This window comes from Salmo trutta, chromosome 29 (genome assembly GCF_901001165.1).
Source record: "Salmo trutta chromosome 29, fSalTru1.1, whole genome shotgun sequence".
Classification (NCBI taxonomy): Eukaryota; Metazoa; Chordata; class Actinopteri; order Salmoniformes; family Salmonidae; genus Salmo; species Salmo trutta.
In genome coordinates, this window is record NC_042985.1 from 27,682,340 (window position 1) to 27,826,518 (window position 144,179).

At 43.3% G+C, this 144,179-nt stretch overlaps 4 protein-coding genes across 25 annotated transcripts in view; all 4 read left to right on the top strand.

Annotated features, from left to right (window-relative positions):
- The window catches only part of mical2a (microtubule associated monooxygenase, calponin and LIM domain containing 2a), a 45,141-nt gene extending 33,255 nt beyond the window's left edge, over positions 1-11,886 (top strand). Inside the window, exons 15-30 of one of the 12 annotated variants that reach the window (XM_029721565.1) lie at positions 1,267-1,338; positions 1,457-1,594; positions 2,012-2,131; positions 2,495-2,848; positions 3,816-3,923; positions 5,141-5,302; positions 5,581-5,754; positions 6,173-6,325; positions 6,513-6,590; positions 6,831-6,923; positions 7,581-7,709; positions 8,037-8,214; positions 8,548-8,624; positions 8,720-8,807; positions 10,651-10,711; positions 11,669-11,886. In XM_029721565.1, coding sequence (XP_029577425.1) covers positions 1,267-1,338; positions 1,457-1,594; positions 2,012-2,131; positions 2,495-2,848; positions 3,816-3,923; positions 5,141-5,302; positions 5,581-5,754; positions 6,173-6,325; positions 6,513-6,590; positions 6,831-6,923; positions 7,581-7,709; positions 8,037-8,214; positions 8,548-8,624; positions 8,720-8,807; positions 10,651-10,709 — 1,983 coding nt within the window. In that variant the 3' untranslated portion in view covers positions 10,710-10,711; positions 11,669-11,886. Of the gene's footprint in view, positions 1-1,266; positions 1,339-1,456; positions 1,595-2,011; positions 2,132-2,494; positions 2,849-3,815; positions 3,924-4,710; positions 5,409-5,580; positions 5,755-6,172; positions 6,326-6,512; positions 6,591-6,830; positions 6,924-7,580; positions 7,710-8,036; positions 8,215-8,547; positions 8,625-8,719 lie in introns of those variants that run through there. The other 11 variants (XR_003870465.1, XM_029721561.1, XM_029721562.1 and 8 more) reach the window with 11 other exon arrangements.
- A 5,801-nt stretch (positions 11,887-17,687) lies between these two features.
- Positions 17,688-26,533, top strand: parvab (parvin, alpha b). The gene is made up of 13 exons (XM_029721573.1): positions 17,688-17,999; positions 20,496-20,585; positions 21,618-21,688; positions 21,810-21,912; positions 22,069-22,209; positions 23,202-23,317; positions 23,418-23,476; positions 24,495-24,514; positions 24,675-24,736; positions 24,823-24,891; positions 24,973-25,074; positions 25,181-25,253; positions 26,115-26,533. Exons 1-13 carry the CDS (start codon positions 17,864-17,866, stop codon positions 26,189-26,191), a joined length of 1,119 nt encoding a protein of 372 aa, XP_029577433.1. The 5' UTR covers positions 17,688-17,863; the 3' UTR covers positions 26,192-26,533.
- Positions 26,534-38,161: 11,628 nt separating this feature from the next.
- tead1b (TEA domain family member 1b) lies at positions 38,162-101,742 on the top strand. Of its 11 annotated transcripts, none has more exons than XM_029721574.1 (16): positions 38,162-38,355; positions 38,621-38,650; positions 38,777-38,903; positions 63,085-63,337; positions 87,653-87,717; positions 89,488-89,550; positions 89,642-89,704; positions 92,159-92,170; positions 93,270-93,404; positions 93,685-93,731; positions 94,053-94,114; positions 94,263-94,387; positions 95,642-95,815; positions 97,010-97,150; positions 97,795-97,947; positions 98,592-98,730. In XM_029721574.1, the coding sequence occupies exons 4-16, from the start codon at positions 63,136-63,138 to the stop codon at positions 98,703-98,705; spliced, it is 1,356 nt and encodes a 451-aa protein (XP_029577434.1). In that variant the 5' UTR covers positions 38,162-38,355; positions 38,621-38,650; positions 38,777-38,903; positions 63,085-63,135; the 3' UTR covers positions 98,706-98,730. The 11 variants fall into 11 exon arrangements, with proteins under 11 accessions (XP_029577434.1, XP_029577435.1, XP_029577437.1 ...); XM_029721575.1 differs by having other exon boundaries at positions 38,624-38,650; XM_029721577.1 differs by lacking the exon at positions 38,621-38,650 and having other exon boundaries at positions 98,592-101,742.
- A 2,395-nt stretch (positions 101,743-104,137) lies between these two features.
- Positions 104,138-106,330, top strand: rassf10b (Ras association domain family member 10b). Its single transcript, XM_029721586.1, has one exon. It carries the CDS (start codon positions 104,430-104,432, stop codon positions 105,822-105,824), a length of 1,395 nt encoding a protein of 464 aa, XP_029577446.1. The 5' UTR covers positions 104,138-104,429; the 3' UTR covers positions 105,825-106,330.
- The last annotated feature ends 37,849 nt before the right edge of the window (positions 106,331-144,179 follow it).

Consider the following 144,179-nt stretch of genomic DNA (forward strand, 5'->3'; position numbering starts at 1 on the left):
AGGAGACGTGGAGGAGGCCGTAGGAGGGCAACAACCCAGCAGCAGGACCGCTACCTCCGCCTTTGTGCAAGGAGGAGCAGGAGAAGCACTGCCAGAGCCCTGCAAAATGACCTCCAGCAGGCCACAAATGTGCATGTGTCTGCTCAAACGGTCAGAAACAGACTCCAGGAGGGTGGTATGAGGGCCCGACGTCTACAGGTGGGGGTTGTGCTTACAGCCCAACACCGTGCAGGATGTTTGGCATTTGCCAGAGAACACCAAGATTGGCAAATTTGCCACTGGCGCCCTGTGCTCTTCACAGATGAAAGCAGGTTCCCACTGAGCACGTGACAGACGTGACAGAGTCTGGAGACGCCGTGGAGAACGTTCTGCTGCCTGCAACATCCTCCAGCATGACCGGTTTGGCGGTGGGTCAGTCATGGTGTGGGGTGGCATTTCTTTGGGGGGCCGCACAGCCCTCCATGTGCTCGCCAGAGGTAGCCTGACTGCCATTAGGTACCGAGATGAGATCCTCAGATCCCTTGTGAGACCATATGCTAGTGCGGTTGGCCCTGGGTTCATCCTAATGCAAGACAATGCTAGACCTCATGTGGCTGGAGTGTGTCAGCAGTTCCTGCAAGAGGAAGGCATTGATGCTATGGACTGGCCCGCCCGTTCCCCAGACCTGAATCCAATTGAGCACATCTGGGACATCATGTCGCTCCATCCACCAACGCCACGTTGCACCACAGACTGTCCAGGAGTTGGCGGATGCTTTAGTCCAGGTCTGGGAGGAGATCCCTCAGGAGACCATCCGCCACCTCATCAGGAGTATGCCCAGGCGTTGTAGGGAGGTCATACAGGCACGTGGAGGCCACACACACTACTGAGCCTCATTTTGACTTGTTTTAAGGACATTACATCAAAGTTGGATCAGCCTGTAGTGTGGTTTTCCGCTTCAATTTTGAGTGTGACTCCAAATCCAGACCTCCATGGGTTGATAAATTGGATTTCCATTGATTATTATTGTGTGATTTTGTTGTCAGCACATTCAACTATGTAAAGAAAAAAGTATTTAATAAGATTATTTCTTTCATTCAGATCTAGGATGTGTTGTTTAAGTGTTCCCTTTATTTTTTTGAGCAGTGTATAAAGACAGATCATTCTTCTAGAGTTTTTTTGAGATGGGCTCTTTTTAATTAGTTCACTTTCATGTTGAATCTTTTTACCATTGAGTGCAGTCGGACATATTTTGTCATATACTATGGCCTGTTTGTTTTCTTTCAGGATGAGAAGAAGCTAGAAGATACTGACCCAACGTACAAAAGGAGACGAAAAGTCTGCAGTTATTTGGAAGAGGTAGTTATTATCATCAAGCTACAATTTCATAATGACATTCTAAGCGCACCAATGTTAAATACAACAAAATACCATTTATTTTGGCCCTGATAACTCAAGTCACTATTTCTCATGACAGGCAACCAACTTCTCCAGTCAGAGTGCGTCTTGTGTGGGTGAGGGGAGGGAGGTGAAGGAGAACAAGGTCCGCTCCATGGCCAGCCAGCTCCTGTCCAAGTTTGAGGAGAGCAACCCCAGCTTCACCCTCCGGAGACAGGTCAGAACCACCAAGATATGTCCCCCATCCCCCCTCCTCAGGACTTTGTCAGTGTTGGACAGTGTCCTCCATAGCTTATACAGTACTGTAGTATGGTATAGTACCTGGCATGTTTGTTGTCAGATGCTTTATACCACAGTGTGCTACAGAACAGAGGCGTCCCTACAGACACCCTAGTTGGATTCCAGGCTGTATCACAACCGGCTGTGATTGGGAGTCCCGTAGGGATGCGCACAATTGGCCCAGTGTCGTCCGGGTTTGGCCGGTGTAGGCCGTCATTGTAAATAAGAATTTGTTCTTAACTGTTTGGTGAGATACTTAACTTATCTTGCAAGTCACTTTCTCTCTTTTCTTCCTTTTCTGTCTTTCTACTACCCTTTTTCCTTGGCTTTGATTCTGGCTGACAAACCCCATCAGTCTCAGTGTGATTGGGGTTCTGGGAGGGCCCCTCGGCCGCGCTCCATAGACATGACTGAGACCCCACGCTTCACCAACCTCAGGCAGCAGACCCCACTCAACCCTCCCCCCAAGACACAGGTAGAGGACTGGAGCAGGCCTGGTCAACATACTGTAATACACACACATACCCACGCTAATACACTCTGCAGAACACACACTGTCACTCAGTTTTGGTATACACTCACTCACAAACCAGTCATCACCTACCTGGAGTGAGATTGTTTAATGCTCCCTGTGGGTTGGAAATGAAAAATAAGCCCCCCAGTGAAGTAGATTCACACGATAAAGAAAAGCATGGGGCATAAATCTCCCTCCTATTCTCTCCAGCTGTTAAACTACTGGAGCCTGTTAGCTGCAATTGCTTCTTGTTTTTTCATCAAGCTCACCCTGATTTGATGGAAAGCCATAGAACTGCAGCTCACATGTGCTGTGTGTTTCCAGTTTCAGTCTGCAACCTGTGCCAAATATGCAGCTGAGTGCATCGCTCGGCCCCCACCACAGCCTCCTCCCAAACCCAAGCTCTCTCCCCAGCTCCAAGCCCAGCTTCAGTCTCAGCACCAGCCCCAACCCCAGTTCCAGCCCCAACCTAAGCTCCAACCCCCGTCCATCCCAAATCCCACACTCAGGAAGGTCAGACAGGCTGATCAGACATGTGCTCAGACGCAACCCCAGATGCAGCCTCAAAAGCCGGAGAGCACAGAGTACCCTGGCTACTCTCCCTCCTGCCACTCAGCAGTCCTAGCCATGTCTAGAATGCTCCAACGCCTTCAGGAAGTGGAGGAAAAGATCACCCAGGTGACCTATTCCCCTCTCCTTTCCTCTCCTTTCCTTTCCTCTCCTCTCCTCTCCTCTCCTTTCCTTTCCTTTCCTCTCCTCTCCTCTCCTCTCCTCTCCTTTCCTTTCCTTTCCTCTCCTTTCCTTTCCTCTCCTTTCCTTTCCTTTCCATCTGTCTGTTACTCTTTGTCTGCTCTGTCTTTTTTTATTGTTATTGCCACCTACTGTGTGATCATATAAGACATCCTTTTTAGGAAAAGGCTGAATATGAATGTTGAGATAATCATCGTGATTCTACATTTAGCATTGTATAGCACATAGTCAGCTGGTGAAGTCAACCCCTAATCATCCACACTGACCACAATGGCAAGAACAGACCCACATCCCTGCCAGAGACAAAGAGGCACAGAGGCTGCTGACTGGCAAGTTTAGCCAGTGGGCTGCCCTTGTGGCCTTGTTCTGTGCCAGGCCTCTGTGTCTGTCTGTCTCAGTCTGGGTCTCAGTCTGGGTCTCAGTCTGGGGCTCAGTCTGGGTCTCTGTCTGGGTCTCTGTCTGGGTCTCTGTCTGGGTCTCTGTCTGGGTCTCAGTCTGCTGTTCCAGGAGCACAGGTATAAGAGTGGAGTCATCTCTGCTGGTGTGTCAAATTAGTGTTATAAACACTGCCACTCTACTCCACACAGCAACACTATTGTTCCCCACCACCCAATAAACAATGGGAAAGCAGGACCAAAGTCCACTTATCATGCTTGATCAATACCTTTGACATTTTAGTCATTTGGCAGACGCTCTTATCCAGAGCGATTTACAATAATGAGTGCATACATTTCCTACTTTTTTTTCTCCGTACATTATAACTGATTTGGGAGTTTATAACTACTATTCAGACTCATTCATCAGACAGGGAGTATGTGGTACTGTGTTGCGGGTGCAGCTTTCTCTTTCTGATGCCTGTTCTTTGTCTCTGTGTCTCATGGTATGTGTCCTGCAGAAGAAAGCTCAGACCCAGAATGCTAGAGAGTTTCACAATAAAAGTATCAAGGAGAAAGCGGTCCACCTGAGAGCACTGTTCTCTGGGGATGTGACCTCTACGTCCCAGGTGACTATCTGACCCCTGTACTCTGACCCCTCACCTCTCCCGTCCCTCAGTGTGTTTGTCATGTTGCACGCTCGGTCTTGTTTGGCATTACTGTTGCTGCACAGAGTTCATATAATCCTCCCTGTGTTGAAATTCAACATCCATCATCTCCAGAAGCATTACCTTTTTGGCGATGTCTTCATCAGCTGCTCAGAGTCTATAGCAACAGAACACAGCCAGCGCAGGTGATTTCAGGTTATTGTAGGACACAGTGTTCTGTTATACAGATGTCGGATCTTTATTTGAGACAGTTTGCTAAAACAGGAGAATAATCCTGCAGCAACAGGAAATTTGAATTATTATGTGGATTATAATTAATGGCCATTGTTTTTTTTGTTGTGTTGATACATTTTTCGTTAGGTCGAAGAAAGTCTGACATTTTAAAGTGGAAATTACAAACTTTAGAAACCTTTTTAAACCTTGAATACATTACAAGTTTGCATTTCCTGCTGTGCAAGAAAATTCTCAGCAACAAAGTGATCAAATTAAGATCCTACATCTGTAATTTATATCGCCTTCACTGTCTGTCAATATATGACTGTTTACGTTGTGGGTTTCAACAAGGCTTTTTTAAAACAATATAACGCCCTATGAAAACACATCAGGCAATTCGTTGTTTAAGCAGAAATCATCGTGATTGTATACTCCCACTGAGACAGACCTGCAGAAGAGAGCTCAGGCTGAAAACTAGGTAGCCTCCTCTCTCAGCTCTGTCTGTGATGGTAATTCACCTACTCTGTGTGCTCAGAGACTCAGAGGGTTTCAGCATGGACACTGTTGAAAGGTTGCACTGGGTTCTCTGTGCTTCACTGGAAGAGGCTGCAGTCATCAAGCAAGGTGTTTAGTGCTGGAGTAGTCATCATACTGCAATTTCCATTACAGAAAAAGGTATTTCCATGGTATTTTATCATCAAAAAAGATACTGCTCACCTTCTTTAAATGAGTTTCCATCTCAGTGGAAACCAGGGTAAGCTGTTGTGTTGAGGCTCAGCAGGTTGGGGTTTAGTTAATACTATGATAGGATAGTGCCACGGAATACCTTTGCTTAAAGCCTATCCCCCTGTGCACGCCAGTTCTCATTGTAACTTATATCTAATTACTAACACTCAAAGCTCTCCTTTAACAATCTCTCCCTCTCTTTTCATTTGCAAATCTCCTCTGTCCCATTCCTCACCTAGCCTGATTCTGATAAACAGGCCATTCCCTCAGTGTCTGATCCCATCCTCCCTAACCCCAGTCCAGAAGTCACCTCATTATACCTTTACCCAGAAATCACCCTTTCTACCTTCTCACCTCCTCATCCCTATTCCTCGTTCTCATCCTGTCTGCCCCAACCTCAGGTAAAGAATAACCACATCCATGTCTGTCTCACTGTCTTGTATGTGTCCCTATCACTGTGTGTCATGCTACAACCTTTGTGATCATTCAACATTTATCATGAAGAAATACACATTTTATCTATATCACTCTGAGTTTCCATTTCAATGGAATGCAGTGTCATGGAATACCAGGCGCTTTAGGCTTGAGGCCCAAACCACTAAGCATGCAAACTCTAATTTAACTCCCATCTGATGCTCATAATATCTTCCTCTCTTTGACTTTTCCATTCCCACACTAGTCTGGATCTGCTGGACAAGGTCAGACCATTCCCTCACCTCACATCCTCCCTGCTCCCCGTCCTAAAATCTCTTCATCACTACTTTGTCCAGAAATCACCCTTTCTACATTTTTACCCCCTCATACATATTCTCCATCCACCTCTTCCTCCTCTTCCTGTCTACTTCGACATCAGGTATAAATAACCACATCCATGTCTGTGTTTCAGCATGCCAAATCAAATCAAATGATATTTTTCACATGCGCAGAATACAACAGGTGTAGACCTTACAGTGAAATGCTTGCTGTGTCCCTGTCGTTGTGTGTCATGCTAAAACCTCTGTGATCATTCAATATTCATCATGCAGAGATATTGCATGTCTTTAATCTATAGCACTATAACTGAGTTGACGTCAAAATGGAATGTAGTGTTCTTGAGTTGAGACGAAGCAGGTTGGGGCTTGGTTAATAGGACAGTAGAGTGCCATGGAATACCAGGTACTGTAGGCCATCAAACAGAGCATGCCAACTATCATTTAACCTATCTGATTCTCAAAGTCTCTCTTTTAAAAGTCCTCTCCCTCTTTGATTTTCCATTCCCATTCCCACCCTAGCCTGGATCTGCTGAACAGACCATTCCCTCTCCTCCCATCCTCCCTGCTCCCACTCCTAAAGTCACTTCCCTCCTTTGTCCAGAAATCACCCTTTCTACCTTCTCACTCCCTCAAACCGTTTTTTCATCCTCATCCATTCTACTCCAACTCAAGGTGAAAACAAGCACATCCATTTCTCACCATCTGTCTGTCATGATGAAACCCGTATCCCCTAATGTCAGAGCAAACATTATGCTACTGTTTTGATGCACTAACCTATCCCTTATCTGTCACTGAACTGTTCAACTACGTTTTCTTCTCTGTTTCCTCTAATTCCTTCATTCTTCATGGAAAACCAAAGACCAGTCAATCTGGGCCACTAGATATGCAGCTTTGTAAGAAAGAAACGCTAAGAGATCCCTTGAATGAGTCACATGTGGTGAGTGCCTCTTGTGTGCCTCCAAACCATAGCACTATTTATGGCCACATCATTTCTATATGCAGAGCCTGCTACCTCTCAGAGAAACACAAAATGAAATGCTGTCTGTTTGATTTTAAACATGATGTAATCTGGTTAATTATATATATTTTAGAAGTATATATTTGTTTAACTTCTAATCTGATTTGAATGTAACTTACAGTTGTAGTTATTAACATCACAGTCATGTTGCTGTTTCAGTGTCACAGCAGTGGCTCCACATATGTATCCCAACAACAACGCACTGCAATACTCCAACCAAAGCCAGAACCTGGTTTTAATAACGTCAAACAGGTATTTTGCCCCCAGCGCCACATGCCTGCTAAAGTAACTTGTACTATCCTCTAAATCCCAAAGGACACGTGTAGACACAAAGGTCTTGCATTTGAGATGTTTTTTAGCAATCCTGGGGCCTCTCATGCTAAGGTTGAATATATTTTTGTGGTGCTGCACTTTGTGGGTTAGACTGCCCCTCCCTGTCCACAGATTTCTGATCATTTTGAGCCAGTGCCGTGCAGTCAGTGCAATCTGAAGCATCCAGACAGGCTCACTAGCTAACCATAATGAGAAAACATTCCCTCCTCTTCTGTGGCCGTACTTTTGAGCTGAGACTCTTATTTTGATGAAAGAACTTTACTAATTTCCCCAACAGCGGCCTTAGTCAGAGAACAAAGTAGTCAAAACTATCTATCTATCTATCTATCTATCTATCTATCTATCTATCTATCTATCTATCTATCTATCTATCTATCTATCTATCTATCTATCTATCTATCTATCTATCTATCTATCTATCTATCTATCTATCTATCTATCTGTCTGTCTGTCTGTCTGTCTATCTATACGATGTGGACTATCACTTTTGCTTTCATCATTCTGACCTTTATTCTTACTCTCTTTCTCTCTTCCTCCCTGTCTTCCTCCTGTCTTTTCCTCCTTGCTGCATGTCAGCGGACAGTGGGGAAGGTGTCTCTGGCTATAGCAGCCAGGGCTGAGACGCTGGTCACCCTCTATGAGACTGACCACAGGCCTAAAGCCTCCTCCCCCTGTTCACCCCCAGCCTCTCCGCCTCTGTCTCCGGTAAGCATGTCTGGCTGAGCATGCAGCCACTCAGACTGTACCAGCCTTGAACAACAGCCCTTATCTAGGTGAAGAACATAGACTATGTCCCAGGCCCTGGCTCTGAGTCAGATGAAGAGAGATTGTGTAAAATAAGGATTGGGATGATTATTCTTTGCAGGACTCTATGACTCATTATGCTTTGTGAACTAAAGGCCAAACTTGGCCATAAGGCCTTTTAGGGTCAAAGTTGTGGAATCTGACACAAGTGCATCACTCCCTCATTATCGTCATTTTCTGGGCTGACAACGTTTGTAGTACTGTCTGTCTCTCTGTTCTGTTTCCCAGGGTTCCTTGCGGAGGGAGTTCCCCGGGTCTGGTGACAAGTGTCACTCCTGTCAGAAGCGCGTGTACGTGGTGGAGAGGATCAGTGCTGAGGGACTTTATTTCCACAGGGAGTGCTTTTGCTGTGACACCTGTGGCTCCGTCCTGCGCCAGGGAGGCCATGCCTTCGACTCTGAGCAGGGTATGTGTTTCCCAACACTAAGGTTTAGATGTTCGCTTACTGTCAATCAATCAATCAGCCAATCAATCAATCTATCAAATCAGCAGTTGTAACAAAGTGCTATACAGATACCAAGCCTAAAACCCCAAAGAGCAAGCAATGCAGATGTAGTGGCACGGTGGCTAGGAAAAAACTCCCTAGAAAGGCAGGAGCCTAGGAAGAAACCTAGAGAGGAACCAGGCAAGGAACCAGGCTCTGAGGGGTGGCCAGTCCTCTTCTGTCTGTGCCGGGTAGAGATAATGAACTGTTTATTTGCCAATTTTTCTAAATCCTCCTTTGATCATGTTCAATTAGGCAAGTTATACTGCAAGCTGCACTTCACACACCGTAAAAATGGAATGAACCATCGGAGGACATTCAATTCACATCTGGTAATTGTTCTGGATCATTCAATCATCCACTTGCCATTGTCATTTTGATGTTAATTTGTGAGACATCTTTGTGACTAAATGGGTCTCTCCCTCAGGGTCAGAATGGAGTCGAGGTTCAGGAGGGACCAGGGAGACAGACTCCCGACTGTGACACAACAGAAGGCCTGCAGAGCCAGTCACCAGGTACCTTCAGCTCCCGCCTGAGGAAAAGCCTGAGCTGGCCCCTGAGTGTGACTCGGGCTGTGTGTGACTCCCCCCGCCTCCTGTCTCGCTGGGTACATGGTACGGCCCAGGCTGTGGGCCTCCACTTTAGAGCCAATGCGCAGGACTATGTCTTCCTGTATGAGCTGCTGAGCCTGGGAGTGCCCCTGCTGTTCATGCTCCAGGAGGTGCTGCTGCAGATGTACTCTGAAACCGGGCCTGTCTCCCAGTCCATCCAGCCCCTACTGCTGTGGCTGGAGGAACACCTAGGCCACAGGCTCATGTAGAGGCCCACCAGGGAGGGAAGCCTAATCCTAACCCTATCCCTAACCCTCGTGCAATAGGGTCTGAAGCCTGGCCGAACATTAACTGGCGTAGCTTGCATTTGTGACATGTCATATGATGGCAAGCTACCATTTGACCATGTGTACAAGCACCTTCTTAATATTTTCTCACAGAATATGTAGCTGTGAGTGCATTAGATCTAGTCCTACACCAACCAAAGAACAAATGACATTTCCCAAGCAGTAGCTTGGTTTGTGATACGTGTGATGTTTTCATGAACATTACATTTTTCTTTATGATGAGGGGTAATGTGCTGTACATGGTTTCATGGTGGTCTAAATCATTTACGGTATGTGGTTGATATGACTGCTGAAATCATCCAATCTATATTGCTCTAGAGTTGAGTCTTTCAACAACTGGCTGTCAAATTTGAGCCAGTTAATACATGGCTTAACTCAGGTTATGACAGAGTTTTTGTGTGGAAAAAGTAATCTAATTGAAAAGACTGACTTGAAGCACTTTAACTTGGGGAGCTGCCTTGACCTGTGGCTCATGCCTGATGAATGGTGTGGGAGTTAATGGCTGCCTAATGGCTGTCCAGGCCTTGGATAATGACTAGTGCTGACGCTGCACGTTTACTAAACCCTGCTGAACTCACAGGTCGGGGTCGGGGGCCAATGTGGATCTGTGCTCGACAAGGTTTTCTTATCTTTTTTTCAATTTCAATATTGTTTGACACAAATGAAAATGTTTATGTTTTTATTGTAAGATCTCGTATGACACCATGACCGTAGTGTACTTTCGCTACACATTATAATAACTTTTATTGCTTTATTTTATGGCCCAGTGCCTCCAGTATTTTTGTGCGTTGTCCGTTGTACTTAAAAAGGGGAAGAGGTTTCATGGCCATGGGCTTCGGTTTACTACTCCAGTTCATGGACTGTTTAATGCTTACTCATTGCTGCCACCTGTTGGTGAAACAGATGCAAGGCCAAATTCAATTTACTGTATGATGAGGTGGAATAAGAGACAATCTTCTAAAGAGTTGTTGTATGTTTGTAATAGAGGAGGTTTTTCTTCATTTTTGTTATTTTGTACAGGTCTATTTCACTTCAATATGTTTTTCATAATTTTAAGAATATTGCTGAAAGGAATTGTTCAGAAGGACTGAATCTGACATGATAACACAGGCTATGTTTGAATGCTGTGGTGTGTATGTGCTTGCCACTAATCTCACTGTTAATAACCATGTTAAGTATGATAGCAGGATCTCAGCTTTACTACCAATACAAATTCCAAAGATACAGTTGGTGCACTTTAAAAATGAGAAGTGTTTTCAGCCCTAACCAGAAGTTACATCATTCATGCAGTACACTGTACAGTGCTAAATTGCATGTTGTTGAACAGCACAATCTCATGTTATCTAACAATTACAATGTTTCTATGCATTTTAACTGGATTTCATCCTTCCTCTGATTTTTGTCTGTATTCTAACCTACTATATTTCCTTCCTTTCATTTCTATTCTTGTTCACTTGAAGTCTATTTTCAACTTTCTGATGATGAGCCTCCTGATTGGTTAGGAGACATGCCGTTCTGAAGGTGATCACCTGCATGGTCACATGGTTTTGTGAATAATGTTTTGGAGTGGATGCTTTGTTAGATTAGTCCCAGTTACTGTCCGCATTTCCACACACAAGTAAAAAATGCTTCTAACCCCTGTGTTTGAGCTACAGACAGCAGTTTTTAGCATTGGATTTTTCTATTTTGTCTGCATCAGGCGATATTAGATCCCAAAAACGGTTCTTCTCACAAAAATGTCTAATCTACAAACTATTATGACCGTACTATGAAAGGCTGAGACTCTCACAAACACGTACATGTAATCTGGTCTGCTCTATAACGCTCATATGCCAATCAAGAGTTGTTAGGAGGTAAGGTGTTCTTCTTCGTAGATCATAGGAAATCTCAGGACATAGTGTCTATAAACTCACATAGTTGCCGTCACAAACTCCATACTCCACACAGTTGTCACTGACTAGTTGGATATTCATTTCCCACTAAGCAAATTTACAATTGTAATTATTATAAATTCATTTTTAAATCAGCTTTTTTGGGGGCTGGACCTTGTTTTTTTTATTGACCTTTGTCAATAAAACTCATGAATGCAACTGTTTATGTCAAATGTTATGTTCTACTTGTAGCCCTGGTTGTCCTGAAAATAAAATGGTAAAACACTTCAATGTGAGGCTAAATATGTGGGAATCCCTGGAACCTATGAAGTTATTAAACTACTCATGTCTGTGTCCTGCACCCCCAGCAGAACCATAACTACAGCACACACTTGTTATAGGTTGAAACACATCATAATACCATGATGTTCAAAGTCACACCTTCTAAGAGACTGTCAGTGTCTGCATGCATAACAAGGAAACTGTGGTGTTTGGACTGCTTTGGTCTTCCCAAGTGCATGTTGAAAGATTGACAGACAGCTTTCTGTCATGTAAAGGCATGCCACTTTTTCTCCCATCTTTTGCCATCTTTCTTTCTCTCTTCCAGAAGCTGTCACCCAGGATAACTTTTTCTTGACCCACACAAACAAAGGGAATGAATCTCCCAACAGGTTCATAACTCATGTTGTCTTAAATGAATACATTGAATAATGTTTTATGGGACTTCAAATGCAGCCTGCTTTTCTCGTGGAGATTCTGTGTTGCTTTATGTATGACCTAAAGCAACAAATGTAAATACATTACCTGATTGATTTGTCATCTTGATCCAGTTTACTGTCATTCTTTCATAATATCAGAATGTTGTTCTCCCCATGGTTTGATATGGCACATAGAATAGTACAAATAGGTCAATGAGTCAAGCCGTTCAGCATCACATAGTATACAGGCTCAGTATTCAAAGTAAACCCTAAACATGAACTCCTCTTTAAGAGCATCTCTCCTATATTTAGTCTACTTACCATGTCTACTTACCAGACTTACCATGTCTGGTTAAAATGTTTTATTGTCACATACAGTACACAGGATAGGTGCAGTGAAATGTGTTGTGTTACAGGGTCAGTCAGTCATAGTAGTACAGCACCCCTGGAGCAAATTAGGGTTAAGTGCCTTGCTCAAGGGCACTTCGACAGACTTTTCACCTTGTCGGCTCGGGTATACGAACCAGAGACTTTCGCTTACTGGCCCAACGCTCTAACCTCTACGCTACATGCCACCCCACACCACTAGAATACCTTTTTTTTTAAGCATCTACTTTAGAATTTGAAGTGTTTTTTTTATTGTGTGTACTGTTTATAAAGAATACAATTATTTCAAAGGAAACATACAATCAATGTATTATACCTGCTGCCAAAGCATGTGTCCCTGGCTATATTATCATCAGTATCCAATACCTTCCATTAGCTTTGCTTTTAAGGGGAAAGCTTGATTTAATGTAATCCCAACAGAGGTACATACTATTGAAGCACTCTTTTTTCTAGTATCATCCACTTGTCCCTTCAACCTATCACCATGGAAACCAAAAAAAACTTCAGCCAACAATTTTGCAAGCCCTGATGATGCTGCTTGTAAAAATGTCTGTTTCCCTGAGTCCTCAGAGCCTCTCACACAAACATTAGAGGGAGATGTTCTAAACCAAACTTCAACTTTAAGCATACTGTTGACCTGCTACATCTGCTAGACCGAGGCTGGATGGGCCTGGACATTTTGTTCAGAAACGTTGCATCACACAGTGTGACGGACCAATGGTGTGTGTGCTGTGATGTAATCAAAGCTACTGGGGTCAGCAGGTTATGCCTCACTCCCTCCTCCAGTACAGCAGAGATCAGGGAGAAGCTGAGGAAATGTGACCCCTAAAAACATAGAAAGGTCTACAGAAGGCCACGTGTTTCTTGACTAAATAATAATGGAGGTTTGTAAAAGCAATGTATTCAGTGAGATAAAACATGACACATACAGGTATGTGTCTCTTTGGTGTTGTATAAAAGTAGATATTTTATTTTATTAATCTGCTGCCTTCAGAACATTCAACCCTTAGCATAGATTTGAGATTGTCAATTGAGAAATGCCAACCGTTTTACCTCAGCCATTGGAGCTATCAAGTCAAGGGTGAATGTGCATAGCTGACATTATTTAGTAATTGAGTGATCAACAGGACAGAATATAATAAATGATTTGTAAAAAATGAAAAAATCTCTTTATGCAAGCGGGATCCAGGGGCAAGCTTCAAATTTTTAAGTGGCATTTGAGCTATTTAATGTCTCCAGAAATTACAGAACAATTACTTGCAAAGGGAAATTACACTCAACTGAAGTGGCACACTCTCTTGACAGTCAATTAGAGTTGACCGCCTTGACATGGCATTTTCTATTCAGCAGCCGTGCTTTGGAAATCACTGCCTTATAGTAATATGCAACTGGTTAAGGGACTGAGAACTGTTTTTCCTATCTGACCTGGATGAGACTAACTTTGAGCCTCTGATGCCACCCACTGGCGGAATCACTGTTTCCAATAACAGTGGGATATGGCTCCACTTTCTACTCTGACTCACACCTTCCCCTCAGCCTGATCCCTGATCTATGTCACTGTCCCAGGAGAGGGAGGCTGATGAGACATTAATATATAGTGCCTGTATGTGCGTGTATGTATGTTTGCCTGTGTCTCTCACTCTCCCCTACTTTGTCTCTCCTCTGCCACTATACCGCATGTCTGCCTCTGTCTGTGAAGGTCTCCCTCTCTTGTCTCCACCTTTTCCTTTTCCTGTTGTACCTCTTGCCCCTTCCTTCCTGCTCTGTCATCACCTGTTGCTGTGCAGCTCTGCTACGTAATAGCAATACCCTCTGGACTCCAGTTCTCACAGTAACTATTGTGATCTCAATTCTGGGAAAATAAACTAAATGAGGTTATCTAAGTTATTAACTGATCCCTTATGAGTAATTTACGGGTTGGCGACTACCATCTACTACAGCTCATAACAGTGTAATTGAATGATTCTATCCTACTGATTCTATTTCATGTCCTCTAACATGTCATTGGAACAGGTAACCACTAGAAAGCACTGTTGTTTAGAAAGAGGCTTATATCAAGAGATCATGGAAATGACCCAAAAATGCCTCTATGTAATCGTCTAATATGTGGGTTCAGGCATTGGCCAGCATAAACATGTTTAAAAGAACCAAGGCCTACAGCATACCAATAGAATCTGAACACTTTCTTTCTCTTTCTCTCTCCAACTTTCTCACTTGTTCAGCTCACTGAACCAGTTAAACCATCAGCTTCAGGCAGGTTTATGTTGGTATCGCAATATGCATGGTGGCTGATTTGATATCTCTCCTATCAGACCACACTGGCTGCTCCATGCTTAATGTCATTTACAACAGGATGAAATCTTGCCTGAATAATCGTATTGCTCAAGGGAGGGTCTGTTTGATCCCCAGTGTTCGGCTCCCATTATATGGCTCACCTCTCTATTGTAAGATAAGGCAGCTTGGTGACAAACAGGCCAAGTTTTACAGGACAGACTGCATTATCTTCCCAATGGAAAGGTTAAGGTGCTCTGAATACCACGACCATCAGTCACATCTCAATCTGACAAACAATGTGACCGTGTGCCAACCTGTCAGATCCAACATGTGACCAATACTGACACAGATTCTAATGAAATCAGTTCAATGAAATTAAAAAGTTCAGTTTCTATTTTGGGAACTTGCTGAATAGCTAGCTATCAGTTGTGATAACCACTTCTATTAATTTGTTTCATACATTTTGTATAACCACACCTCTTGACGTCAGTTATTTAACATGGAACAGATGCCTGGGCAAGTGGAGGTACCAGATGCTATATAATACAGTACCTAAGGGTTATCTGCCTATTAACTGGCTAGTGATATTAAATTAAATTACCAGCTGAGAACAAATCATGCAAAGTCATTTAGACTCGGCACACACTCCTTGCTTACGTAATTGAAGAGAACAGAGACGCAGTTTAAAAGCATTTAGCCCAACCAAACTGCACAGATGATCTCTTTGGCATTGGATTACTTGTCTGTCACGGACACAGCATTTAATGCCTGGAGATAAAATTGGTGAGAGCTGGGGTTAATTGAGACCAGTTATGAAGGGCAAGTCAAGTATCACAGTGATAACTCAAGTCTGTTTTGATGTGTGCACATGTGTTTGTGTGTGTCACCGCTGCATCTGAGGAGCCCTCTGCCTGTGAACCTGACAGTCCTTAACCTGGTCACCGTTCTGAAATAACAGCAGTGCATCAGTCAAAATGCATGTTGTTAATTCAGTAAGTTATGATCAGCGTGTTCTGGGAGTCCACCTGCGAGCCGCACTCATGACCTAAGGTCTCAGATGAGACAGTAATTCATGGTGTAGGGTGACTGGGTGCATGGCCCTGGATGGTGGATAGAGAGGTGGGACTCCAGTGAGAGGAAAGGGAGCGTTTTATAATTGTGTTCTTTGTTATTCTTTGTGTCTGTGGAGATGACCACAGCGGGGAGTTTAGGAGGCACAGAGGAGGCCGGATGCTGAGGTCGAGGGGATGTGGAGGTATAAGGAGGAGGGCTGTGGGCTCATGCCTCCCACTCCTCTTTAACGTGCTCCTCATGCCTCACACCACAGCAGGATCCTTCAGCACGGGGGAAAATCTAACAGAGCTGACACGGCCATGGGGGAACACATGCACTCACAAATAATCATACAAGCCCTATCAAAGATCTCTCTCATTAATTGTATCTAGTCTAAAGAGTTACATTCCCACCTCCGCATGTGATCAACACAACAGAAGCTGCAGGGACATGTTGAATGTGATTTCAGAAGCGTATCTCTAACAGCAGAGCAAAGACCGATACGAGGTTTCAGTCATGCAAAATATGTGAAGTGGCCCTGCTCTTACCCCTCACTGTCTTTCACAGAACTGAGTATGGCACAGCAAGGGGCATGGGTAGAATGCTGGTGTAAAATGGAATCCACCGCAGAGGTCACTGTTCGTTGTTGTATCTGCCTGTCCTCTCTGCTCATCCCCGTGGACTGCAATGTGACTGTGGATTGACCCTGAGAGCATTTCATATTTTCATGTAAATGCCCTTATCTTAAATGGAGAAAAAAAACTGTCGTTCACACAGGTTATATAATAACAATGATTAGCATTAAAAAAGAATAGCAATCTGAGGCTGAAATTGCAATGAAATTACAGAAGCTGTGAGCGGCAATGAAAATAGAACGCTGTGGAGAGGATAAATAAATACAATTCACAATTTCATTTTCTTAGCACTTTCCAAATCATTCCCTTAAATGAAACAAGACAAATGTTCCCATCGGCAAAAAACACATTGTTACAGTAAATGTATCTCAGAAGAGTAATATCTACATGTGTTAATTATAAACCATGTTTCAGGAGAAATACTGTATGTAGGACTCTATTCCTTTTGCTGTATGACTCCTGATGGCAGAAGAAAAATCTATAAGTTGGAAAGCATGCTCTTAGTCATATCAGTTGAGTGCTAATACGAGTCAATTTGATTATGTAATTCTTAAAGCCTGCCTTAAAACAAGCTTCTATGAGCATATCTGTCCATCTCTTGTCATATAACAGAACGTCAGTCTAGTGAGAAATGCATTTGAAAGCTTGGTCAGATGGGTCAAACTCAATGTTGGAGCTCTTGGGTGAAGTGGCCCCAGACGTCCTGACCAGAGGGGCTCCTCACTGTCTGCACCAGGGCCATGCCACAGATAGTCCAACAGTACTGCATGGGAAATGTCTCCTCTAATGACAGCCCAGGGCAAGGCCAGGGCCATTGTGCATTTTGTTTACATGGCTTTGTTCACATAATTGTATCAGAGAGGGCAAAAGGGCTACACTGGCTGCACAATAGGCCTTTTGTTAACCCAAAGTTTTTCATAAAACTAGACAGCAAGAGTATGTTACTACTAACGTAAAAACAACACACAAAAATGTATTCATTATCATCTGCATATTTGATTACATCCCAAGATGTTGGAGGTAAATAATGTGGCAGAAATGTGTAGGCTTGTGTTGTCAAGTAGAGGCTTGAATGTCATTGCTTTCCTAACAGCTCCCACTTGCCTGGTCAGCTGTGCTAGCTAGACCAAGTTCACCAGATCATTAGCAGAACGAGGTAAATAAGCGTTCCTGTATTGATCTGGCTGAACACTGATTGAGTCCGTTGCCTTGTCTTACCCATTCTCCCCCACTAAGGATGGGGGTTCCTTGAACAAGTTTATTACACTCCATGTTAGGACTGCAGAACAAGTGTGCTGTATATCATTGGTGATATTTCCTATATTGGCCTTGTTCTAGCAACATGGAAACTCATGTTTACCAAAAGTAAAAGAAAACTGATGGAGAATTATATTGCTGAAAGTAATTACATCTGGATAGCGGGAAAATACGTTTGATAATTTCGTTGGACTTAATTTTCCTACGAATAGAATCGAAAACCCTCTTGATTCTTTTATATTATCGGCTCATGCTTCACTATACCGTTATTTCTCATAGCTGGACATAGGCTACCTTATTTTTCCATATCCATAAAAAGTGGGTGGGAACGGGATGTGTACGGGAATCAAATAACAGGGAGAAGTCGGATGGCTGCGCAAATACTTGGAATTCCGGTTCCGTCGTTGTCTATTCCGTAAACTTTGACAAGCAGAAAGTTGTGTTTCTATGATAGTCTACAACAGTCTCAATAGCTTGAATATCCAGTAAAAACTGGAAATGGCTTCTTCGCCACAGAAATCACCTTCTTCTCCCAAATCTCCGACTCCAAAATCACCACCTTCAAGAAAAAAAGATGACTCTTTCCTCGGAAAACTTGGGGGAACTTTGGCCAGAAGAAAAAAGGCAAAAGAAGGTTAGTTCATTAGGCTATATTTTGATTATTATTAAGGCATCTACATAAAAAGGTTGACGTCACGAAAGCTAAATTAAAAAAATAAAAATACGATTCCTGTTGAACAGTAAGCTACATTTGGCTATCTGCTATAAATAGCCACATTCCACAGTTTTTTTTCTTCAGAATGAATAATTTTGTTGAATAGATTAATGACCGTTTTTGCGTGAAAACAAGTTAAGAAACGTTGCTATATGGTGCTTTCAAGACAACTGGGAACTCGGGAAAAAAAACTAGGTCAAATCATAACGTATGTGATCTTCATGTCGGAAAGTCGGGGCTCTAGAAAGATGCCCGAGTTCCCGACTTTGAATTCTGAGGTGGATGAAAAAAAAAACATTCTCAGTTGGAGCTCGTTCCCAGTTGTCTTGAACACACTGAAGATTGAAGTCGGAGATTTCTGAGTTAACAGTTGTTTTGAACGCGGCAATAGTATAGGCCCACTAGTAATTGCTGAGGTGTGTCTATTTCCATGACGTCATTTTGTTATTACGTCAACGGGGATGGTGATTGAAAGGCCCTCTTCATGTTTGATGTCTGAATCGATCATCAAATAACTGTGATAATAATTTGGATGATTTTGTTTTTGGTGAGGGGGACAGGATCTGTTTGAGTTGTATTACATTGTGTTTGTCCAAGCCATAGCAGAAGAAGGCTGTGTGTGTCTGTGTTTACAGTACACATGGCTGAGCTACTGCCATGTAAGGATAAGAGGCTGCTGATATTCCATCACAGATGTGTTCACCAAGGAATGAGGAAAAAGTCACATGCTCTCTCCAGCACAACCACTTCCTGAGTTCAGACCAGAGGCTGCCAAGGCTTTCATAGTTTCACATTTATTTAAATCATACCTTCAATTAGGTATTAATTAGACAAGCACTTGAGTTTTCGTTTAATATTTTTGGTAAATGAGCAAGCATCAAGTATGATTAAATGTCTGAAGCGCTATTATTGTTTATAATGTTTCTTGGAAGACACTTTGACCCATTTTTATTCATTACATTTGAAGCGTATCTTTTGATAAAGACATGCCCTATATATACTCCTGAGGGGCATGTGAAAGTGAGTGTGCAGCTGAGCCCCATTCACCAAAATACTGAACAAATACCGTAAAACCTGGTCCTGTAGGGGTCTGTTCTATGGAGGGCCTCTCCACTGCCATGACAGCAACATACAGTATTTCAATTATATGAGCGTTATTGTAAACCATGTTGTGTCTCTGCCTGTGAACCGAGGAGCAGTCCTTTCAGATCAGAGAGACGGAGACAGACAGAGAGGTTTACATTATCCAGATGATGCTTTTGCGTTGGTTAAACAATTTGTTGAAGAACCAAATGGATGCAGCTCTTTTAGTGTGAGGAAGGGGGAAGGTGTCTCTGTGGGTTAGGCCTGAACAGCAGAGGGAGATCTTGGTGTTGATTACTAACAGGATGTTGACATCTCCAGGGGGCGCTTTCTCTGTTTGGGAGGAAACTGAAGAAAAAAAAACAATCGTAGTTTGTTCTGCAGGCTTTTATCACATTATGTTATGCAGCTCTGCATCAGTGCTATAGTGATCTTACTGACATATCAACTGGTCCGGACAGGAACTAGCAGTGCTGGCACCATGGCCAGACAGAGTGGTCAGGTTGTCACATCACCTGTGTGAATTCCCCACATGTGCCAATTTGCACGACGACAGGCGAGGTAAGTGAAATGATCAGGGAAGGAGGCGGATGCTCAGGATAGCAGCGTGAGACCGAGCCTAGATCTATGAACGCCTAGCAACTGGAGGGAGAGGATGGCCTTGTCCTGTGTGGGGCGATGTGTCTCAGAGAGAAAGCTTTTTTTCAAAGAGATAATGGCTATCAGCATGGTCTGAGGTATCAGAGCAACTGACCATGAATGCTTAGTTAATAGACATACACTCTCTTACATCTCCTCCAATTTACGGTAATAGTGTGATTGGCTCATTCTGGGAATCTCCCCATGTAGTATTATCACTGGCTACAATGAGGCGCTTCATCTTATTGATCAAAGCTAGACTGAGCTCTCTCTCTCCTGGCTAACCCGAACGTGACCAAAGATAACCGGTTATAATTAGAGACATGCGTTGTGAGCCAACTCTTCCTGGTAAGACCAATGTGCCATAATACTGACAACCTGGCATGAAGAGCACAGCTTAACCTGAAGAAAAGAGCCCTAAATTGGGTGGAATGAGTGTAGAGGACAACCTTAGGTGAGTGGAGGAAAGACTCACTCGCTCTGTTATTTGTGTACATGTGAGCTTTACTGCTGAGATGATGAGGGCCGATGTTGTGTGTTCCTGATGCTATTTGACTTGCCCTCCGATTTTCTCTGCTGGACACATTTTTTGTGCCTATTAACTCAATGGAGGTCTCAGCACAGTTGTATAATAATTAGCCTGTCACACATTGAGTCAGGCCACTAAAGGTCTCTGCTTCTCTGCTTTTGCAGTGTCTGAGCTCCAGGAGGAGGGCATGAATGCCATCAACCTGCCGCTCAGCCCCATCCCCTTTGAGCTGGACCCAGAGGACACCATGCTGGGTAAGGCCTCCATCTTCACTCCTGCAGTGTATCGCATGCCCACACACACAGACACACACACGCACACACATGCTCTCTCAAATCAAATCAAATGTTATTTGTCACATGCGCCGAATACAACAAGTGTAGACCTTAGTGTGAAATGCTTACTTACAAGCCCTTAACCACCATTGCAGTTCAAGAAGAGTTAAGAATATATTTACCAAATAAACTCAAGTAAAAAATACAAAGTAACACAATAACATAACGAGGCTATATACAGGGAGTACCGGTACCGAGTCAGTGTGCGGGGGTACAGGTTAGTTGAGGTAATTTTTACAGCAGTCTTATGGCTTGAGGGTAGAAGCTGGTAAGTAGGCGTTTGGTCCTAGACTTGGCGCTCCGGTACCGCTTGCCGTGCGGTAGCAGAGAAAACAGTCTATGACTTGGGTGACTGGAGTCTCTGACAATTTTATGGGCTTTCCTCTGACACCGCCTATTATATAGGTCCTGGATGGCAGGAAGCTTGGCCCCAGTGATGTACTGGGCTGTACGCACTACCCTCTGTAGCGCCTTACGATCAGATGCCGAGAAGTTGCCATACCAGGTGGTGATGCAACCGGTCAGGATGCTCTCAATGGTGCAGCTGTAGATCTTTTTGAGGATCTGGGGACCCATGCCAAATCTTTTCAGTCTCCTGAGGGGGAAAAGGTTTTGTTGTGTCTTCTTCACGACTGTCTTGGTGTGTTTGGACCATGATAGTTCGTAGCTGATGTGGACACCAAGGAACTTGAAACTCTCGAGCTGCTCCACTACAGCCCTGTCGATGTTAATGGGGGCCTGTTCGGACCTCCTTTTCCTGTAGTCCACGATCAGCTCCTTTGTCTTGCTCACATTGAGGGAGAGGTTGTTGTCCTGGCACCACACTGCCAGTTCTCTGACCTCCTCCCTATAGGCCATCTTCATCGTTGTGTCGTCATTAAACTCTCGTGCTCTTTCTCATTGTCTATATTCTAAGTGTGTGTGTGTGTGTGTGTGTATGTGTGGTTCTAGAGGAGAATGAGGTCCGCACCATGGTTGACCCTAACTCCAGAAATGACCCCAAACTGCAAGAACTGATGAAGGTGTGAGATATAAAATGACTGCCGTATGTCACAATCAAAGCATTGGAAAGCAATATTGTGTGCCTTGTGAATGTACAATTTGTATGTGCCTGTTAAATTCCATATAATGTTTTGTATGCAGGTACTCATAGACTGGATCAATGATGTGCTGGTGGGGGAGAGAATCATTGTCAAAGACCTGGCTGAGGACCTCTACGATGGGCAGGTTCTGCAGAAACTCTTTGGTAAAGTATTTCATTCCCTCCAAAACATCCCTTCTATGCTTGCAATGCAGCACATTATCCTCTGGTATTTGTCTGATTCCAATTGGATTTGATGGTCCTCCCTGTGTTCTCGTTGTATGTGACAATAAAACATATTTATTTATTTTTGTATTACAGAGAAGCTGGAGGGTGAGAGGCTGAATGTGGCTGAGGTGACCCAGTCTGAGATAGCCCAGAAGCAGAAGCTGCAGACAGTTCTGGAGAAGATCAACGACACTCTGAAGGTCTCAATCAGAAACATCAAATGGACCATTGACTGTAGGTGACATGTTTCACAGAGCGCTGTTTCATTCGAATCCCTGGTATTCTATTAATTTGTTAATGGTTTTTTGGAATGTTTTTGATCAAAATTATTATTATGCCAATGGTGTGTGTAAAAGACAATGTAAAGGTGAAGTAATAAGGTCGTTATTTTTTTACCCTGCTTGTTTGGTCATTTTGTTGGGTGACAGAGAGGCACAGAGAAAGTTCACATTGGACTAATCTGCACCCTGCTGACCCTCTGACATTATGACCATAGAAGTAATCCCTGTCTCAAGTGGTGGTAGGTCACGGTACTCAGCAGGTCAACGAAAAAAACGTCCTTTTTCAATTAGATTTTTTGCCATGTTTATTTTTTAAGAATATGCTGAAACCATGTTTTTTTTCCCATTGGTTTATTATTCTTTGGTGTATTGCAACCTTCTAATTCTCTTAAATTGCAGTTGAATTTTCTTTTTATCCTTTGTAGATTATCTAAAAGCACTTGAGGAAATCAATAGGATTGTTTCTGACTGTGATCAAAGGACAGCTAATCCCTTTGTTTTTCACTCATATCCTCCCATACAGGTTCTCTAAATAGTAAATGTAATATTTTTGTGGTAAATTATCATGTTTGGAATTCCATCTTTCAAGAAGCTATAATTTGCAGCTCGAGGTATCAGTCACATGAATCGCTTTGACACTACAGACAGCAAGAATGGAATGGGTTGTTACAGTTTTCTAACAAAGGCACATTACTTCTACCCCAAAGACACAAGTTCAGTTTGTACATGACACTGAGTTCATCGTTTTGTGTTTGACCTTTGTTTAACTTTCAACTTGGCATTGTGAAAGCTGAGAGTCACCTATCTTGATAATTGTGAAAAATATAATTTCTTCTTATCTAAACCCTGCTCCAGTGCACCAGCGTGTGCATCATCTGTTTAATGACAATGCCCAGTGGATGTACTAAAACATTCCTCTCATTCCTTTCCTATGTTCTCCCCTAGCTGTCCATGCTAAAAGCATCGTGGCCATTCTCCATTTATTGGTGGCGCTGTCTCAGCACTGCCGCGCCCCCATCCGCCTACCTGATCATGTGTCCATTCAAGTTGTGGTTGTACAGGTATAGTCCTTTCCTGATACATTTTGTACTATGAAAAGGGAAACCCTGAAAAAAAGTGACATTTTTGTCAAATGTCATAATTGTCTGTTTTTCCCCACAGAAACGGGAGGGGATCCTGCAGTCTCGCCAGGTTCAGGAAGAGATCACAGGGAACACAGAGTATGTCTTCACTGTCATCCTTTTTAACTAACTATGTACAGATGTCTGGATGAAACTACCCAACTTGTCCTGTCTTCCACAAAGCCTTTATCAGACCCTCAGGGTATGAAGAGAAAATGTTGGAAAATTGTTTAGAGGCAGCCAAGAAAATGAAGGCCAATGTTTAAGGAAAGAAGGCCTTAGAAACTTGTCAGTGAAGATTATGTTAATTGTATCATTTGCTTTCCATATTCGAAGTTAATGGAGGTATAAGTATGAGGGACGAGAACCGAACACAATCATGTACTCTGCCTTGGAAAGGTCATTCAAAACAAGGTGATTATAGGGCGAATCACATGTCTGTAAATATCTGTTTACAAATTAGTCAGCAAATGAGTCCGCTGGGCATTGAAGCAGTTGGAACAATTGAGGGACTGATGAAGGGAATGAAACGGCCTCTCCCGGTCTCGCGTTAAAGTGGAAAGACAATGCGGACACGCCAACTCCTTGGGGGGTTGATATGGACAGTTGGAGCCCCATGCTGATGGGCAGATTTAGTGAGGGGAGGGGGGTTCGGGGGTTCTGCTCCTGCCAGCCACACCACTGCTTTATGGAGCTGCAGCTGATTAATAGTGGTCCAACGGGTGCAAATCAGCTCTGGAGATAAGAGGGAGGGGGCCCTGGGCTGTTGTCCTGCGAGGGGCAGCAGCTGCTGAAGCATGTCTCTGCTGGGGAAGATTGGACTGTGAAGACAAGCCACTGCCTCCCGGGCACATGTCCACCAGGCAGGCCCACCACACAGCGTTTGATCGGACCGTTCCTGGGATGGAACCACAACGCAAATCTCTTTGTTTGTCTTCCTGCCTGGCCTTCTTGATTAGACCATCTGCATTCAGTTAATATTTTCCACTTTAAACAAAGTCCTAGTTAATTTCTTCTTCTCATTTGAACTTGTCTGTTTCGTCTAATGTCTTTCTCCAGCGCTGTGATTACACAGTACGATACCAGTGCTGAAATACTTTGTTCTCTTCTCTTGCAGGGCTCTATCAGGAAGACATGGTAAGCATTTTCACTTTGTTCTAATGAAAGAAAAAATGTGTCATATTACCATGCATTCATTTTAGTTAATTAGCCATTACATTATTACTCTTTTATTACTTCTCTGTTACTAAAATGAACATTCTGTTATTGTAATCATTTAACCTCCATTCAATTTCAGAGCGAGATGCGTTTGACACCTTGTTTGACCATGCACCAGACAAGCTGAATGTGGTGAAAAAGGCAAGTCTCCATCCTAATTCGAAAAATCGAAGGTATTCATTGTTTGTGTAACATTTAAATTGACTGAATACTTGCCCTTCTTGCAGACTCTGATCACCTTTGTGAACAAGCACTTGAACAAGTTGAATCTGGAGGTGTCTGAATTGGACACACAGGTGAGATTACTTAGTTTCCCTTTTAATATACCTGGTTATGAACATGGTCATTATTAGTATGTTTTTCTACCTGTCATGCAGTTTGCTGATGGCGTGTACCTGGTGTTGCTTATGGGACTGCTTGAGGGCTACTTTGTTCCTCTCTTCAACTTCTTCCTAACGCCAGAGCATTTTGACCAAAAGGTAGGCTACATTGTAAATCGGACTAATTTTCATCTCTTACAAATAGTTTACAGTGAGCTGCTTGCTGGGCTGGCAGGGCTCATGCTGGATCTCTTTTCCCATATAGGTGCACAATGTGGCTTTCTCCTTTGAGCTGATGCAAGATGGCGGCCTGGAGAAACCCAAGCCACGGGCAGAGGGTGGGTGACTTCATTCTGTACACATACATTGTTTCTGAAAGAAAGATATGTGACAGCAGAATTTCAACATTTTGTCTTACGGGATAAAAAAAAAGGCTATATTTTTCCCATTGGGCAGTATTGACACAACACTCTATATATAATCAGAGCATGCCTTCTAATCATAACAACCAAGAGGGAGCGCACATATTTCCATTTTAGTCATTCAGCAGACACTCTTATACAAAGTGAATTATAGGCACTACTTTGCTCAAGCGCAAATCAACAGATTTTTCACCTAGTCGGTCGGCTTGGGGAATCGAACCAGCAACCTTCCAGTTACTGGCCCAATGCTTTTAACCGCCAGGCTACCTGCCGCCCTATTTGATGTGGGATTACTTTTTACCCCTGGGTATTACTATGTGACCGTTGTGTTAATTGAACTGAGGCCTGTAATAGTTTTAATGGTACGGTCAAGCACCTGTGAGTGGCACATGATGGCTGTAACATTAAGTGTTCCCCTTTAGCTTTGATTTAAAGGTGGTTGCATGCCAAATTATAGCAGTAGGCCTACTTAAAGCACACTGCAATCAAAACAGCTTCATGGAAGCATCTGTTTTTATTATGTATTTCCTCATAGAGTAGATGAAAGAGGCCAGTTGTGCCTCACTGGATGTAATGGGCTAATGTAGATTTTATAGTTGGTGTGTCTTAAGTATACAGTAGCTAGCAACAGGAGCTGGTTCCAGTTACTGGAGATGTTTGAAGAAGGTATCATATAGCATGTAAATCGTAGCTCTGAATCTGGGTAATTTTAGATTATTTTCTTGTAAATGTTTCCCAGACTAAAGTCTGCCTTTGGTTTTTATGATCTTTTGGCAGATATTGTGAACTGTGACCTGAAGTCTACGCTGAGGGTACTCTACAACCTCTTCACCAAATACAGAAATGTGGAATAAAGATGGGAACTTCACCGTTCATTCAGTTATATCGACGTATCTATCAAGCAAATGCCCTGTTTAGATATATATTTCAGGGCAAACACGATGCATCTAATAGGGAGAGCACACCTGTGTTAGCTTTGTCCTGCTGAAGGCTTACTAAAACACAAGTACAGCACAGTATGTTGTAAAGTATTTGGATATGAAAAGACATATATTTCAGTATTATTGAAGGTTAACTTAATGAATTATTGAATATGCCGTCGTATTGTTGAGTCATTGCCATGTTGAATTGCTCTTACTAGAGGTCGACCGATTATGATTTTACCGCCGATACCGATTATTGGAGGACCCAAAAAAGCCGGTGCCGATTAATCGGCCGATTTAAACAAAAAATGAATTTTATTTATTTTTAATAATGACAATTACAACAATACTGAATGAACACTTATTTTAACTTAATATAATACATCAATAAAATCAATTTAGCCTCAAATAAATAATGAAACATGTTCAATTTGGTTTAAATAATGCAAAAACAAAGTGTTGGAGAAGAAAGTAAAAGTGCAATATGTGCCATGTAAGAAAGCTAACGTTTAAGTGCCTTGCTCAGAACATGGGAACATATGAAAGCTGGTGGTTCCTTTTAACATGAGTCTTCAATATTCCCAGGTAAGACGTTTTAGGTTGTAGTTATTATAGGAATTATAGGACTATTTCTCTCTATACGATTTGTATTTCATATACCTTTGACTATTGGATGTTCTTATAGGCACTTTAGTATTGCCAGTGTAACAGTATAGCTTCCGTCCATCTCCTCGCTCCTACCTGGGCTCGAACCAGGAACACATCGACAACAGCCACCCTCGAATCAGCGTTACCCATATAGAGCAAGGGAAACAACTACTCCAAGTGTCAGAGCGAGTGATGTTTGAAACGCTATTAGCGGGCACCCGCTAACTAGCTAGCCATTTCACATCGGTTACACCAGCCTAATCTTGGGAGTTGATAGGCTTCAAGTCATAAACAGCGCAATGCATCGCGAAGAGCTGCTGGCAAAACGCACAAAAGTGCTGTTTGAATGAATGCTTACGAGCCTGCTGGTGCCTACCATCGCTCAGTCAGACTGCTCTATCAAATCATAGACTTAATTATAATATAATAAACACACAGAAATACGAGCTTAGGTCATTAATATGGTCGAATCCGGAAACTCATCTCGAAAACAAAAAGTTTTTTTATTTCAGTGAAATACGGAGCCGGTCCGTATTCTATCTAACCGTGGCATCCCTAAGTCTAAATATTCCTGTTACATTGCACAATCTTCAATGGTATGTCATAATTACGTAAAACGAGCCAGGCAATGAACGCAAGAGCAGTGACACAATTTCATGTTAGCAGGCAATATTAACTAAATATGCAGGTTTAAAAATATATACTTGTGTATTGATTTTAAATAAAGGCATTGATGTTTATGGTTAAGTACATTGATGCAACGACAGTGCTTTTTTCGCCAATTCGCTTGTTAAATCATCACCCGTTTGTCGAAGTAGGCTGTGATTCGATGAGAAATTAACAGGCACCGCATCGATTATATGCAACGCAGGACACGTTAGATGACTACACATGGTTGATGATATTACTAGTTTAATGCTAGCTAGCAACTTACCTTGGCTTCTTGCTGCCCTCGTGTAAATAGATGGCATCCTCGTGGAGTGCAATGTAAGGCAGTTGGTTAGAGCGTTGAACTAGTAACCAGAAGGTTGCAAAAACGAATCCCCGAATCCCTCCTGAACAAGGCAGTTAACCCCCGTTCCTACTCCGTCATTGAAAATAAGAATGTGTTCTTAATCTGACTTGCCTAGTTAAATAAAGGTGTAAAAAAAAGATATATATATATAAAAATAAAACAAAATCGGCAAATCGGTGGCCCAAAATACCGATTACCAATTGTTATGAAAACTTGAAATCGGCCCTAATTAATCGGCCATTCTGATTAATCGGTCGACCTCTAGTTCTTACCCATGTCATTCCGGGCCGACACCATTTGAAGTCTACTTGGATTCACTTGCAACTACATGAAGGATCAGAATATTGATGTATTGATTGTATGACAGCTGGGGTTGTGCTTATCAAAGTACTTTGATACTTTACTTCCATCTTTTGAAAGAAATCAGAAGTTTTGAATTGGCTCAGAATGTTTTTGATTGTTGTGCTTAAAGCAGTGGGACCACATACAGTACGCACTATTAATTTATATACTGCCATGCTGCATATCTTTACCTTTGTTTGGTTTATGTCTAATTTTATATATTTTAATACTGGTCATTGTGCTTTAAAAATAGTCTACCTTTAGTGACATTTTGGCTCATCATTTACCAAAGATAGTCTTTTAGATAAATGATATGAAGCTGTTAGTCTTAAAAATATTTTGTACTTGTGCAATCATGATGTATGGCTAATTTTGACTATTTGTTTATAATCTATTCATAAAAAAAGGTTTGCAAAGTAATGTTCCAGTGCAGTGTTTACTAAAACTACAGAACAGCAAGATCCCAGTACAGAGTTCCATTTTTATTTATTTATTTTTTAAGTCAAGAGCAGAGTATGAATTCAAACGATAAAACATACACTATATTCAACAGAACTAGCTAGTAGTGCTGAGAATGTAGTGTGGGAGTTTGACCAAAATTGATTCCGTTGTGTACTGTAATTTGAAGGTCGTAATCATTTCTTTCTATGTTGTGGTCTGAGTGCAGGTTTGATTATGGGCCTTGTGCGGTAGCAAACTTGTGGCATTCCTTCCCATGAAAACTTGTATGCTCTGTATTGTTAATATGCTATATCATCAAGTGAAATATAGAAGAGCACAAGAAAATGTGGCACCCGAGTGGCGCAGTGGTCTAAGGCACTGCATCTCAGTGCTAGAGGTGTCACTACAGACACCCGGGTTCGAATCCAAGCTGCATCACAACCGGCTGTGATTGGGCGGTGCGTAATTGGCCCAGGTTTGGCCGGTGTAGGCCGTCATTGTAAATAAGAATTTGTTCTTAACTGACTTGCCTAGTTAAATACATTTTTAAAATACCATCAGGATTTGGTGGTTTTAACATAGATTGACTTTACCCAACTTTTATTACACCTGACATTGTACCGTTTCATAGACAAATAATACTGTATGGGACTGTGGATGTTGGTGGAAGTGGCTGCTTTACAACGAGAACTTAGCTTACAGTATTCCCAAGAAGTAGAGGTGCTCTACATGCAATTCATGAATGAATTTGCTAACCACACACTGACGGAGTGGCTTTGCTAAGTGCTTAGCTGCGAATAGGAAGGTCACATTTTTCCTTTGAGTAACAACACAACTGAGCACAGCACATAATGCATGACAAGGTTACAATAGAAGTTTCAGTGGAATTTCTTTGTGCCTGATTTAATCTATGTAGCATGTTTCTTTTTTTTAATTGCTTCTTTTTAGGAGTTGAAATTCACTTCTTTCAATTTACAGACACTTAAGATTAGTTAAGATGCTTTTAATGTGTCATGTCAACTGATTTCATTCAGCACAGAAATTAGTGAGAGGAGAAATGAGTGAGTTACCTTATTTGAGTCTTTGAATAAAGTAGAAAATACTCAGCTCAGTTCTTTTGTTTTCTTGATATTTCTGTTTTTACTCTTGGTCATATCTCTTGTGAACTGAGTTGCTATCTTTCTATACATCATACTGTATAACCTCTGACCCTCTGTTGTCTTCATCTTGCTTTTTGTGGTACGTTTAACAAATACCACTATTTCTATGAATTGAAGCTCAGAACTGAAGGCTTGGACCTTTAGGGGAGAATGTGACAATGTATTTCATGTACTTCATTGTTCTGACACATTTCTGGTCATGCTATTATCAGTCAAGCCCAGGGACTAAGAGCTCTGCGTTTTCATCAGAAAGCTGAAATGACCATCCATAATCAACCATTGTGTGCAAAGGTGTTTTGAACAGGAGCCTTTGCAGCCATTAAAGTAATTACCCTCCCATCGCATCTTCTACATCCTTCCCTCCATTCATTATATAAAATAAGCCTCTACGCATGACTAACAGACATGATACTCTCTTGCCTCCGTAGTGTAAGAGCTGCTCTTATGCTGAGAAAACAGACGCACACACAAAAGGTGAGGCAAGAAGTGAGTAATACGACTGATAAGTGGTTCATAGTTATTACAGGGTTGGCACTTTATGTTGGCATCTATTGATTGGCACCACAGATTCTGATCTGAAAGAGTGAATTGGTCCTTCATTGAAGTTACTTGAAGGCTCCTATTTTCTATGTAGCATATGGGTGTAAAGGCTTTACCTTGTACTCCTTTTGTATAGATGGTTTGTTAAATTTCTTGCTGAAGATTGCTTAAGCCATTTTCCCTGTGTGCAATCAGTTTTTTCCTTTCCATGATTCTTCACACATATTTCAACAATAGATTGAAAATATTGATTTATGTTTGGTAAGAGTTTTGAGATTTTCTGTAATTAAATCAGGTCAAGGGATTAGCAGATAGGCAGCAATACATATATCACTTTTAGAGACACATCATTCCTGTTTGTTGCTTAAAAAAAATTCTAAAGGGAGAGCTTCTTAATTTGCTTAAGAGATGTGCAGCACTAAAGTGATTTTTTTTAGATGGCAGGACATGAAACTCTGCTTTAAAAACATGCTTTTGTGTGATACCGTAAAACCCTCTGCCTCACACAATCTGCACTCCCATCTGTTTTTAATCACATTTTAGAAATCGGTTATGCCATAATCTCTCTCTAATGGCCGTGGTTTACTGGCAGATACCTTCTGCTGAATAGACAGTGAAGTTTGTCAATGGAAAGTCCTGCTCGGTTTAGATTAATCTACAGTTGAAGTTAGAAGTTTACATACACTTAGGTTGGAGTCATTAAAACTTGTTTTTCAACCACTCCACAAATTTCTTGTTAACAAACTATAGTTTTGGCAAGTCGGTTAGGACATGTACTTTGTGCATGACACAAGTAATTTTTCCAACAATTGTTTACAGACAGATTATTTAACTTATAATTCACTGTATCACAATTCCAGTGGGTCAGAAGTCATGGCTTTAGAAGCTTCTGATAGGCTAATTTACATAATTTGAGTGAATTGGAGGTGTAACTGTGGATGTATTTCAAGGCCTACCTTCAAACGCAGTGCGTCTTTGCTTGACATCATGGGAAAATCAAACGAAATCAGCCAAGACCACAGAACAAAATTGTTGACCTCCACAAGTCTGGTTCATCCTTGGGAGCAATTTCCAAATGCCTGAAGGTACCACGTTCATCTGTACAAACAATAGTACGCAAGTATAAACACCATGGGATCACGCAGCCATCATACCGCTCAGGAAGGAGACGCGTTCTGTCTCCTAGAGATGAACGTACTTGGGTGGGAAAAGTGCAAATCAATCCCAGAACAACAGCAAAGGACCTTGTGAAGATGCTGGAGGAAACGGGTACAAAAGTATCTCTATCCACAGTAAAACGAGTCCTATATCGACATAACCTGAAAGGCCGCTCAGCAAGGAAGAAGCCACTGCATCAAAACCGCCATAAAAAAGCCAGACTACGGTTTGCAACTACACATGGGACATAGATCATACTTTTTGGAGAATTGTCCTTTGGTCTGATGAAACACAAATAGAACTGTTTGGCCATAATGACCATTGTTATGTTTGGAGGAAAAAGGGGGAGGCTTGCAAGCCAAAGATCACCATCCCAACCGTGAAGCACGGGGGTGGCAGCATCATGTTGTGGGGGTACTTTGCTGCAGGAGGGACTGGTACACTACACAAAATAGATGGCATCATGAGGGAGGAAATTTATGTGGATGTATTGACGCAACATCTCAAGACATCAGTCAGGAAGTTAAAGCTTGGTCGCAAATGGGTCTTCCAAATGGACAATGACCCCAAGCATACTTCCAAAGTTGTTGCAAAATGGCTTAAGGACAACAAAGTCAAGGTATTGGAGTGGCCATCACAAAGCCCTGACCTCAATCCTATAGAGAATTTGTGGGCAGAACTGAAAAAGCGTGTGCAAGCAAGGAGGCCTACAAACCTGACTCAGTAACACCAGCTCTGTCAGAGGGAATGGGCCAAACTTCACCCAACTTATTGTGGGAAGCTTGTGGAAGGCTACCTGAAATGTTTGACCCAAGTTAAACAATTTCAAGGCAATGCTACCAATTACTAATTGAGTGTATGTAAACTTCTGACCCACTGGGAATGTGATGAAAGAAATAAAAGCTGAAATAAATAATTCTCTCTACTATTATTTTGACATTTCACATTCTTAAAATAAAGTGGTGATCCTAACTGACCTACAGTGAGGGAAAAAAGTATTTGATCCCTGCTGATTTTGTACATTTGCCCACTGACAAAGAAAAGATCAGTCTATAATTTTAATGGTAGGTTTATTTGAACAGTGAGAGACAGAATAACAACAAAAAAATCCAGATAAACGCATGTCAAAAATGTTATAAAATGATTTGCATTTTAATGAGGGAAATAAGTATTTGACCCCTCTGCAAAACATGACTTAGTACTTGGTGACAAAACCCTTGTTGGCAATCAAAGGTTAGACGTTTCTTGTAGTTGGCCACCAGGTTTGCACACATCTCAGGAGGGATTTTGTCCCACTGCTCTTTGCAGATCTTCTCCAAGTCATTAAGGCTTCGAGGCTGACGTTTGGCAACTCGAACCTTCAGCTCCCTCCACAGATTTTCTATGGGATTAAGGTCTGGAGACTGGCTAGGCCACTCCAGGACCTTAATGTGCTTCTTCTTGAGCCACTCCTTTGTTGCCTTGGCCCTGTGTTTTGGGTCATTGTCATGCTGGAATACCCATCCATGACCCATTTTCAATGCCCTGGCTCAGGGAAGGAGGTTCTCACCCAAGATTTGACGGTACATGGCCCCGTCCATCGTCCATTTGATGCGGTGAAGTTGTCCTGTCCCCTTAGCAGAAAAACACCCCCAAAGCATAATATTTCCACCTCCATGTTTTACGGTGGGGATGGTGTTCTTGGGGTCATAGGCAGCATTCCTCCTCCTCCAAACATGGCGAGTTGAGTTGATGCCAAAGAGCTCCATTTTGGTCTCATCTGACCACAACACTTTCACCCAGTTGTCCTCTGAATCATTCAGATGTTCATTGGCAAACTTCAGACGGGCATGTAAATGTGCTTTCTTGAGCAGGGGGACCTTGCGGGCGCTGCAGGATTTCAGTCCTTCACGGCGTAGTGTGTTACCAATTGTTTTCTTGGTGACTATGGTCCCAGCTGCCTTGTGATCATTGACAAGATCCTCCCGTGTAGTTCTGGGCTGATTCCTCACCGTTCTCATGATCATTGCAACTCCACGAGGTGAGATCTTGCATGGAGCCCCAGGCCGAGGGAGATTGACAGTTCTTTTGTGTTTCTTCCATTTGCGAATAATCACACCAAATGTTGTCACCTTCTCACCAAGCTGCTTGGCGATGGTCTTGTAGCCCATTCCAGCCTTGTGTAGGTCTACAATCTTGTCCCTGACATCCTTGGAGAGCTCTTTGGTCTTGGCCATGGTGGAGAGTTTGGAATCTGATTGATTGCTTCTGTGGACAGGTGTCTTTTTTACAGCGGTTAGGAGCACTCCCCCTACAGCTGCGGTTAGGAGCACTCCCTTTAAGAGTGTGCTCCTAATCTTTGCTCGTTACCTGTATTAAAGACACCTGGGAGCCAGAAATCTTTCTGATTGAGAGGGGGTCAAATACTTATTTCCCTCATTAAAATGCAAATCAATTTATAACATTTTTGACATGCGTTTTTCCCGATTTTTTTGTTTGTTTTTGTTTTGTTCTTATTCGATCTCTCACTGTTCAAATAAAACTACCATTAAAGATTATAGACTTTATAGACATTATAGACTGATCATTTCTTTGTCAGTGGGCAAACGTACAAAATCAGCGGGGATCAAATACTTTTTTCCCTCACTGTAAGACAGGGAATTGTTACTGGGATTAAATGTCAGGAATTGAGTTTAAATGTATTTGGCTAAGATGTATGTAAACTTCCGACTTCAATTGTATCTGTTTTTCATGGAATTGAATTAAAGAGAAATTTAGTGCACAAACATTTAGACATAAAAACCTCAGCTGTTGCCTGGAGACTAGCGAAACTGGCTAAGTGTCTGCACCCACAGAGAGAGAGAGAGAGAGAAAGAGGACGAACGGATGGACGGGCAGACTGAACTGACATACATACAGACAGAGGGTAAGAATGCACAAAGAGTGAAATTGCCCCTCCTTGTGAGAGGCCCAAGTGTACCCTGTTATCCACTGTCTGTAATTCATTCTGCCTGCTGAATTCACTGCTGGAGTATGCAGTAATTCAAGTTTTGCCCTTTGTCACAATTTGGCCTTTTGTCAAGGCACTTTTTTGCTGTCAATTACTATTGAATGTTCATTTATATACACAGATAAATATATTTTCCAACTTTGAGTTTACATCATAATTTCCCAGCTTCATATTCAGCATGAAAAAATTACATCCTCAAACTTCATTGTTTTCAACTGTCTTCAATTTATCATTGTTCAGTACATCACAATGATTGGTCGTGGAAAGTTAATTTGAAGTGGGGGCTGTGTACAGTGTTGAAAGTTTTAAGGTCATATGAAGTTGGACCTTAGAGAGAAAACATTTGCAATTATGTGTCAGTCATTGACTGAGCTCCGGCTCTACTATGGCCTGGTCATACTGTAGTATGTGTTATTGACTGTACGTTTGTTTGTTAACCCATGTGTAACTCCGTGTTGTTTGTGTCACACTTTCTTTGCTTTATCTTGGCCAGGTCGCAGTTGAAAATGAGAACTTGTTCTCAACTGGCCTACCTGGTTAAATAAATGTGAAATAAAAAATAAATCAAATAAAAGTAGTCGACATATGCAGCTCACTCAATGTTCCTTAGTATGTTCACAAAGCACTGTTTCTAAGTGACCACAAGATGGCATCTGCTAACACAGTTGGTTTGTTTGCATGATGCACTTGAATGTCTATAGTTCCCAAACAAACTCCACCGCATTTCCAATTTTGGCCAAAGTCAACACCAAAATGGCCACACACTATAATATACTGTTTTGTTATAATAATTTAACCTTCAGGTGTTGAGGAATCATTCTGGTATTTCATTTTCAGAAAAACATTTTACTTTATGTAAGATAAATTGATTTCACGGATCATTGATCATATTGACACAATTGACCCAGAGCCACCTTAGGTATTACCAATTTCTCTATATATTTTGATTGAAATTATGTGAGCTTTTTCCACCAGAGAGAGTGGTCCTCAGCTCCTTGCTAACCCCTCTCTTATCTTCTAATAAAGCCAATCAGTGTGCCATCAGAGCAGAGAGCCAGTGATGGTCTGCACCTGCCCTCCCAGGGCCGCCGGATTAGGAGAGGTCGGAGGGCAGGGCAGCCGGTTCACCTCTCTCCCCAACATCTCCCCATCCTCCCCAACCAGCAACACCCCAGGCCTCCCCTGGAGCGGAGGCTCCAGAAGGCTCCAGTTCAAAGCCCTGCCACACGAGACCTGTAGGGCCTTATCTGCCCAGGTGTCAGGCAGCAGGCAGCTATCCCTGGATGCTTCTGTAGTGACAAATGGTACTGTAGAGCGCAACTCCTCTGGGGTAAGACCTATGTAATTAACACTGAATGAGAAATGTGTCATATAAAAAAGTGGCCTGTTTGAATTGATATTCTAAACTTTTTTAAGATGTCAATGTTAAAAACAATGATCCGTGAACGAATACATATTTATTACAAATTAGGGCTAAATAGAATCTAACAGGATATTGATGTCCACTGCTCAAATACCAATATATATTTTTGATACAAATACAATTATATTAGGCGTATCTTTTTGGTTCCATCAATTGTCCCTGAATTATGGGAATGCCCCCCCCCCCCCACCACTAAAATCCTTGCTGTTAGATTTCTGTCCTCTGTTTTTCCACCCCCACTCCTATTGCTCTGTGGCCACACCCAGTCATAAAATAGTTTGAAGGCTGTGTGTGAATAAGGGGGTGGGGACAGAAACCTGCAATGTCTGTTTTGGGGTAAACAGTTCAGCCGTGTTGAGCACTGTCTTCTCCCCTCACCACATGCAGTGATCCTTTGTAAAGATGCACACAGATTCAATGATTAGTCTAGGTATAATTTGCCAGCGGAGACGCACGAGAATTTCAGATGTTACATTTTCACGTGCACTGATAAATAATTCAGGTCATACAGAAATGGGTTTCCATGCTGTCAGATAACACTTTTATGGCTTCATTATGACATGTAATATCTATTGAAATGTGTACTATTAACTCAGTTTAACTTGTTCACCTACACATAGGAAGGAATAACAACACATTCTACACTGAAATGAGTGTTGGTTCAATATTGTACCTTGTCAAATGCAGTCCCAACTGGGTACAAACATGCACACACACACACACATTTTCATATGGCCACATTTCCTGGATGCAATCTGCCCGGCGACTCATGTGCCCGATAAGGCAATGAGAACAGGCTCTGATGTAAGGCTATGAACCATTTTACAGTTTGCCATTATGCTGGGATCCGTCGGTGGGCTTCCTGGATATGCAGGGCTAATATTTAACAAGGAGCTTGTGAAACACTGTCGACAGATGACCCCATGACTGTGAATGAATCACCGCTGTGACTGTACTCAGGTGTTGGGGTGGTGTCACATGTGCTGTGCTAGCAGAGTTTGTTCCTCCAGGGCTTGCTGCATTTGCATAGATAAGGCTCCCGTTTGATGGTTAATAGGTTGGTATTGAGGGAACAGACACCACCCTGGAGAAGAGAGAAGCTGATAAGATAAGGGGCCCTTGGAAAGCAGACATGCAGCCGGTGGTTAAGAATCACAGTAGAGCTCCGCCAAGATTATGCAATTGAGACTGCCTGATATAAGGAATATGGAAGTGAACCACAATTTAAATGAAATTGCAAATGAGGATGTTGTTGACTGGCAATCCATGTGTGTGTGATACTAACTATAGTTCAAGAACAAAACCCCACCTCTCTCCCTCTTCACCCACCTCTCTCTCTTGCCCGCTCTCTTCCTCTGTCTCTCTTTTCTAAACATGCACAGACAGGTGTTACAAGTGTTGATGGATGTCTTCAAAAGGCCAGCCGTTCATCTTCATAGATCCCTCTTTATAAGAATTGGTGTCAAAACATTGCCTCCTAATGGATGGCTTGCACAGACACGATCAGACATGTAGCCCAAACTAGGTTTGCTGTAAGCAAACTTGCTCTATGGTCTTCGACATGTCTTATGATTGTCTGCTCTCCCATATTACCAGTTTGTACTTCATAATTCCCCCCGTGTGGTTGTGTGGTGGCACTGGCATGGTTCTCTCCACAGGCTCACAAGGTCTAGCCAATAGTTCTATCCTGCTTGTGTCTCAGATGATACTGTATTGAATATATAGTTCTGAAGATATAAGGTCTACTGATGTTACATTTACAACACATGCAGCTACTGAAGTATGAGAGGTGGGCGACAGATGTTCAACCTGATAAATGTTTCTAAATGTGCTCCATTTCATGTCCCAGCTGTGGAAGTGTCAAATAAAAAATGTCAGTGTTGTATTCACGTCATATATTAATCAAGCAACAACATTTCAAATGACTGACATGGTTGTGATAAAGGTATCATACTTGTACTACTTGTATTCAGCTTTATTGAGGTAGATGATTAAAATAGAATGAACTAACTCCACAGAGAAATTCCATCTTCTTTCTCCCACCAATTTGAATTCGACGTGTCCTGTGAGGTCATTCTTCTTATTTCCCCCCCGCTTGTCCCTCCTATCTACCATCATCTAGGGCTGTTCGCTTCGGGATGACGCCACCTTTGCTCCGCCCCCAATGCAAACTCGCTCTTCGCGTTCATTTCATTCCTGTTCTCATTCCGAGCATTCTTCGCATCTCTGTCCGTGCGTTGTCGATTCACGTACACATATCTGGCTGACCCAGAAACACAACAATAACTTTACACAGTTTACAAAAACTATAATATCCCACATTAGACAAACAAAGGGGGACGAATTTTATAACAAATAACAATAACGGAGGTTTTTGAGGTAAGTTTCAATGTAGTTAATAATATGCAAAATGGTTGCAGACTAATACTGTTATGATGAAGTTGCGCCTTTCATTAGAAATAAGAAGTAATGTATGGTATTAGAATGAGTGGGCATATTTTTATATTATAATAAAAGTGTGTGTCGGTGAGATTTTAGGTTGCCGTTTCTTGTCGCTGTTGCAACAGGGTGCTTTCACTTAATCCACTCAGTGTTGTATTCGACTGACACGAATATCTTTGACATTTTTCACATTTTTGTAAAGAAGCCCGACCATACGCCCTATTATATCGCAGTAAGTCCAGTGCATGAACCTCAAACTCCTAACAAGATTCCGGATACGATTGGACGTACATTATTTTATGAATGACAATTTTGGACAAGATGACGGATCAAAATGTTGCTGTTTTCTTCTCCTTAGTTGGCTCAGCCGGGAGTTGGAGATTTCAGTGGAACATTTTCGGAGCAGTGCAAAAACATTCTGCTGAAAGACTTGTTGCTCCAACACCTTTGATCGTGTATTTTATCCATTGTACCTTGAAGTCACTGTAAGTATATTTTTTTGTTCTTTTATCAGGTTTAGGCTACAAAAATTCCATCAAATTCTTTGCATTCCATTTTCCACATGCGGAATTGATTCAACCGATCATAGGCAAGTTCCATCAATGTTGCCGAATTGATTAGATGTGTCTTTTAAGATAATAATTTTTGATAATCTTTGACAGCAGAATATTATGGCCTACATTTAAACACATATTTCCCATGTGCTCTCACAGTGTAGGATAGTGGGCCGGGCAACATACTTTTAGAGAATATAATTTATAAAACACAGCTTTTGCATTTACAAAATAATCTGAAAATGTTATTACATAATTTTGGTGTTCTAGTGTTGGTGAATGAAAACATTTGATATCTGTTTGGATTCAATGCTAGGTTTTTCTTGCTTTCGGACACTATTGAAACGTTGCAACAAAACAAAAAACGACCATTGATACCCAGTTCTTATTTGCAACTCTCTTTGTCTGTTTAGTTTTGAAACAATTGGTAATTCAATATTGATTTCAACTATTTCAAAAATAAATTCTTACAAGTAGGCTATTGTGGGCTCTGAGCTATGTTAATGTCTGCTTCATTGCTCTGTTCGATCCTTGTTTTCCATATCCGCCTTTTTTCGGGATAGATTGTTGCCTGCTCAGCTAACATCTGAATAAATCACAGGGATGGGGGTCGCATTATGTAGCCAAGGCCACTTCTATGTGTAATAAAGTTTCATCGCACCCGAAGAAACCGTGTGATCCGATGCATATTACATGTAGGCCTATAACGTCAATCTCAGGAAAGTCTTGATCAAGATTAAGGAAGATTATGTAGTTTTCTATTGCTTTAGAATTTCGTAATATACATTCATTACCTATAGATTACACAGATGCTCAACTGTTGCTATTTTAAGGATGAATTTGTTGGGGGAAAACTTTGCGGGAAACTTTCTGCCTTTTATTGTAGGCTGTGTGGATGTAGTGGTTTGCGCTGATGCTATTACAGAGCTTTAAAACATATGAATATGATAGGTTATGTAGTCTGACTGCCCTCACTTGAACCAAATACTAAACGTCATCAAGGTCACAACATCAGATACAATTGCAATATAGGTTGTCTAATAGTTAAGCACATATATTTTATAGAGTAGGCTATGCAATTATTGTGTAATTAACTTATAGTGTTGTTTATATTATCTCAAAGAATGTAAATATTCAAATATAACTGTATATGCTTGTTGGTGAATATAGAAGGTGAAATGTCTTGGTTATTTTGATGCGTGGCGATATCTACTTCATTGTAACTAAACAAACCAAACTGCATGAGGGTATTCTTTGGCTGTGCAAGTTCTCTGGTATAGAGTGGAATTCACCTCTTAATACTCTAAAGTTCCCCTATTGTGTGATTGGGGAAAGACCTCCTTTCTTGCAGTTAATTATAGACTTATATTTCAGTTTGTCTCTCTTGAAAATAGGGGCCAGCAAGATAGAATGTGTTATTTGTTGATTCCTCTAACTAGGCTATTAGAATTTACTACATGAATTAGGTTGACTTCTATCAGACTTAACCCCTGACATGTCATGATGTTGAGAAGTAAAGCTGCTTGCTGTAGGGGGGAAATCAGGACCAGCAATAGCTGCTTTGTTTTCTGCTTATGCAACAAGTGGACCTGTTGGACACTAGCCTGCAGGGCATTTTCAAGTGCAAGAATAGTACATTGTCTTTGCTTGAATCCATGAGTTTTTACTTTTGAAAGTGGGCTTACGAATTCCAATTTTATCAGATGATATCAGTTGAACCCCAAATTTGTGAAATTAAGAATTATATTAATTATCTGGAATTTCTCTTATTCCAAAGTAATACCATCTAAACTTATGTTAAAACCCAATCACATAAACATATAAGATTTATAAAAAATAACAAGTCAATGTACGTTATGGCAATATGTATTGAAGGTATTTTGAACTTGGCATTTAACACAGATAGACTGTAGCCTACTAAGCCCTTCCCCCTTTTCTAAACATAAGCTTCGCATAGTTTTTTGTTATAACATTCATTTAGCCCCAATGACTCACCGGACAGGTATTTGTTAGCACTCAATTTTACATGTGCAGTTTCAATGTGGTGGAAGTGAGCTTCACAAATGCATTACATCGTACAAAAACACATATAAGCTTAAAGCTGTTTATTAAAACAATAATAAAGCGTTTTCCCCGTCCCTGTTTCGCTAAAAAGCTAAGGGATAAGGCTGGAGAAATGAAACCACTATCAAATTCATAGACAGAGCTATGGATGCAAGGACTGACCACCCATGATATGAAATATTTAGTTTAACCATGTTTTGAGGCTATACAGTGTTTGTTTACATTTGCGTTGTTTATAAACATTGGAGTTAAACAAGCTTATATTTTGGGTTCTGGTGGGGTACGACAGTTGACCTAATCTCATAACACATTTATAAATTATATTCTTCAAGAATCAATGGGTATACAGTGACTTCGGGAAATATTCAGACCCCTTGACTTTTTCCACATGTTGTTAGGATACAGCCTTATTTTAAAATATGTTAAATATACTTATTTTCTCAGCAATCTACACACAATGCCCCATAATGGCAAAGTGAAAACATGTTTTAGAATTCTTTGGAAATGTATAAAAAAATAAATTAAAAAAAAACATTATTTACATAAGTATTCAGACCCTTTGCTATGAGACTCGAAATTGAGCTCAGGTGCATCCTGTTTCCATTGATCATCCTTGAGATGTTTCTACAACTTGATTGGAGTCCACCTGTGGTAAATTCAATTGATTGAACATGATTTGGAAAGGCACACACCTGTCTATATAAGGTCCCACAGTTGACAGTGCATGTCAGAGCAAAACCAAGGGTACCAAAACATTTCTGTAGTATTCTTAAATGGAAGATGTTTGGAACAACCAAAACTCTTCCTAGAGCTGGCCGAACTGAGCAATCGGGGGAGAAAGGCTCTTTATTTAACTAGGCAAGTCAGTTAAGAACAAATTCTAATTTACAATGACGGCCTACCGGGGAACAGTGGGATAACTGCCTTGTTCAGAAAGACAGATTTTTACCTTGTCAGCTCGGGGATTCGATCCAGCAACCTTTCGGTTACTGGCCCAATGCTCTAACCACTAGGCTACCTGCCGCCCCAAAACCTTACAACCATCTCTGCAGCACTCCAACAATCAGGCCTTTATGGTAGAGTGACCAGGCGGAAGCCACTCCTCAGTAAAAAGCACATGACAGCCCGCTTGGAGTTTGCCAAAAGACACCTAAAGACTCTCAGACCATGAGAAACAAGATTCTCTGGTCTAATGAAACCAAGATTGAACTCTTTGGCCTGAATGCCAAGCATCACGTCTGGAGGAAACCTGGCACCATCCCTACAGTGAAGCATGGTGGTGGCAGCATCATGCTGTGGGGATGTTTGTCAGCGGAAGGGACTGGGAGACTAGTCAGGATCGAGGTAAAGATGAACAGAGCAAAGTACAGAGAGATCCTTGATGAAAACCTGCTCCAGAGCACTCAGGACCTCAGACTGGGTCGAAGGTTCACGTTCCAACAGGACAACGAGCCTAAGCACACAGCCAAGACAACGCAGGAGTGGCTTCGGCACAAGTCTTTGAATGTCCTTGAGTGGCCCAGACAGAGCTTGGACATGAACCTGATCGAACATCTCTAGAGAGACCTGAAAATAGCTGTGCAGCGACGCTCCCCATCCAACCTGACAGAGCTTGAGAGATCTGCAGAGAGGAATGGGAGAAACTCCCCAAATACAGGTGTGCCAAGCTTGTAGTGTCATACCCAAGAAGACTCAAGGCTGTAATCGCTGCCAAAGGTGCTTCAACAAAGTACTGAGTAAATGGTCTGAATACATATGTAAATTTGATATTTCCGTTTTTTGGTTTTAATAAATTAGCAAAAATTATAAAAACCTGTTTTTGCTTTGTCATTATGGGGTATTGTGTGTTGATTGATGAGGGGGGGAAACAATTTAATCAATTTTAGAATAAGGCTGTAATATAACAAGATGTGTAAAAAGTCAAGGGGTCTGAATACTATCCGAATGCACGGTATATCATTAATTTATCATTTAAAAAATGGATGTAGCAACTAAGGATTCTAGCTTTAAAACATGCTCAAAAATGTGAGTTTTTGAACCTCAACATTCAGTAGTTGTACGCAGACCACCACTCTCTGAATACACATGCCTTTTTATAGATCCCACCACTGTAATGTTTTGGCTAGGAATGTGGAAGTCTCAGGGCCGGGAAAATAAGAATATAGTCTTTCACTTGTGAAATGTGGAGAGAATATGTGCATTGCTGAGGCATTGAGTGGACTGGATTACTTCTGGGAGCAGCGAGAGACCCATTGTCTTTCCTGTTGTCAAGACTGAATGTGTGCGAGGCTGTTGAGCTGCTGAGTGCAAACAAGCCCGTTCTCATTGACATCTGCTTGGGTCATTTTCTGCACCTGTTTGAAAAAATGCAAATATCAACATTTGCTCTAGCTTGTACTGCTCTGAGATTTCATGCCAACGACCATTAGTCAACTTGTGGTTCTACGTCCTGGCCAGGCCATTGTTATGTCAAAAACAGGCTGTACTGACTATGACACCATATGGCTCTTGTATGCTTCCGATAAGCTATCTGTTCCCTTACCTTATCAATAGCGTTTTATATGCTTCATATTTGAGTCACCATCTGTTGTAGGACAGTGTGTGTGTGAGTTATTGTAGGTGAGCGCATGTATGTGTATTTGTGCACATACGTGATTCCTTCTTACCTTGAAATTCCTGGCCTTGAATTGCACTTCAAGGTTTACTAAGCGAACAAATACGTTCATAGTTTTGTTAGCAAGTTCACCTAGTCAAGGCATCAGTAGGTATGAATGAACCACACATGGGCATTACCACATCATTTACAATCAGCAAGCTGGTTTTTCCCTCTGTGGTCATGGGTCATTGTGAACATGTAAACTGTAGTGGGATTACAGCCCAAAGCAAACAGGCACGTCCTGTCATTTTAATATACTACTAAGTCATCATATCCTATTAAAATCCATCTGCGGTCAAAACTAATTAAGAGTTATCATAGGAAAAAAGAATGCCATGGAAACAGTTGGATGTTTGAGTGCATTGGTTTTGTGCAGGGGGATTGTACTTGGGCTGGTGCCACATATCAAGTTTTCCTTCACAATGTCATTTTATGTATTTATTTAGTAGTATAGGTTGGCATGGAAGACATTTATTTTCTTCAGAAAATCTATTATTTTTCAACCCTCTTACATTTGTTGCATTCTTTAAGAAATGGAAACAGCTGTTAGGAATAAAGGCCTAAACTGATCAAAAGCACAATTACCCATACCCAACAAATATTTTCTATTTCCTGTATGATAACAGTCTGAGAAATGCCTTGTGGGAATCTGAATGGCACAAAGCATTCCTTTATCTAATCAAGGGAAGAATTGATGAAATGAAAGGATGCTGCTTTTGTTATAGCTACACAAAACAAGAGGAGTAGGGCGAGTAAAAGAGATGTGATCTGTAATTTAATCTGGACACAGGGTCGTTAATTGTGTAATTACATGCAGACATTTAGCAGGGGAAGGACTCATCGTCACATCATTGTGTCTGTGATCGGATTGCATGCTTCGCTAAAACACACTACCGTACTGCTGGGTTCCAGTCACTCTGTACCCTGAGATAAACTCTGTTCTAGAAAGAGAATGTTGCAGTATGGTCTGCTGCTCAACAGTTTCAGTAAGGCCTCAGAGAGGCCGATGTAGAGTGCCACCAAAAAGGAAAAGCTGGCTCAAAGCCACTGACGTCATCTAAGTAAATCTGCTTCAGGACTGCAGTCATAAAATGACTGCCAGCTAGAGTGCACTTTGGCCTTGTCAACTGCCTTTGCAAGGTGTAATTCACTTTTTCTACATATGTATAATTATGGCGAACAGCTTTTGTATTCATTTGTTTGTCCCACTTTGTCTTTTGGTATATTGACCTTTACCTCATCATATGTTAATTTTCAAAAGGTCCAAAGCACTTTCTCTCTAGATAAGTCAAAGAGTCAAAGAAACCTTAAAAAGCTAAGTTGTAGAGCATTATACTGCCATACTGTTGCAGGAAATCTGGGGAAAATAAGAAGGAAAGAGAAAAATAAAATGTAAGAGCTTTCCTCATCTTTAGAAGTCATACAGTAAAGAAACCACTGTTTCAGCACATTACAATTATAGTCTCATAATTCATACCATATGTCAGCCTCAGTCAGTTTCTCAGGAAAGTCGTCTTAATCACGTCTTATTAAACTGTAATGATTTGGAAGTTATTGGGAAATTGTTATAAGTACCTTCCCTACTTTCACACTCTCCTAACTCTTCTTTTTTGCATGGGAAAGTCATTTAAATGAGCTACCACATGACCAGACACACATAAGAAGCAATATCTAATCCATGAATCATTAGATGAGTCAGTTCCTGAAACCACTATAAACCTTCAAGTTGTTGGCCACAGCTGAAAGCAGGAAATCCAGGCTTCAATAACTTCCTTTCCCAGTGCAGGCTATGCTAGTGGTTTAGTGCCCACTAGCAATAGGAAGATGTACGCCCGTAGAACAAAGGCCCTCAGTCACTTCATTTACTGAAACTGTTTATAATTTGTGGTCTGTATTCAAATGTGGGCTGTCCAGGCTCTCTGGCACCGTATTCCCCAGTCCTCTCTTGTAATAAATCCCTACAAGGCCTTTCATTAATGGCTGCTGTATTGTTATCATGGCCGACAGAGATCAGGCAGGCTCGCTCTGCCCTGAAGCTGCCCTGGATTCAGGCGAAGCACAGACAGACTTTGGGTGAGCTCCCAACATTAGTATGCACTCTGTGCCCAGTGAATGAGTTTGAACTCTAGCCCGAAGCACAGCATTCGTAGGTTTCTTTACGGCTTAGATCTGTGTATGTAAATACTACTGTAAGCATGTTTGGCTGGGAAAGCTGGGATACATTGGCCTATTATGATTACACCTCATAAACAGTTTAATTGCTCCGTCTGAGGACCATACAGTACATATTGCTTTGGTCCATTTTTGCGTTGATGCTGGATGTGGCTATGGACTACAGCATATTGAGACATTCCTTGCATTTATTAAAAATGTTTTCTCAAAATGTTCTGACAAAGTTGTGTGTTTTGGTATCATTTTGCCTGATAAATAAATTATATTACAAGGTAAGCACTTTAATAGAGTTCCCCTCCTTACATTTTGGGCTTCAAATAGGGAAATTATCATTGTCAATGTAAAACTTAGTTTCTTTCAATAATTGTTCAATGGTTTTTTGTTTGTGTGTACTGCATGCTTAATTGAAAAAGCTCATGAAATGAATTAAAGCTTTGTGCTGAAGTTGGGTGAAAAATTCAGTTGAGTAAATCAGAGTTTGAGAAAACCTTGAGTGAGGTTTGAGCTTTTGTTTGCCACTGGCACTGGCAGATTTATATGCTATTTGTTTCGTACAGTGACTCAATATGTACTTAACCAAGCCAGGTCAACAAGGAATTTTCTCCATCAAATTACCTTGGAGCTTCATGGGGATGATGTGTCTCATCTGGCCAAGCTTTCCTTTAAGTACCAATAAACTGGACAGCATCCGCCACACAATGAACAGCAAACAAAATAGTTTCTAGAAAATTCAATTTTACCTTTCTGCCGGTAGCACCTTGGTAGTAGGGGCTCGTTTATGGCAGATGGAGGCCCAAATAGACGTCCTTCCTGAGATGGAGGGATCTGTGATGGTGAGTGAGGTGTGGAGGAGCAAGGATGCAGATGGTGGTCTTCATGCTCATCACTGATTTGTTTTTTCATGCTTATCCACAGTGTCCTGACTGAGCCCGCACCCAGCCTGAAGCCTCCAGACTGCTCTGCTCTCATAACTGTCAGGGGATCCTTTATCTGCCGGACGTTTATTTACAGCTTTAATTTCCTGCGCTTTATGCGCTCCCCCTTCTCTCCTCACTAGTGTGACGCGACCATGTGCAGACGTTGGAATGCCCTGCATATTTTTGACAAACAAAAGTTTATTCCGTCGAATGCATTGATTTCCAACATTGTTGCGGTTGGATGGCATGTTTTTATGTCATGGATTTGTAGTTTATCATTTCTGACGTGAAGAATTTATCATGGGCACATTTTTTATTAGATCAATTGCTAATTTTCTGAACAGACATCTACAGTAAAAGACTGATGGAAATGTGTCCCCTGTACTCCCACTGTATCTGATGTGATGCCCAGGTCTAGAAGGTGCTACTTGATTCTGATACGTCGTGAGGCAGGTGGGGACTGGGAGAGCTTCTTTGACAGTGCCTGTAAATCAATCCCATTCTCTACCGAGTAGAGATTGATCCCCGAGCGGGCGGCCCGTTGGTCGGGCGCTGGGCGGCGGGCTCTAGGCCTCACATTTGAGTGGGATATTATCAGACAGATTCACTGCACCCAAGCCTGCTGGTTTAAAGAGGCATGAAATAAACGCTTGGCCATTGCCAATAACAGAGGGAGCATTAGCGAGCTACTCTACTGAACCTTTTGCTCCCTGCATTGGGAGATTGGTATTGAAAACCTTGTTCATTCATTTATCAGCACTCCATACCCAGCAGATTTATTCATGAAATCTGGAGAAAAATCCCAAACTACATAGATCAATCGGTTTGTCCCTGTGTACGGCTAGACATTCTTGTGTTCCCCTGCACACCTTGTCATTTTCCCCTCCTTAAAGAGGCTACAGCAGAACAAATATTGTGCCAATTGGACATTTTTGCAATACTGGTGCGCTGGGTTCGGTCAGTCAAAACTTGCGTCCATAGTCATAGATGGGGTAAAACAAGTCGATGCCCCTCCTTGTTCGGGTGGTGCTCGGCAGTCGACGTCACCGGTTTTCTAGCCATCATTGATCCATTTTTCATTTTCCATTGGTTTTGTCTTGTCTTCCTACACACCTGGTTCCAATCCCATTCATTACATGTTGTGTATTTAACCCTTTGTTTCCCCTCATGTCCTTGTCAGAGATTGTTTGTTGTTATGTGTTCGTGTTGTCGGATTGGTGCACGACGGGTTATTGTACCCATGTTTATTTTATTATGTACTTTGGTTTTGGAGTTTGTTTTTAACTTTATTAAACTACTCCAGTTATACCAAATTTGTTTCTCCTGCGCTTGACTTCCCTGCCACCTACACACATGACGTTGACAGAATCTCTGACCCCTATATGAAGTCAGCAGGAGAAGGTACCCCGGACATGGAGGTGGAGGAGCGCGTCCAGAAGCATGCGGAGAAGCTTCACCATCTGTGCGCCGCCATGGATCGTGTTGTCCAGAATATGGACCGCTGGGAGAGACAGGGAGTTCTTCCAGCACCTCCACCAGCCCAACCGGGGTCTATCCTGAGTGCCCCTTTTCAACCTGAACCCAGTGGAATCCATCTATCAATGCCACAGGGGTACGACGGAAGTGCTGCCAACTGCCAGGGTTTCCTCCTCCAATTAAACCTTTATCTGGCCACGGTCCACCCAGTTCCATCAGACGGTGAGAAGAGTTTCGCCCTCGTCTCGTGCCTCACTGGGAGAGCCCTGGAGTGGGCCAGTGCTGTGTGTGGAGAGGGAGATGCGGCGTTGGACCGTTTTGAGGAGTTCACCCGCCGTTTTCGGGCAGTTTTCGACCACCCACCCGAGGGCAGAGCGGTGGGTGAGCACCTCTACCATCTGAGGCAGGAGACGAGGAGCGTCCAGGAGTTTGCCCTGGAGTTCAGGACCCTGGCAGCCAGTGCGGGATGGAATCACAGGGCCCTGATCGACCATTACCGCTGCAGTCTGCGTGAGGACGTCCGACGGGAGCCTCTGTTCTCTGTTGCACAGATATTTGTGTCTGTCACTTTTCCTGAATTTTTCCCGCGTTCCCAGCATAAGGCGCTAGTAGATTTAGGCGCGGTTGGGAATTTCATTGATCAAGCATTTGCTCATAGTTTAGGGATCCCCATTGTACCTGTGGATGTGCCTTTCCCCGTTCACACATTAGATAGTCGACCATTAGGGTCAGGGTTTATCAGGGTGGCCACAGCCTCTTTGAGTATGGTGACACAGGGGGGTCAAAAGGAAAAATTAGTATTTTCCTTATTGACACTCCTGCGTGTCCCGTGGTGCTGGGCCTACCTTGGTTAACTTGTCATAACCCCACTTTTTCTTGGCCACAGAGGGCTCTCACGGGGTGGTCGCGAGAGTGCTCAGGTAGGTGTGTAGGGGTTTCCGTTGGTGCTACTACGGTGGAAAGCCCAGACCAAGTCTCCACCGTGCGCATTCCCGCTGAATATGCCGATTTGGCTCTCGCCTTCTGTAAAAAGACGGCGACTCAATTACCACCCCATCGACAGGGGGATTGTGCGATAAATCTCATGGTAGACACTGCACTTCCCAGGAGTCACGTGTATCCCCTGTCGCAAGCGGAGACGGTGGCTATGGAGACATGTCTCCGAATCCCTGCGTCAGGGGTACATTCGGTCCTCCATTTCACCCATCTCCTCGAGTTAATTTTTTGTGAAGAAGGATGGTTTGCACCCGTGCATTGACTATCGAGGTCTCAATAAAATCACGGTGGGGTACAGTTACCCACTACCTCTGATCGCCACGGCGATTGAGTCAATGCACGGGCGTGCTTCTTCACTAAACTGGATCTCAGGAGTGCGTACAACCTGGTGCGTATCCGAGACGGAGATGAGTGGAAGACAGCATTTAGTACCACCTCAGGGCATTATGAGTACCTCGTCATGCCGTACGAGTTGAGGAATGCTCCATCAGTCTTCCAATCCTTTGTAGACAAGATTTTCAGGAACCTGCACGGGCAGGGTGTAGTGGTGTATATCGATGACATTCTGATATACTCCGCTACACGCGCCGAGCATGTGTCCCTGGTGCGCAGAGTGCTTGGTCGCCTGTTGGAGCATGACCTGTATGTCAAGGCTGAGAAATGCCTGTTCTTTCAACAGTCCGTCTTCTTCTTAGGGTATCGCCTTTCCACGTCTGGAGTGGAGATGGAAAGTGACCGCATTGCAGCCGTGCGTAATTGGCCGACTCCCACCACGGTGAAGGAGGTGCAGCGATTTTTAGGGTTTGCCAACTACTACCGGAGGTTTATCCGGGGTTTTGGTCAGGTAGCTGCTCCCATTACCTCACTGCTGAAGGGGGGCACGGTGCGCTTGCAGTGGTTGGCTGGGGCGGACAGGCCTTTTAGGCACCTGAAGGCTCTGTTTACCTCTGCTCCTGTGTTGGCTCATCCAAATCCCTCTTTGCAATTCATAGTGGAGGTGGACGCATCTGAGGCTGGGATAGGAGCTTTGCTCTCTCAGCGCTCGGGTACACCAGCTAAGCTCCGCCCCTGTGCCTTCTTCTCTAAGAAGCTCAGCCCGGCGGAGCGAAACTATGATGTGGGGGACCGGGAGCTGTTGGCTGTCGTTAGGGCTTTGAAGGCGTGGAGACATTGGCTTGAGGGGCTAAACACCCTTTTCTCATCTGGACTGACCCCCGCAATCTGGAGTACATCTGGGAGGCGAGGAGACTGAATCCTCGCCAGGCAAGGTGGGCCATGTTTTTCACCCATTTTGTGTTTACCCTCTCTTACAGACCAGGCTCTCAGAACGTTAAGGCAGATGCACTGTCCCGGCTGTATGACACAGAGGAGCGGTCCATGGATCCCACTCTCATACTCCCAGCCTCTTGTTTGGTGGCACCGGTAGTGTGGGAGCTGGACGCGGACATTGAGCGGGCGTCACGTGCAGAGCCTGTTCCCCCTCAGTGTCCAGCTGGGCGTCTGTACATTCCGTCTGCTGTCCGTGACCGATTGCTCTACTGGGCTCACATGTTACCCTCCTCTGGTCATCCTGGGATCGGTCGGACAATGCGCTGTCTTAGTGGGAGGTACTGGTGGCCCACTTTAGCTAAGGACGTGAGGGTTTATGTTTCCTCCTGCTCAGTGTGCGCCCAGTGCAAGGCTCCTAGACACCTACCCAGAGGTAAGTTACAACCCTTACCCGTTCCACAACGGCCGTGGTCGCACTTGTCGATGGATTTCCTAACCAATCTTCCACCTTCACAAGGTAACACCATGATCCTGGTCGTTGTGGATCGTTTTTCTAAGTCCTGTCGTCTCCTCCCTTTGCCCGGTCTCCCTACGGCCCTACAAACTGCGGAGGCTCTGTTTACACAGGTCTTCCGGCACTACGGGGTGCCTGAGGATATAGTGTCTGATCGGGGTCCCCAGTTCACGTCAAGGGTCTGGAAGGCGTTCATGGAACGTCTGGGGGTCTCGGTCAGCCTTACCTCAGGTTTTCACCATGAGAGTAACGGGCAGGTGGAGAGAGTTAACCAGGATGTGGGTAGGTTTCTGAGGTCTTATTGCCAGGACCGGCTGGGGGAGTGGGCGGCGTTCGTGCCCTGGGCAGAGATGGCCCAGAACTCGCTCCGCCACTCCGCCACACCTCCACTAACCTCTCTCCCTTTCAGTGTGTGTTGGGGTATCAGCCGGTTCTGGCCCCTTGGCATCAGAGTCAGACCGAGGCTCCTGCGGTGGACGACTGGTTCCGGCGAGCGGAGGAAACCTGGGACGCCGCTCATGTCCACCTTCAGCGTGCCGTACTGTGCCAGAAAGTTGGCGCAGACCGTCACCGCAGTGAGGCCCCGGTGTTTGCACCGGGGGACCGGGTCTGGCTCTCGACCTGAAACCTACCCCTCCGCCTGCCATCCCGGAAGCTGAGTCCGCGGTTTGTGGGGCCGTTTAAATTCCTGAGGAGAGTGAATGAGGTATGTTATAGGGTATATAAGGTATAAGGTCCCCCCCATTACCGCATTAACCCCTCGTTCCATGTGTCTCTCCTCAGGCCGGTGGTGGCTGGCCCACTCCAGGTGGCTGAGGTGCGGGAGGTTCCTCCGCCCCCTCTGGACATTGAGGGGGCCCCGGCGTACTCCGTTCGATCCATCCTGGATTCGAGACGTCAGGCGAGGGGCCTTCAGTACCTCGTGGACTGGGAGGGGTACGGTCCGGAGGAGAGATGCTGGGTTCCGGTGGAGGATGTGTTAGATCCTTCCCTGTTGCGAGAGTTCCATCGTCTCCATCCGGATCGCCCTGCACCTCGTCCTCCGGGTCGTCCCCGAGGCCGGTGTCGGAGAGGGAGGGGGGGGGTACTGTCACAACGTCTGCCGTAGTCGATGCCCCTCCTTGTTCGGGTGATGCTCGGCGGTCGACGTCACCGGTTTTCTAGCCATCATTGATCCATTTTTCATTTTCCATTGGTTTTGTCTTGTCTTCCTACACACCTGGTTCCAATCCCATTCATTACATGTTGTGTATTTAACCCTTTGTTTCCCCTCATGTCCTTGTCAGAGATTGTTTGTTGTTATGTGCTCGTGTTGTCGGATTGGTGCGCGATGGGTTATTGTACCCATGTTTATTTTATTATGTACTTTGGTTTTGGAGTTTGTTTTTAACTTTATTAAACTACTCCAGTTATACCAAGTTTGTTTCTCCTGCGCCTGACTTCCCTGCCACCTACACACACGATGTTGACAATAAGCCTGTTTCAGAAAGAATAGATGTCTAACAGAAGAAACGTTATATTTCGATGTTGCTAGGTGTGTTCATCTAAGAAATGTAAAGCTTTCTGAATGTTTGAATTGTATAATTTCATGAATGTTCTATAACTTTATATCTCAAGGTCCATACCGTACAGAAAGGGTTTCTGCTCGTCATTCTTGATACATGCCATTCCAGTTATAATGAAGATGTTTTGATGAAGCAAACTGTAAATGGAATCTCAGTAATGTCCCATCATGGTAATATGCATAATTGGATACTTTTTGTTCCAAACATGAGGGCTTTGGCATACATTCAACATTACTGAAATAATTAGCCGAAGCCCATGGTACGCCTTTAAAACTCACAGCGAACATTGAGTTTTGTAATCACATGGTAATTATAGTTCTCCACAGTGCAGGCTTAACTACTATGGGTCATTATGGGGTGCGCAAAAGCCATTCACAGGATCATTATTGCACCCTCTGAGATAACAGCACAAAAGGACTCCACATGGAAAATTACATTTGAGACCTCTCATCTGCTATTTCATTACCCAGGTCTGTATGATCGGTGAAATGGGTTCTTTTAATTTAAGGAGCTGGATTCCATTTTAGCGTGAACGAGAGTGGTTTATGTAATCTGCCGATAAGTGTCATCTCCCATAATGCCATGTCACAACTATGGCCCAACCCTTGCCGTTTGCATTCACTTGTTGCCCGCTTTTGTCCTTATCTTGCTAATAAGACCATTTCCATGGTTCCGACCTTGGTGTGATAGGAGTATGCAATTATCTGTTAAGGCCCCAAGTGTTTCTACAGGTGACATTCCTACCTCTCTCTTTGGCCAGGATAATTAGTGTTCAGATTCTCAGACACTAGGAGACCAGCTCAATAGGAAACCTCACAGTCCCCATGTACCTCTCACATCTCAGGACTATCTGACTGATGCCACATGGTGTTGAAGACCTGGCATCTGGGGACAGGGATGGAGATGGAATCTGGGCGTACATAGTTTTGAGCATGAATTCTGTGATGCACTCTCTCAATCCATGTTTCAGAAGTATTTTTTACAAAAATGATGTATTTAATAATTCCTAACATCTTTTAGTTCTCTATTTATCACATTTGACTGTCGACAGCATTATTACCTTCAAATCAAATTTGAATGGTCACATGCGCCGAATACAACAGGTATAGTAGACTTTACATTGAAACGCTAACCTTCGAGCCCATTCCCAACAATGCAGAGTTAAAAAGGTACCTTCTAACAGCGTCAGTAATGGCTGTTCTTCCTTGTGGGCCTGGTGGCTACTGGAGGTTTTGTGATAAACAAGGTGTAACATGGTATCCTGGGGATATGTGGAGTCTATGAACACCAGTAACAGGAATAAACAAGGAGATGGGTCTGTTCCATGACAGCCTGTGTGATGAGGTGATAATGATTCTCACTACCACAGAGTCTTCTGCAGGAATAAAAGAACCCGGACCCACTCAGCAGAGAGTGAGCAGACACAACAAAATATGCACACTCTCACACAGATGTGTGCCATATAAATGTGAAAGGTCGGTGGAGATTATGGGGTTATTAAGGGGTTATTTTTAGGTTAGCTTAATTGAATAAAAATGATATGATTGTAGTTTGAAAAATCCTTTTGAATTGACACAATAACCTTATTCATAATCCTTGGCAATAACCTTATTCACAAGAAGCTTGTTTTAAAACATGGGTTGGAATGTACTCAACATAGTTGTATCGTAAATTAAAATGTCAAACCAAGCCATATGGTTTGGCTTGGGAGTTTACTAGGGTTACAAAGACATTGGAATCAGAATATAAAATATTAGGAACACCTGCTTTTTCCATTACATAAACTGACCAGGTGAATCCAGGTGAAAGCTAGGATCCCTTATTGATGTCACTTGTTAAATCCACTTCAATCAGTGTAGATGAAGGGGAGGAGACAGGTTAGCTTCCATGGGCTAGGTGGGACGCTTGCCACCCTAGTCAACAGCCAGTGGAAACACGTGGCGCGAAATACAAATACCTCAAAAATGCTATAACTATTTTACACCATTTTAAAGACAAGACTCTCGTTAATCTAACCACATTGTCCGATTTCAAAAAGGCTTTACAGCGAAAGCAAAACATTAGATTATGTCAGGAGAGTACCCTGCCAAAAATAATCACACAGTCATTTTCAAAGCAAGCATATATGTCACAAAAACCAAAACCACAGCTAAATGCAGCACTAACCTTTGATGATCTTCATCAGATGACACTCCTAGGACATTATGTTATACAATACATGCATGTTTTGTTCAATCAAGTTCATATTTATATCAAAAACCAGCTTTTTACATTAGCATGTGATGTTCAGAACTAGCATACCCACCGCAAACTTCCGGTGAATTTACTAAATTACTCACGATAAATGTTCACAAAATACATAACAATTATTTAAAGAATTATAGCTACAGATCTCCTTTATGCAATCGCGGTGTCAGATTTTAAAATAGCTTTTTGGCGAAAGCACATTTTGCAATATTCTGAGTACATAGCCCGGACATTACGGCTAGCTATTTTGACACCCACCAAGTTTGGGGCTCACCAAACTCAGAATTACTATTAGAAAAATTGGATTACCTTTGCTGTTCTTCATCAGAATGCACTCCCAGGACTTCTACTTCAACAACAAATGTTGTTTTGGTTCCAAATAATCCATAGTTATATTCAAATAGCTCCGTTTTGTTCATGCGTTCAGGTCACTATCCGAAGGGTGACCCGCGAGCGCATTTCGTGACAAAAAAATTCAAAATATTCCATTACCGTACTTCGAAGCATGTCAAACGCTGTTTAAAATAAATTTTTATGCTATTTTTCTCGTAAAATAGCGATAATATTCCAACCGGGCGACGTTGTATTCATTCAAAGGCTGAAATATTTTTTTTTTATAATTCTCATGAACACGCATCTCCAGTGTCACTGTCCCCAGGCTGACCACTCACAAATTCTCCTGCTGTTCTTCGCCCAGAGACAGCAGACACCCCATTCCACTTTCTGGCGCCTTCTGAGAGCCAATGGAAGCCTTAGAAAATGTCACGTTACAGCAGAGATGCTGTATTTTCGATAGAGATGCAACAGAAGGACAACAAATTGTCAGACAGGGCACTTCCTGTATGGAATCTTCTCAGGTTTTGGCCTGCCATATGAGTTCTGTTATACTCACAGACAACATTCAAACAGTTTTAGAAACTTTAGAGTGTTTTCTATCCAAATCTACTAATTATATGCATATTCTCATTTCTGGACAAGAGTAGTAACCAGTTTAAATCGGTGCGTTTTTTATCCGGCCGTGCAAATATTGCCCCCTAGCCCCAACAGGTTAAAGAAGGATTGTTAAGTCTTGAGACAATTGAGACATGGATTGTGTATCTGTGCCATTCAGAGGGTGAATGGGCAAGACAAAATATTTAAGTTCCTTTGAATGGGGAATGGTACTAGGTGCCAGGCGCACCGGTTTGTGTCAAGAACTGCAACGCTGCTGGGTTTTTCACGCTCAACAGTTTCCCGAGTGTATCAAGAATGGTCCACCACCAGAAGGGTATCCAACCAACTTGACACAACTGTGGGAAGCATTGGAGTCAACATGGGCCAGCATCTCTATGGAACGCTTTCGACACCTTGTGGAGCCCATGCCCTGACAACTCAATGTTAGGAAGGTGTTCCTAATGTTTTGTATACTCAGTGTAGATGCTTATTATCTGTCCAAAAGTAATCTTGTTGTAGTTGTATTGTCATTGCTAAGGAAAAGCAGGACACAGAAAACATTCAATTATGGGAAGAATGTCTCCCCCCTGAATGTTGTACATTTGACAATCTCAAACTTTTTTCCGTAGTGGTTTCCTTTGTTAGCGAAATCTCTTTCCTCCATCTTTTCCAATGACCTTGAGAGAGCGTGACACGTAAAATTGGCCCAAAGTGAAATTCTATGATTGTCAACATCTTTTGAATTGTCCATCCTATATTACTAGTGCAGTGAGCCGAGTCTTTGTATCTTTGGATAGCGCTATCGCCTTTGGAGTTCCAGTAAGGTTTTTTTTGGCAAGCACCCAGATTAGACAGTTCACTTCTCTAGGGACTAAACATATCAATCATGATATAGTTTGTGTCATGTTTTATTACAGAATAGGGTTGAATTTTTTCCCCCTGGTATTTTACAAATGTTTACAAAACCCGGTATTTCCTGCCAAAACCTGAAGTGTCATTCGAAAGCATTATAAAGCATGTCTGGATTTGATTGGAGCTTTGATGAGTATGAAAATTCAAACCTGATGCTACCTGAGCCTGATGAGACATATATTAAATACATTTTATGAGACCTACATTAAAGACATTTAACGAGCCCAAGCCTAAAAAAACCCAAATGCTGTTATCCAATACATAGAGTGTATTTTCCACATTTTGTTACGTTATAGCCTTATTCTAAAATGGAATAGATGGTGAGAGACAGAATGCGAGAGAGTGCTTGCGTGTGCACTGATTTAAAGCAACGATATTCGAGTGATAGGCTTTTTTAAAACTGCAGCTGCAATTAAAAAAATTATAATCTTTACAATTAAAAAAACAAGCTGACCCCCGAAAGCCAGGTGGAGATGTGTAAATTAGACACGCATTCAGTCTTTATATTACTGTAGCATAGACTATGCTGCAGCAAATGTAGGCCTTCCTGTCATAAGAAAAAAAGTTCCCATGATGAGATGATAAGTCTACGTGCATTGTGAACTGCGCTCCATACTGAGATGGACAGTCTGTCCCCACCCTCAGCGTTGATTCATCATGCAGAGGCCGTAGAGAAGCCAGATTTAGGCATCGCATTTAATTTAACAGTTGCATTTCACACCATTGTCACGTGTGCTCCCTCTCCGGCCTCTAGGTCACCAGGCTGCTAGTTATGGGTCACACCTGTCACCATCGTTACTCGCACCTGCGCGTCTTCAGACTGACCTGGACTCCATCACCTCCCTGATTAACTTCCCTATATATATATGTCACTCCCTTTGGTTCCTTCCCCAGGTGTCATTGTTTCTGTTTCATGTCTGTGCGTTGTTTGTGTTTCTTGTTTTGTATTATGTTTCGTTTATTGATTAAATCACTCACTCCCTGAACTTGCTTCCTGACTCTCAGCGCACTCATTACAACCATGCTGTTCATATAAATAATTTATTATAATTTACCATTTTCTCATACTTATTTATCCCGGGAAAAGGGAGTGGTTTGGGCGGTAAATCCTGGAAAATCTCAGTAACCAGGTTCCCGCCATTCAACCGTATCACTGAACTCTGAGGTATAAGTTGTAATTTTCTTTGTTTATGCATGTTGATAAATTGATTTTTGCCCTGATTCGCTCTATCACTCTCTTGCTTTCTCACTTTCTTTTTTCTATCATTCTCTCTCTCCATCTTTCTCTCTCTCTATCTCCCTCCTCTCTCTCTCTCTCTCTCTCTCACTCTCTTTCTCTCCCTGTCTCTCTCTCTCTCCCTCTTTATCTCTCTTGTGTAATAATGGATGAGACACATCAGTGCCTTATCATCCAACCAGAACAGATACCAGAAATCCTGCCATCAAACAACAGCCACGTGGTGTATCCTGTTAAGCTTCCATCGTTTTTTTTACAGATCCAAATCCCCAATCCTTGAACTGTTGGTGTGTGTGTGTGTGTGCATATGTGCCTGTGTGTGTGTGTGTGTGTGTGTGTAGATGTTTGTGAGTTGTGAAAGAGGCGTGTAGGGGCACATCCTGGCTGCAATGATTGGGGAGACTTTTCAGAGAGGGGTACAGCCTCAGGAGAACCTGTGAACACACACAGATACAATGAACACAACCTTTTGATGAGGAAAGCTATTGAACTCCACTATGATATTATAAGTACATCAATACAAACTATATAAACATAGGCCTGGCTTATGACCGTGCCACTGAGATTTAAAAGCATTGAATTTGCCATCCACAGTGTTAGGCTCTTAGAGAAGGGAAATCCTCATTTCCAATTTTATGTTAGAGTAGATACGATTCAAGAAATCATCTATTGTGAAGAGGGTTACAGGAATATGTGTGAGGAGAAAAGTATACGCTTTGAGTACACGCTGTTGTTTCATCATTGATTTGATTTTTGGGAATTAAATTAATCCAATTAATTTCAAGTGGTTGCATTATAGTCATCACATACTTTTCATGTGGGGTTTTGTTGATGTCTGTGTTCTTGTCCATTAGTCTTGTCATTATGATGACTGGAACAGTTGGGTTTAGTTGAGTTGGGAATTTGATTAGAGTTTTACGGAAATATTTCCAGACATTCAATTAACTGTAATAACTCACAAAAGCCACAATGCTCTTTACTTGCTGAAGGTTGCAGGTGTTCGTATTGTTTCATCATTTTTGTACTATTACGCAGAAATATATGAATGGAGCCAGATTGAGAAGCTCCCATCTACCATACAGTTCCATTATTACAGCCAAATGCATTTTAATTAAGCATCTTTCTACTTTGTAGACATGCTGTAGGGCAGCTAATGCAATGTTGCTCTACAAGTCTAGCTCCATAATTGTATTGAAAAGTGTACAGCAAACACCTGCTTATAGTTAGTTATACGTTAGTGCACACCAGATGAAATGATCATGTTTTTTGGTGGGCTATGAATGATGTACGATCGAGAGAAAGCGCCTCTCCCTGGGTGGGAATGGGATTTGTCTGTAGCCTATGGTGTCCTTGTTCTGGGTATGTCTGAAATGCTTCCCCTGCTTTGAGAGCGAGGTGTAGCGACAGCAGCCCAGCCACAGTATATTGTTGCATGACTAATCTCTGTCTCCCATCTGCCACTGGGGCCTGGACAAACATCACCACTTCAGCATCATCTGGAGACATATTGCACTAGTCACAACACTCGTCTCTCTCCTGGTCCAAACACACAGCCAGCTCGGCATAGCATACCTGTTATGGCTAAAGCACCCAGGCACATTCTCCTATGAGTGTATTTATACATAAGGCTGTGTAACATAGACTAAATATTAGAGACACACTTGTTTGATTGCTGTAAAAAGTTCTTAACAGCACAGTAACTCTGTTAGGTTACTATGCTCTTGGCCTGGTGTGCATTTAGATTTGGCTCAGTTCAACTACATGTTGTATTGGTGAATTTCTTTCCCTTGCCTTTCATTGCTCAAGTCTATAAGGGACAGCAATGATTTATGTTCGTCATGTAAGTGTTTTAGGGATGAAAAGTCAAGGTCTTGGGAGTCAGCAAATCCTCCATTCTCTCCTATCAAGAAAGAGAAGTGTTTTATTTTCTGTTTGCAAACATGCCCCTGCGTTTGTTCCTCCATTAAGACAGCTGAGTTTTCATAGTTTAGAGGACGTTCATTAGAAGAATGGTCAAGGTGTTCTATGATATTCGTCTTGTGTTTAAAAACATGTTTTATTAGTAAAAGAATGTGCAAACTTTCAGCAAACAATGTCTACTGCTATGCTCTACTGATGATCTCACTCTGTTCAAAACGTCAAGAACGACTCACTTGTCAATGTCGAGAGATCAATGAAACAAAGGGTTATCAGTAATTGAAACATAAAGACATACACGTCAAACTCTGGCTAATTGAGTGAACCTGATCTCATGTTTCCTCAGCGTGCTCAAGGAGGTGATCATCCGCTTGGACCCAGAGCACATCTGGTTGTCGAGGTGCTCTCCTGAGAGATGCTCCTTATGGAATAGTGACAGAGGTCAATTATTTAGGGGGATTTATTACTAAGCCAAATGACTGCAGAGTCACTTCAGCCATGCCCAGTGATTAAGCTGTTTTAACTCAATAGATTTATCTGTTGTTCTCTAACACTTGTTCAGGTTAATAGACTACAGCGTACTAATGACAGTGTTAGGTTAAAGTCATTAATTCAGGGGACATACTGTAGAGTGCTTCTGGCTGTGGTGTCTTTGTGGGAAATAAACTTCTTAACGCCCTTGACAATGTATTATTCCATTGAATTGACTTTGGCGAATGGTGGCAATGAACGTACCAATAACAAGAGAAATGTGTATTCTATGACACCAATATGACATAGAATTATGCGGACATTGATTATATCACAATGTAACTGCCACTAAGTAAATGCATTTGTAAAGAGCATTGACTTACTGTAGATCTGTCAGCTGTACGATGTGGGTGCTTCTACTGGCCAAGAGAGGTACTCCTGAGTGTGTGCCGCTGTTTCTCCCCTCAGAGTAATCCTGCAGCAGATGCGGCTGCACACCATCCTCAGCAATGGATGGAGGAGAGAGAAAGGGTTTATTTATAGTGGTTATATTAACAACATTAATTTAGAGTACCACTTAAAATGAATGAATTAGCCTACCAAGTTCTATTATACCATTTCAATGTTATGTATTACCCCTTCACCCCTACCCTCCTCGATCTTTATAGCCCAGATTCAAATATTTTCTGCTCTATTCTTTTCATGTAGCAATATGATAGGCCAAGGATTTCTGCTGCCCTTCCCTAGCGGTAAATGCTAGTTGTGGTTGAGAGCTCAGCTTTTTTTTGGACGGGGGTGGGGTGGTGGATTCAATAATTCATTGCACGCTTCAGTGTAACAGTATTCATTTCCTGGTGTGGCGCGTCAGGGGAAACCACCTGTAGAAAAGCGGGGAAACATTAGCCCATTGTGGGATGAACATGGCCATGAGCTCACTAAACACCCCTCCAAATGTCAGTGTTGTTTCCCTCTTTTGGAGGGAAATCATGAGCTAGCATGGAAACCAGACGTGTCCAGACACTCACGTTAGCTCTCGCTCTCTTTCTCTCTCTCGCTCTCTCTTTTCTCTCTCTCTATTTTCTCTCTCTCTCTCCATATATCATTTTTCTCTCTTTCTGAATGGTGAACCCCTGGAAAGAGCATTCACAGCAATTTAAGAAAAATAAATACTGTATCACAGAGAAGACTCATTTTTCAGAATCCCTTACGGCAATGGCATTGGCAATGACAATTGCAAAGGCGTGTTTTTAAAAGGTCCTCTCAAAAATACCACTATTACAACTTGACTGGGTTTGACTTGTTGAAGAAGTTAAGAAAAAATCTTGCTTGAGATTAGGTATTACAATTATGACCGTGCTGGATGTGATTACCAGTGGAGTTTATTATTCAGTCTGGGTGGAGGGAGCAAGACTGGAGAAAAAGCCCAAGCCATTTAGTGGTCGAAATGGACGTTTTTTCCCCTCCCTCATCAGTCTGTGAGTAAGTTCTGCAGTGTCAGCAGTCAGCTCACAAAAACGGAATTCAGTAAACGCTCCCTCCACTCTCTGGGAGTTTTTTTTCTTCTCCCAAACAGCTTGCTCCCATCCCCCCTTTCCCCCCTCACGAACCGACATTCTAGAAGAAACATATGCTGCTAGTCCCACTTCACAACAGCTTGTGCTGCTTGAATAGGATCTTGCCTAGAGAGGAAGCGGTCGTCTGGAAGGGGAGAGGAAGATAGGGAGGGAGACTGGGAGGTGGGGGGGGGGGGGTTGCTAGAGTGAAGGGCTACAAAAACACCATGATTTTCACCGTTAAAATTCAAAAATTCAACTCAGCATGATTGTCTACAGCAATACATAAGAACCTACATTGCTTTTATGAGTCACTTTGTGGACAATCGTTTTGATTGAGGAGAGATGGACACTTTCAGTTTAGGTACTTTTCTGCCTCCTCTTTCGCTTACAGTCTAGCAGTTTGAATGAGTTTTTAATGGGGATCTAATTCAGAGCAGGTTGTTTACACAGCATAAATGCAAAGAAATTGAGGAATCTCACAGTGGAATTTTCTATGTCAAGGGAATTCACAATGAGGAAAACAGACTCTTTCCTTGAACAAAGAGGACAGGGGATATTTTTTCCCGTTTGAAATTTAAAGTGGTACAGATATGGTTGTGTCCTTTCTTGAGTGGGCTTCTCTATTTCTTTTTGCCTCATACACATTCTACAGTTCTCCTACATGAATTTCATCCAGATTTAAGAGTCTATTTGACAGTCCTGACAGCTGGTATAAAAAGGCTTCAACTGCTCCTGTGCAGGAGATGCCAGGTGCGCTGTATGTGTTTTAGGGTTATGTTCTCATTAGATATTTTATGTCTGCAGTCTTGTTTTTTTATTTGCCTGCTTATCTATTTTGGAAAGTAAAGGAGATGATTCTACTACAACAAGCTAAAAATGTATCCTGTGATGAAGTCGCTGCATGTGACCTCCATCACATCATTTGTTTTAAATGGGAGCTAACATTAAGTATTTTCAATAGTACCATTTAAAATGTCGGACAAAAACTAGCATAAAGGAACATTTCAGTCCCTTCCATGGCATCTAGTAAAACTGTACCACAGTCATCCTAATCCTAACATAGGTAGATAGCTAGGCCAAGAATCCTCTCCTGTTTGGCTCACCACACTATTGACCAGTGGCCATGAGCAGTGTGTTGTCGTCTTGGAGGCAGATGTCTGTGCTGTGGAGAGTGACGGATGGTTTGTGTTTGTTTATTTGGGAATTCCAGATCTCTCCTTACTGTGCTCCAGGCTTCGGCTTGGAGATCCCAAGCACCACCATGGACCCCAGCAGCTGGAGTGGCAGTGAGAGCCCTGCCGATGACATGGAGAGGATGAGCGATTCGGCAGACAAGCCACTGGACAATGACGCCGAGGGGGTGTGGAGCCCCGACATCGAGCAGAGCTTTCAGGAGGCGCTGGCCATCTATCCCCCCTGTGGGCGCAGGAAGATCATTCTATCTGACGAGGGAAAGATGTACGGTAAGTACATGGGGTCAGGGATGTGGGTTGGTACATGGGGTCAGGGATGGGGGTTGGTACATGGGGTCAGGGATGTGGGTTGGTACATGGGGTCAAGGATGTGGGTTGGTACATGGGGTCAGGGATGGGGGTTGGTACATGGGGTCAGGGATGGGGGTTGGTACATGGGGTCAGGGATGTGGGTTGGTACATGGGGTCAGGGATGGGGGTTGGTACATGGGGTCAGGGATGTGGGTTGGTACATGGGGTCAGGGATGTGGGTTGGTACATGGGGTCAGGGATGGGGGTTGGTACATGGGGTCAGGGATGTGGGTTGGTACATGGGGTCAGGGATGTGGGTTGGTACAAGGGGTCAGGGATGTGGGTTGGTACATGGGGTCAGGGATGTGGGTTGGTACATGGGGTCAGGGATGTGGGTTGGTACATGGGGTCAGGGATGTGGGTTGGTACATGGAGTCAGGGATGTGGGTTGGTACATGGGGTCAGGGATGTGGGTTGGTACATGGGGTCAAGGATGTGGGTTGGTACATGGGGTCAGGGATGTGGGTTGGTACATGGGGTCAGGGATGTGGGTTGGTACATGGGGTCAGGGATGTGGGTTGGTACATGGGTTCCGGGATGTGGGTTGGTACATTGGGTCAGGGATGTGGGTTGGTACATGGGGTCAGAGATGTGGGTTGGTACATGGGGTCAGAGATGTGGGTTGGTACATGGGGTCAGGGATGTGGGTTGGTACATGGGGTCAGGGATGTGGGTTGGTACATGAGGTCAGGGATGTGGGTTGGTACATGGGGTCAGGGATGTGGGTTGGTACATGGGGTCAGGGATGTGGGTTGGTACATGGGGTCAGGGATGTGGGTTGGTACATGGAGTCAGGGATGTGGGTTGGTACATGGGGTCAGGGATGTGGGTTGGTACATGGGAGGAAGAGCGAGGATACCCTCCTTTGTAATTATATATTACTATTTTTTATTATGTAAATGTTTTAAGATGGTAGTCACAACATTTCACTTTTAATACCAATTGCATATCATCATTACACACTCAAATAATCTTGGTATGGGACCTTAAAAAGTGTCCAAAGTGACTGAAGAAGATTTTCAGAGAGATTCAGCGTTGATAAAGGGACCACACAAGTGAAATAATAAACTGGGAGTGAAAATGTCAATCAGGAATTCATTTGTGGGACTTGCAGGCTGTTAAGGGCTCCTTGGCGGTAGCCATACATTCATGTCCCTTCTCTGCAGAAGTAGGAGTCTATAAGTAAAGCAGCATTAACTATTAGGCAGGGGCAGATGGTACTGTGGTTGCCACCAGCTGTGGCTGCCACCAACCCCCCCTCCCCCATTCCTGGCTGGGTGATGTCATGGAAAGAGGGAATATTTTCTTTCTGCAGTGTTGGACTCTCTCACAGCCTGTCAGTGTCAAGTGAAAGCAGAAAGCCCCTCGGGGTGTTAGTTTGCAGCTGTCATGTGACCCCTCCGGCCAAACCAAATGTAAAGTCTAGGAGTGGCAGCGAAGCCCCCTCAGCTGCCGGTACAAAGAGGCTTCAGACCACACGACCAACCAGCTCACAACCCCAGCACCACCTCCTCTCTCCTACAAGCAGAATGGGAGTGCCAAAGAAACTCACTCACACTCTCCTTGCTCAGGATTAGAGCATAACAAATAGGTTTGCCTAGCAAGTTTTAAATGATTAACGCTAAGGACAAGACTCACTAGTGCAGACTGGACACGCCAGTCTCGTTTTTGTTTGGATGCATTCTTCTCTCCGATAAGAGATCAAATGGCCACCATCAGACAGTTATATTTTAGCTCAGGCACTTCTACCATTTCAAATTCCACAAAACAGCCTTTAACATAAAACAGCACATTTTGTGTCAAATGCAAACCTTGGGAGAATTGATAGGCCTTTGCTGGCTCTGCTGATGCATAAAGAATATGATAATAACCGATTCAAGGTTATTAATTTTCATAAAAGTCCATTGTCTTCTGCTCTGTTTGTTTCCAGTGCTGTGTAAAGGGAAGTGCCATGCAGAGTGGTGTTTACAGCTATTCCGTCAGTGGTTGTGTTATTGGTGGTATTGAATGTACCTTGACCTGCCTGAGATCAGGGGGATTGAGCGGAGGTCAACCATGCCAGATGTGCTGGGTATCCGGTTGCATATATACTCACTAGCATAATCCACTGTGTCCCCGGACTGGCCGTTCACTGTGCCCTGAGCCAGAGATGTCAGCCACTCACAGTGAAATATTGACTGAAATATACACTCAGTGGCCAGTTTTATTAGGTACGTCGTTCACAGAAATGGTTCGCTCCTACAGACAGTGAGTCACTTGGCTTGCTATATAAAGCAGGCAGACAAGCATCAAGGCATTCCGTTACTGTTCGATTGAACATTACAATGGGCAAAACAAGTGACCTAAGCGAATTTGCCTTGTGTCAACAGTACAGGCTGGTGGTAGTGGTGTACTGGTGTGGGGAATGTTTCCTGGCAGATGTTAGGTCTCTTGATAACAATTGAGTAACAATTGAACACCACAGCATATCATGCCCCAAAGAAGTCAGGCTGTTCTGGAGGCAACATGCGTAGGTGTGTAAATCTAGTGGGATGATCCTTGTTTTGAAATATTGCTTCAAGTACCACTGAAGTTTATCAAGGGATGTGTTAATGGATAATTGATTATGTGAGTAACACTCTCTTAATTTTCATGCTGCACAATTCAATTGCTTTTCTGCAGCACAATGGCCAATGGATTCAAAGATGTGAAGACAACAAGCTTACATGCTGCACATGAAAGCTCTATACAAGGTTGTTTGTTGTGCCTTGGAAACAGACTGGGTCGAGTGCCAGTGTTCAGCTGTGTGAAAGAGCTTTTGAAAGACAGTGTGTAGAGGAAGATTTGTTTTTGTTTTTTTCAGGGGGCTAGGGAGGAGGGGGACGTGGTCTTCTTTCAGTGCCTAACTAACACAAAGTTTGGTGGGACTTTGAGGCGGGAGGGCGGGGAGGGGAGCAGATTGGAACTGGTCTCAGTGTGTTTGTGGGCTTTTTCTGGGGGCAAGGCTAGCTGTTCTGTTCAGCCCTGCAGCTGTTGCTGGGTCCTAGTGCCAAACCCATCATAGCGTGAACTGTGACCCCACTCATACTTACTGAGCCATTAAGGGGACTGTAGCACTGCCCAGTATGGAAAATAGGCTGCCTTTTTACTGGGACTGTTTTTATTTTTAAAAACATGGGTATAGTGTTTGTTTACACATTATGACTGTGTAATTAAGGAAATAGTAAGAAATATTAAACATCTTACCTTCAAGCAATTTCACCGAAATAATTTCACTCAAATGTTATTGTTTTATTAAGAAATACTATTTGCACAAAAATGTAATAATTATTAAACATTGAAATTGTATTATTATTATTATTAGAAGAATACCCTCTAAAAATTGGCAGTCTGCTATGGATGTAGTCAGTGGTGTTGTAAACTGTGGAAAGATGCAGCTCTCAATGAGGCAATGTTGTCTCACAGGAGACACTGTGTCTGACTGGAGAGCCAAGAGGAATCTCACAACCCAGCCTCTTCATCTCCCTCAGGAATCTCACACCTTCCTTCCTTTCTCACCAATCATGAATTGTTGGGATATCTGTATGATGCCGGTGTCATTCTTTAAAAAACAGAGAACAAAGGGGATTTCTGTAGAGGTAGCCCCCGTGAAAGCAGATTTACCAGCAAGAGCCTCATCTTTAGACATACCGACCTGTTGCATTTCCCCGAGAAAAACTGAAGCGTTTTGTTTATGATGTTAGATATGTGTCTGTTTCTCCCTGCATGCTACAGATTTCCATTAGTGAGGTGCTCTAGCTCGCAGGGCATCACTTCAGAATGCCACCAGAGATGATGAGAAAGCCATGAAGTGGTCCTCAGTGCTGATGGAGGGCATTGATTGGTCTGAAACGCCACAGTGATTTGTGTTTTAAGAGGGCGAGCCGGGCCCTGCCAACCATAGAGCATCTCCCCTCACACAGCCTTGTAATCCTGGTCCACAGGGTTTGGTCCTGATGGACAGACAGACAGACCACCACCGCCCCTCTCATGGCATCTGTGACAGGTGGGGGGGTAGAGACGCAGGTATTTTGGTGACGAGAGACCCTGGGGATAGTACTGGGTACCGTGCATAAAGCTCATCACAAGAGGAATCGTCCTGAGTGCCCTTAAGCCCTTTGGTACCCCCGGGCCGAGTGCAGTTAATTAGCAACAGTCTCTATAGCAACTGCCTCTTGGTTCAAAACAATGTCTAATTTCGGCTTCTTAGCCTATCATGGCGGTGTTTACCTGAAGAGCTTTCTGGTGCCCTGAGTCTCATCGGGGCTGGCGCCGTGCCCAGTCTCAGAGGTTAATTGTGACTGGGGTGAACAACAGCACAGCTGCATGGTAGGCAGAGCCTGGCCCTGGCCCTGGGCTGGCTGATGAGAGGATCATGAAAAGCACAGTGAGAAAGTGGCTGTGGCCCCAAGCCCCCAACACTGCTGCTTACTTACATAATTCACCTGCTGTGCAAGCCTCTATTTAACTCAGCCCAGAAATGGGGTTGACGCATGAAATGACATGCCCCACATTATGAATGTATTCACTGTGTATTTGCATTTACGTGCTAGCCTTGCAATACAAGTGAGTGAGTCTTTCCCATTTTACTGCTGCCAAAGAAAATCTGAATTCATTCAATTTCCCCAGGTGTTGCCTATAGTCACATTTCTTGTATTTTACGCCCATCACTTTCAAAGGATGGCTGTATCTAATTCATGTGTTCCATTGCAGAGCTCTTTAACTCTGGTGTGTGTGTTACATACCGCAGCAAATTATTCCACTTTACATCAATGTAGATAAAGCACTGGCACAGCTATCATAAACCAGTCTAAATATCACAATATGTTTGTGTTGGAGCAGTGAAGCCGTGGCAACAGTAATGATTATGATGTGTGAAACGACCATCTGTGCTCTGCTCTTGGAGGCTGTCTGATTGGGCCCTATCTGGGCCTGGCCAATCACTGTATCTGTTGAGTTTATAGGTGGAAAATGTTTACTGCTTTCTGTCATTTCAGCTTGATGACTAAGGTACAGGTGAGACAGGGCTTTACATACAATTTTGGAGATTGGTGACACTATCAGTCCCCACATACAGTCCACGCATGTCTTGGTCCTTCTTGTCTTTTGAAACAAAGCTTTCCCATTACTGCTATGCTGTGTGCTCTGTCATCTCATCAGTGGGCCGACCCATGCCCCTCCTACGGGCACTAAGTGGCACTTGGTTTGCAGGGATGCCAAGGATGAGTTAGGCATAATGAGCAGACCTGGCTCACCCCCGATGGCCCAGCTCTCTGCTCCTCTGGGGCCCGCCTTGCCGGCCCTGCAGTGCTTCCAGAGACAGCGAGCGGACCTGAGATCCCCCGCTGGGCGGATAATGAGGAATTCTGGGATCAGCTCAGGCTCCCTGAGTCACCTGCATTCACACAGATTGGAGTGTGCGGAACTTCAGGCCGGAGAGGCATCAGACACCTCCACAATAATCCCCTCTTTGTTCCTGAGCCATTGTGGCAATGGAGCACTGCTGTGTTTTTACACACATAAAGGAAAAATTCCAATTATATTATATTTTTCTCCTGATAAGAGGAACCCTTGAAGTGTAATCTGAGTTTAGTCTGGACAGGCTGGATGTTGGCATTGTGAGACTAGCAAGGGGTTGTGTTGAATAATGTAAAGGATTTAAAGGTCATGACTTCATAAGTTGACACACCAAAGTTATGTAGTCATTCTGGGTCAGTAAAGATGTTTCTGCTTCTATCTGCCCGTCTCTCTGTTTGTTTGTTGTCCGCCCTGCCCCACTCACTACAGTATATTTACTTTATTCTCAGGGACAATGCTTCCAATTGTCTGCTCCTTAAAATTCTGTCGGATTTTTAAAGGGAGACTGTTGCAGTATAACGAGACTCACATGACATTTCAGCCTCTAAAATTCGAAGAGGGTACCTTTTATATGTGCTCTTTGTGCTGTCACTTTAAACCAAGCTCAATGCTGACAATCCTGCTGCTGCTTGCCTGCACCTGTTGTTGTTTTGTGCCCGTGGCAATGAAGAGAGAGACGTGTGTGTATGTGTTCGTTCCATACGCCCAGCTCGAAGAGTATGAGGACAGGTGATATAAACAGGTCGGCTTATATTTAAAACTGGATTTCATATCACTTATGTAATCGTAATGTAATCAATTTACATTAGAATGGATTTTAATCTAGATTCTCAGCTTTTTTGATGATCAGTACTGTTATTTTTAGTAAGGGTCTCCCCAGCATGTAGACCCCAGTGTTGACCTGTGTTGATATTGAAGTGACCCTGTGTGTGAGGTGTGACCAGGCATGGCATGTTGGCACTTGTCTTAGATTCCTGTCTCCTGCCTGCCTGCCTGCTGCATTAACCAGCCTCAGGCTGTTGGGGGATTGCACCACGCTTGGCTGCTCAGCCAGAACAATGGGCCCTGGGCTCTTGTTGTTGTTATTTGTTGACCAGTGGGTGACGGGATGCTATTGGCAGGCGCTTAAATAGTGCAAAAGAGACGGCTTACTCGCAGACGGAGCAATAGGAACAGAGATTTTATTTAGATTTTATTTTATTTGAGATTGCGTGCAACGTTTTTGAATATTGAGGATGCTTTTGGTGTATCCATATGTCAAGGTTGGATGAAGGAAAATCCTTGTAAATCTCTTTGCGCTGGATTTGTTTAGTGGCATTTAGGGACTTTTTGGTATATTATGTAAATCCATCAGCATACAGTAGCTGGTATGTCTGTTATGAACAGCAGTCTCATCTGCCACTGATGCAGCCCGGTTTGTCTTTTGTAGGTCAGGACCTCAGTTGGTTTATCAATGTCCAGACACAGGCTCCTCATCAGAATGGAATGTACCATGGAATCTCAGATGGCTTTCTTAGAGACTGTGAGAACCCCGACCAATTTATACACAGACAAAGCAGACACACATACATGCATGTAGGCTAAACACACACGCACACATGCACACACACACACACACACACACACACACACACACACACACACACACATTGACGCACAAGCGTACGCACATAATCACGGACCTCTGTGTCCTAAAATGATCAACACTGAGGCTGTTTTTATCATTAAATGATTGTACAAAATACAATGTTTGTTTTTCCATGTAAAGGACACAATCGGGTTTTCAAGTTCCATCCTGTTCTAACAAGAGAAGAAAGAGCGCTTTCTAAAGATGCCATGTAATTCCTGACCTGCAGGGAAGAGAGAGGGTTACAGTGTGCTCAGTTGTGATTTGACCATAGTGAGGTTTGCTCAATGTTTTATCAGGAATGGTTTGCATGTGAGAGCAGGGTTAGGTTAGTAGGCAATATTCTGCTGCCTGTGTGTGTCAGGGACTTTATGGGGTGTGTCCCAGCAGGGAAGCCTGTGTGAGTCTCTTTAGAGCTGGGCTGGTTTCAGGTTGCACGCTCCCAATTGGCTGCTTTTGTTTGAGTAAAATGCTGGAACTCTGGGCTTCTTAAAGATGCAGTGTCTTATGCTCTCCATTTATGTACAGCATCAGTTTAACACTGATGATGGCACCATTTTATATTTATGAAACCCATTCTACTGATGAGACCAACCATTCTACAATGATAAAACCATTCGGTGTAGTCAATGTTTTAATTTTTTTATTTAACCTTTATTTAACTTCTATGGGCTAGGTGGGACACTAGACCTGCGGGACACAGCCAGTGAAATATCAGGGCGGCAAATTCAAAAACAACAAAATGTCAAAATTCAACTTTCTCAAACATACAACTATTTTACACCATTTTAAAGATACACTTCTCCTTGATTTAACCACATTGTCTGATTTCAAAAAGGCTTTACAGCGAAAGCAAAACATTAGATTATGTTAGGAGGGTACATAGACAAAAATAATCACACAGCCATTTTCCAAGCAAGGACATGTGACAATAAAACCCAAAACACAGCTAAATGAAGCACTAACCTTTGACAATCTTCATCAGATGACACTCCTAGGATATTATGTTACACAATACATGTATGTTTTGTTCAATAAAGTTCATATTTATATCCAAAAACAGCCTTTTACATTGGCGCGTGATTTTCAGAAAATGTATTCCCACCAAAACGTCCGGTGAATGTGCACATCAATTTACAAAAATACTCATCATAAACGTTGACAAAATATATAACAATTATTTAAAGAATTATAGATAGACTACCCCTGGATGCAACCGCTGTGTCAGATTTTAAAATAGCTTTACGGAGAAAGCACATTTTTCAATATTCTGAGTACATAGCTCAGCCATCACGGTGAGCTATTCAGACACCCGCCAAGTTCGGGGCACCCTAAACTCAGAATTAGTATTAGAAATATTCTCTTACCTTTGCTAATCTTCGTCAGAATGCACTCTCAGGACTGCTACTTCCACAAGAAATGTTGTTTCCATATAATCCATATTTATGTACAAATACCTCCGTTTTGTTCGTGCGTACAGATCACTTATCCAAAGGCATAACGCCCGAGTGCGGAACGAGAGACGAAAAGTCAAAATGTTCCATTACCGTACTTAGAAGCATGTCGAACGCTGTTTAAAATCAATATTTATGGGATTTTTTATGTAAAATTGCGATAATATTCCAACCGAACAATAGAATTTTCATTCAAGAATAAAAAGAAGGAACGGCGTGCTCGCGTGACCGCGCATATCCAATCCCTTTGTTGCCAGGCAGACCACTCAGTAACTGAGCTCCTATTATCTGCCCAGTGACAGGAAAATGCTCAAACCACTTTCTGAAGGCTGTTGACAGCCAATGGAAGCCTTAGGAAGTGCAACGTGACCCCACAAATACTGTAGTTTTGAAAGGGACTAGAAAGAAGAACTACAATTCTCAGATCCTCCACTTCCTGGTTGAATTTGTCTCAGGTTTTTGCCTGCCAAATGAGTTCTGTTATACTCACAGACACCATTCAAACAGTTTTAGAAACTTCAGATTGTTTTCTATCCAAATCTACTAATAATATGCATATTCTAGTTTCTGGGCCAGAGTAAATTAGGTACATTTTTCATCCGGCCGTGAAAATACTGCCCCCTAGCCCAGACAGGTTAACCAGGTAGGCCAGTTGAGAACAAGTTCTCATTTACAACTGCGACCTGGCCAAGATAAAGCAAAGCAGTGCGACAAAAACAACACAGTTACACATGGGATGAACAAATGTAGAGTCAATAACACAATAGAAAAATCTGTATACAGTGTGTGCAAATGAAGTAAGGAGGTAAGACAACTAATAGGCCAATAGTGGCGAAGTAATTACAATTTAGGTATTTACACTGGAGTGATATATGTGCAGATGAGGATGTGCAAGTAGAAATACTGGTGTGCAAAAGAGTAGAAAAACAAAAACAAATATGGGGATGAGGTAGGTAGTTGGTTGGATGGGCTATTTACAGATGGGCTGTGCTCTGACAGCTGACACTTAAAGTTAGTGAGGGACTTATAAGTCTCCAACTTCAGTGATTTTTGCAACTCGTTCCAGTCATTGGCAGCAGAGAACTGGAGGAAAGGCGGCCAAAGGAGGTGTTGGCTTTGGGGATGACCAGTGAAATATACCTGCTGGAGCGCGTGCTACGGGTAGGTGTTGCTATGGTGACCAGTGAGCTGAGATAAGGTGGAGCTTTACCTAGCAAAGACTTATAGATGACCTGGAGCCAGTGGGTCTGGCGATGAATATGTAGCGAGGACCAGCCAACGAGAGCATACAGGTTGCAGTGGTGGGTAGTATATGGGGCTTTGGTGACAAAACGGATGGCACTGTGATAGACTGCATCTAATTTGCTGAGTAGAGTGTTGGAGGCTATTTTGTAAATGACATCGCCGAGGTCAAGGATCGGTAGGATAGTCAGTTTTACGAGGGTATGTTTGGCAGCATGAGTAAAGGAGGCTTTGTTGCGAAATAGGAAGCCGATTCTAGATTTAATGTTAGATTGGAGATGCTTAATATGAGTCTGGAAGGAGAGTTTACAGTCTAGCCAGACACCTAGGTATTTATAGTTGTCCACATATTCTAAGTCAGAACCGTCCAGAGTAGTGATGCTAGTCGGGCGGGCGGGTGTGGGCAGCGATCGGTTGAAGAGCATGCATTTCATTTTACTAGCATTTAAGAGCAGTTGGAGGCTATGGAAGGAGTGTTGTATGGCGTTGAACCTCGTAACACAACAGAAAGTTTAGAGGTTTGTTAAAACAGTGTCCAAAGAAGGGCCAGATGTATACAGAATGGTGTCGTCTGCGTGGAGGTGGATCAAAGAACCACCTGCAGCAAGAGTGAAATCATTGATATATACATAGAAAAGAGTCAGCCCGAGAATTGAACCCTGTGGCACCCCCATAGAGAATGCCAGAGGTCCGGACACCAGGCCCTCCGATTTGACACACTGAACTCTATCTGAGAAGTAGTTAGTGAACCAGGCGAGACAGTCATTAGAGAAACCAAGGCTGTTGAGTCTGCCGATAAGAATACGGTGATTGATAGAGTCGAAAGCCTTGGCCAGGTCGATGAAGACGGATGCACAGTACTGTCTTTTATCGATGACGGTTGTGATATTGTTTAGGACCTTGAGCGTGGCTGAGGTGCAACCGTGACCAGCTCGGAAACCAGATTGCATCGCGGAGAAGGTACGGTGGGATTCGAAATGGTCGGTGATCTGTTTGTTCACTTGGCTTTCGAAGACTTTAGAAAGGCAGGGCAGGATGGATATAGGTCTGTAACAGTTTGGGTCTAGTGTCTCCCCCTTTGAAGAGGAGAATGACCTCGGCCGCTTTCCAATCTTTAGGAATCTCAGATGATACGAAAGAGAGGTTGAACAGACTAGTAATAGGGGTTGCAACAATGGCGGCGGATAATTTTAGGAAGAGAGGGTCCAGATTGTCTACATTGCAATCCGTAAGAATGGAATCTGTACTGTACCTCTATATTTTTCAACCAATGCTCCTAAAGCCTGTTATTTAATGTTGGCAGCAGATGTTGAAGTCTCAAATGTACAAACTGTAAGTCTGTTTGTGAAGAGGATCATGAAGAACAGGTTGGAGATATGCTAGCCTTGCCAATACTGCAGTGTTTATCGCAGAGAAGCAGACAAAGGAGCTGCTCTTAGAAGACTTATATATTCATATCTCAACAGCAGAGAAATGATCACATTGGGCAGGTTTACTATCATTTATTATCATTTACTATCGTGTTTTGTCTGTATCACAGGCAGCTATCTTTTCTAGACTGATTGGAGCTGTCAAACTGTTACAGCCTTGACAGAGAGGATTGTGTGCGATTTGTCTGTTGGAAAAGGATAGAATTCCCTCACAACTTTGAGAGATAAGGTTTTTACTTTCAGCCTGTGTGAGTTAAAGAGAAGCACACAGGAGAAGGAGAGGCAGACCACATCAGGGCCACAAAGTTGGGCTTTTCATTTACACATATTGGTCGCCGCTAACAGGTTTTTCTTTGTGTTCAGATGCCGGATTGATCCTGAGAGATTGAAAATATTGATTTAACCCTGTGAGGAGGAGAGTGGGGGTGCCTCCCTGCCTGCCAGCCAGCGTCATGTTCACACATCGGCCGCGCTCCGCTACAAGTTCCTCAGGGGACTCCTAATTACCGCCGCCCTCACAGATTAGTCCAGCAGCCAGTCCGACTGTAGCCTGACTCCCTGGTTGTTTATTTCATCCCTCCCTCCTCTCTCTCCTCCTCCCCCACTACTCCTGAAAGACACACCCCGACCCAACGGCCAGGCCTGCCTCTGCAGTAATGTATGTGATGATATACTCAGTGGCTCCTAATTGATAGAGTGATTCAGATGAGTGCTGGCTGTGTTAATTGTTCCACGGTGAGCACATGTATTTCTCTGAGAGGGGGGAGTAGGCCTCAGCCGCAGGCTCGCCTGAGCAGGACAGGCCAGGGAGAGAGGACGTAGAGCCGGCCAGGGCCACTGAGTGATGGGTGGCGCCCCTAACTCCTCACCCCTGTCCGAAACACAGTCAACATTTAGCAGAGGATAGCTGGTGTAATCCTCTCTGTGTCTCCATGAAGACCCGGGTCAGTAACCTGTTGATATCTGATGTCCCGTTAGCTGGAGAAAAACTACCCCACCTTTAATCTCTCACGGTTAACCTGACTCATTACCTCAACCACTCACTGGGCTTTTAACCCACTTTAAGGTCAGTTAAAGTGAAGAATTGATTTCTTTTTGGTGTTGGCAGAAATAAATAGATTTTTAAAGAGGTATTAATTTCATACAAAGACATTATACAGAGAAATTAATTGATCCGCAGTCAGATTTCCAGCCACCGAATGATACTTTTTATCCATTAATCAGGCCTGAAGACTAAACACAGTGCCTTTGAGTGTGTGTGAGCGCCGACCTCCACTGGGTTGAATTATGGATGTGTATCAGGAGTCGCAAGAACTTGGCAAAGCCTATTCAGCTGGCCACTTTCTGCGGGTGAAAGTGATGGTCTATTACCACTGAATGCTTGTAGATCCTGGTTGCATACCATGCTGTTACTCACTGTGGAACAACAGTTATATCACATGACAATGATTAAGTAGTGGATATTGTTGGACGGCTCGACGACTGAATGAGAAACATTACTCAGGTTTGGGGTCTGCTGCCTTGTTTGTTCTTTGTTTGCTTAGACCACAAATATAGCCTAGCCGTTCCATAGAAGAGCTCACCCTTTGTAGCCCTAATCATCAGAAGGAACTGCTTCTACTTTCTCAACCAATCAGCAAAGTCCTCACATTAGAAACCACAAATTAACAAACTGCAGAAATGGGATAGATGAATCACTTGAAATCAGAGTGTATCTAAGAGAAAATGTGATTATACTTCAATAAATATAAGATCTTATCTTCTCATATCTTCTCATAAGATCTTCTCTTCTCATAGATAAATACATTTTAGACAGAAGTATTAAAAATATAGGTTTATGGTAGTTTTGCAACGTATTCGTCTGCAACAGATTACTAGCACATCGTTTTTAGAAAAATACTGTAAATATATTTGAGTAATAGTAGGCCTGTTTCTAAAATGACAATCATGTCATTACATTTGAATGTTACTTCCTGTCATTTCACATTGTATGCTAAAGGTTATGTAAGAGATTGGGAACATCATTATATCTATGTCTTTGAAAGTGGACTGGACTTTGCCTTTTTGTTTGTGGAGCTCATTTTATACATAATTTTTTATATTAAACATGATATTATGTAAACATCATCTTAAAAACATAATCTGTTCGTGTAAACCCATATGTGAGTTTAGTGAGTTATTCGAGGGCATTCATGTTTTGTAAATGGGTGATATGAATCTCTGTGGTTTCTGTCTGCCCCACTGGCCTGTTTGAGAAGTCCTGAAGAGGGGACACATGACTTAATGACTTTTTCAACCAAATTCATTAGCTCTTCACATTTCTTCTTCAGTGTTACATAAGTGCCCTCATGGATTGGGTTAATTTTTTCATTTTTCTGTTTCAAATGAGCACAGAATTGTTGTGGTCTGTGGCTGTATGAATGAGAAATACCCATGTTGAGTTTTGGGGCCGAGGTCATAGCCGAAAGCAAACAGCCACTGATGTTCTACTTCTTTCTCCCAGAGACGTTAAGGAGCCTGCCCTACATTTACACAGGCACACAGCAGGTTCTACAAATCAAATAGTCAAATCATGGATTGTGGAATTTTGGGTGGAGGCTACAATGGATGTACAGACTGCAGATGACAAATCAGAATCCCTCAGTACGTTTCACTTAAAATAATTCATAACAACATTCTTGAAAACTATTTGCACAAAAAAAACAACATATGGTCTTTATTAATCCTTGTTTCCTCTAACTCAGCAGCATGGCACCATGCGATGGATTATCAAAGCAAGCTGAGTGAGTAGAATATAGAGGATGTGTATACGTGTGTTTGCGTGTGACCGTGCCCTCTCAGCAGGAGGCAGATGGACGCACACACAGACGGCCTCTCTGGAAGATATATAGGCTTAGATATATAGGCTTAAACGTTCAGTTTGTGAAAGCTAGGAGGGATGGGTGGGACATGTGTATGTGTATGTCATCGTGGGGGGTGGGGTAAACTATTGTGACCCTAAAAATGTCCCGAGTGTGTGTGATCGTCGACGTGCTGACTTTGGCCTTGAAGTCTTTCTTAGGGCACCACGCTTTAAATGGGGGGGGGGGGGGGTTAAGCCACCCATAATAAGTAGCTGGTTGGCTGGAGTCAGATGTTGGGATCAGCAGATGTTATCTTCTTTCTAAATGGATTTCACTGCCCCCTCTCCCTCTGACCCTAATTATTACTGATGAGAGAGCAGGAATTTGAAGAAAAGGGGGAGGAGGAAGAGGGGAGGGGAGGGAGTTTCTTTGAGCCACACCTTCACGGGGAAACACCTGCAGGATCTTAGCAACTTCAAACCTTTATTTTTAGAAGCACTGGAATTGTTTCAGCTAGCCTCTCACTCAAAGGGCAGACCTATTGTTTTGTTTACCTTGGCAGTTCAGCAATAATTGTTTTTGTACAATTAACACCAATACAAACAACATACTTTTGCAGTGTGGTTATGTTTAATGATTATAAAATCTGGGCTTTCGTTATGTAAAAATATTTGTTTTATTATTATGTACATATTCAAATGTAGGCTACTTGAAACTGACAGCCAAATGTAGGATACCATTGTCTGTCACCTGTTCAACTTCCAGGCCACAAGTCTCCTTTATTGTTAGTGACAGATTCTCCTCTTGGCAAGCGCTGTTTCCCAGTGTGCCGCTGTTCTTGTCAAGTTAAAGGCTGTCTGCCTCCTCTACCCACACCCTGATCCAGCCAGGGACCCTCTTGCTGAATGCCTCCGTATTGTTGGTTTAGTCTATTGTGATGCTAATGTCAGCCTGAGACCCCTGAGTCATCTATCAGGGATGACAAGGAAGTCAGGCCTATTGTCTGAGCCTGCTACTCCATCCACATAGAGCGAGAGGCTGGCCTCTGGCCCACACTGCATTCTGGGACAGGAAACCCAATGGAAAAGGATCAATGCCACTCTTACTCTGCCTAGACAGGAAAACTGTCTATCCATTTACATTGACAAGCATTCATGTAATCAACACTTACATAGATGTCTGTGTCTGTAGAGGGAGGGTGGGATATATATATACACTGCTCAAAAAAATAAAGGGAACACTTAAACAACACAATGTAACTCCAAGTCAATCACACTTCTGTGAAATTAAACTGTCCACTTAGGAAGCAACACTGATTGACAATACATTTCACATGCTGTTGTGCAAATGGAATAGACAACAGGTGGAAATTATAGGCAATTAGCAAGACACCCCCAATAAAGGAGTGGTTCTGCAGGTGGTGACCACAGACCACTTCTCAGTTCCTATGCTTCCTGGCTGATGTTTTGGTCACTTTTGAATGCTGGCGGTGCTTTCACTCTAGTGGTAGCATGAGACGGAGTCTACAACCCACACAAGTGGCTCAGGTAGTGCAGCTCATCCAGGATGGCACATCAATGCGAGCTGTGGCAAGAAGGTTTGCTGTGTCTGTCAGCGTAGTGTCCAGAGCATGGAGGCACTACCAGGAGACAGGCCAGTACATCAGGAGACGTGGAGGAGGCAGTAGGAGGGCAACAACCCAGCAGCAGGACCGCTACCTCCGCCTTTGTGCAAGGAGGAGCTGGAGGAGCACTGCCAGAGCCCTGCAAAATGACCTGCAGCAGGCCACAAATGTACATGTGTCTGCTCAAATGGTCAGAAACAGACTCCATGAGGGTGGTATGAGGGCCCGACGTCCACAGGTGGGGGTTGTGCTTACAGCCCAACACCGTGCAGGACGTTTGGCATTTGCCAGAGAACACCAAGATTGGCAAATTCGCCACTGGCACCCTGTGCTCTTCACAGAGGAAAGCAGGTTCACACTGAGCACATGACAGACGTGACAGAGTCTGGAGACGCCGTGGAGAACGTTCTGCTGCCTGCAACATCCTCCAGCATGACCGGTTTGGCGGTGGGTCAGTCATGGTGTGGGGTGGCATTTCTTTGGGGGGCCGCACAGCCCTCCATGTGCTCGCCAGAGGTAGCCTGACTGCCATTAGGTACCGAGATGAGATCCTCAGACCCCTTGTGAGACCATATGCTGGTGAGGTTGGCCCTGGGTTCCTCCTAATGCAAGACAATGCTAGAGATCCCTCAGGAGACCATCCGCCACCTCATCAGGAGCATGCCCAGGCGTTGTAGGGAGGTCATACAGGCACGTGGAGGCCACACACACTACTGAGCCTCATTTTGACTTGTTTTAAGGACATTACATCAAAGTTGGATCAGCCTGTAGTGTGGTTTTCCACTTTAATTTTGAGTGTGACTCCAAATCCAGACCTCCATGGGTTGATAAATTGGATTTCCATTGATTATTTTTGTGTGATTTTGTTGTCAGCACATTCAACTATGTGAAGAAAAAAGTATTTAATAAGATTATTTCATTCATTCAGATCTAGGATGTGTTATTTTAGTGTTCCCTTAATTTTTTTGAACAGTGTGTGTATATATATATACATATATATATACATATATATATATATATATATATATATATATATATATATATATATATAGAGAGAGAGAGAGAGAGAGAGAGAGAGAGAGAGAGAGAGAGAGAGAGAGAGAGAGAGAGAGAGAGAGAGAGAGAGAGAGAGAGAAGCACTTTCTCTGGTTTGAGAAAGTCCCCTGTAGTGCTCCTTGACTTACAAATGAATGTTTTGAGACAGGATAATGTGAAATAGGTACTTTACCCAGTAGTTTCCTACAGCACAAGGTTCTAAATATTGGGTTGAGATAATGACTGAGCAGTGCCCTAACATCTTACAGCGTGTTAAGCTTTCACAAGTCTAATTCAGATTAAGCCTGGGCGAAATCACATTGGTGGTTCGTTTTGGGCTTTGACAAGTGACACTTGAGAAAATGACATTGTAATGAGAATGAATGATAGATATGTTTGGCGGGGTGTGTGGGCGAGAGGTTGCCCCCTGTGCTGTTCAAGGCGTGTCTCGTGCTCCTACTAAGAGGAGAGAGTTAAAACCACATGAGTGAGCGCACCGCTGGCTGACATGGAGCCAGGCCCAGCACGGTCTCAACATCCATTGACATCATCGCCCACCGCCGGACCAGATGTGACTGTGGTTGTGCCTGCATTAAACAAAAGTGCTGCTACAGGAAATGATCGCCTTTAAACGGAGGAGGAAAAAAACCTTCAGCAAAGCGTTGTTATTACCACTCAAAGGACGTAACCAAGGCAGTTAAAACTTTTAATACACCATAACCTAAATTAGCCCAATGTTTGTCATATGTGGGTGTATTGCTCTGGGGTCTTTTCAGATTTAATCATCTTTTCATTGAAATGCCAGTGGAGATGCTTTGTTTACAATGGCCTCTGGGCGCATGATCAATGGCTAATGTATGCACATCAAGCTCACTAATTGACCAGCTCACCCTCTGGAGAAATGTATCTCATCACTGCCATGGGTGAGAACATGTGTGTCTGGGCTGAGTTCAAGTCCTGAAGGGCCAGCTCCATTTTTGAGCAAAATTAAGCTCTCATACCATATATATTTAGTGGATATTATGGCCACATGACCCAGGCTTTTGATCTATCTCATTCCCTTCTTCAGATGAGGCTCTAGCACTGATGTTTAAAAAATATATATATTTAACTAGGCAAGTTAGTTAAGAACAAATTCTTATTTACAGTGACGGCCTAGGAACAGTTGGTTAACTGCCTTGTTCAGGGGCAGAACGACAGATTTTTACCTTGTCAGCTCAGGGATTTGATCTAGCAACCTTTTGGTTACTGGCCCAACACTCTAATCACTAGGCTACCTGCCGCCCCCATGTTCTCCTGGCAGGTGACAATAGTCAGGCCACAGCACCACCTGTCTTCCCCCGGTGTCACTCACCACTCATAAGTACTTTAGAATATGGGCTGAAGCAGAAGGACATGTGGCCTACACATGTGGGATGAACTAACTTCAACTCAAACGTCAATATACTGTGTCTCCTGCAAGATTCAGCTTCTCTCCTTTCCATAGAGCAGCTAATGATGGAAGTTTTGTTAGCAGTGATTAGTTTGAATACAGAGACAGTAATGTGATGAGAACGGAAGAGGAGAGAGAGTCAAGACATATAAATGATGCGAAGGGCTTACCAAGAAAAACTTCCAAAAGGACTCATTCAAGGTAGAAAGGAGTTGGAGCGCTCAACAAAAAATGACACAGTGAGGATTTTCGAATTGTTGAGAAAGACTATAAAGTTCAGAGCAAATGTTTGCTAAAGAGCGAGTTCAACTCTGAGTAATGCTAATGTTACTCAAAGTAGTGTGATGGAACATTGTCAGAATACGCACAGGGAAAGTGGAGGAGTTGTAAATAAACTGTGAGTCTGTTCTTTTTTGGGGGGCAGCAGGCTCCAGCAGCACCAGAGGGGGTATGAGTGGGGTGGGGAGGGGTAGAGGCAGTGTGGGGGCTGGCGGTAGGGGGGTGTTGGTTGGGGGCTAGGAGCAAGCAGACACAGCAGCTGTGTAAACCCCAACAGTCCAGGGGGGATAGAGCGGGGGGCTGGGGGGTGGGGGTGGGGGGGGACTTTCCAGCTAGGCCAGTTAACCTCATTGACTACTGCAGTCTCACTGAAAAAACATGGTCTTCTTTTTACAGTTTTAATGGTGGAACGTGTTATGTGCTACAATAACTACATACCTTAGATGTTTCAAACCATGAAATAAGTGGTGCTGCTGTATGAACCATGACATCTAATAGGCCTAAGCAGCAGGTCATCCATCACATGTTGAATTGAAACATTATCCTATTAAAAGTGTGTTTGTGCACCTTTAACGTCCGGCAAACATTACCGGAGCATCGGCTCTCGGACCAACAGGCTCCGAGACAGCTTTTACCCCCAAGCCATTAGAATGCTAAATAGCCATAAGACTGCTAAATAGTTAATTAATGGTTACCCGGACTATCTGCACTGACCCTATCTTGCACTGACTCTATATACACACTATATACTCACTCACTCACACACAGTACACTGACACTCTCACACAAATCCCCCCCCCCCCCCCACACACACACACACACACACACACACACACACACACTCTCTCTTTTACAGTCATCATGTGCTGCTGCTACTCTGTTATTTATTTTACTCTTATTATTATCTATCCTGATGCCTAGTCACTTTACCCTGCCTTCATGTACATATCTACCTCAAATACCTCATCTGGTACTGGTACTCCCTTTATATAGCTCCACAGTGATCTGGTACTGGTACTCCCTGTATATAGCTCCCCATTGATCTGGAACTGGTACTCCCTGTATATTGCTCCACATTGATCTGGTACTGGTACTCCCTGTATATAGCTCCACATTGATCAGGTACTGGTACTCCCTGTATATAGCTCCACATTGATCTGGTACTGGTACTCCCTGTAAATAGCTCCACATTGATCTGGTACTGGTACTCCCTGTATATAGCTCCCCATTGATCTGGAACTGGTACTCCCTGTATATTGCTCCACATTGATCTGGTACTGGTACTCCCTGTATATAGCTCCACATTGATCTGGTACTGGTACTCCCTTTATATAGCTCCACATTGATCTGGTACTGGTACTCCCTGTATATAGCTCCACATTGATCTGGTACTGGTACTCCCTGTATATAGCTCCACCGTGATCTGGTACTGGTACTCCCTGTATATAGCTCCCCATTGATCTGGAACTGGTACTCCCTGCATATTGCTCCACATTGATCTGGTACTGGTACTCCCTGTATATAGCTCCACATTGATCTGGTACTGGTACTCCCTTTATATAGCTCCACATTGATCTGGTACTGGTACTCCCTGTATATAGCTCCACATTGATCTGGTACCGGTACTCCCTGTATATAGCTCCACATTGATCTGGTACTGGTACTCCCTGTATATAGCTCCACATTGATCTGGTACTGGTACTCCCTGTATATAGCTCCACAGTGATCTGGAACTGGTACTCCCTGTATATAGCTCCACATTGATCTGGAACTGGTACTCCCTGTATATAGCTCCACATTGATCTGGAACTGGTACTCCCTGTATATAGCTCCACATTGATCTGGAACTGGTACTCCCTGTATATAGCTCCACATTGATCTGGAACTGGTACTCCCTGTATATAGCTCCACATTGATCTGGTACTGGTACTCCCTGTATATAGCTCCACATTGATCTGGTACTGGTACTCCCTGTATATAGCTCCACATTGATCTGGTACTGGTACTCCCTGTATATAGCTCCACATTGATCTGGTACTGGTACTCCCTGTATATAGCTCCACATTGATCTGGTACTGGTACTCCCTGTATATAGCTCCATTCTTGTGTATTTTATTCCTCTTGTGTTCCATTTCTTTTTTTATGATTATTTTTTAACTCTGCATCGTTGGGAAGGGCTCGGCTCGTAAGCGAGCATTTCACGGTTAAGTCTACACCCGTTGTATTCAGCTCATGTGACAAATAAAATTTGATTTGATTTTTGATTGCAGGGGCAGAAAAAGTGCATTCATGTGGTCAGGCTTGAGTGGACTGTGACTTTATTCTCTACTACTATTGTAACACACCCAGCAGGGTTGGGACCAGGGTGAGGCTGTCCCAGGATCCTCCCAGGGAGGAAGGATGCTAAGGGCCAAATTAGATTTCTGTCTGAATGAAGAATCAGCTGCTGGGGGACAATCCCAGGAAGAGTGGACCGACTGGCTCTTTGTGGTGCGGTGGTTTGAGTGCCATTGATATGGCCCAGGACCTTCAGGGTCATTGAGAGTCAGAGGAGACCATTAAGGTATCCACAGAGCATGCCTATCAGCATGACTCTACTCTGGGGGTCACACCATAAATATCTAATCCTTTTCCTGCTGCTTTGAGTGACAACAAAACCCCTCCTTCAAGAGTTAACTCCCTCAGTCAACCCCATCCCCTCGTCATGACTTTCCCCGTTTTTCACCAGTGGGGCACAACTATCCACCCATCAAACTGAGTGAAAATGAAATCACGTGTCCTTACGATGGTCCCAACTCCTAAAGATTGAGAGCTTCCCCCTCAGCAATTCTCTTCCAGCCCTCTGTAACTCAGGCGGATGCCCAGGGCATCATCGGTTACGATGCAGGGTTACTTTTGCCCAGCGGGAAACCTCTGGAGGAGAGATGCAGAGAAGCCAGGCCAACGTAAAAGTCTGGTCCTGCGTTGGGAGAAGGTGTTAGCCAACATGTTGACAGACAGTGGAGTAAAACAGGCTGCTGCAGCGTCTTTAGGGGTCGTAATTCATCCCAGTCGTATACCTCACTAAAGAAGATGAACAGCTCACGTCAGCTCAGACTCTTACCTCCCACAGAGTTGAAATAAGCATGTGTGATGAAGCATTTACATTTTACATTTTAGTCATTTAGCAGACGCTCTTATCCAGAGCGACTTACAGTAGTGAATGCAAATATTTCATACATTTTTTTTTTTTTTTCCTGTGCTGGCCCCCCGTGGGAATTTAACCCACAACCCTGGTGTTGCAAACACCATGCTCTACCAACTGAGCTACAGGGAAGGCAGAGATGGGAGCCTGATGTTCATGTGGAGGAAAGGGTCTATCTTGATTCACAACAACTTTCAACTCCCAAATGCTATTGGTTCTTACTGTTTAGGGCATATAAATCTGTTGATTCTTATTTGTATTGATTGTACTCATTTGTATGAATGTAATTACTTCTTTCACTTTAGTTAAGTCAAAACGTTCATGGTATCGAAAAGCTTGTTTGATCCAATGGCAATTGTTTCCAGTTATGTTATGTGCTTTTAAAAGAAGAAATTAAAAACCCAAAGATGTACTTGAAACCAACGGTACTTGAAAAGTGTGAATGAAAAGTAAAGAGAGAGAGGGAGAAAGAAAGTCATGTGGCACTGCTTAGGTTCCGGTGAAATGAAAAGGCCTGACTTATAAATGTTGAACTATTTTTATTTATTTATTTCTTTTATTTATTTAACCTTTATTGAACTAGGCAAGTCAGTTAAGAACAAATTATTATTTACAATGACTGCCTACCCCGGCCAAACCCGGAATTAGAGCTCTCAACAGGGGTAACTTCTCTACCGTGCGACTCCAGGCACTGTGCCACATCTCCCAGAGTAAAACACAAGTGTTGATTAGTTTATGGGAGACACAGTATTGCCCCTTAGAAACTTTTTGTGTAGGGGAAGGGCGGTTGAATAAAGTGGATTCAGAGTGCTGAATGTGGCCAGTTGCTGTTTTAGCAAATGTTGTTTTGCAGTGGAAACACAGGAAAGAAAGCAGGCTTGCCAAGACCCGCTGAGCAGTCTTTTTTCAGCCTGGTGAAGAAAAAAAAGAAAATTCAGCAGTAAGCATTTGTGCGCTTTGATCTAGGAATCAGGCGTCTACGTGAATGCCCTTATTGTCATGTTATGTGTACACAGTGTGTGAATTATTGAAAATAGCGCGGCCCCGAGGTTCATCTGGGAGAGATTACAGCGCAGGAACACTGGGAGGCCCGGGCCGGGATTTCAATCCCCAGATGCTGTTTATTTTTCCAGGGGAAGGAGACCTGATTCAGTCACCCTGGCCTTGTCTAAATGCTCCGTGTGAGGAGGCGAGATTTGGGTCACGACTCTCGCCACACCCCTCCTCCTGTTGCCTCGCCTACAACAATCCCCAGCCCCCGTCACGCAGCAGAGCAACACCTGTCTGGGTGTGCCAGACACATGGAGCAAGGTGTTGTGCTACACAACATGTGTTTACTTAACTTCTTCAGTTTTATCAGTGCGTTGATTTAAATGTGCTATTTTGAAAAGGCACTGGTTAAATCTGCTACATCTTTCAAAAGAAACTGAACATTTGAAATGCTTATATATAGAGCCAGTAGTGAAACTAGGGGTTAATACATTTGATAAAATAGTGAAAGCAAACATCTTGGCATCCAAACCCCTCTGGCATCCAATAATAAGACTGAGAGAGACAGCCAGAGAGCGGGGGGTGGGGGGGGGGGGGGGGGGGGGGGTGAGAGAGAGAGAGACTCCCTCTCCCTTGACAGGTGTTGTTCATGGCAGTAACTCAAGGGGCAATACCCAGACTGAATGTCCTTTCATCTGGCACACCTGAACAGAGCGCGCTCCCTGGGTTCACAGCAGGTGGAGGCTTCTGCCTGGCTGCCTCGGTGTGACATTACACAAACAACAGGCAGCACATACAGCCCCAGCCTAACAACCCAGACCTGCCTGCCACCACCTCCACTACGCTTGTTCTATACTTCACTTTATTCACCATCCTTCTGTGCAGCATCTGCATTAGGCGGTCCATCCACTGCCTTTCACAGGACATGTTGTAGCTTTTCCATTCTGAGAACACAGTCACTGCTCCGTAGCCAATGTACCGTTGTATATTGATGATGCTAAGTGAAATATCAAGACACGGCCTTTCATTGAGCTGGAGAAAAAAAGCCTGTTTGGTTGTTTAAAGGACGTGTTGCATTACATGGGAGGGAGAAGTAGGTCCATGGCATTGGTTGCCTTCAGCTGGACACCTAATTAGAGTGGCTCCTTACCTATAATTTGCGTAATAGTTTTGGGGTGGCGGTATGTTATTACCATATGAAAAGGCTAAGCAGGGGTCATTGTGCATCGCTGCAGCAATTAGAGGCGAGCTGAGGGCAGAAGAATGTTTGGAGCTGCCATTAATTGGAAATCACTACAAAGCCCATGCTTTAATTATCATTTAGTGAGAACAGCACTGCTTAAATTAATATATTTCCATTGCCATTATTTACAGTAACAGTATGAATGTCTGGATCAGTTTCCTTTCATAACGTGAGGCTTTGAAGAGAATGGGATTCAATTAGATGAGTTTGAAAGGCTGTATGCTTGTTGTAAAGCTTTCGCATGCTAATGCAACATGCCGCTTTTACATTTAAATGGTATTTTTGTTTGTTTGTTTGTCGAGATGTATATAGTGAGATGTAAATGTCTGATGATTATGCAGTATGATGCATATTTGACTATTGTGTGCTTCATTTGTGTCATTGTAAATTGGAAGGACACATGAAGTCCAGGATCTCAATGATGGCTTATTTTGTGGTAACCTTTCTCTCTCTCCTTGCTGTGTGCTTTCTGCAGGTCGGAATGAGCTGATAGCCCGATACATCAAGCTTCGGACTGGAAAGACGAGGACGAGGAAGCAGGTAAGAGGGGAGTGGAAATGTTTGCATGGCATGTTAAAACTGAAGAAGGCCATCACACCTGAATGTGCCTGCTGCCTGTGTCTCTGCTGGAGAGAACACAGGGCACACTCACACACACTCACACAGTTGCATGGAGCTTTGCTGCATGCTTAGTCTGATGGGAGGCTGTCTTACCAGACCCTGGATGTGTTCAGTCTTCTTACAGTTATCCTGCATGAGAGGATGCTTCTTCAAAAGCTCTCTCTCACACACACACCACACACACACACACACACACACACACACACACACACACACACACACACACACACACACACACACACACACACACACACACACACACACACACACACACACACACACACACACACACACACACACACTGACTTGGACACCCTCACATTACAGTAACGCAACTATAACACACTCGTTCCGTCTGGCAGAGTGTTATAAGATGGACACATTATTCAATATTTGTTGTAAAAAATGTATTTGGTGTTTTAAAATAATCACAACAGAAACTGGATTAGGACATAGATGATAGGACATTGATCAATAACAACATTATTTTTGTCTGTTATACATTTCCAGTTGATGTAAGCAACAGACTGTAGATATAAATAGATGTTACCCATAAGCTCCCATAATATCAGTTGGTGGGAAGGTGTCTGACCATGAGGTCCATCAGTCTGGTTGAGCAGGAAGTCATGCTTATGGCCACTGGCTCGTATGTCCATGATAAACACCCCTGTGTCCAGACTGACACTCTATAGCTGGGTGGGAATTGATCAGCCAGCTAGAGAAAGGTCATGTGTGCTATTTCTCTGTAATTCACTCTCTCAATGGGGAATCACACAAGATAGAAGGTTGTTTGCCTGCTGTAATATCATTTATGATACAACCAAAAAACACAAATATTTGATATTTAATTATTGAAGTGTTGAGATGTTAAGAAATCAGTCTCAATCAGAAATCATGGTCATTTATTTGAGTTAATTAACATAATTTGAAATATTATGATTACTTCCACATTCACTGTTCTAACTAAAGAGCCCTGTTCTGTATGAGACTAGAGAAAACAATATCAGGACATAGGTTGATTAAAATAAGGAATGTCAGATTGAATTGTAAATGTAATCTTATTTTGGCGAGGTGGAATGGAGTACTTCACACTTCCCCATCACCCTGCTTCCCCTATTAACAGACATGCTTTTAGGCGTTGATCATTCCCCGGGGTGAACTGCCTCAACAGCCACTTGTGTGTGATTGGCCTGATTAAGACCGAAAGCAGAGGAAGGAAATCCCCCTCAGACCAAGCGTTCGTCCCTCCCCCGTCAGAAATACAGACTGACCACACATTATCTTACTATAGCCAACCACTTACATACTGAATATTTTATACAAAAGCATGACATATTTCCAAATCTGTGTGAATGTTGAAAGCAGCATGGGCCCCTGAAACACCTTATCCGGCTCCCTTATGAATACAAGACTGTCCGATTCTCATTCAGTACACAGTCGATCACATCTGCGCCCTGTTAATGTGTGCTAAAGAGGCCTGCATCCTTCTTAATCAGCTCACTTAAGTGACAACAACAGGCAACACAATGCTTTGTGGCTGTGAGCTTGGTGTGTGGCTTGGAGATGCTTCTATTATCCTATTGGGCAGCTCAAATCCCCCTGAAGTGTTCTCAACAAAGAGATGTGTAATCCTTTTTGTATTTTTGGTGTTCTTGTTTTTTTCTCTCTTCTTTTGTTTAAAAAATGGAGGTGTCTAGTCACATACAGGTCTTAGCAAGAAAGAAAGTTCGAGAAATCTCAGCTGCCATCAAGGTACGTCTGGCTTTGCCCAGTTGCAGGGGGGCTTTTCATCGCCATGGTTACAGGCTGTTCCTTTGTTTTCCTCCCTTCCCCTACCCCGCAGGTGTCTAGTCACATTCAGGTTCTTGCCAGAAGGAAATCTCGTGAGTTTCATTCCAAGCTAAAGGTATGCGCTTTTCTGCTTTTGGGCTTGTGGTTGCTGTGCGTCGTCTTACTTCCTGTTTCCCGTGGTGACAGAGTGAATGCCTGATGCTCTGATTCCCGTAGCCTAGATCCCCTGCTTATGATTAGAATTCATAATATAACTCTCTCTCTCTCTCTGACACACACACGCACACACACGCACACGCACACACACGCACACACGCACACACGCACACACACACACACACACACACACACCTCCATAAGTGTTTTATTTCTATTTTATTTATTGTCATTGAACAATAATTGCATTTGCTTTGAAAACAATTGTAAGGATCTGTTTAAATACTTTAGGTTTTATAATAATATTTTAGGTTTGTGAAAATATAAGATATATTTATTACTAGTGTCCATAATGCAAGTCTGAAAATACATGTAGATATAATGTGAATGAGAAATTCAATATTCTCATGAGAGCAAGGCTTGCTAAATATTCTAAATCTGTTCCACAGAGCTGAGTAGAGACTCTCAAAAAGAGCTTAAAGAATTTCACATTTTTTCTGTAATTTTGCCAAGAAAAATATGTTAATGTTAGCCCAGACATCCGAAAGGCAAAGTCAGCATTTTCTACAGTTAAATGAAAATGAGCCCAACCGCGTTGGATCCTTATAAAACCCTCAAAGCAAATGGCGCTCATAGTTTGTAGACTTTGTTGCTCCTTTCTTTCTGTTTGGCATGACAATGTGAACCCAGAATCAGAGGTTGGTACTGGTGTTATCTGTACTGTATGTGGGAAAGCATGTTGGCAAGATGCATTGGCTGTTGGTGAGTAGCTGAGAGCTGGAGTTCAGAGGTCATCAGCAGAAGTCTGTTTACATGTCATAAGCAGACACACTGTCAGCCACTGATGTGCTGCATGTTAAAAGTGTTTATGTTCACAGACTAAGGGTGGTCTATGAAAAAACCTTTGCCTCTTTTTTGTTGTTGCTGTTTTAACCTAATCATCTTCCCCTGTCAATGCTGAGTTAAGACCATGAGGAAGCAGCATCTCACCTGCCCTCTCTGCTGTTGTGCCAACCCTCCATATTGATAACTCATGGCTATCACATTGACATGGCTATCAGTTGCCTTCTTTTCTCTGTGTACATGTGTAGCTGTCCTATTACATTCTTCCTCTGTGACTCATTTATACCAATGTGTTGAAAATCATGTGCTAGCACCAAATATACCCTTTCAAAAATGTCTTGTGAAAAGACATATATTGTGAAAGGTGTAATCTTGTAATAAATGTACCTGTAATTCAAAACATTTTTTGCAGGGGCCATTTGGCAATGTATGTGTGTTTAAGGACCTTAAAGTTTTGCCAGATTTCTTTCTCTCTCGTCTTTATGAAGGGATGACTACATCTTTTGACTTTCACACTTTTCCCCAGTTCCCAGTGTTCAGATGGATTAATGACCCCTCATTAGTGTGTGTGTGTGTGTGTGTGTGTGTGTGTGTGTGTGTGTGTGTGTGTGTGTGTGTGTGTGTGTGTGTGTGTGTGTGTGTGTGTGTGTGTGTGTGTGTGTGTGTATGTGTGTGTGTGTGTGTGTGTGTGTATGTGTATGTGTATGTGTGTGTGTGTGAGTGAGTATCAGCCAGCTGTAAATGCCTGGTCTTTCAGGCACAGTTCGGCTGTCTGAGTTAAAACAGCCATCTTTTGTACGGGTCTCTGTCTACTCTCATCTAAAGCAAATTAGAGATCAGCAGCAAAGAGAAAGGCACGCGTCCCTCTCCATTTTACAGGGAACATCGCTGTATATCTGCTCTGTCTCTTTTCTTATCTGAGACATGTTGAGTGAAATGACAGTCATTATGATGCCATTCTTTGTGCTACTTCTCTCAAACCATAGCTGACCATAGTGATCAAATCGTCAGACATTCCAAGTCCACCACATTCTCAAAAATGTCCCACCCCACATTATTATTATCCAAATTTCAGTGTGACAGCAGTGCTAGTTGATTAATGAGTCTGAGGTTCCTGTACCAATACATTATTTCAGTGTAATGTTTTGACAGAGGACATGGCATGAATACTTCAAAGTGCAGTTTGATTTGAATACACATTTGAATATTTTATACCATTTAACAATGGTATTTTTCAGTCAGGGTTTTCTTACATTTTTGTTATGACCAAAGGATATCATGTCCTAAAAGATGATTCAATAGAATTCATATAATTTTACAGGCATTATTATAATCAAATCTGATTAACTGAAATCTGATTGTTTGAATGAAATCATACGACTTTCACCTACATTGTCAAATTGATTGAAGTGATTTCTAGAAATGCTCTTTGTTATCAAGGTATTGTGTGTTGGATCATTGAAATCAAAATTCTGATTGTTAAAACATAAATTGTTACATCTTGCTAATGCAGGATTGTTGTCCAGACAAATTGTAAAATTACAATAAAACCTTGTTTGTTTGCATTCAGGTTACAAGCATGGTAAGTATCAATTATCCGTCCAAGCTCCTGGCTCTGCTCTTGCCAGACCTGTCAGCTGGTTGAGTATCTTTGCTTCTGCTATAGTACCATAGCTGCTGCTGCAGTCCAGTGACTGTCTAGTCTGTGGGCCTCTGTCATAGCTTCACACCACTCCACCTACAGATACTGTACATCTCTTGCCAGCATGCTCGCCTTCAGCTTCTGCATGTGTTCCCATGGGGATCCTAGTTCTGTAGGGATGGCTCAGAAGTCATACTGTGTACTGCTCTACTTGTGTTGGGATAAGAAACGACATTTCTGTTTGTTTGTGCTGCTGTGTTAACACACAGTAGAAACAGAATGCCATAGATAGGGTTTAGCTAGATGGTATACAGCAGACAACTGAGTGGAACTGATGCTAGTGAGTATTTCTCCACCGTTCCCTCAGCCACTAACTCCCTAACTCACTACTCCACTACTATCAATGAATTAACCTTTCTTGATATCAACATTAAATTAAATGTGATTACATTTTTTCTGATACACAAAGGCTGAGAGTAGTCCTCATGTACTGTATTGAGCTGAAGCCTTTCTCATAAGGAGAAGAGTGGGGGGACGTGGTGAGAGGAGCCATGAAAGGAACTCTTAACCAAAGCTTTCGTCCTTCGGACTTTCTTTAGTCATTCTCTTTGTATGGTTAACTGTTCTGTCAGGCAGACAAATCCAGCCTTGACATAAGAACTATTGAATTATGTTATATTCAAGGAATAGCGAAGAAAGTAGTTATTATTACTCACTCTATTACCTATTCTATATGGTAGGAAGTGTGTTAGAGATAGATTAGTCAACAAGGAAACGTGCTTTTATTAAGTGCATACCCACACGTACCATTTTATACAGGAATTCAGTTTTCACCTTACTCTTTGGCACATTCCTTTGAAACAATCCACTTCAATAATGGCTGCCGCAATATGTTTGCTTTTAACGTGCATGCTGTCCGTCATTGTTGGAGGCGAGTGTGTGTGCTTGTGAGTTTAGAAGCGTGGCTGTTGTTATCACTGTTCTATGTCCCCCATCTTGCCCTCTGTGAGTGCTAAGCCTTTTGTGACTGCTGTTGAAGGATCAGACCGTGAAGGACAAAGCCCTCCAAAGCATGGCCTCCATGTCATCGGCTCAGATTGTCTCTGCCACCGCCATCCACAACAAGCTGGGCCTGCCAGGCATCCCGCGCCCAGCCTTCCCCGGAGCGGCAGGGGTAAGAGGCCTGCCGGCAACCCACTATCGGTCCACTCAGACCAACACACCACAGAGGGCAGCCACCAGGCCCCCTGCTCCCCAGCCAACACAGCTGACGTCCCATCCAAATCACATTACACACACCAGGGCTTTATGGAAACTGACCACATCTGATAAGCACAAAATCAAAACGAATGCTAGTCGAGATAACTACATGTATTAGTTGTGCTGCTTGGAAGTATTTTTCGGGGATGTGTGTTTGGATGTTTTGTTGTGTATTGATTTATGTAATTCTCTAGTTTTGGCAGGGCATGATATCAACAGCCCAACCTGGATCATCACAAGAGTGAGTATCATGTTCTATTCTCAGAAAACATGCAACGTGACAGTTTTCTATTTCTCTCCCCCTCTCTGTTTCTCTCTGTCACCCTCTTGCTGTTCCGCTCACTTTCTCGATCTCTGTCGCTCTCTATTTCACGTACTCGCCAATATTTTCTTTGTGGGTGCAGCGGTTGAAGGGTCCATATAGAAATGATAGATAGAAATGGATGGGCTCTCGTACAAATACTTCAGTCAGCCTTCTTTCTTCTTTGCTGTTTGTCAGTGATATGTTCAATATGTTGCTCTGTAGAAGTTCCAGACCATTGCATTATTCCCTCTGTTGTAGCATCAAGCCGTTCACCCAACAAGCATATCCCATCCAGCCGGGAGTAACAACAACGATTTCTAGTAAGGCTTTCACTCATGCAAATGTCCTTTTTTCTTAATAAGTAGACCTATAGCGTTGTTTAAAATCTGACATTATAATGAGCTATGGAGATACAACTCAGTTTGATATGTCAGAGAGAGAGTGTTACTCATGTTGGTTGTGATGCAGGCTATGAGCCCACGTCAGCCCCAGCCCCAACAGTCCCAGCGTGGCATGGCCGCTCCATTGGGACATCCAAGCTCCGGCTGGTGGAGTTCTCTGCCTTCCTGGAGCAGCAGAGAGACCAAGACTCAGTGAGTATCCTGAGTATCCTTTTATCCAGAGCGACTTACAGGAGCAATCAGGGCTAAGTGCCTTGCTCAAGGGCACATCGACATATTTTTCACCTACACGGCTCTGGGATTCAAACCAGCAACCTTTATGGTTAATGGCCCAACACTCTTAACCACTAGGCTACCTGCCGCTACTCGTCACCACTCTGCATATGTATTATATGTATCTTGCATGTACCACTCTACCAGGCTACTCATCACCACTCTACACCACTACACACTGCCACTGACCTATTCACTGTATCCAGACTGGCACTACCTCAGGGTTTTTTATGGGGTTTTAATGTTGAGGGAAAAAATACCCGCACGCTCTTATAGCTCTTCTTTTTCATGAAAGCATGTAAAAGCATGTCAAGATAGGGAGGGTATTGTCCGTATTCATGGCCACTCTCATGAGACATAGCTGTCACTCATTTTCAGCTCTTATCAGCCAGTTCTGGCCCTCTCAACACACAGAGGGTCTAGCTGCACACTGTCGAGGATCAAAGAGACGAGAATGAATGCACACACTAGATTGAGTTCCCTTCGCTAGTTCTGACCGACCATACACACACAGAACACTGGGATTAGGGAAAGTAAGATGGACCACAGACCCATGTCACGTCATGTGAAAAGGCACACAGACCAGCAGCCCTAAGCTCATGCCTCACATTCTTTATTGTTTGGTTTGGACGCGAGCGATCTGTCTTGGTTTGTCTGCATTCCCCCGAGAATTCTATTTTGTTATTGATATCGCATGACAACAGCCATTAATCTTGTATTTAGCTGAATATTTGAGATGGTTACATGGCCTTAAGGCTTGGCTGGAGAGGCCATGCAGCACTCTGGTACCGAAGTAAAGGGCAACAGTGACTTTGAAATAACCCTCATGATAAGATTTGACTCTCTCACAACCAGAGCATTAGGACAATAGTACAGATTTAATTGTGAAGATATTCCCGGATTTGCTGGCATTCCTCCTTTTTGTTTTATGACTATATATCTTATTTATATTTTTGATCTCATAAATGGAGAACAGACTGACTGGTACTGTAAATTAGAATAGTTTTTCTGAGGATCTCAGCCAGCCAGATGTTCAACGGTTATTGAAAACAGAACAGTAATAAACTGCAACTTCTGCATAAGAGATCAATACTCAAAAGCATTTTTTTATGATTTACAAATGCGTCTTTTTGATATTAGCTGTGTAAGATCCTCCTGTTTACTGTCTTTCAGTACAACAAGCACCTCTTTGTGCACATCGGACAGACGAACCACTCCTACAGCGATGCCTTGCTGGAGTCAGTGGACATTCGTCAGATTTATGACAAATTCCCTGAAAAGAAAGGAGGACTGAAGGAGCTCTTTGGCAAGGGTCCCCAGAATTCCTTCTTCCTCATCAAATTTTGGGTGAGTGTCATGTTGCTAATTATCTGCACTGGTCTGGTGACTGAATAGCACTTTAGTGTGTACAGTAGGCCTGTGTGTTTGTATGAAGAAAGAGGTAAAGAAAAGATATGGAGAAGACCAGTATTGTGGAAAGAAAAATAAACTCACAGATATTTAAACAAATATGTTCACAGAGTTACTTATTATTAATTAGCCTGTGAAATGAAAATGCTGAGATTGAATGCATTTTGTTCTGCCTTAGTCTCTCCATAAAGATATATTGTATATAATTTCTCATGTTCTTTCTATAGTATAAAGCATTTCCTGTTTTACAACCCAGAGAAAACAGGATTTGTTTGGTTCCATCTCCAGTGAATGGGTTTAATCAGAGGCTAAACACTGAATATGGCTGCAGAATGCATGTTGCTATATTTGGCCTCGCATAGCAGGAGAGCTTGTGATCAAAGCGCTCGCTAATTCAGTGTAATATCTCAAAACAATGGAGTGACCTCGTTGCACTCTTAATGGCTGTTTAAACATTGCATGTATTTTACCCCAATGGAAAATGCTAACTAGCGGCAGCCAACAAAGTGGGCCTCGCCGTCGCAGCCAGAACAGCCCGCTCAAATTCCTTTTGAAGTGACCGGCCAATCTGAATTTCAAATGAAAGGCACAATCTGCACAATAATTAAAGTGTAACTGCTTTGACTAATGAAGGAGGAGGATGCTATAGAAGGAGATGTGCTCTTTTTGTCCCCATAATGAACATGATGTCCTGGACCTGGAGAGCTGCCCTCAGAGCACTGCTCCTTTTCACTAGCATGAATCAGCCTCAACATAACTTCATTTAATCTCCTTTATAATCTAGTTCCAAATATGGATTACATTTACATAGTCATTCAGAGGTGGCTAAGAAGTGTGTTATTTATTTAAGACTGTCCATTCACTTGATCGCTGATGCCCCGCTAGATGGTAATACATTCACAGGTGTAGGTCATTACTTATTTGAAATAAATGACGACTTTCAATCTACACTAACATTTTTCCATTGCATGGTGCGTTTACATACAGTTCTGTTCTGCATGCCTCACTAGAGAGCAGTATTGTGATGGCCATTTTTTGCTAAAACACATTTCTCTCACCTCACATGGATGAACAAATGAGACACATTTCTGTCTTACCAACGACTAATATTGTGTTATTTGTGGTTCCCAGGCTGACTTGAACTGCAACATTCAGGATGAAGCGGGGGCTTTCTATGGAGTGACCAGTCAGTATGAGAGCTCCGAGAACATGACAATCACCTGCTCAACTAAGGTGTGCTCCTTTGGCAAGCAGGTGGTCGAGAAGGTGGAGGTGGGTAAAAAAAAACATTCTGTAAATGACATATTCAGTCACCTGTTGATATCAGTATATGTGGAGGACGAAGAAGCTCACACCTGGTTAGGTGAGGTGCTGGCAAGCAAAGTAGAACCCTTCAAAATGAAAAGCTTCATGCTCTAGAGTTAAGATGCAATCATTTATTAGCAACGTTCCGACAGCCAAGCTGTCTTCATCAGGGTTTAATGACAAACACTGCGGGTCACTAGTTTATATAGTTTGGAAGGACACACACAGGTGTCTGTAATCATGGCCAGCTGTGGCATAATTTCATTGGTCGATTTACAAATATCAATAGAACATGTAAAAAAGCATGAATGGATTACATACGATCATGGATACAATTAGGCTACATCATATAGTCCTACAAATACTTTATTTACAATGGGTAACAAAAACACAATCATCACAGGAATGGCTTCAGATCAAACTCTACGATGAGATCTTTAAATTAAAGACCCAGGCGGCCTCTAGTTTTATCAATAAATTGTCAAGGTCACCCCCTCTCTTAGGGAGGGTGACGTGTTCGATGTCGATATAGGGAAGGTGTACGGTATGTGTGACATATCTATCAGTATATGCGTCACACATTTCTGGATGTTGGTTTTCTCTCTCTCCAGACGGAGTATGCCCGGTTTGAGAACGGACGCTTTGTGTACAGGATAAGCCGGTCTCCCATGTGTGAATACATGATCAACTTTATCCACAAGCTCAAACACCTGCCTGAAAAATACATGATGAACAGTGTCCTGGAGAACTTCACCATTCTTTTGGTAAGGATTCATTCCTGTCCTGTCCTGTCCGTCCTACTACTGCTTCCTAAAGCAGCCAATTACAAAAGCCTCTCTCACTACTCTAACCTGTGGCTAGGACCCTCCCTCTCCTTTATCCTAGCTTTCTGCTGGGCTCCTTTGGCTCCAGCGAACCTGAAAAGAGGAGCTCTGACTGGGACCTGAGATGAGCCTTGCTCCGTTCACCTGCATTCCTCACATTCCACAGGGGATGGAACGCAGTGTGAGGAGCCTTATCATCTGCAGGGGAGAGGAAGGGAGGAGGGGAGGGGAGCGATCAGAGGGGGTGGGGACCCCTGTTATTAGCCATCACATGGGGGCTTAAAGTCCTATTCTCCGCTGCAGAGAGAGCTCTTTTTAATGCATGTGTGGGTGTGCACTCTCAACCCTGCCCCGGGTTTTGTTTGTTTCATTTTTTTCACCCACTCCTTTAAATTCCTTAGATTTACAAATTGACTTGTTTTTGTCACACTGTTTGCTGATTGACATCTGTCCGTGGGCCTTTTAATATCGGAAAAGTCCTTTTCCTGAGACCCATATTCCTCTCCAGAGACTGCTCATTGCATTACATGGAGTGTGATTGCGTTAGGTCTGAATGACTAACATGACATCTCTGTCTCTTCCAGGTGGTGACGAACAGGGACACACAGGAGACTCTGCTGTGTATGGCGTGTGTGTTTGAGGTGTCGAACAGCGAGCACGGTGCGCAGCATCATATCTACCGACTGGTGAAGGAATGAGACTCCTGAACCCCCTGAATCCTCCCTTTACATAGACTAAAGAACCTCAAAACAAAGTGACAGTGCCTCTAGCTGAAAATCACACATGCACTGCTTTTCGGTCACATTTTGGGTGAAGCCTATTGTTAGTCATTTCTTTGTATATTAATGTATGTATTTGATGTTTGACTGCAGCTGTGAATTGCGGTACAGTTGTTCTATGTTTTGATACAGGAGAAATTCTTCATTTTGAGGATGGCGAGTCAATCTTTGTTTGTAGGATGTACATATAAAAGAGGCAGTATGTAAGGAATCAGTTGGTTGGGTTTAATTTGGTCAGCAGACATTATGTGTGTGTTGTCTTCTTCCGCTTTGATCTTGTAATGTACACTTAGAAAACACTAGAAAGATGTTGTCTGTTCCCCATGGGTCCTGTAAACTACAAGTATATCTGTAGTTGATTTGTGAGCGTATAGGTCACAGGAGGTTGGTGGGCACCTTAATTGGGAAGAACGGGCTCGTGGTAACGACTGGAGTGGAATCAGTGGAATGGTATCAAATACATCAAACACATAGTTTCCAGGTGTTTGATGCCATTCCATCTGCTCCGTTCTGGCCATTATTATGAGCCGTTCTCCACTCGGCCGCCTCCTGTGGTATAGATATACAAACCGTACATACACACTTGACCAATAGGTTTTCCAAAGAAAAGCATTTTAAAAAACATTTTGGGGATAATAAAATTGCTTCGCGAAAGTTAGTCGAAGGCAGGTGATTGTGAGCATCATAATAGTGAAGTTATTGCTTTACAAAAGCATCTGTTTCTTTCAGGGAAATAAGATACCGGTCCCTGTGGACAATCCACGTCTTAGACACTAACAGCAGAGTGAATGCACTGTGATTACACTACAGAGGCCTAGTTCAACCTGTGTCTGCCTCAGACACGGCTTTACAAGTCTTACATTGCAATAAGGAAACCATACACCTATCCTGTTCCAATGTCCTACGCTACAAACGAGTCCCTCTCTTCTGAGAAGACAGTCATTAAAATGGATTTGATTCTAAAAACATGAAAGCACTACTTTAGCTACTCTGAGTGGACTGTCACCTTGTCCTAAGCACTTGGTTCCCCTTCTAGGACATGCCGATTTTAACTTTTACGTTTTTCTTTTAGGTGTGTGGTTTAAGGTTTTAGGATATCCTGAGATAACCGTGAGAAAATGGATCACTTCTTAGACAGTGGGCTGTGTTCAGTATGCAGTTACATTGCCTCTGAACAGATGATGCATTTTGTCTGGTCATTGCAGTCCTAGCCAGTGTCGCTGCCTTTACGTTCACACCACCCCATGAATCTGTGGCCTACACCAATTCCGAGCCTTAAACATGTTACGGACGTGTGAATTCCAAAAGATGCCACTAAAGCTGTGATCTCTTTCCTAAGCTGGGTGACTAATTTTCACATTTTGTAGGAATTCTACTACAGTACAATCTGCCAAAGTGTAACAGTGTACAGTGCCTTATTGTATGGTGTCAAACTGGCCTTGGTTCACTTTTAAGAATGTATTTTGTTTTTAACACGCACAAAAAATATATATAAAATCACTCACCAATATACATATTGGTACAAAATTTTACCACACACACACACACACACGAGTTAAACTGAGTTACTTTTTAACATAAATAAGAACTGACTTTGCCTTTCCTGTTTTGAAAGACCAAAAATACAGAGATACATACGATCTCTAGTCATGTCCTGCACTGTAGCATGGAAGTGCCTTTGGTTTAGAATCTCCAGCAATGAAAATACTAAATAATTACGAATTAAGCATTGCTAAACCAAAAAGAGATGTAATGAAACCAATCACCACATTGCCTTGCTGAAGGTTTGTACTAGATGACAAGGGACAGTGAGTCGATTCATGGTGAAATAAATTATATATTAATATAATTTGGTTTTAATAAATTATCTGTTGAGAAGAGTACCTGTACTATTCATGTGTGTAAAGTTATAGTCTGTGAAAGGCCTGTTTGACCAGACAGCAACTGATAGAATGGATGCTGGTGACTCGTTCCAGCAGCTGTGAAGTCACATAGGCTTACAACTTTACCTTAAGAAGAGATACATGTTTCCTGATTCTTACTAAATTATTTATGGGAACATCTTATTCTGAATCATTGCAGAAAATGTTTCTGGTGGATACAGACAAAGTTGGTTCAATTGCTCAGTATTTTTGCTACAGCCCTATGGAGACTGGAGTTCAGTAGGCATATGTATATTTTCTTTGTTAACTGTTTTATCTCCCTTTTTGCCCTGTGTACTAGTTCACGTTAATGAATGACTTACTGAGGTGTTCCTGTTTATTGTTCTACATGTATATGATGGTTTGTGATGACATTTTGGGTATATTCCAGGCCCCAAGAGGGTGGTGATGCTGTTACTGCTACACTGCTGGTACATTTGACATGTCAGTTCCAAGCTGGAACAGCTGACTGTACCTTCCACGTCTCTGGGGAACAGAAGACTGTTGCCTTTGATCAGATGAATTGTCTAGAGGACACTCTGAATAAAATGGACATAAAGCATGGATGTGTAACGGAATCTCGACACAAACATATCAGCAGTTTAGCTCTTGTTGTTATTTGTTTGTAATTTCGTCTAAATGTAGGTACTGGTACCTTTTTTGTTGGTTATTTCCATTTTAAGATGTTGGCTTTAAAGTGAACTTTTCCATAGTTCAGATAGTATCATAAAAACAACTATTGGGTTTGTGTGCAGAGATTTTCTTTGTAAAAAGGTGCTTTGTATAAAATGATATATCCTTGCTTTTCTTGGTACAGAAGTGTGATATCTTTTCATATCCATGACAGTAAAGCGTTGGAGCAAGGGACAGAAAATAAAACCTTTTATGTGTATGTGTTCTCTACTGCATATGGTCTTGTCTTTGCTCCGTAACATTTTGATGCCTTCTTGATAAAGTGGTAGATATTTTGTAGCTTTCTAGATACTTTGTATGTATACAATATTGAAGTTAAATAAATCAGGAAAAATATGGTCTCCCTTTTTATTCTATGAACAACTGACAGTGAGAATACAAAAAATACAGAGCATCTCCACATTAATACATTCAATTCGAACTTAACCTTTAGATAAATAAACATAATAGGTAACAACACATCAGCTGTACTAACCACAAATACACAACAGAGGGAGCCATTCCCTACCTTTTGTATTGGTGCCAGCCTTGTTACAGTATCTCCATTATATTACAGTATGTCATGTGGCAGTATTTTCAATTATGAAACTAGATTTCATAATCTGGGACAACCATTTACAAAAGAAGCCCCTATAACAACAATAATGAAGCCACTTACACAGGCTGCACTCTTTGATAAAGATTGTTTACATTTAACAGACACTCATATCTAGAGCAACTTACACGGAGAATTAGGGTTAAGTGCCTTGCTCAAGGGCACATCATCAGATGTTTCATGTAGTCGGCTGGGGGACTCGAACCAACGACCTTTCAGTTACTGGCCCAAAGCTCTTAAGGTTCCGCTACGCTACCTGCCGCCCAATATTATCATCCCTAAAGCACAGCCCTCTCTCAGCTAAAGTTCTGTGCTTCGTTCATTTTGAATAAGATCTAGCATGACTATTGCACTTAATTGTATATATTTTGTGAATGATTTATGAAGCGTTTGTGTCATTATAAAATGTAGCACTTTCCTTTTTGCGTAACAGTTATCAAGGGTAATACTGAACGCTAACACCAGATGGAGCCATTATCAAATGAAAGACTTGTCCATTGGACCAACCTAAAAAAGACTGAAGGCCACCGTGCTGCTGTTTAACTATTACAACTGACATGCTCATTCTGTAACACTGTTGTAAAAAGTGCTAGCATATTTTAACCTGGAGCCTAGGTATGTCTATTGCTCTCTCATTCACTCACTCACACATCGATTATACCGTGTAACGGTTTGATGTTGTAATGATTGTAACGCCAGTAGTTTAGTGTGCTTACTAATCAGAGACAGAACAACTCGTCCGTCTACAGAATGCCCTCTCCCTATCCTCTCTCTCCACTGACACTGTCCACATAATATCTAACAGATGTCTGTCTGTCTGTCTGGCTCATGTGTGTGAGAGGATCTGATTATGGAGTCATTTTTAAATCCATGCACAGTGCACCAGTGTAATCTTCCCAGGGGTCAGAGCCCTGCCAGATTTGGACTACTACACTTCCTGTGTTTCTAGGGAGTACTTTTACACAGCTGTATCTGAGTACAAGAGGAAGAATACTGGACACTCATAATGGGTGTGAAATGTTCCATACTATGGTCTTGATTCATGGTGTAGCTGTCCTTACTTGACAGGTACCAGCAGGGGGGCAGAATTTCTCTCTTAATTCCAGATAAATCCTGGAGATCAAGGTTAGAACGCTGCCTTCTGAATGAACCAGGAAGTGGTTGTCTAAGTGTCAGACAGTCTTCCCATTCGGGACAGAGGTCATTTCAACGTCTAGTTTTGGTTTACATTTGGTTGACTTGTCATCTAACAAGAGTTCAATGTGAAATCAACAAAGAATGTCACCATGTAATTGGATTTAGATGAAAAGTTAGGTGAAAAAAATACGAAATTCCCTTACGTTTCCCATGTTGATTCAGTGTCATCACAATTAATTATTTTTGTTCAAATTACGTGGAAACAACATTGATTCAACTAGTCCCCCCCACTGTGTTATGTTGATTATGATGATCAGCATGTATGAATAGAAAAGTGAGATGAGGCAATATATTGTGGAACCCCGCGAAGCTGGCTCAATACAATCGCTTTCCTTTTACCATCTGTTTGTTGGGGTGTTTGTCAGTCAGAGAAGCAGAGAAGACGCATGGTGCAATGTATTAGGCTATAGCCTTCTATACAGATGTGTGTACACTGCATGCTAATGCATTTGGTTTAAAAAATGTATATATGCTCAGCAGTAAGATAACATCTTCTGATTTAGGGATGTCAGTACCTTATTTCACACCTCCCATTGTCACTATTTGAAGTGTTGCATAACCCCCAGGGCTGTCTGCGTTTATGTCGCATCAGCCAAGGCACCAGCCAAGGTACATCAGCCAAGGTACAGTAAATTATTATAAATTAATATTAGTAATAATACTACATGCGCATGTATACAATTATTATTATAAGCGTTGTTATAATTTTGCATATCACTACTATTGTTATTGATGTGGTAGTTGTAATTATTGTTATCATTATTAGTTGTAGTATTAGTCGTTTGTTGTTGTTAATCATTGATAATAGTGTTGTTGTTGTTGTTGTTATCATGTTTTATCAAAATACGCAATCAGGTTCTCTGGGAGAGTAAGAAACTTTATGGGCGGTGTTTCTTGTTGTGTTTAGGAACTGTAAAGTTGTCATGTGATCAAAGCAGAGCGAGTCTCGGGTTGTAAGCACAGCGCGCAAAGGGCGCAGTTGAGTGTGCTTACTTAGACACAGAGCAAACAGCGACAGCGGCTACATGGACTTCCCATCCGCTACCAACTACTTGAGGGAACGCGTAAAATGAAAAATGTATCTCAGAATGTTGGATGTTGCTTTTTATTCTAACGTATGCGGATGTACAATTAATTTAGCACTTACATGACGAAACTCTGTTCTAATCCGTTTCCCTCTTCAAAAAACGGAATTTGAATGGTATTCTAAAGGGGAATAACGTTTCGTTTTAGTTTATGATGGAGTCCAAGGAAAGTAAGATATCTGTGTGGGTTTGCCGAGAGGAGAAGCTTGTCTCCGGACTGTCAAAGCGCACAACCTGTGCAGATGTGGTCAATGTGCTCCTAGAGGATCAAAACTTGAAACAATGTGTCTCTGCAGCCATGCTCTTGGGATCACCCCAGTCCTATTGCATCGTAGAAAAATGGAGAGGATCTGAGAGAATTTTGCCGAACAAAACAAAGATCCTTCGACTTTGGGGCGCGTGGGGAGAGGAGCAGGAGAACGTGCGGTTTGTGTTGGTTAAAAATGAGGCTTCTTTGGCTGACCACGGACCCCGGAGCGCAGAGGCGCGTGTGGTGCTCAGCAAGGAGAGCCCGTGCATTTACAAGGGGACAGCAAGAGCCACCATGGGCTTTTCACCTGAGAAACAACGTCGGATTGTCAGGAAAGCTTTCAGAAAGTTGGATAAAATAAATAACAAGAGGGCGCAAACCGTGTCCAAGGATGCGCCCACTGGTGAGAAAATGGAAACTTTGGTTCACCTGGTCATATCCCAGGACCACACAATCCGCCAACAGATCCAGAGAATTAAAGAACTGGACAGAGAGATAGAAAGGTATGAAGCTAAAGTTCATTTTGACAGGATGAAAATGCATGGGATCAATTACGTGCAGGACACATACTTAGTGGATGCGCATTCTGACGGGCTCTCCAAGCAGGAGGGCGAGAAGCCGTGCTCAGCGGAGGCTGTTGCCCAGTTTGAGGAGTATGCCCAACGGTGTGAGGAGGTGATTAGACTTCAGGATCAATTGGCTGAGCACGAAGCGCTCATGGACAGCATTACTGTGGAGATCCAAGAGGAACTTAACCAGAGGTGGATGAAGCGAAGGCAAGAGGAGCTGTCAAGTAAAGAGGTGGAAACCAGCGCGGGAGAGACCGCTATGTGGGTATCAACAGCCCATGCGACACACACAGACACGTTAGCCCTCGAGGCTGACACATCATTCGAGAACGATTTTCTTCTGGAGGAGGAGAGGATCAAAACGCAGCTGGATACTAGTTTATACATTGGACTGCGCTTGAACACGGATTTGGAGGCTATTAGGAGTGATTTGAATCTAACCCAGGATATTTGGGGGGCGAAAGAAAAGGAGATACGGGATTTGCTGGAGAAAGTGAACTCATTGTATATAGAGGATGACGAGACACAAGGCGAAGACAATGACCGCAACTCTGTGGTTACTGAGGCAGCAATGATGCGTCTCCTGGAGACGAAAAGTGAGTGGGTGGAGCAAGCCAGGGGGCTTTCAAAGACATGCAATGCCAACGATGACGATTCAGACACTGGCCTGAGCTCCATGCACAGTCAGGACTCGGATAACCCACCTGTGTGCGAGTCATTGGTATGAATTGCCAGGATGCTTCAAATTCTATTGACAATTATGGGACATAATTACTGTATGTCTAAAAACTCAGGGATCTGACATAGAGTATATCCCCACAATGAACAACACAATATAATGTATTCAAAAATGTCCAAAAATGTATTGACTATTATATAGCTTACCCCAATACATAGTCAAAATACTTGGTCACTTAAATATATGCAATTATAGCTACTCACGTATTTTGCTGCCTTTTCTCTATATAAAACCCTTTGACCTGTGCCAGGATATGACACACCTCAATGTTATCAGTCTGATTATTATTGGTTAAGGAATGGACATCTTTATGTTTGCAAGACTAAACAGACTTAAAATAGACCATGCTAAATGTAACACTGATCAAGTGCTAATTCTAGTTGGAAGTGAAGTAGTGCTCTGCACTTATCCAATGTGATTTTGTGGACACACTGATGAGTCTTAAATATGAAGGGTGTATGACATACTAAAATAAAGATAATTTAAAAAGCTTATATGCAATTGCTTCATTGAAATGTGTAGAAAATTACTTTTCCTTGCCTAATCAATACCAAGTCTGCAAATTGTATGCATCAGGAAAGAGTTTGGGAAGAGTAAAAAGTATAGGATGATGTTAAATAATGTATGTGTATGTATGTGTGTGTGTATGTGTGTGTGTGTGTGTGTGGTGTGCGTGCATGCATGTGTGTATGTGTGAGAGTGTGTGGATGCATGCATCACTGTTTGTGTGTGTGTGTGTGTGTGTGTGTGTGTGTGTGTGTGTGTGTGTGTGTGTGTGTGTGTGTGTGTGTGTTCATGCCCTTGCGACCATGTGTACTTGAGAGAGACGGTAAGTAGGGTAAGGGGTGGCATTTGTACTTTAGAGAGACGGGAGGTAGGTTAAGGGGTGGCATGCAGCATTACGCAATGGGATGAAAACTCCAAGCAGATGCTGGGCTCACACAGCGCAAACCAGAGCATGTACAGTACAAAACGGATCAGGGATACATACAGGACGTTTGTGCCACATTGTGAGTGAGAAAGGCCATGGAGGGCACGAAGGATTTGGGCTCATATCCATGGGCGTCAGGAGATTCCAGGGGTGAAAACTTCCTCTGACATAAACCACACAGGGAGAAGCAGCAGAGATGCCTTTGACAGAGAGACATACAGTAGTATGGCATTACATTATATTTCCCCACAATAGCGAGTGTGAGGCTTGCTGGCTGGCCCAGGTGGGGTAGCACATGATGCTACTGTATTTCACTGTTGACTGGCCTTCAGTCAGGCTTCAGATCCAGTCTCTCTCAGCCAGGGTCTCATAAGAGGATCCCCTCCTTCTCCTCCCCCTGCCCACCCCTACTGTACCCCTGCTATAGTGCATTCTTAACACATCCCTGAACACTAGATCGAACCAGCATCAGCTGTAATCAGAGGCCTGCTGTTGGCGTTAATCTGGTTGGTCTGTTGAGCAGTGTGAGGATTGTAGCTATAAAGCCAGAGCTGCAGATACATTCAGACTGTCACAAATAACATCATCAGGTTTGTTTGCAAAGCTAACGTCAGAGCATTACCTCTGGCTCTACTTCACATTCACCACTGCAGAACATTTAACAGATATTAACATTTTAATCGTTCAGATAATATTGTTATTACATATGTATAAGCCACAGAATTTCATAACAAAAAACTGTGAATAAGAGATGGTGTAATATGCTCCAATGGGCCGAATAGTTTTTCTGTCTGTCTATCAGTCAGTGAACATCTGGACTAAAGTATTACCACACCTCGGGTTGGGCAGGGCAATCATGGATTAAAGCAACATACTGTACGTTTGGCCAATAGCCTTTCCAGATGACAAAATTATAAAAGATCATAATAGGGCTGGATTATAATGTGCGTCGAAGACCAGTCATAATGAAAACCTCCAGTCTCAGTGGTAGGGTTACTTTACTCTATAACTACGCTATTTCAGAAATGATTTTATCATTCCAATCACTCTCAATTAGATTAAATATGTTCAGAAATTGATATTAGCATGCCACCAGCACACCACTGAATGAACTAGTATGTGATCTGGATGCATTAGTGGATGCACTCAGAGGTCACAACAGATAGAGAATGCTAATCCCTTTTTAATGTCAATCCAGAAACACTGGCTGGAGTTTATGGGAACCTCTCGTATCCTCCTCAGTAATAAAGTCAAGGATCCGTGACGCACCAGTGAGGAGGAATGCTGTAAAACTCCCTTCCTGGCTGTACAGGCTCAGGAACACATAGTGTATGTCTTTCACTGATATACACTACAGGGGCTAGGTTCGATTTTTACTCACACAAGAATGGCCACCCAACTAGTATGACATTTTACTGTTGTTGTAGCTTATGTCACTATTTTCATGAGGCTCTCTTCACACACACATACACCAGCACTTGTACACGCACACACACACATACACACACCTGAAGTATACATTTTTATATGAATTCTACAAGCCCTTCAAAAGGAGTGTGGGAAAGTGAGTAACACTGTGGTGACTGAGCTGTAGCTTTGGGGAGGAGGTGTATTTAGAAGAGGAGATTCTCAGTGGGCTCCTTCATCTCTCAAACAGCAAACAGGACGCAATTACTGCCATGTCTTTGATCCTTCATCAATCTCTTCCACTCCCCTGCACCGAGCACTGAGCCCCCACCCCCTCTAATGAGGCCCTGCCCCACTAACTCCCTGCGACTCCTTCCCGTCCTGAACGAGGCAGATATCTATCAATGGGTGATAATGACAGGTACTCTAACTCCACCCCTCCCATAAATACTTCATTACTGCAGTGTGAGGAGAGGACAGGGCTATTACTGTTGACCTAGGTGGTCCAGGTTTCAGACAGTCTGAACCAAAACCTTCACTTTACACAGGGACACGCTCCACCATGATAGAACCAGACCAGATAAAACGCTTGATTTTCTACTGCTTTATTACTTGCTGTCTCTCTCGCGCACACACACACACACACGCACACGTGCACGCGCACGCGCACACACGCACACGCACACGCACACACAGAGAGAACTACCACACTATCAGAACTCTAATATTTGAAGGTTCAGTGACTCCAGAGTAGATGAACCCAAAATAGGGCGCAGGTGTCAATCAAGTCATGGTCATGGGACACTGCATTGCTCGGGGGGATGTTTGTTTGTGTTTTAAACAAGAGGGAGAAAAAAATGTCAGCGCCAAACTGACTTTCCAGACCAATAAGCAAGGTTCCAATCATCCTGACACTCACTACAATCATCCATTTCCCTGATTTGGCTGCTTTACAGTAGGATAGAATTTATATTTGGCATTCAGAGCCATATAACATTGTATACAGGAACCATGACAACAACATACAAGCCAAGCACAGCATGCACGCAGCCACTAATGCACCCCCATCCATAAGCATACACAGCATACTGAGCGCACTAACTCAAAAGGAGAAACTTCTTCAGGTGTTTCCACATTTTCTTTTGTTTCTAACATCCTGGAGTAGGAGTCCAGATTGACCAGGTTCTTATGACGTTCTGATTTTCCACCATATACAGTCGGCTACTTTGGTGGTTCCAGCAGTTTTCCTACAAAGACGGATTATAGCTAAACTAAACTCCTTACTGTATGGATTCCTAGATACCACACACACTGTAAACCAACCAGTGTTTAGTATACACACTGTACCTGTATACAGTAGGTATCCAGTGTCAGGTGTTGGATCTGAGACATAGCAGCAGTATACATTACTGCCTCCATCCTGGATGCCTGGCAGGAGGTTCTCTGTTTTATGTGTTTGATTTTGATTCGAAAAATCAAAACCAGAGGACTAACAATGGCTATTCAATATTTTCAATGTATAGTGTATATCAGGATAAAGGTAAAGGATGTGGAGCACATGTTCTTGGGGGAAGCGGGAGAAGACAAGGATGTCATCAACGTAGACGAAGATGAACCGGTTCAACATGTCGCAGAGAACATCATTTACCAGAGCCTGGAACACAGCAGGGCCGTTGGTGAGGCCAAATGGCATGACCAAATACTCGTAGTGGCCTCTGGCCGTGTTGAAGGCGGTCCTCCACTCATCCCCCTCCCGTATCCGCACCAGGTGGTAGGAGTTCCGTAGATCCAGCTTGGAAAACACGGTAGCCCCCTGGAGCGGCTCGAAGGCCGAGGAGATGAGTGGTAGCGGGTAGCGGTTCTTCACCGTTATGTCATTGAGTCCCCTGTAGTCGATGCACGGGCACAGGGTCTTCTTCTCCACAAAGAAGAACCCTGCACCGGTGGGAGAGGATGAAGGACGTATAAATCCTACAGCTAGGGAGTCCCCAATAGCCTTGGTCTCTGGTCCCGACAGTGAGTACAGTCGTCCCCAGGGCGGAGTGGTGCAAGGGAGAAGGTCAATCCCACAGTCATATGGTTGGTGCGGCAGAAGCGAAGCAGCCCGGGCCTTGTTGAAGACCTCCCGAAGGTCCTGGTACACCGCGGAAATGGCGGAGAGGTCCGGGGCACCTTCTGAGCCCCCAGGAAGATGTCCCGGGGCAGGTTGCACTAACTTCAGACACTGGGTTTGGCAGAACGGACTCCAGCCCATGATGGCACCAGTAGACCAGTTGATGAGGGGATTGTGTCGCTGAAGCCAGGAGAATCCCAATACCACGGGAATCTGAGGTGACTTGATGAGCAGGAATTGAATAGTTTTGCTGTGATTCTCTGACACCCGTAGGTTGATGGGAGTGGTAATATGAGTGATCCGGCCTATAGAGCGCCTGTTCAGCACTCTAGGGAATCGAGATCCGTAGGTAACTCCCGAGCAGCAAGCTCGACCTTGACCTCCTCCGAGACGCCATGCAGGAACATATCGAACAGTACATCCTGGTTCCAAGCACTTTCTACTGCCAACGTGTGGAAATCCACCACCTAGTCGGCCACACTGCTGGTGTCCTGCCGAAGCTGGATTAGCTTCCAGGCAGCTTCTCTCCCAGAGAACGGGGCGTAAAAAAACTTTCTTCACCTCTCTCACGAACCCCTCCAGACAAATGCATATGGCCGGCTGCTGTTCCCATACAGAAGTAGCCCAGATGAGATCCCTACCGGACATCAGCGTGATGAGATAGGCTATCTTGGAGCAATCTGAGGGGAAGGAGTATGGCTGAAACTAAAAAATTAGGGCACACTGAGCTAGAAACACCCGACAGGTGCTCGACTCTCCATTGAAGTGTTCGGGGGGTAAACGGGGCTCCTGAGAAGGTGGAGTGGCCAATGAGATGGTGCTGCTAGCAGCTGGGTTACTGAGGGGCTGTGGGGTTACCACCGTGGTAGGCTACCTCCCAGACAACCCGCGGAATTGCTCCAGCAAACTGTCTAATGGCGTTCATGGCGTTCAGCCAACGTTTGGACCTCCTCCATGAGACCACGAAGCAGGTCCTCTTGCCTCCCGATGGTGGCTCCTTGGGAGGAGATGGCGATGCGCAGCTGGCCGGGGTCTGCTGGGTCAGTCATGGCCAGTTCGTACTATCAGGATAAAGGTAAGACCCAGATGCAGACCTTGTCGAAGTAACAATGTTTATTACAGCAACAGGGGCAAAGGTACAGGATGGCAGGCAGGCTCAGGGTCAGGTCAGGCAGAGATCGGTAATCCAGAGGTGGGGCAAAGGTACAGGAAGGCAGGCAGGCTCAGGGTCAGGCAGAGTGGTCAGGCGGGCGGGCTCAGGGTCAGGACAGGCAAGGGTCAAAACCAGGAGGACAAGAAAGAAAGACTAGGGAAAAGCAGGAGCTGATACAAAAAAAGCTGGTTGACTTGACAAACAAGACGAACTGGCAACAGACAAACAGAGTATACAGGTATAAATACACAGGGGATAATGGGAAAGATGGGCGACATGGGAAAGATGGGGTTATAATGCAGACAAAGTCTGTTATGGCACAATGCACTTCTTATTTATTGTATGAAGAGTGTACGAGAGCATTAAAAGTATTCTTTCTATGTTGCTGAATAAGTCTCACACGAGCATGTTGGTATGTACGTTTAGGGTGCAGAATAAGACCAGAGGGGTGTTATGTTCAGATCATGCACAATACTTCCATTGAGTTTTAGTTAGAAAACTTTTATCCAACATCAAAGATACTTGATAACCATAAAATGGGATCTGATACTTTGACAGCAATTAGCGTTGAGACAAGACACTATCCATGTGGAACCTATTCATGTGTGTTATTCACCCACAGGTACATCACCCATCCACCTCTCTATTGTTACCTGCTCTGATATCTCTCACCTTACACTACTAGTACAGACCTGGGATGGAATGGTGATACTGTAACAAACTGCCCAGAGAACCAGAGAGAGCTGACGTCTATCTGTAAGATCTAGACAGCCACCCTGACGTTCCCAGTCTAAACAAATGTATTGGAAAATAATATGTTTCATAATTTGATTCCTTTGTGTTTGCATATTTGACAAAGTTGGACACTCCAGCAGACTTATGAACATGTCAGACGGGGTTTAGTCTGAAGCCAAAACTCTAAATGGAACAAGGACCCTTCTTCCCTTTTTATACAATCGGTGTCTTTCACAGTTCTCTGCTCATCTGACATTTCTCATAACTTACTATGCTGTTTGGCTTTTGCATTTTGAAAGAACACACAGGCCCTAAGGTAATGCTGACATTTTAATACCTTTGGCTCAGAAAACAAGGAATCAGTTTCAGAGTGGTCCAACAGACTGGGACACACCTCAAACAGGTTGAACTTTAATATGCTCAGTATATGGGCTGTATTAGAAGAGAAGACAACCATCCACCGTGCTTATCAAATCCACCAAATGCAATATTTCCCCAAACCCATAAATCCAGAACTCATGCACTAGACAGCACAACCTCCTCTCCCAACTGAACCACGGCCTGTTCTCCCCACTTCCATCACTCAGACACGGACTGTATGGGAGAATCATGGCAAAAACTGTCAGACGCGGACTGTATGGGAGAATCATGGCAAAAACTGTCAGACACGGACTGTATGGGAGAATCATGGCAAAAACTGTCAGACGCGGACTGTATGGGAGAATCATGGCAAAACTGTCAGACGCGGACTGTATGGGAGAATCATGGCAAAAACTGTCAGACACGCCAATAGCTTCTACCCCCAGACCATCAGGCGGCTGAATAGCCACTAGGCAGCTATCTGATATCCCTGTCCCCCTTATTATGATCTCATCCACTTCTCACTCCCCCCCCTAATGGACACTTATCCTGCCCCAACCCCCCAATGGACATTTATCATTGCTACATTTGAAAATGTGTATATATTTGTATTGTATTTTTATTTTATTTATTACTGTCTCATTCACTTCTCTTTTTTTAACCTGCACTGTCGGAGCATAAGAATTTCACTGTACCCTGCGATTAAATCTGGGACTGTTTATGGAGCTCATTAGGACCTGAGTGTAAGGAGCTGCCAGCGGTGCAATACACCATGAGGTCCACTGAGAAAAACACATGAGGCGGTGCAGTGTTCATCTCCGTTCTTCTCCTCATCTCGTCTCTGCACCATTTATCAGTGTATGAAACACCCGGGCCTGGCCACTCAGTCAGTTGTGTAAATAGCTGGCTGGCTGGATGGGAGGTTTACAGTGTTCACATGGCCTGTCATGAGGCCTGGTGGGCCTCTCACTCTGGAGAAGTTTGGAGCTGTATGGGGGACAACAACATCTATTGTTTATCTTGTTCTCAACTAGCCTACCTGGTTAAATAAAGGTGAAATAAAAAAAATACTAAATAAATGATTGGTATATTAACCTTAATCGCTTTGTGACAGAATAAAAGGTGATATTATGTCCCATACTACATTCTATGGCAAACATTCCAATACAGTAACATTATATACTGTTTACATGTGCTATTATCAATAATCATATTACCATACATCCAGACGATGCACTAGAATTAAGTTTTTTTCCATACTGACAACTGTGTGGCATAGGGAGTGAACTTGTAGAGTTTATGACCTGTTTTGTGTCTTGACTTAAACAGTAAAAGTAAGGTTTCTTCCCACACAAAGCACAAGAACACCATCACAGCTAGCCATCTTCAAAAAAGAAGGGAGCGTGCAGGATTGAGAATAGGCCTGATTTGCATTTTGATTTAGGGGGATTACATTACTGGAACCTCACAATGCAGCTTCACTGTGTGGTATAATTGAAGAGAGTTTGGGGAGTGTGCAATGGCCAGCTCATACTGAACAATGTGTCTTGAACCCCTCACGTCTCAGAGCCTATGACTTCTGGGGGATTCTGGGATGTGTTGTTTGTCTCGCTTAGCAGTTGACATCTCGGTGACAGCTCTGTATAAAAGGGACAAAAAAGGTAGTGATTGCAGTGCATGCAAACAGGGTCTTTCTAAACGTGTGCTAAAGGCAGAGCAAGTAGGAGAAGGAGAGGGGCGACAGGCAAACATGCATGAAAGGATGTGGCTTTCAGTGGCGCCAGAGAGATACTGTGTGTGCCTCTCAGTGAAAAAGGAATGCACATGAAGCAGGGCTGAGTCAGAGCTTAGGATCCCACACTGGCAGAGTCAATACCAGAGCAGAAGAGAAAACTATAAATGAATGTTAGGCAACAGGTACATCCACCTTATGCAATCAATTCATTCCATTTCCTTTTCAATTTTAAGTGGTTCTACGTACACACAATATAATAAAATTACATGTTGGAGTATCATGAATCTTTTGTCCAGTATTTTGTACTTCTTGATAGTGAATGCACCTGATGTATGAAGTAAAGAGTTATTTTAGTTCAGAGATAAAGACAATTACAAGTCTTAGTGTTGCTTGAAATAAAGGGTTGCATTACCACCCTGAATAATAGAAGACGCATTGCACATAGAACTGAAGTCCCGAGGTGTCCTATCCCTTCAGGCACTAACAGCACTTCAACATAATGCAGAATGCAGTTGAAAGACACTGAATATGAAATGCAGCTCAGAAATACAACAGGAAATAGCTTTTTTTTCAGGGAGGCAACAGGAAATAAAGAACCAATCGATGAGTAAAAGGCAGGATTTCATCATGTGTGGTTCATTTTCAGATTTGGGGTTCACTCCACTACTCCTCTTAGATCCTAGATTAGTCATAATAATACTGCCTATATCTAGAATCTAGATGGACTGTCACATGGGATGTTTTTCACCTTATTTCTACTTGTGTAATAATAATCAATACAACTTGCACTAATGTCTGTGAGAGTGTTGAGAGAACGAGATGGTGGAACTTGACATTATATACATCTTATATACCAACTTTCCTGTTTAGTATAACACGTTTCAACAGTTCACAGTTACAGTAGGCTATGTATGTTCTCCCTCATTTATGGCCCTGTGTTATGAATGAACTGGTTTGGTGACATACAGGACATGCACATAAAAGCTGGGTTAAAAACAACCCATGTGCAGTGGAAACTTGTCACAGGCACTGCACATAGAGCTCAGTTTGTCTACATTTTCCAATTTCCCCTCTGCCTGCTGAGACCTGACTGCTTCCTCTGCTGCATCTCATGAATAATTGGCCTCGGGGGAAAAACACTATTTTGCCCCAACTCTCTGACTTGATAATGTGTCGTGTTAAGCAGCTGCTTCAGCCTGCCTGCCCTTTGTCTGACAGTCCATGGTATGTGAAGAGAAATGACCATGCAGACCTGAGCTGCTCTTCAGCTGCAGGCTGTGCATGCCCACTGTGGGTAGATAAGCAGGACAGGCCAAGCAAAGCTCCACATCAGCTCCTGTTGAATGGACCACAAGAGCTCAGCTCAACTTGCTAGCCAATCCAATTGTTCTGTGAAGAGAGAAATGTAAAGGGAATTAGAATAAGAAAGTAAAAGGTGGAAATGAGAGAACAGAAAACCGAATGCCTTCTGACAGCCAAAAAACGTATTTAGTCACAGAGACAGACCTGGTCCTACCGCCGACTAGGAAGAGGGGAGAGAAGCCAGTCCTACTCTACCCAAACACATTGCCCTGGCCATATGTGATCTGACTGGGACAGGCAGTGCAGACAGGGTGGGCTGTCTGTTTGTCACGACTTCCGCCGAAGTCGGCTCCTCTCCTTGTTCGGCGGCGTTCGGTGATCGACGCCACCGGCTTTCTAGCCATCGCCGCTCCATTTCTCATATGTCCATTTGTTTTTTCTTGTTCCATACACACCTGGTTTTCATTCCCCAATCAATCTACATGTATTTAGTCCTCTGTTCCCCATCATGTCTTTGAGTGTAATTGTTAATTGTTACGTGATTATTATGTCAGGCGCTGCACTTTTGGATTAGACCGTGTTTGTGGCACTAGTATGTTTTATGTGCTGTCGTTGTTGACCGGTATTAAAGTGTGCCTGTTTAATATACTCCGCTCTCCTGCGCTTGACTTCGCCTCCCATATACATGCCTAACAGAATTACACACCAACTACGGAGTCAGCAGGAGCAGGTACCCCGGTTAGAGGAGTCGAGGAGCGCGTCCAGGAACATTCGGCTATGTTACATCATCTTGGTGCCATGATGACAGGAAGTCTCTCCAGTGCCTCAACCAGCGCAACCGGGGTTGCCTCTACCCGTCCCATCCGGAGCCAGTCCCAGTGGGATACGTCTCTCCCTTCCCAGGGAGTATGATGGGACGGCCACACAGTGCCAGGGATTCCTATTACAACTGGACCTTTACCTGCCACTGTGCACCCAGCTCCCTCGGGAAGGGAGAGAGTGTCTGCCCTCGTCTCATGCCTCTCAGGGAGAGCTCTGGAGTGGGAAAACGCCGTGTGGGGAGAAGATGACGTGGTGTTGGACCACTTCGAGGAGTTCACCCGTCGCTTCCGGGCCGTCTTCGACCATCCGCCCAAAGGGAGAGTGGCGGGAGAACGGCTCTTCCATTTGAGGCAGGGGACGAGGAGCGCCCAGGAATTCGCCCTGGAATTCCAGACCTTGGCCGCCGGAGCAGGCTGGAGCGACAGGGCCCTCATCGACCAATATCGGTGCAGCCTGCACGAGGACCTCCGACGTGAGCCTGCGGGGATGCCACCATCTCCTTCGTCCAACTGGTGGAGTTGTCCATCCGGTTGGATAACCTGCTGGTCACCCGCGGACGCCCAGAGGGAGCTCTGTTGGTGCCATTTTTCAGTACCCCCGCTCCAGTGCCCATGGAGTCGGGAGGGGCTGCGCATAGGGAGACTGGAGGAGGAGCCATCACATGCACCATCTGTGGCCGCAGAGGGCACACTGCCTTTCGGTGCGGTGTCGGTTCCTCTGGAAGTCGAGGTAACAGGCATGGCACTCTGGCGTTACCCCAGGTTAGTCTGCACCACAGTCATCCAGAGTCCTCTGTTGAACACCTGCTCATACCTGTTTCTTTCCCTAATTTTTCTCCTCATTCCCAGCATACGACGCTCGTCGATTCAGGCGCAGCTGGGAATTTTATCGACAGAGCGTTAGCCCTTAGTTTAGGGATCCCCATTATTCCTGTAGTTAGACCTTTCCCAGTTCACGCTCTGGATAGTCGACCATTAGGGTCCGGGCTAATCAGGGAAGCCACCATCTCCCTGGCCATGGAGACACAGGGGGGTCACGAGGAGAAAATCAGGCTCTTCCTCATTGACTGTCCTGTGTTTCCCGTGGTACTAGGCCTTCCCTGGTTAGCTCATCATAACCCCACTATTTCCTGGCAACAGAGTGCTCTCACGGGGTGGTCGCAAGAGTGCCCGGGGAGGTGTGTAGGGGTTTCCGTTGGTGCTACCACGATGGCAAGTCCAGACCAGGTCTCCACCGTGCGCATCCCCCCAGAATATGCCGATTTGGCTCTCGCATTCTGTAAAAAGAAGGCGACTCAATTACCACCTCATCGGCGGGGGGATTGTGCGATAAATCTCCTGGTAGACGCTGCGCGTCCCAGGAGTCCCGTGTATCCCCTGTCACAAGCGGAGACTGTGGCTATGGAGACATATGTCTCTGAATCCCTGCGTCAGGGGTACATTCGGTCCTCCACTTCACCCACCTCCTCGAGTTTCTTTTTTGTGAAGAAGAAGGATGGAGATCTACGCCCGTGCATTGACTATAGAGGTCTCAATCAAATCACGGTGAGGTACAGTTACCCGGTACCTCTTATCGCCACGGCGATTGAGTCAATGCATGGGGCGTGCTTCTTCACGAAACTGGATCTCCGGAGTGCGTATAACCTGGTGCGTATCGGGGAGGGAGATGAGTGGAAGACAGCGTTTAGTACCACCTCAGGGAATTATGAGTACTTAGTCATGCCGTACGGGTTGATGAATGCTCCATCAGTTTTCCAATCCTTTGTAGACGAGATTTTCAGGGACCTGCACGGGCAGGGTGTAGTGGTGTATATCGATGACATTCTGATATACCCTGCTACACGCGCCGAGCATGTGTCCTTGGTACGCAGGGTTCTTGGATGACTGTTGGAGCATGACCTGTACATCAAGGCTGAGAAATGCTTGTTCTTTCAGCAGGCCATCTCCTTCATAGGGTATCGCATTTCCACATCAGTGGTGGAGATGGAGAGTGACCGCATTGCAGCCGTGCGTAATTGGCCGACTCCCACCACGGTGAAGGAGGTGCAGCGATTTTTAGGGTTTGCCAATTACTACCAGAGATTTATCCGGGGTTTTGGCCAGGTGGCTGCTCCCATTACCTCACTGCTGAAGGGGGGTCCCGTACGGTTGCAGTGGTCGGCTGAGGGGCTTTTGGGCAGGGCTTTTGGGCAGCTAAGAGCTCTGTTTACTTCAGCTCCCGTGCTGGCCCATCCGGATCCCTCTTTGGCGTTCATAGTGGAGGTGGAGGCGTCCGAGGCTGGGATAGGAGCCGTGCTCTCACAGCGCTCAGGTACGCCACCAAAACTCCGCCCCTGTGCTTTCTTCTCGAAGAAGCTCAGCCCAGCGGAGCGTAACTATTATGTGGGGGACCGGGAGCTGTTGGCTGTGGTTAATGCATTGAAGGTGTGGAGACATTGGCTTGAGGGGGCTAAACACCCTTTCTCATCTGGATTGACCACCGCAACCTGGAGTACATCTGGTCAGCGAGGAGACTGAATCCTCGTCAGGCAAGGTGGGCCATGTTCTTTACCCGATTTGTGTTTACCCTGTCCTACAGACCAGGTTCCCAGAATACGAAGGCAGACGCACTGTCCCGGCTGTATGACACAGAGGATCTACCCATGAATCAGACTCCCATACTCCCGGCCTCTTGACTGGTAGCGCCGGTCATGTGGGAGCTGGACGCGGACATTGAGCAGGCTCTGTACATTGCGTACAGAGCCCGCTCCCCTCCAGTGTCCGGTCGGGCGTATGTACGTTCCGTCTGCTGTCCGTGACCAGTTTATCTATTGGGTCCACACGTCACCCTTGTCTGGTCATCCGGGGATCGGTCGGACGGTGCGCTGTCTGACTGGGAAGTACTGGTGGCCCACCTTGGCTAAGGACATGAGGATCTATTTTTCCTTCTGCTTGGTGTGTGCCCAGTGTAAGGCTCCGAGACACCTGCCCAGAGGTAAGCTACACCCCTTACCCGTTCCACAATGACCTTGGTCACACCTGTCTGTGGATGTTTTAACTGATCTACCTCTTTCACAGGGAAACACTACGATCCTGGTCGTTGTGGATCGTTTCTCTAAGTCCTGTCGTCTCCTCCCTCTGCCCGGTCTTCCTACGGCCCTACAGACTGTAGAAGCCCTGTTTACTCACGTCTTCTGGCACTAGGGGGTGCCTGAGGATATAGTGTCTGATCGGGGTCCCCAGTTCACATTCGAGAGTCTGGAAGGCGTTCATGGAAGGTCTGGGGGTCTCGATCAGCCTTACCTCGGGTTTTCACCCTGAGAGTAACGGGCAGGCAGAGAGAGTCAACCAGTATGTGGGCAGGTTTCTGCGATCCTATTGCCAGGACTGGCCAGGTGAGTGGGCGGCGTTTGTGCCCTGAGCCGAGACGGCACAGAACTCGCTTTGCCACTCCTCCACTATCCTCTCCCCCTTTCAGTGCGTATTAGGGTACCAGCCGGTTCTGGCGCCGTGGCATCAGGGTCAGACCGAGGCTCCTGCAGTGGACGACTGGTTCAGGCGCGCGGAGGAGACATGGGAGACCGCCCGTGTACACCTCCAGCGAGCCGCACTTCGCCAGAAAACCAGCGCGGACCGTCACCGCAGTGAGACCGGGTCTGGCTCTCGACCCGAGGGGACTGTCGGCTCCTCTCTTTGTTCGGGCGACGTTCGGCGATCAACGTCACTGGCTTTCTAGCCATCGCCACTCCATTTCTCATATGTCCATTTGTTTTGTCTTGTTCCATACTCACCTGGTTTTCATTCCCCAATCAATCTACATGTATTTAGTCCTCTGTTCCCCATCATGTCTTTGTGTGTAATTGTTAATTGTTACGTGATTATTTTGTCAGGCGCTGCACTTTTGGATTAGACCGTGTTTGTGGCACTAGTATGTTTTATGTGCTGTCGTTGTTGACCGGTATTAAAGTGCGCCTATTTAATATACTCCGCTCTCCTGCTCTTGACTTCGCCTCCCATATACACGCCTAACACTGTTTGGATCTTCATGTCGCTGAGAATGTCCCAGAGAATTATAACCTCGTCAATAAACCAATATACTGTGTGCAAACTCACGTCACAATATATTGAATCTGGCAGTTAAGCCGGGGCAGTAGAGGAACATTACCTCTATCTTTGTTGACCCTGGCACAGATCAGAGAGACGAGTAACCATAAATAATGATCCTGCTGGATTACAAGAAACGCCTCAATCCATTAATCATCATGATCTTTATAGCAATTTCTGTTTTGCTTTGTGATCAGGACAGAATTCATCTTGAAAAGAAGCTGCTTGTTTAGGTTCAGTCATGGTTACATCCTGTGGATAAGGAGACGTAGTCATAAGATGTACATTTCCAATGCCTGAAACATCATGTAGCCTGGTAGGCATGCAGTCTACAGGACTAAACCTAGAGAACAATGACTATGCCTCTTTTTAGAGCAAACATCTCAGCTCGGTGGTGACAGGGAAGCTTTTATGATGACTGTGCGGAAAGTTTTCACCCTAAAAGTGTAGGGCTGGGCGATATGGCCAAAATATCAAAATATCAATCTTTTCCCCCCGTTTTTGACAGTATGGCGGTATTTGACAGTATTTTATGCTTCTGAATAACACAAGTTACAAATATGTTTTATGAGTAGTGCATGACCCTAGAATGGCAACAAATGAATTCTAAGTGATGTTAATAGGCTTTCTCCATTCGGATGGTTTTATTCTCAACCAATCTAGGCCAAAACTGACAGTGAAGTAGTCCAATTTGTTGAACTTTCATATTGTAAAAATCCATACCGGTATACCAGTATTCACAATATATTGCCCAGCCCTGTGAGAGTGTTACCCTGGCCTGAAGAGGGAATGTGGTGAAACAGCCTGCACGATAGGCCCAGATTGGAACTTATAACTCCTATTATAGAATAAAAATATACTGCTCAAAAAAATAAAGGGAACACTTAAACAACACATCCTAGATCTGAATGAAAGAAATAATCTTATTAAATACTTTTTTCTTTACATAGTTGAATGTACTGACAACAAAATCACACAAAAATAATCTATGGAAATCCAATTTATCAACCCATGGAGGTCTGGATTTGGAGTCACACTCAAAATTAAAGTGGAAAACCACACTACAGGCTGATCCAACTTTGATGTAATGTCCTTAAAACAAGTCAAAATGGGGCTCAGTAGTGTGTGTGGCCTCCACGTGCCTGTATGACCTCCCTACAACGCCTGGGCATGCTCCTGATGAGGTGGCGGATGGTCTCCTGAGGGATCTCCTCCCAGACCTGGACTAAAGCATCCGCCAACTCCTGGACAGTCTGTGGTGCAACGTGGCGTTGGTGGATGGAGCGAGACATGATGTCCCAGATGTGCTCAATTGGATTCAGGTCTGGGGAACGGGCGGGCCAGTCCATAGCATCAATGCCTTCCTCTTGCAGGAACTGCTGACACACTCCAGCCACATGAGGTCTAGCATTGTCTTGCATTAGGAGGAACCCAGGGCCAACCGCACCAGCATATGGTCTCACAAGGGGTCTGAGGATCTCATCTCGGTACCTAATGGCAGTCAGGCTACCTCTGGCGAGCACATGGAGGGCTGTGCGGCCCCCCAAAGAAATGCCACCCCACACCATGACTGACCCACCGCCAAACCGGTCATGCTGGAGGATGTTGCAGGCAGCAGAACGTTCTCCACGGCGTCTCCAGACTCTGTCACGTCTGTCACGTGCTCAGTGTGAACCTGCTTTCATCTGTGAAGAGCACAGGGCGCCAGTGGCGAATTTTCCAATCTTGGTGTTCTCTGGCAAATGCCAAACGTCCTGCACGGTGTTGGGCTGTAAGCACAACCCCCACCTGTGGACGTCGGGCCCTCATACCACCCTCATGGAGTCTGTTTCTGACCGTTTGAGCAGACACATGCACATTTGTGGCCTGCTGGAGGTGATTTTGCAGGGCTCTGGCAGTGCTTCTCCTGTTCCTCCTTGCATAAAGGCAGAGGTAGCGGTCCTGCTGCTGGGTTGTTGCCCTCCTACAGCCTCCTCCACGTCTCCTGATGTACTGGCCTGTCTCCTGGTAGCGCCTCCATGCTCTGGACACTACGCTGACAGACACAGCAAAACTTCTTGCCACAGCTCGCATTGATGTGCCACCCTGGATGAGCTGCACTACCTGAGCCACTTGTGTGGGTTGTAGACTCCGTCTCATGCTACCACTAGAGTGAAAGCACCGCCAGCATTCAAAAGTGACCAAAACATCAGCCAGGAAGCATAGGAACTGAGAAGTGATCTGTGGTCCCAACCTGCAGAACCACTCCTTTATTGGGGGTGTCTTGCTAATTGCCTATAATTTCCACCTGTTGTCTATTCCATTTGCATAACATCATGTGAAATTTATTGTCAATCAGTGTTGCTTCCTAAGTGGACAGTTTGATTTCACAGAAGTGTGATTGACTTGGAGTTACATTGTGTTGTTTAAGTGTTCCCTTTATTTTTTTCAGCAGTGTATATATATAGTAGCATTCAAAGGTTTGGACGCACCTACTCATTCAAGGGTTTTTATTTATTTGTCCTATTTTCTACATTGTAGAATAATAGTGAAAACATCAAAACTATGAAATAACACATATGGAATCATGTAGTAACCAAAAAAGTGTTAAACAAATCAAAATATATTTTATATTTGAGATTCTTCGAAGTAGCCACCTTGATGTCAGCTTCGCACAATCTTGGCATTCTCTCAACCAGCTTCATGAGGTAGCCACCTGGAAAGCATTTCAAATAACAGGTGTGCCCTCTTAAAAGTTAATTTGTGGAATTTCTTTCCTTCTTAATGCGTTTGAGCCAATCATTTGTGTTGTGACAAGGTAGGGGTGGTATACAGAAGAAGTCCATATTATGGCAAGAACAGATCAAATAAGCAAAGCGAAACAACAGTCCATCATTACTTTAAGTCATGAAGGTCAGTCAATGCGGAACATTTCAAGAACTTTGAAAGTTTCTTCAAGTGCAGTCGCAAACACCATCAAGCGCTATGATGAAACTGGCTTTTATGAAGACCGCCACAGTAAAGGAAGACCCAGAGTTCATTAGAGTTAACTGCACCTCAAATTGCAGCCCAAATAAATGCTTCACAGAGTTCAAGTAACAGACACATATCAACATCAACTGTTCAGAGGACACTGCGTGAATCAGGCCTTCATGGTCGAATTGCTGCAAAGAAATCACTACTAAAGGACACCAATAATAAGATGAGACTTGCTTGGACCAAGAAACACGAGCAATGGACATTAGACAGGTGGAAATCTGTCCTTTGGTCGGATGAGTCCAAATTTGAGATTTTAGGTTACAACCACAATCACTTTGTGAGACGCAGAGTAGGTAAACGGATGATCTCCGCATGTGTGGTTCCCACCATGAAGCATAGAGGAGGAGGTGTGATGGTGTGCTTTGCTGGTGACACTGTCAGTGATTTTTTTTATTCAAGGCACACTTTACCAACATGGCTACCACAGCATTCTGCAGCAATGCGTCATCCCATCTGGTTTGTGCTTAGTGGGACTATCATTTGTTTTTCAACAGGACAATGACCCAACACACCTCCAGGATGTGTAAGGGCTATTTGAACAAGGAGAGCGATGGAGTGCTGCATCAGATGACCTTGTGTCCACAATCACCCGACCTCAACCCAATTGGGATGCTTTTGGATGAGTTGGAGCGCAGAGTGAAGGAAAAGCAGCCAACAAGTGCTCAGCATATGTGTAAACTCCTTCAAGACCTTTGGAAAAGCATTCAGGTGAAGCTGGTTGAGAGAATGCCAAGAGTATGCAAAGCTGTCATCAAGGCAAAATATGGCTACTTACTTTTTTTGGGGGGGGCTACTACATGATTCCATATGTCTTATTTCATAGTTTTGATGTCTTCACTATTACTCTACAAAGTAGAATAAAGAAAAACCCTTAAATGAGTAGGTGTGTCCTAACTTTTGACAGGTACTGTATATATACACACACTATATAAACAAAAGTATGTGGACACCAATTCAAATTTGTGGATTCAGCTATTTCCTTACTGATGAGCTCAGTGACTTTCAATGTGGCACTGTCATAGGATGCCACATTTCCAACAAGTCAGTTTGTCAAATTTCTGCCCTGCTAGAGCTGCCCCGGTTAACTGTAAGTGCTGTTATTGTGAAGTGGAAAGTTTAGGAGCAATAATGGCTCAGCCACGAAGTGCTAGGCCATACAAGCTCACAGAAGGGACCGAATAGTGGTCTGGGGATGTTTTTCATGGTTCGGGCTAGGCCCCTTAGTTCCAGTGAAGGGAAATCTTAACGCTACAGCTTACCTTGACATTCTAGATGATTCTGTGCTTCCAACTTTGTGGCAACAGTTTGGGGAAGGCCATTTCCTGTTTCAGCACAACAATGCCCCCGTGCACAAAGCGAGGTCCGTACAGAAATAGTTTGTCGAGATCGGTGTGGAAGAACTTGACTGGCCTGCACAGAGCCCGGACCCTCAACCCCATCGAACACCTTTGGGATTAATTGGAATGCCGACTGCCAGCCAGGCCTAATCGCCCAACATCAGTGCCCAACCTCACTAATGCTCTTGTGGCTGAATGGAAGCAAGTCCCCATAGTAATGTTCCAACATCTAATGGGAAGCCTTCCCTGGAAGTGGAGTCTATTATAGAAGCAGAGGGGGGACCAACTCCACATTAATGCCCATGATTTTGGAGTGAGATGTTCGACAAGCAGGTGTCCACATATTTTTTGTGTTTACTGTATATATACTGCAATGGTTGCAGTTTGATTGTTCTCCCTAGCACTTACAAAGAGAACAAAGTAAGTACATGTTCCCAGATTTTTATCTTGAAGAGAACTCCTCAGCCCTGTGAGTTATTGCATTACATAACCAAGGCTTCTCATTTCCTTTCTCTGCCTCCTCAGAGAAACCTGAGCCATCTAAAATGCATGGTAATGGAGGAGAATCTGGAGCACCATCATTATCAGACAAGAGGAAGTACAGTATCACATGGCATGTGAATGGTAGTCTTCCAGCTTCTTAAAAACATATCCAAATGCTTTTCACTGTGCAGAACTCTCTCAGGTGGCTCTGTTTCCATTGCACGCATTGTTACACATAGGAACATAATTTTGCCAAAGGACTTGACAAGGAAACATTTTCTATGTGTCAAGTCAGATTAGGATGCGACAAATGAGCGTATTCTTTTCCTTTTGTTTTACAGGTGTGACTCTTCTGGTGTTTGTTTCCCACGCTACTGGAGAGGGTGGTCCCATCTGGCAGGGGCTGCAGACCACTACAGCAACCTGAGAGGCAGTGGAGGAATCTGGAGGGTCCTGGTCCTCTTCTCTCAGACATTCCTCTGTACTGGGCTGCTTTAATGAGGTTGGGGTTCCCAGCAGCCTCCAAACGAATCATATTCAACAGTTTCCCCCAGTGGGCTCTCTGATAACCCTCTCCACCTCCCCTCGTCTGCCGGCATTATACTCTAACTCTACCCACACACAGGCATAAGCTCAGACTTTTGCACTGACGTACGAACACGCATGCACACACTCATGCGAGTTTCCACACACGGACACACGAAAGGCGCACACAATGGTACAGGACAGGGCTTTGTTCTGTGATCTGGTCTGAGAGGCAGAGGTCACCCCTGAGCCTCTATTTGCTCCAGGGTCATTGGGGGTAACAGTTGGGAAATGGGGGTGTATAATGGCAGCATGCTCTGAGGGCCAGGACCCCTCTGACTTTGGCCCATCATGTCAGTTTATCAGCTCTTTAAAATAACTTATTACGCACCACTCTGTCTCATTAGGATGACAGCCAGAGAGAAAACGTCATAAAATAATGCTTTTAAAAGGCCAGTATCTATGGTAATTATTGTGCCAGTCATGGTGCTTGTAGGATGAGGTCACCTTTGGTTCTAAATTGAGAATCCAAGTTCATTTAGTATCTAATGTAGGTGTAACTTAAAAGGAAATCAGTGCATGGGAAGAGGGATTGATGTCATTTTCCAGGGTTGGTCCGACCACACAAAACTCCCACAGCTTTCCTGTCCCAGCCACAGGACAGCGATGCAGATACAGGCCTTCTGAGACCCAGGTCAACTACATATTGTCCTATTCCTCCATAGCTATTTTAACTACACTTTAGAGGCTATTCCCGTGTTGAGGCTCATTCAGAGGTAGAAAATAAACCACAGGGCTATAACAACTCTCTCAGGTAGGCTAGAGATGGCTTTCTCCTGCTGCGTATACACTACATGACCAAAAGTATGTGGACACCTGCTTGTCGAATATCTCATTTCAAAATCATGGCCATTAATATGGAGTTGGTCCCCTCTTTTTGTTATAACACTCTTCTGGGAAGGCTTTCCACTAGATGTTGGAACATTGTGTTGGGGACTTGCTTCCGTTTAGACACAAGAGCATTAGTGAGGTCAGGCACTGATGGTGGGCGATTAGGCCTGGCTCGCTGTTGGCATTCCAATTCATCCCAAATGTGTTCAATGGGGTTGATGTCACTTCACAATAACAGCACTTTGACTGAGGCATCTCTAGCAGCGCAGAAATTTGACGAACTGACTTGTTGGAATGGTGGCATCCTATGACGGTGCCACGTTGAAAGTCACTCAGCTCATCAGTAAGGCCAATCTACTGCCAATGCTTGTCTATGGAGATTGCATGGCTGTGTGCTCGATGTTATACACTTGTCAGCAACGGGTGTGGCTGAAATAGCTGAATCCACTCATTTGAAGGGGTGTCCACGTACTTTTGTATATATAGTGTTTATCTTGAAATTACAGTAGATTGGAGAAAACACGACGTGGCCCCTTAAATTGAGGTAAATTGAACAACCTATGAAAAAAGTGGCTCTCACGTCAGGAAATATTGTGTCTCTTTTAACGGCACAATCTTTCAACGCTCCTTAATCCCTGGAATGTGTCACTTTGTGTTGCTAGGTCCCTTTGTTCCCCTGCAGAAAGAGCCCTGCGGTGGAGTCACTAATGAAGGAAGGGACTTGAGAGCCAAGCTTTCCATTAAGGTTCTACCAAACGCCACTCAGCCCCAGCACTCTGGGCTGAGGCACTCAGGAGCCCACTGGTATCAGACTGGGACCAGTGGTACTATGCTCATTAAGACTAGTTATTCCAGCGACAGGTGTGTTAATCCAGCAGGCCTGTGATGTGACCTCTGACCTCTAGCACAGTGTGGTGCTATACGGCCCCTCCCACTCACACCGGGGTTGTCACATCCGTTAGGAGCAGACGTGTCCCAGGCCTGCCACTGACACAGCCAGGCCCACTGGCCCACGCCTCACTGGGTTTTATAGGTACAGGGTGTATGGACAATGCAGTATTGACCTCACACACTGTCGAACTGTTCTGTACTGTTCTATACCTTGATTAAACGTTCTGCAGAAGCTCTCAGGACATGAGGGCCCAGTAATGCTGTTGTACGGACCCAAATTTCATTGTTACTGTAGTGATGTAACTTTTTTAAATTACTCATATCACTTTGAACCGATAAGCAATTAAAAATGTTTCATCAGTGTGATTCATGTCTACAAAACTGGAGGGACGAAAACCCTATTGCTTTGACTGACAGCATCACAAACACGCTGGTTCCACCAGTCATTCATTCTCTGGTCTACAGTAAACAATTGACATCTCAACAAACTCATCAACAAAGGCTATTTATTGTCATCCTGGAGGGGAGAGATGCTGTGAAACTCTGTTGCAGTGTGTGATGCCTGCCATAAGAAGACAGTTGGAGATTAAAAGCCACGTGTTAGGATGACTAAGACTTTCACATCTCTAATGTGCTGTTACATATTAATCAGCTTAACACAGTCTCTTACCTGGGGCAATTAGCACAGCTCCTAGTTAGAATGCAACACTCCCCATTTACAATGACTGAATGTCAACTGCAGCAGATCCACTTGACTGCCCCGCTGCAGGGAAACTAGCATCATCCGAGTGCCAAGTGGTGCTCACCTGATGTAACCTGCACTTACAAGTTTGAACACTCCCGATTACCACCCAAAGTCTCTCACTCAATGCTTGATTTAATGAATCAACTGCATATGCTGCTGACAGATGACAGCTAAAACACAGGCCACAACGAGGTGAGAGCCAACCAAAACACAGACGCCGCTTGGTTTCACGGTCGTGAATCATTCTCACCATTGTCTTGACTGACACCCTCCCCTTGCTGCCTCAGGGGTCTCATTGTGGCACCGTATTTAGTATTGGAGCACTGACTTACAATGTAGGGCCCCTGGGTGGAAGGGAGGAGCAGCACCTGCAACGCTGGAGGTCATGCCCCAGGCTGTGGCCTCGTTCACTGGGCAGCTCTGGTCAGGGCAGTGGGTGCAGACCCAGAGGTCAGGCTACTGAATTAAATGGAGAGGAGAGTTTATGGGGGTATTTTAGAGCTCACTATAAACCAGCCTCCAAGCTTGTGAGCAACCCAGAGTTTACCTCAGATGCTAAACACAGAGGACCTCTTTCAAATGAGTATCATTGAAGGCAGGTTAAGGAAATAATGTTTTCTCCACAAACTCTCTCTGTGGTGACTCTCCATTCTCCTGTTATTGTAATCTGTGATTAGTACACTAGACCCCACTAAGTCACTGTGTGGTCGCCCAGGCCTCCATGGCAGTGGGCAGCATGCTCTGAAGCGGTTTAGACCCTTAAGATTATTAGTGTTTGTGTGACTGCCACTGTGCTGAAAAACAAATAAGGCTTTACTGCCATGAGCCGAGAGAGGAGCTAAATCTTTGTTTCCCCCAATTGAAATAAGCCTCAACATGACCCCTAGTGACCCGCTCCTCATTTAGGAAATTTCCGCCACTCATCGACTCTGGCATGGGAACGAGCGGGAATGTCAGGTATGTGCCCTGTTTCGGAAGCGGCCAACTCTGGATGTTTTGTCTGTGCTCACAGACGTGTGTCTGCTATGGTGAGAGAGTGTTACTGCCTGTGCCAAAAGAAAAAATACACCTGCATGCATAAGGTCTATATATGTTCAACCATGCAGAAGGAATGGTAGTACTGATCTCAGTTGAGAAGTATTTGATAATTTTTAACGCCACAAGTCTTTCCTGACCTTGTGACCTAACAAGGAAATACTCCAGGTCCTATTCATGTTTCATCATTATTGTGTTACCATATCCACTGGGGTTGTCAGACTGCCCAAGCTTTGAATGTTGAGAATATTACGGGACAGAGTTACAGATCAGATTTAAATACTGAAACACAGCCAGTATGTTTTTGTAGGCACGCCTGAGACAGCTTGCAGGCTTTTGCTCCAGCTCACCCATTGACACCAGCTAGCTTCTTTGATGTGTGCAACAAGGCTAAAGGGCTCATCTGCTATGGCCATTCTCTGCTAGCAGGATCAAATACTCCAGAAAAGAACAAACGCTATCCCCGCCTCTATGGAAAAGGAGTTCTGCTGCAGAAGCTTCTTTAGAGACTAATGAGTTCAGCGTTCAGCTGCAACATGGATTCTCTTTGATAGACTCTCTGATTAAAGACTTCATACACTGACAGCCCATAGGAGGAAGATACATGTGTAACAGACTGGTAACCACACCCATGGGTGAAGAAAGGTTGATTGTAGCAATTTTACAGCTGAACATTTGGTTGAATTATCTCCTCCAATAACATGCAGGTGAACACTTATCATGCATAACAGAGGATTCCATGGGTGCACTTGGTATAAGTTACAGAAAAACACATGAACATTTCTGGGTGTTTCTCAACCTCACAGAATGATCTTCCTTTCCATAATAAAAGTGTATGGATTTTGTCCGGGGGAAAACCTCACAAGGTCTTGCACCTGAACAATTGCTGTGGCCCCCATGTTTATCACTTGATGGGGGAACATTTGGTTTCACTCACAATGACATTGTATCATGTTGCAAAGATTTTTGTGGAGCACATTCTTTTAGCGTTCAGGGACATTGACAATGTGCAGGCAGGGTTGAAATAGGATCCCAAAATGGTGGATGTAGTCCCTTTTTTATGATGTTAAAGTTAAACACTAATGCGGCAATAAAAATGTATTTACCTATGATGATTTCCAGTGAAAATGTCCTTGTTGCTTTTGTATTTTGGCTGCAGATACTGGGGACACTCATCCCCCAAAGGTCTATTTTAGAAAGACCCAAGAGCAAGGGACAGGCTTACAATGGATAGGTTGAGAGTTTCAACAATGTAAAACACTTTGTATGCACAGTGTACAATAGATGTTAGCTAACACATCACTTCTCACTTCTGAGACTTATGTTTTGTTGTACATTGTCCCTGTTTCAAATAAGCGTAATAATAACATTTTTTAAAACAGACTTCCAAAATTCTGAAGGTTACTTGGATTTGCTTGAGGCAAGTTTCCACAGATGGGGAAAGCATAATCAAGCAAAGAAATCCTAACTGCTCTTGGGCGGAAAAGCATTTGTTAAGACACTACTTAAGTGTCCTACTTACAGACTAGGGTTGCAAAGTTACCGGTAATTTACCAAAGTTACCAGAATCTTCAGTAATCTATGGTAACTTTGGTAATTTATATAGTATACATTTTTTATATTTGTCCATGAGTGTCTAGTGGATAGATCATATGGTTCAAGAGAAAATAGCCGAATTAATGACAAAACATTTACAACAAAGACATATGGGCATAGTCAAATAAATAAATCGTGTAAAAAAATAAATAAAGGATATCTTATGCTGAAAGCCTAATATTAAACACCAATGGTATTCACTAACTTGATGGTTTATATTTAGGATAATGTTTTACAGCTTTGCCATTCAATGTTGTATTTTAAAATCATCTTATTTAATTATTGTATATATTGTACATGTGATAAGGTCACACACGCAGAGGGCCAGAAATAATTACGGACACCTGTGATAATCTGAAGTACCCAAAAAGGCCACTACATGCATTTTTATAAAATTACCCAAAAACCTTGAAGCTACCAAAATTCTTGTAGTTTACTGGTAAACTTTGAAAGTTTCCAGTAATATACACTCCCTTTGCGACCCTATTACACCTGATTCTCTAATCAGGTGAGAGAACTAAGCCATGAATAGTTGAACAAATCTTTGCGTGTGTAGGTGATTAGCGTTATTATAGAGAGGTTGTGTCAAACCCCTGGTTCAAGTCAAACCCCTGGTTCAAGTCAAACCCCTGGTTCAAGTCAAACCCCTGGTTCAAGTCAAACCCCTGGTTCAAGTCAAACCCCTGGTTCAAGTCAAACCCCTGGTTCAAGTCAAACCCCTGGAGTGACACACACTTTCCTGTACTTTTTCTAACCAGGTGCAGACCTCACCAGGTCTCTAAACAGAGAGTTGCAAATTAGACCTGAGACTAGATTAGTCCTAGATTAGTCCTAAGACTAAGAGCATAGTATTTGGAACAAATCATTCCCTAAGGGCTAGACCTCAGCTGGATCTGATAAGGGAAAATGTCGCTATTAAGGCAGTTGAGGAGACTCAATTACTTGGTGCTACCTTAGATAGTAAACTGTCATGGTCAAAGCATATTGATTCAATGGTTGTAGAGATGGGAAGAGGTCTGTCTGTGATAAAGCAATGCTCAGCATTCTTAAAACCACACTCAATCAAACAAGTCCTACAGGCTCTAGTTTTATCCTATCTTGACTACTGCCCGGTAATAGGGAAAGACATAATAAAGCTACAGATGGCCCAAAACAGAACAGCACATCTTGCCCTGCATTGTTCACATAGAGCTAATGTCAACAAAATGTATGTTGATCTTTCCTGGCTCAAAGTAGGGGAGAGATTGTCTGCATCACTTTTGTTTTGTAAGAAATATTATTGTGTTAAAAACTCCAAACTGTTAATTCAATCAACTAACATACAGCTCTGAAAGACAGCTCCACAAGACATGCAATCAGAAGTCTCTTTACAGTCCCTATTGCCAAAACGAATTCAAGGCAACGCACAGTAATATATAGAGCCGTGATAGCATGGAACTCCCTGCCATCTCAAATCACTCAAGGAAGTAGCAAAAGCAGCTTTAAAAAACTAAAACTAAAACAACATATCACAGCACAATGCCTCTGACCTAAATAGCTTGTAGCACCTACCTCCCGAGCAGATCTGGTGTTTGGTTTAAAATTAAAGATAAGATGTGCCCTTGGCATTAGGATATCAGGGCCTGCTTAGAGAAAACATGTAAGCAAAGCCTCACTAGGTTAAGGACTTCAGTCATGCTCTGTATGATATGAGAGCTCAGCTCACTGACTAACTAGTGTTATGAGAATCTCTCAGATTGTTTAAAGAACATGGGGCAGTGACATTAAGATATCAGGGCCTGCCTCAGTAGAGCAAAGCATTCTTGATGTATGGAATGTTAGGTTTAAAGCTACAATATGTAACTTTTTGGACAGCCCGACTAAATTCACATAGAAATGTGAGTCATAGATCTGTAATTCTCATTGATAGCAAGTCTAAGAAGTGGTATATTTGTTCTATGTTAGTTATTTCTATGCTTCACCTTCTTAAGTTTCACTTTTACTTTCGGTTTTGTACACCAGCTTTAAACAGCTGAAAATACAATATTTTGGTTATGAAAAATATATTTCACAGCGGTTTAACTGGTACAATGATTCGCTACACTATACTTGCTTGTTTTGTCACATAAACTGAAATCAGTTGAACAATTCAAATTTTTGCAACCAGGATATGGCGGAATGATTTCTGCATAGTACATCTTTAAGTGTATAAAGTGGGTATTCTTATTTTAAATGTATGTAGTTCTGTCTTTGAGCTGATACCTAAGTATTTACTGATATTTGTATATGTGTGTGACTGGAGGACGCTGCTGGGTGTTAATGTGGTGTAGGGGAATGAGGGTGGAAATGTAAGACAAGTTGCTGAGGTGAAAACCCTTAAGTAGAAACTTTAGAAGGAGGAAACTACACATGATTCAAGGTTGCTGCGTTCACGTCTGTTAACTCTGATTACGGTAGCTGAGGTGAAAGCCTCAGTGAGAGCAAAAGACCTTAGGTGAAACTCCAATCTGATTCTGGTTCATTTTATATTAGTAGGAGCGTAACAATTCTGATTCACAGGGACATTGTTAATATTATGAGCAGGTCCAAAGCCTAGCACAATATCTCAGGCTTAAGATTCAAGGCCTGGTTATTTAATGTTCATGAATGTTGCATTTTACCCCAGGAAACCCATTATGTGTGGTAACTGTAAAAAGTCTATACTTTACCCAAATATACCCATTACGGGTGCTAACTACGATAGCTATGGAAACAAGGCAGCTTTATTCACGTCGGGGGAATTTAGCGAAACAAGGTTGCTAAGTGCATGCGTAATTGCAACGCACCTCGTTGTTATTGCATTTCCATTTTCCTTTTTTGTGTGTTGCACTTGTATTCAGTAGCGTCTATGAATAACATGATTATGAAGACATAAATGTATGAAAGTATGTATACTTATTTAGAATGTATATAGTTCTGTCTTTGTGATGTACCTGTCTATTAAATGTTATGTATTATGTCATGTTTTGTGTGGAATCCAGGAAGAGTAGCTGCTGTTTTAGCAGTAGCTAATGGGGATTGTAATATAATACTAAAATGCTAAATACCACTAACACACACGTACACATACGGTATTTCTCAAAGGAATAACATATGGATTATACACACATGGTTATGATGTCATTAAAGGTAGACTCAGCAAAATGACATTGCCACAAGCAGCACCAAAGATATTGAGATGAGCGAGATGCAAGACTTCGCTCCCAGACAGTCACACACAGTATGTGCGCATGTGCATGGGTTCGCTTCACGCTTTTTTACAGCGTGGTAGCCAAGATACCAGAACAGCGGAGACGTTGATTCTCGTGCTTAAGCGCTCTTAGTTGTTGTGGAAATTGACTCACTATGCTGTTTACCTTCTGCATCTACGTAATATCACTGAGTCTACCTAATACTTAAACTCAAACTCTGGAACAACTCTGGAAGTTGCCTAGAGGCCATTTTACAGCGGTTGTGGCAGATGATCACACCAACCTGCCAATTAGAAAGTAAATACCACAGAATTTCAACATGTTTTGCAAAGAGTGTTAGGGACAAATGACTGTACAAGCATTAACTAAAAACACATGTTGGACAGAAGTGTATTGCAATCACCAATGCAATCGTTCTTCCACTTCAAAATGAACAGCAACATCAACACCAGATATACAGTGCCTTCAGAAAGTATTCATACCCTTTGACTTATTCCACATGTTCTTGTGTTACAGCTTGAATTCAAAACGGATTACATAGATTTATTTCTCTCACCCATCTACACATAATACCCCATAACAACAAAGTCATATTTTTTTCTTTAGAAATGTTGGGAAATTTATTGAAAAGGAAATACAGAAGTATTTCATTGACATAAGTATTCACATCCCTGAGTCAATACATGTTAGAATCATCTTTGGCAGCATTTACAGCTATGAGTCTTTCTGGGTAAGTCTCTAAGAGCTTTGCACACCCGGATTGTACAATATTATATATTTTTTTAATTCTTCAAGCTCTGTCAAGTTGGTTGCTGATCATTGCTAGACAGCCATTAAGGGGTATTGTGTGTTGGCCAATGACACAAAATCTCAATTTCATCCATTTTAAATGCAGGCTGTAACACAACAAAATGTGGAAAAAGTCAAGGGGTGTGAGTACTTTCTGAAGGCACTGCAGGCTCCAGATATAGGCCTACAGTAGGCCTAAATAGTTTAGTCAATACAACAGTCTGGTTAACACAAATGGAGACCAGTAAACAACTCTATTTACCACCTCAGTGACATGCTTAACCTTTGGAGACAGCTCTGACCTCTAACCCTGGACCATACCACAGGCACCAACAAATAACAGCTGCTCTAAAATCACACTTGATTATTACATGAGATTGCATAACAATGTGAAATACTCATTATAGAAAGCAGTTAGACTGCCTTTACTTTGTCTGGGGATCTGAGGTCCTCAGTCCCAGAACATGTTGTTTGTGTGTGTGTGTTTATGGACCTCATTTGCTCTTCATGGGTGGGGGTTTATAGGACTTTCCCTCTCTTTAAACAGTCAAAGCACATGCTATTGCAGTTCAAGACACAGATAAACACAAAACGTCCTCTCAGACGAGCCTTGACGTATTTGTCATGTCACAGAGCATGCGGAACTACACGCACTGCACAAAGGCCCTGCTAAACAAACTAACTGCATGTGGAAACCCAGGGTCAGAGTCTGTAAAAGTCATCCCACACATGTAAAACCAGTTTACATATGTCACAATATAACACACATGGTAAAATAAGAAACTGACCCACACCCTTATAACTGATAATGTAACAGCCTGACATTTTCTTTCTGCTTCAAAGTATTGAGGCCTTTTATTGTAAAAGCCTTCAGAAGATCTTGTTTTCTGTTTTAAGGAATGACACAATGGAATGATGTTGGTGTTCAGAATGGAATTCTGAATTCCAAAATTCATATTGAACTGTCATCATAACTGCTCCTTGGAGAGGTTGCCTTTACTTCAACCCTCTTCTCAGTGCAGTGAAATGGCACTTCTGTTCAGTTTCCTCCACATTGGACCTTCATTTGACTGTTTATTCTGACTAGTCTCTTAAGCCATTAAAATGAGCCCTTTCCTGAAGAGGTTCTCCCTATAGAGGTGTTCCCACGCTTAAAAATAATACAATGCATCTGCAACTGAGTAACAAAGGGGATAAATCAAGACCTTCTGCCTCCCACAGATGGACAGGTCCCTGTTGACAATGGCATGCCAAATAGTATTTACAGACGACAAATCGGACCCCGCTGCTCCCTCCTAAAGGGCTTTATTTGAGAGTAGGCTGAAAGCTCTTTAGCAGCCATGAGAAAACATCTGAGCTGAAGTGTGTGTCGCTTGTTAGGGAAGCCAGGAGAGCCAGGAGCCCGTGGCCTCTCAGTGGCAGGGGGGCACGCTGAGCCCCACACACCGTCTCCATCTCTCGCTCTCCGTCTCTCTCTCTCTCTATGGCTGTATTGTTGGAGTCTTTCACAATGCCTGCCTGGTGGATTTAAGACCCAGCTGTTCCTGGGTTTGGATGTGGGGCAGACAGTGCTGTTGGCGTCATAGAGAGGATATGACATGCATGTCATGCTCAGACCACCAAAATATCTGGTATGGCTGGTTGGCAGTGGCTCCATCTTCCCAAACATTGAGACTGACCACAGAATATAGTCAAGTTTAATAGGTAGGTGTTAGATTCTCAGGCATCCTAAGACTTCTGGTGCGATGCTCCTACAGTAAATACACAGCATAGTTTCCAATAGGCTGAGACAAAGGTAGGCTGCTAGCTAGAGAGTCACATGTAGCTAACCCAAGCCCCCAATCCTTCAGTAGCTCTCATAACAGTCTGAAGTTTCATCTGAGCGAGGCTGTTGGAAACAAATAAGGGCTTTGTTCTCCGTAACGGGAACCATGTTGGTGCATTCAAGCACACACACATTCCCAGATACTCACGTTTTCTTACAAACATACGAGTGTCTCATATTTTCACCAAACTATTTCAGATAGTTTACCTTACAATTATGTTTTGATCACACATCAACTGCCCATGAAAAGTCTCGCTCTGAGATAGAACACAGGTATGTGGAATTGGACATGCTTCAAATAGAAAGTGACTGATAGGAAACTGTTGGATATCTGATGGGCATACTCTGAAAGAGGGACATCTAGAACTTGTTTCCTGCGGGCTCGAGAAACAGAGAAACCATTGGACTGCACCAAGCAGTCTATGTTGCTGTATCAAAATACATTCTCCCATGACAAAAGCTAATTTGACTTGGTTAAACTGAGGTTTGGACATCCATATAAACACATGATAATAAAGCCCAGTTGCTCACAGCTTTACATAACAGATTTGATAAGGCAACTCTTTATAAATGTGTAAGAGTCTGGTTGTACTGTTTTGATGGATGGTTCAATGGGGGAATCTGCTCCGTCTGTGAGAGAGGAAGGTCCTGCTGGGTAAATGCCCCAGATATGCCTTCACTATGGCAACCAATTCATCCATCTAGTCTACATTGACACACGATTGGGCGACAGTGGATAACACCCCATACACATCCCAGCAGCCCTTCTGGAAAAGAAGGAACTGGAGAAGAAAGCTTGGCTGGAGCCAGGATATCAACCACAGTTCCCACTGGTGCCTAATCTATGCCTATTGTCAGTTTAGCTAAATGAATGGTGTGTTCACTCAACTTGTTCAATCTGTTCATTCTTGACGTTAGCCATGTAGATTTTAACACTCTTGTTATGAAATGTGCTGATACATAACACAAGGTTGGTAAATCATGTCAACGGTCATAACGGGTCAACGAACTGGGTCAAAAGGCACCTGTGGAAGGATTCAGTAGCTCTTAATCTAAATGTGGATAACACCAGAACCATAAGCCAGGGCCTAATCGTCCTCCTCTGCTGTCTGTTTACTTTGCGAGGGAGGATAAAGAAAGACATTGATGAAGTTCTAACCTAGAGAGTGTCCACATCTTCCAGACACATACTGGTGTTGTTTGTGTATGATTATACTCTATTCTGAAGTGAATATTGAAACAATACATATACACTTATGAACTACCTTAAAGGCCCAGTGCAGTTAAAATCGGGATTTTCTTGTGTTTTATATATATTTCCACACTATGAGGCTGGAATATGCACACTCACAGGGACCTACGCACTCACACACACTGTCACTCCAATGCACACACAAACACTCGCTCCATTATTTGCTCACACACACATAATATGCACATACGTTTATACTGACTGAGGGACACATGCACACCCACTCACATACAAGCTGCTGCTACTCTGTTTATCTTATATCCTGTTGCCTAATCACCTTACCCCTATACATATCTACCTCTATCACTCTAGTATCCCTGCACATTGTAAATATGGTACTGGAACTGACCCTGTATATAGTATGCTTACTTAATTGTGTTCTTATTTATTGTGGGTTTTTGTTCTACATTGTCACGGCTGTCGTAAGGAGCAGCCCAAAGTGCAGCGTGGTTGTAGTTCCACATTTTATTTAATCCGTGAAACTTTGCAATACATAAATAACTGAATTGACAAAACAACAAACCGTGACGAGAGAGAAACAAACACTACTCAAAATATAATCACCCACAAAACCCAGGAAGAAAAACCCCTACTTAAATATGATCTCCAATTAGAGACAACAAGGACCAGCTGCCTCCAATTGGAGATCATCCCAAACAAGCCAACATAGAAATACAAAAACTAGAACCTAAGAAAATAGAAATAGAAAACATAGAAAACCACAAAACACCCCCTGTCACGCCCTGACCTACTCTACCATTGAAAATAACATTTTACTATGGTCAGGACGTGACATGCATTATGTTTTCTTCTAGTATTACATTGTTATTGATCACTGCACTGTTGGGTTTTGAATTTGCAAGAAAGGCATTTCACTGTACACTGCATGTGACATTAAAACTTCAAACTTGAATAATACTGTGAAATTGTGAAAATTATGATAATGACCTTTTAGTGAAAGAGCTGTTTGAAAAGACCGCCTGAAATGTCTGCCTGTTTAATAGACCAGTAAGAAAGAGAGTTCCAAACTCTTTGCCCATAACAGCTAGTTTTCAGTTTCCCCCTCCCCACTCAGAACACTTCCAGACAGTCCTAGCAAAATTCTTGCTTGAGAAATTGGTCTTTGCTAACAAGCTATTTGTTTCTTTTTGACCATTTTAATTGAAAAAGAATCACAGGAAGGTTCTTAATTTTTACCCAGAAAGGATTTGATAGGGAGATTTTTTTAAAAAACAGCTGCACAAGCTGCATTTGACCTTTAAGATATTAACCTGAATGAATGTTGGGGTCCAATCTTTGGCACAAAAAAATACATCTGCACAAGCTGCATTTGACCTTTAAGATATTAACCTGAATGAAGCCAAAATCTGTGAGAAATATTGGGGTCCAATCTTTGGCTAGTTTTGGTATGCAGTGATCTCATTTACACAAGAAGCATATATTATCTCAAGCTATCCCAGTCACAAAGAGGGTGACTACCCCACCCAGTCATAAGCAAACACATCTGACAAGACAAAGATATCCTTAGAAAGCACAGGCATGACACCTCTGAATATGAATACACAACGGTATCTCATATCTATCTTCCCTTCCCCATCTACTTAAAATGGGTTAGAATAGGGGCTGGGTTGGGCTGTTTTATAGATAGCAAACTTGTATACACAGATGTCAATGGCAGTAACTGGCTGTTTGTTAACTTATTGTTCATAGACAATAGTTTAATGTCTGTTTAGCATGAGATAATTTTCAAATTTAAGCTTAATGTCAAATATGTCTTATGTGGTAAAAATAGGCTAAAGTACAAATTATGTTCATATCTGACTCCAGAGTGATCTGTTTGCAGTAGCTTGGCACTAAACTAATTCCATATATACTTTTATTAATGTTTTTGAACTGGTACCGGGCTACCTTCAGACAAGTCTTGTGAGACTTGTGGACGTCCTACTGCAAAGCATGTACCGACATGTACGTGTTCGTGAGAGTCTTACCTTTCCATAGAGGGGTCATATTAGTGTGTAGGCCAGACTGTTCGGACGCTACAGACGTTTTCCTGAGAAAAACGATTTTCGGGATGTCTCAGGGTCTGACAACCACCACTGTAGCTCGACCACCTTCCACCGCAGATGGGGAAGACTGCCATTGGCGGATGCGGTGCATTGAGACGCAGCCCATGCAAAAATAAAAAAGATATCTGTAGCTTAAACAGACAGATTTTTTGTATTTTTGTGTTATGCTAATTCGATATCAGAGGGGGAGCATACATTGACTCTAGGGGGTTGTAATAGGCTAAAGTACAAATTATGTTCATATCTGACTCCAGAGTGATCTGTTCTTAGTTTTGGTCAGGATGTGGCAGGGTTTTTGTGTGTGTGAATGGTTGTGTTGGTGATTAGGATTCCCAATTGAAGGCAGGTGTGTTGAGTTGCCTTTGATTGGGAGTCCTATATAGGAGTGTGTGTTTTTCTTTGGGGTTGTGGGTAATTGTTTCTTGTTTAGTGTGGTTGCACCTGACAGGACTGTTGGCTGTCAGTTTCCTTGTTTTTGTAAAGTGTTCTTTCTATTAAATTCAAGATGACGAACACTAACTCTGCTGCATTTTGGTCCTTTCCTGAAGACAGCTGTGACAGTTGGACTCTCAATTGGAGGCAGGTGTTTTCTAGTTGCCTCTGATTGAGGGTCCTATAAATAGGTATGTGTTTGTATTAGTATTATGTGGGAGATTGTTCTTGTTTAGCTATGTGTGCCTGACAAGACTGTCAAGTTCATTTTGTGTTTTGTATACGTTTTTTGGCGTTTTTCCTTCTTCACAATAATAAAAGATGAGTGTACATTTTCCCGCTGCGTCTTGGTCTCAACCCTACGACAACCGTGACAGGGGGGATCATGTGAGATTCAAACCCTTGCCACAATCTGTGACAATTACATAGAGCTAGGCACTCTACACAGAGAGTTATTTGACTTTTTTGACCAGTCAGTCAAACACACGGGATCTAGTTGCTTTAATTTTCAGAACCTGTAGTTGGACAAGGACGTTTTCATGAACAAGTGTTGGATCACGTCCAACTATGTAAACAATGTTAATTGGGTGGTATGGAATTTGAACCAGATATAATCACAGCTGTGTAGGTTAGCATAGGGCTAAATCTGCCAGGTTATCTGATGGGAACAGCTAACGTAGCGTTTGATCACTTGCAACTACGTCAACGATTTCAATGAATTGGCTGATGCGCATTTTGAGACAGAGAAAAAGTTTCAACTTCAACATATTCTAATGCTTGCAAGTATGGCCCCCCTATGTTTGCATACAGAACATTCCAACCAGTTCTGGAAACTCTGACAACATACTTATCATTCTAATGAAAGCAATAGAAAAACATACAATAACTTGGTCATGCAATCATAAGAATGATTATAGTAGGCCAGCGAAGATAAAAAGCCATCACTCCATTCATTATTACTCCTCTGAATAGGGCAGGGATGGCACTGGATTTATTATACATATTTCAGATCAGAGATGGCTGACACTGACTAATGACCCCTGATCCCCAACCAGGGTATCTTCCAACCCCAGCAGCCTCTCCACACAGCATGGCTATGGGAGACAGACAGCAGCAGCCATAGCCACAACACTGCACAGTAGTGGGCTAAAAAGCGAAAGCTCTGGGCTTCTGGAATAATTTAACCTTAATGTGTGGGGCTCTGTCTGTCCTAATCCGTAGTGGTTGGATGTGAGGAGCGCTGAGGCTCTTCTGTCTATGTGTGGGAACACTGATCTGTTCTGTGTAGGCTATGGGTAATTTTCACCATCCTAAATGTCATCTGGGATCTGGGCTGGGGGTGGGACGCAGGGGACCTGGCACATTGACAAAGCTGGATTAATGCCTGGTGGTTTGGCCTAAACCTTGTATTTCAGAGGAAGAGGGAGTGAGAGGGGGAGAGAGGCAGACAGAAGCAATTTAAAAGATTGAGGTGGAGAGAGAGAGAAAGAGCGAGAGAAATAAATAAATAGGGAGAGAGAGAGAGAAGAGAGAGAGAGAGGTCGAAGTAAGGCTCTATGGCACTTCCAAATATGACTGTAATTTCACACCTGCTCTTTGATGTGTTTAACACAATCCACCTCTGGCTCAATCTGATGTAGGTGTCTATGTTGAGAAAAAGTATGTTGTTCAGGTGGCAAGTAGCCTAGTGGTTAGAGTGTTGGGCCAGTACCAAAAGGTCACTGGCTCAAATACTTGAGCCGGCAAGGTTAAAAATCAGTTGAAATGCCCTTGAGAAAGGCATTTAACCCTTATTTGCTCCAGGTGTGGTGTACTTCTATGGCTGACTCTGTAAAACAACACATTTCACTGCACCTATCTGGTATATGTCACAGGGAAAACTCTTCCCAAAAAATGTGGTTTTGGTATTTGTTTCATTAGTCCATTGTTGACGTAGTCCCAAAATGTTTAGCTTGTCAGCACTCAAGTTTTCAAGATAAGTTTTCAAGAACCTTCAAAATACAAAATTATTCATTTGCATCTTATGATGCTGGGGCGTTACATATCTTGAAAACTTGAGTGTTGACAAGCGAAACACTTTGGGACTATGTCAACAATAGACTAATGAAACAAAATACCAAAATATAGTTAAATATTGCCCTTTAATGTCAAGCTCAATGACTGGAGAAAGGGTGACGTTTTGTGATGGATTAATCCTTAGAAACAGGGAATTTTGTATATCACAGCTGTACTGTACATACATTGAGGTTCCCAACAAATGTATATAAAAAGGAATCTATCACCTGTCATCAGGTTCCACCCACAGTGCAAATACAGCAAACTGCAGCTAGAGTCTCACCCATTCCAGCACAACAGTTTTATTAGGGGTTATTTTCTAGTGTTGCAGTAGAAACAGCGACCAAACACAGCACAGGTATAGGAATAAATCACAGAACTCATTCACCAGAGTCAACTCCACATCCATGTGCATCACTCTTTCGGACGGAATGACTGTTGGTTCTTCTGACGTCAGACCAATCTATCACTTGCTCAGCCTTAATCCCGGTCACACAGAAATGTCCTCAGCCCACGGCAGAAGAGTGTTTGTTTAGGCATGCAGACACGTGCATAAAAGCACTCAGTGTCCCAGGTTGGGATGGGTTACATTTTGTCAGCTTGATACTGCAGCCCCACCTTTCTGCACATGAAACTATGGACTTAATCTTCAAGGACACTGATAAATTCGTCATATTAGATCATCATTGGCAATTCATCTATACCAGTGTAGGCTGCTGGAGGGGAGGACGGCTCATAATAATGGCCGGAATAGAGTAAATGGAGTTGTATCAAATACATTAATGTGTTCCATTCCATTCCATTCAATCCATTCCGGCCATTATACTCCATTCCAGCCATTATTATGAGCCACCCTCCTCTCAGCAGCCTACACTGGTATAGATGCATTGCATGGAGAAGGCCAATGATGATCTGATATGATGAATGTATCAGTCTCCTTGAAGACTATCAAAATTTGTCCTACTATCTACAGCACATTTGCATCATTGGAACAGCACATCCTCTACCCTAATTTCTTTGATCTCAATAGTGCAGGAAAGTGAAAATGATATGGTTAAAGATCTAAAGTACACATGTGGGCTTGACTAAAGAAAAAACAAAACCCTGTTGTGGATAAGATTTCAAAGCCTGTATATTCACTTCAAAGTGACTTCAGATTTCAAGAGGTTTGTAGTACCTCCATCCACACTACCCTCAAAGAGTGGGTAGTGCAGCCCACATCCACATCCCTCACATACAGATGGCTGCTGGACCACTAGTCCCATAAGAAAACTGTATGCAGGACACTATTCAACAATACTCCCTTCATGTTCCCCAAAAAACCTCAGTCTAGATAAGGGTGTCTAGGTGAACACTAATTAGGGTCCTGAACTCATCCAGTTCAGAGAAACCTTCTGACAGATAAACACAAGCCCCTCCTTGAAGAGTCCCTGAGTGCCCTTGAGGGCATATCTCCAGTTCTCTTTGAAACTCTTTTTTCAATTTTTACTAACGACATGCCACTGACTTTGAGTAAAGCCAGAGTTTCTATGTATGCGGATGACTCAACACTAT

Coding starts and splice junctions, on each gene's coding strand:
- parvab (XM_029721573.1), top strand. CDS start 17,864: ATGGCTTCTTCGCCACAGAAATCACCTTCTTCTCCCAAATCTCCGACT. Junction 20,586..21,617: donor CCCAGAGGACACCATGCTGG/GTAAGGCCTCCA, acceptor GTGTGGTTCTAG/AGGAGAATGAGGTCCGCACC. Junction 24,515..24,674: donor GGCTCTATCAGGAAGACATG/GTAAGCATTTTC, acceptor ATTCAATTTCAG/AGCGAGATGCGTTTGACACC.
- tead1b (XM_029721577.1), top strand. CDS start 63,136: ATGGACCCCAGCAGCTGGAGTGGCAGTGAGAGCCCTGCCGATGACATG. Junction 87,718..89,487: donor AGACGAGGACGAGGAAGCAG/GTAAGAGGGGAG, acceptor TAAAAAATGGAG/GTGTCTAGTCACATACAGGT. Junction 94,388..95,641: donor AGCAGAGAGACCAAGACTCA/GTGAGTATCCTG, acceptor ACTGTCTTTCAG/TACAACAAGCACCTCTTTGT.
- rassf10b (XM_029721586.1), top strand. CDS start 104,430: ATGATGGAGTCCAAGGAAAGTAAGATATCTGTGTGGGTTTGCCGAGAG.